Source organism: Trichosurus vulpecula, chromosome 5 (genome assembly GCF_011100635.1).
Source record: "Trichosurus vulpecula isolate mTriVul1 chromosome 5, mTriVul1.pri, whole genome shotgun sequence".
Lineage (NCBI taxonomy): Eukaryota > Metazoa > Chordata > Mammalia > Diprotodontia > Phalangeridae > Trichosurus > Trichosurus vulpecula.
In genome coordinates this window covers 21,599,976-21,725,310 of record NC_050577.1, presented here as the reverse complement: position 1 = coordinate 21,725,310, position 125,335 = coordinate 21,599,976, and the positions used below count along the sequence as shown (strand labels likewise).

Here is a 125,335-nt window from a genome sequence, read left to right as displayed (position 1 = left end):
TTTTCTCCATCTTGCCCTGTCCCTTTACTATTGGCTCACTGATAGCTGGGAAACACCTCAGAGATAATCTATTCCAAACCCCTTGTTTCACATATAAGGAAATTAAGAAAAAAAATGAAATGATTTGTTGGAGGTCACACAGTGAGTAATATATTAAACAAAAATTTATTGAGAGATTATTATGAGCCGGACAATAAAATCATAAGCATCGAGGGTACAAAGAAAAAAAAGTACTTGACCTCAAGGGGCTTACATCCTAATAGGGGAGCCAACAAGTCCTTATGTAGGCATACACAACCTATGTATTGTGAAAGGGCTTCTGATTTTTATATGAATCGATATAATACGTGTAATGAATATTCTTTTTTTTTTTTAAATGCAATTTATTTATTTAACATATTTGGTTTTCAGCATTGATTTTCACAACATTTTGAATTACAAATTTTCTTCCCATTTCTACCCTCCCCCCAACTCCAAGATGGCTTATATTCTGGTTGCCCTGTTCCCCAGTCAGCCCTCCCCACTATCACCCCCCTCCCCTCTCATTCCCTTTTCCCTTCCTTTCTTGTAGGGCAAGATAAATTTCTACGCCCCATTGCCTGTGTATCTTATTTTTTAGTTGCATACAAAAACTTTTTTTGTTTTTGAACATCTGATTTTAAAACTTTGAGTTCCAAATTCTCTTCCCTCTTCCCTTCCCACCCACCCTCCCTAAGAAGTTGAGCAATTCAACCTAGGCCACACATGTATTATTATGTATAACCCTTCCACAATACTCATGTTGTGAAAGGCTAACTACATTTTGCTCCTTCCCAACCCATCCCGCTTATTGAATTTTCTCCCTTGACCCTGTCCCCTTTCAAAGTGTTTGTTTTGATTACCTCCACCCCCATCTGCCCTCCCCTCCATCATCCCCCCCCCCTTTTTTTTTTATCTTCCTCCCTCTTCTTTCCTGTGGGGTAAGATACCCAACTGAGTATGTATGGTATTCCCCCTCAGGCCAATGAATATTCTAATAGATTAGATTTTTCAGAATTGCCTCTCTTGTGAGAGAGCTCACCGAGCAGCTCGAAATGATCAATGAAACCTTGAAAAGGCTCACAATCACTGGCATCCTTCTGCCTGCCTACCTGAAGTAAACAAATCAAAGACTGTAGAACCTGCTCCTGTCACAGGACTCTGGTCCTGTGACCCACTAAGTAACGACCCCCAAGGATGCAGGCAATATTGCTCCCACAGGACTCCAGAATTGTTGTATTGTCTTCCATTTGTGGGTTTGTCATGAGAAACCACTCTGGCCCTGGCTCCCTTCTCCCTCCTTTTCCACTTGTGATTTATATGTATAATCTCTTTCTTCACTTCAGTGAAGTGGAATTCTGATCAGGAGAATTCTCGATTTGCAAATCTGTTCCTCATAGTGAAACTAATTAATTGAATGGCTACCTGATTACTGGCACTTTGTCTCTGGCCTGCTCTTTCATCATTCTCAGGTTAGAGACTGGCTCAGTAAAATTCTGTTAACTGTACAAAGTAAACTTGGAGGGAAGGCATTAGCCCCGGGACCGGGAAGGCTTCTTGTAGAAGGTTGTGTTTGACCTGAGTCTTGAAGGAAGCCAGAGAAAGGTGGGATTCAGATTCAGGTCATGAGATCAAAGGATTATAGATTTTTAGAGCTAGAAAGGATCTCCAAGGCCAACTAGTCCAACCCCTTCATTTTACAGATGAAGAAACAGCCCCAGGGAAGTTGTGACTTCATTATAGGATACTAGGGAAATCAGGAGCCATCTAGTTGGATCCTTGGCCTCAGAGAAAGACTATGGAGTCTATAAAGACATTCTGTAACTGGTTTCAGTCTGTTGACTACTTAACCTTTCTTGATTGGCAGCCCAAAGCAGGGACATCTTCAAAAAGGCCTGAGTCAGCTTCACCCATCTCTTTTGCCCTCATTGGATGACTCCTTTGCTAGTAAGAGACAAAGTTGTAAGGGAGAGGATCCCCTCTGAGCCCATATGGCTTGGTGAAAGGGCATTGGTCCTGGGCCTCTGGGTTTGTTCTTTTCTCTTCTAGGTGGTGGTAGTGGGACCTCTGAGAACTTGTAAGTTCCAAAAGTCTAGGTTCTAGAATGAAGACAGCACTGATGTCTCAAGGAACCAGGAATCACCTTTGGGAGTGATCTTTGGTGGCCTAGTCCCAGTGGTAGCTATGGTGAGAACACATCTGTCAATCATGTTGTATGTGGACATGAACTTGGTAGGGTCAAAGCTATGTAAGGAACTGAGCTAATTTGAGCTTATTTTCCCCAGAGACCAAGGGGGTGTAGTGAAGAGTAGGTATGCTTCTGTGTAATGAAGCAAAGTGGGACTTTTTGCCTTTTTTTCTTTTGGAGTGCTTCTCAGCACTTAGGCAATCAAGTGCCTTTGAAACTTGCCTTTGATTGAATCAAGAGTCTTTGATGACCTGCTTCAGTCACAAGAAAACCTAAGTCACATGAGTTTGAGTCACATGGTTGTGAGGCCCTCTGACCCTGAAGAAGTGTATATATATTCTGAGATTAGCATTTTGCTTTGGGGGTTCACTCATTGGAAGAGCATTTGTGTGATTCGCCTAGACAAGACTCTGGGTAGCCGTTAAGGAGCTCCCTGGCTTTGAAAACCCAGATGTTAGTGCTTCTCTCTCTGATAACTATGTATGTATTGCTATGGACAGACAGTTATAAGCCCTGTCTGCTGATTTGTGTTATTTGCTCTGTTTATATAATTTCTGCTTGTGTTTTCTCTGAAGTTCAGAGTGCTGACTTTTTCACCTGAACTAAGTGAATGATACATGTATGCTTAATTAAAGTGAGATTGTAAACCTCTTAAAGTTGCTTTCATTAGAAAATCAGATCAAAGAACCTGTGCTAGCAGCCCTCCTGTGTGCTGGTGTTATTGGCCTTATACCTCCACAGCAGCTGCAAGCAGCATTGTTGTTACATCCCGTGGTATTGGGGAAAAGGCTTGTTTGTTCTTGCTCTATTTTTAAAGTAAATATCCAGAGGAAGAAACTAAAGATATCTACAGGCATATGAAAAAATGCTCGAAATCACTACTGATTAGAGAAATGCAAATCAAAACAACTCTTAGGTACCACATCTCTCCTGTCAGATTGGCTAAAATGACAAAACAGGAAAATCATTAATGCTGGAGAGGATGTGGGAAAATTGGAACATTATTACATAGCTGGTGGAATTGTGAACTGATCCAGCCATTCTGGAGAGCAATTTGGAACTATGCCCAAAAGGCTATAAAAATGTTCATACCCTTTGACCCAGCAATACAACTTCTAGGGTTGTATCCCAAAGACATCACACAAGTGAGAAAAGGACCCATAAGTACAAAAATATTTATAGTGGCTCTTTTTGTAGTAGCAAAGAATTGGAAATCAAGGGGATGCCCATCAATTGAGGAATGGCTGAACAAGTTGTGGTATGTGAAGGTAATGGAATACTATTGTGCTATAAGAAATGGGGATGATACGGAATTCATAAGAACCTGGAAAAACCTACATAATATAATGCAAGTGGAGCAGAACCAGGAGAACGTTACACACAACCACAGATATATGGATTCTGTGATGACTAACCCTGATAGACTTTGTTCTTCTCAGCAATACAAGGTGCAAAGACAACCCCAAAGGACTCATGATGGAGGGAGCTATCTACATCCAGAGAAAGAACTACAGAGTCTGAATGCAGATTGAGGCACAGTTTATGATCCCCCCTTTTCCCTTTATTTTTTTCTTTTTTGTTTTTGTTTTTGGGAGTTTTTTTGGTTCTGTTTCTTCTTTCCCATGATTCATTCCATTGGTCATAATTCTTCTTTACAACTTGACCAATGTGTAAATAAGTTCAATGCGAAGTTATATGTAGAAGATATATCAGATTCCATGCCGTCTTGGGGCGGGGGGAGGAAATCTGGCACTCAAAATTATGTAGAACCGAGTGTTGTAAACTAAAAATAAAAAACCTCAAAAAAAGGAAAAAAAGAAAGTAAATATCCCTTTGTAAGAGGAGTTAATGGGTTAAATGAAACTGGGGTGGTAATCGTTGGCCCTGAGGATGGGAAAGAAACAAACTGGTGGAGGCTCAAGCCAACGGCAATACACAAAAAGGGAATGTCACAGATGCCTCAGGATATCCTAGGACCCTGAGGGACCATAGAGCATCCCTGGCTCTGAGAGACTGAGTCCAGGTCTAAGAAACTATAAACAGCTAGGTGCTGATTAATAGGAATAATGAACCCCATGAAGCAGTTGCATGTATTGTAACTCAGGCTATTTGAAGTTATAATTGTGTAAAATATGGTCATTACTTCTGGCCCAGTAGAAACACACAGTGTGAATTCAAACAATGCAGCCCCCACTTCAGGGGATTCATTATGTGCACTACTGGAGACTTGGCTGTATATAGAAAGCATAGTGAGAGGAGGTGATATCCAAACAGAGTGTGTATGTGTGTGCGTGCGTGCGCATGTGTGTGTGTGTGTGTGTGCGTGTGTGTGTGTGTGTGTGTGTGTGTGTGTGTGCGCGTGTGTGGTGGGAATATATGAAATTCTAATAAAATTCTAAGGAAGCTTCTGGAAAACATTTGCAGATGTCAGGGGAAATAAAGAGCCTACCTTCTGGAAAAAGCCAAGCACCTAGAAGTGACTCTTACAGGACATTGTGTTGGCCTGGTCTTGGAAGAACAATGGAATCACTGAGTTGGAAGGACTTTGGAGAGCATCTGGTCTGATTTTCCAATCAGAAATCCTCTCCACTACATTAGGACTCATGGTCATCTCCCCTCTATTTGAACCCTCCCAAGGCTGAGGCCTGGATTAGTCTCTCATATGGAGTGGGGTAGGTTGTTGTGTCTTGACTTTAAAGCAGGATTCCTTACATTTCCTACATTCCTTTTTATTCCCCAACCCCGATAGAATATGAGTTCTTTGAAGGGTCTTTGTATCTCCTGCGCTCAGCCTAGTCCCAGATACTTAGTAGATCCTTAAATGTTTGTTCAATTGAATTTCAAATCCTTTATTTTATTTAGCTTAAGCTCTTTTCACCCAAATCAAGAAGAAGCTGTCAGGATGAAAGGGGGTGTCCGCCAAGCACATTTGTAGGGCATCATCTTTGCCCTAGGACAGGGTTCAAGGTGCTCCTTTTCTGTTGTCTTTCCCACTAAAGAGTTTGAACTTTCATTTTTTTTTCACATGCATCCCTCTTACAGGAGGAATGATCTCTGCCTGTGTATTCATCATAACACAATTCTTCAGCAATGAATGAGTGTCCTGTGGAGTTTATTGTAATGGGATTTAACGTGGACTGGAATAATCCATTCCTTGCTACCACACACTGGTTCCTGAGGTAGGAATGTGGCTGTTGAAAAGCTGTGCAAACCTTAACAACCTGCTTGGAAAATATCTACTGCCTTTGTGTCAAGGCTAAAAACCTAAAATAAGCCCCAAAGAGAGGAAACATTGTTTCAGTAACCTTGTGGACAAGCTGGCCAATCTGCTCCAGAGAGACCGAGAGCTCACAGATTCAGGTTCAGAAGGAACTTTAGAGGCAAGTCCAACCCTCCTCCCTCTAATTTTTCAGATGGGAAAAGTGAGGCCCAGAAGACAAAATGACTAGAAGGGGTCTTCCAGATCATCTAGCCTGACCCCTTCATTTTACAGACAAGGAAACTAAGGCATTGAGAGGCTAGGTGACTTGTTCAAGGTCACACAAGTAATAAGTGAGAGAAGCAAGAACTTAGGTCTTAGGACTCCATGCTGCCTTCCACTTGCCCAAGGTCATCCACCTAGCCACGGAGCCGGGATTTAAATCGAGGTCTCCTGACTCTAAATCCAATGCTCCTTCCACTCTCTTCTTTGTAATGATAGAGCTCAACAGTGGCTCACACTGTTTTGTTTTGTTTTTTAATTAAATTTGTTTTCCAGCTGTAAAAAAATCCTCCTGCACTGAATTTTCAAGCTGGGGTGGCCCATCTCTGATCGTTTCCTCCAACCTTTCTCTTTCCAACCCAGAGTACAGAATCATGAGCTTTTCCACAAATGGATCATCTTCCCATCATTCTCCCCTCTACCTGTTGGCTCCTTTCCAGCGTCCAGCCCAGTACCGAGTACACTGCAAGAGCTCAGTGAGTCCTGATGGGTCGAATGATTAACAGCGGTTGCTCCATAACCACCTTGGAATCCAGAGTTGACACTGTTGGACTCAAAGGCCTCTCAAGTCCCTCTAGCTCCAAATCCGTGATCCTATGACTTGGCTAGTGAAAAACTGGCCAGACAGCATAGAAAAATAGGGAAATTTCAGGGGGCTGGGAAGGAAACGATGTTGTATCCATATTTAATTTAGTAAGAAATTAAGTCCTAGAACTTTTCACTGCCTCATCAGACAGTGCTGAGAACACACTAAGAAGAGCAGCGTGAATACGTAGAGGTATGTAGTCTTTGTGCATACAGAGAATGAAAACGATCAGAGACTCATTGTGGGCGCACTGCTATTCACTCCCGTACGTCAATGGTCGCTCATTTTTACTGCTGTTCTACTCTTTGCAACAACATCAGTTATACTCCTTGTAGAACTTAATGGATCATCTTCAAGTATTGCCAAGGCCAACAACTGACACGAGGAGAGCCTCAATCCAAAGCAGTTTCTCCATCTTCTAGGTCCCAATAATGCAACTGGGACCCTCTGCCCTTCCCAAAGGGCTCTGAGCATGATGGATATTTTCCTGGATTCAAGGGGATTAAGATAGATCCAAAATGGCTTTGGAAATGTAGGGGAAATGGTTATTTAATTTGCTACTCCAGGCTCCCTAGGTCAGGTGAATCTGGACTTATTTATTTATTATGAATACAATACTCTGGTATACATAATTACAACAAAGCAATGATAATATAGTAGATTATATATAATAATATGGTGGATTATAGTGGAATCTCTCTTCTAAGGATCTCAACATATTTCTATATGCTATTTCACTTATTACTAGGCCATACATACTATTACCAGGTAGAGAAGGAGCAGTCATTATCCTCAACTTAGTGATAGAGTGCAAGCCCCTTGAAGGCAGGGTCCATTTTGTTTTTGTTTTTATATCTCTATTGCCTATCATAGTACATGGTGCACAGTAGGCATTTAACAAATGCTTTTTAGTTGATTGATCTTACAGATGGAGAAACTGAGCTCAGAGACATTAATTGGTAACCTGGTGGTTGTTATGGCACCTCATCTGGACCCTTAAATGAGAGGATTTGACTAGAAATTTTCTTTGGTTCCTTTGAGATCTGGAGTTCAAAATAAGTTTGGACCGTACCCTTTCCCACCTCTTATCCCTCTCTCCAAACGTCCAAGTCCTGTTGCTGGCAGAGCAAGATGTTGAAATCCAGATTTTCACATACTGCACCCAGTGCTTCTTGCACAAGATTGCTTCTCAAGAGAAATCCTGAGGCAGGTACCTTTTGAGAGTCCCGGTATATGTAGAATACATTAAAAAGCACAAAAGGAGTTTGATCTTAAAACATGCCTCCTCTTTCTTGGGGATGCTGATTAATTACACAAAGAGACTAACTTTGAGTCAAACATCCCACTTTGTTGTCTCTTCTGTGACTCAGTATTATGCTGATTAACCAAGCCAGAGAAGAACACACTCTAGACTCTGATTAGAGCTGGGGAAGGTGGCAGACGACAACTCTGCTGGGCAGCTCCCTCCATTTACGCAGAGCCCATAGCTCCATGACATTTAACAAGCCTTCATCGATTCTATTCCACTCCATTCAATCCTACTCCATTCCCCTCCTCCATTTCATTCCATCCCCCCCCATTCCATTTCTTTCCACAAGCATTTATGGAGCAGTTACTGCATGTCCAGCTCTTCTCCTGGGCTGAGCTAAATCTGACCTGTAGTTAGTTTGGAGAGGAATATAGTATAGTGGAATGAGAGGCATCTGGGTATTATCATTATCATTATTTTTGTTGTTAACTAATAGAATAGAAAGAGGACTCAACAACAACAACAACAAACCCCATAAACACTTGTCTTGATATCACCACTCACTAGATGCATGGCCTTGGGCATATATCTTAGCTTCTATATGTCTATATCTGTAAGATTAGGGGGCTGGATTAGATGGCTCCTTGGTCTGTTTCTCTATTTGTGATCTTGTGAGCCTTCCTTGGGATCTAGTTTCCTTCTCTATAAAGTAGGGTCGAACAACCTTGTCAGCACCACGGCCATGAATGAGAACTACTCAGTCAACGCTGATATGGAAAAGCAGCAGAGCTGATGGTGGGGAGGCTATGCTGTACTCATTGTAGCCTTGTAGGGACAGCCCATAGCAGGGAAATTTAATGAAGAAAAACTCTAACACCTTTTGCGGGTAGTTCTTAGACTGGACACTGTTGCGGAGCCTTATGCAACATTTGGTCATTTGCAGAAGGTGGTTCAAACTTAACTAAGCCCCTAGGGCGTGGAGCAGAAATGGCTGCATTATTTAGGATCCTCAGTCAGATGTGGCAAAGCAGAAAGCAGCTGTCCAGTTCAGCACTGAGATGATGGAAAGCACCGAGCCACTTTCAACTGCCTGGCATTCCACTGCCATTGTGGCAGTGGGCAGCTATGCTGTTACCAAGATTATCTAAGATAGAGAAAAGATTGTGCCTAGGGTCAGCAGATTCAATAAGCCTCCCCTACTTCTATGCCTGCAAGTGTGGAAGGGTAAGGTTGAATTGTCTAGACTTCCCGAGGAGAAATTTCCCTGACCGATTGTTTTTCTGTGTCCCTTTCCTGATACACTAAGCTGAGCTCTCAGGGTACATGGGGAAGCAGCTGGGGGAAAGCAGCTGTGTTCCTGTGTTCCTTCCTGGGCATCTCATGTCTTGTAGCAGCGCTTGGCATTTTCCCTGTGTGGTGAGGGGTCAGCATTTTTCTAAGAGTCTAATCTGTGATGAGAAGGCCTTTCAAAGAGATCTGTGGCTATATTTTTGGCTCAGTTCCATTTCTGAGATTTCATCCCATCATACTACAGGTAGGTTGCTGATGTAACATCCCTTTTGTGATTTGATAATGTTCCTATGCTTGCTCCCTGATTCAGAGGCGGTGGTAACCATGGCAGTTAGGTGCAGTGTCTGAATTATTCCTTCCCATAGCCATCCATATTGGCTGGTGGAGAGGGGCAGTGATGCAGTCTTCCAGTCCAAGCAAGTCTGTGATGAGAAAGGTTTGGAGAAAGCCTGGGCTGCATCTCTGAGATTCACAATGACTTCATCTCTGCATCTCTGAGATTCCTGTTGATGCACATAGAAATCATCTATTCTTGCCTATATAATTCCCATCTGATTGCCTTAGTGAGCTCTCGGAGTGGATAGAACACTGGCCTGGAGTAAGGAAAACCTGAGACCAAACCCCTGCTTCTGACACTGACCACAAGCAGGTCACTTTCATGGGGGCTCAATTTTCTCACTTGTCCAACGGGAATCAGTGAATGATCAAGCATTTAAGAGCTTCGATAAGGAGTACAGAGCTAAATCCTGGCAAAGTAAAGACAAAATTAAATGGTCCATGACTTCAAAAAGCTTGCATTCTATCAATATATAACAATGTCCAGAGCATCTATTTTACTGGGTTCTTATGATGTTATATTAAAAAAATGACATGCAAATCACTTTGCAGATGTTAAAGAACCATACAAATGTAGGTTATAGGTGTTTTTCCTCTTTTAGCCAGCCCTGTAATAGGGAGTTTCTGGTGAGGAACTGCCTCCGCCCATGCAGACTGGTACCTTCTCTGTCACTGCTTAAGAATTGTCTCTGCTAATGCAGGTAGATACTCTCTCTGCAGTTGAGGGCAGTTGGGATGCTAAAAGGTGGAGTGATTTGCTCAGGGTCAGAGATCCAGGCCATATCAGAGACAGGATTAGCACCCAGGTCTTCCTGGCCCAAAGGCCAGCTTTCCATCCACTACACCATAGTGCCTCTCATGTTGTAGTTTTTCTGTATGATCATATGGTTGGTGGATCAGTCTAGGCCTTTCTTTCTTCCTCCCTATCTGTCTTTGGGCCATTCTCCCATTTGTTAGTCCTCCTCCAGAGGGGAGACAAGGGAAATGAAAAGAAATAAATCTTGCATCTGTCCACTTCATTCCTTGTTAGTGGCTCTGGGGAAAATGTAAAAATAAGAATTACATTAGGCTTTGAAAAAGTCATCTAGGGATTTCCACTCTGCCCGGTTTTTGTCCTCTATCCCCATGGATATCTGAGCATTCTTTAGCCTGTTAAGGGCCTTGCATGGAGTTGGAACCAGGTGTTGCCTCCTTTCCCACATCCATTTTCCAGAGAGTCCTCAGTGAGATTCTCCCAGTGCTGAGGCAGGCAGGATTCTGTAGTCTCTGAACAGTGCATGATGCTGTTAAAACAATAAACAGGCCTTGTTTCCGAGTAAGCAGCTGTGGATGTCAAAAGGACCCAGCCAGAGTTGTGCTTGGGAGCATAAGTACCTCTCTGAACGCCACTGCTTCTCTGAGCAGCTACCTGGACAGCTTCATACGACTTCCAAACCTCCCCCCTGCCACCCAGGCAAAAGGCAGCCAATCAGAAGATCCAGTGGATGCAGCAAGGCCCGAAAATGCCCCAGTGCCTTCTGGCTGCTCATCCAGCACCTAGGGATTGGAAGGGTGGAGAGGTGGGTACAAGGTCACCTTGCCAGCTAGTTCCAGGAAAAAATATGGTGAAGCCATATTGGGTGAATTGGTAAGAAACGAGGTGGCCCAATCCTTGTTGAAATCAATTGTGCCTGAGTGCTTGCTGAGAGGGGACTGATCTTGAGGCCAGGAGCATCCTGGTAGTACCCTCAATGATCTCCTGCCCAAGCTACCCTTTCCCCCCTAACCCCCAAGATCTTTAGTATACCTGCCAGGGACTGAGTCCATTCAAGCAGGAGCTGATTGGCCTCCACTACATATCCAGCTCTGTGCCAATCTGTGTCTGTTCTACAGGTAGGACAGGTATCAGGATACCCCATCAAAACTACTACCCTGGGAAACTTGCAAGCCCCTATGCACCAAGAATCTCATGGCCAGGCAGCTAGCTAGCATAGTAGATAGGGCACTGGATTTGGAGTCAGGAAGATTCAAGTTCAAATCTTGCCTGAGCCATTTACTGGCCATATTATTCTGGACAAGCCATCTCATCTCTCTATCGCTTATTTTGTTTTATCTGTGAGACAGCACCAATCTCCCAAGGTTATTGTGAAGATCAAAGCGAGCACCTTTGCTCTGCACACGTAGAAGTGCTAAACACATGTTAGCTATCATTATTAGCATTTTGGTCTTCTATTCTCCGCCATAGCTACTAGCAACATTCAACCACCCCACCCAAGAGCAAACAGGCATCCCATCCCTGCTTGATCTGGGCCTTCTTGTGTTCTCATTTGCTGGACTTCTATGCAGGCTGCGGCAACGTGGCAAGTGAAGAAGGCTCCATCCATGTTTGACTGAGGTCACTGGCGGAAGCCTTCCTAGCGAGGATGTTATTGTGAGCTAATCATGGTGGCACAGAGAGTAGAAAGAGCTTGGGATGGGGGTCAAGCTTGGGATCCTGACTCTGCTGCCTCCTAACTACATGACCTTGGATAAGTCACTTAGGTCCTCAGTTTCCCCATTTATAAAAGGGAGGTATACTAGATAATTTCTTCCAATGGTAAATCATGTAATTCCCATTCCTGTTTGCCTAGACCTCTTGTTAGACACCATGGAAAGATACTAAGCTTTGACTTTGCCCAATTTCCCTCTTTTTTTCCATAGTTCTAGAATTGAGTGCCTAGGGTGTCACAGCCTCTTGAGCCAATGGCTTCAGGTCTTGCCAATGGCCACACCAGAGAGGGGCTGGTGTCACTGCTGAGAAGGAGACTAAGCAGAACTTTCTGGGTCAGTCTCACAAAAGCCATTCAGTTCTGTCTGAGATACTCTTCCATTGTCCTGGTCATGTGATTATATCATCACAGGGATGCCCACTCATGGCAGTCCACACTAAACTGGAAGCCCAGTATTTCTATGACTTTATGGCAAAGCACCTAAAATCCAGATGGTTTTTAGCCATTCCACTTCTCTTGTGCCTTTTTAAGACCCCTTGGGAATGGGGAGAAGGAAAAAGAGCTCTGTCTCTCTAAGGATTCTCACTACTTCAGTGTGATCATGATCTAAAATGGTCTTCTTCCAAATCCCAGAGCTCTTGAACTGACTTCATGTGCCAAGCATTTGTACCAAGTTAAATTGGGAGGTGGGCAGGGGAAGGGAAGGATACGACCTTATCTGAAAACAAGGAAGAGATGACTGGAATACAGCCCCTTCCTTGGCACTTTGCATACATGGTGAAGTCATGTGGTCCATGTGTCAATCTTTATATTTTCTGAATGACACATCCTGGGATTTCCTGGACCAATATTTCATAGTTAATCTGGATAGTGGTTTCATTTACCCTTGCAATCCTAATGATCTGTGACTCACAATCACGACATGGACTCTATACTAAGTGGGAACAAATTCACCTTCAATCCCCAGGCCAGTGGATTTCTAGGTCAGAGCCTCTATTCCTCCATTCCTAGATGGCATTCCAGAAGATGAGCACCCTTGTGAGATAGCATACTCCCACGACTGTCAAAGACCACCAAAGACCCTTAGACGTGCTACTCAGTTTCTGAGAGATTGAACTGGTGATCGGTGATTGAACCAGTCTGCTAGAACATGCTGTTAGGGTCTCACAATCTCTTCCCAGGAGACTACCTACTACTATGGGTGGTGGACCCATGACTTGAACACAGGTCAAGTGCAAAAAATAACTATATACATGAATGAATAAAAAAGCATTTACTGAGTGCTTACCAATAGCGCAAGAAGATAGTTCCTGCTTTCAAAAAGCACATCCTCTTATGGGAAGAAGGCAATACACATAGGAGGACTCATGGAAAGGCCCAGAAGACTGTTGACTGTCTGTGTCAACTCTGGTTAAGGTATCTCTGATGGGGTCTGGGCAGCCTGGGGTGCACATGTATCATATGGACCAAATTCTAAGAGAAGAGCCATTTGGAAATTGATTACAGACCTGTTTACTTCTACTGTTGATTCTATTTTTAAAACTAAAAGTATTCTTCCATAGTTATAGCCATTAAGCCTAGTCAATAAATCAGTTAGAATTTTAAAAAGAAGATTTAAAAAAAAATTACACGGCCTTGAATTTTGCAGCAGGGACTGCGGCTCAGTCAATATTTCCACCTGTTGAAGCCTTTGATTGCAGAGGACTTTACCAAAGAGAGAGAAGCATTACACACAGAGATTCAATTCAAAATCTAATCAAATCCTTGGCACAACAAGGAATTCTATAGCAGAGTTTCCCAGTGTGTAGAGTATGTTCCCATTTATTCAAAACCGAAATAATTAGAAAGCTCGAATACCTCGATGAGATCAGGAAGCCCTGGTCCTATGAAGTTGAATCTTAGAAGCGCAGGACTTCTTAGAATTGAAATCGAATTGAATTTGAATTTAGTTGAACAGAATTGAAATTAAAATTGAAAGGGATCTTAGCAGTCACCTAGTGTCATGCATAACCAAAGTTAGGAAGGCTTTGCCTATATAACATTGCACAGGAGAAAGAACATTGAATTTGGGGTCAGAGGACCTGGGTTCAAATCCTGGCTCCTGCCACTTACTAGGTGGGTGACCTTGGGCAAGTGATTCTACTTGTCTGGGCCTTGGTTTCCTCAGCTGACGGATGAGGGGAGTTAGACCTGCAAGTTTCTTCCAGTTCTAGTGCTACGATCTGATGGGTCTGGTACCAGACTGCATGACTCATGCCCAAGGACCAGCTTAGTTCAGCATGGAGAGGGTCATCACCAGGTGGGCCAGAGGATAATACATTATCATTCCATTCAACAAATGAGTATTTTGAGATCCACAGAAGGGCTTGTGGTCTGGGGCGATGGAAGGAGCACCTACGTCAGTGAAATTACAGATTCTCAAGTATTTACCATTGTCATCTCCTAAGACAGAAATAACACGCAAATAAAATGATTTCCAAACTGACTAAGGTCCTTCCCAACTCTGGATCCTACGAAAAGGGGGTAGTATGATTGTACTGGTTCAAGGAACTCCCAAGTGAGGAAAGTCCTGCTACCAGCGTAGGTCAGCACCTTCCCTGCCGTTCAGACTCAGTCATGGAGAGTTACTTCTTGCACTGAAGGGTTAAGTGACTTCCTCAGGGTCACTAACTGGGTGATTTTGGACAAGTTACTAAACCTTATGAGAAGCAGTATGGCATGGTGGGTAGAGATAGGCATCAAAGCCAGGAAGACCTGAGTTCGAGTCCCACTTCTGACACATAGTGATTGTGTGTCCCTACTCAGGTTACTGAATTTCCCAGTACTCTAAGCAACCCTATACACCAGGTGCCAGCCTGCCCTGGTAGTAGGAGTTCCTTATATCAGTGAAACCACAAGTCCATCCGGTCTCTGCCCTTGTCACTTAACCTCAGCTGTAAATCGGGGGCAATGATGTTTATGCTACCACCCTGGCAGAGCTGTTAAAACAATAAAATAAGATATTACACATGAAAGTGCAAATAATAGATATTATTATTGTGTTACAGTTAATATTTAACTCATTGAATATGAATAATTTAAGAATATTTAAACCTTATCTGGTTAGTGCCCACAGTAATCAATGGACTGTATAATGTGTTAAATATGCAACATAAATCCAGATCCCAAGCGTCGCCTTCCCCTTCAAGTGTGACTGCTTTCATTTGTTAAGCCAACCAAGATACAACCACAACTATTAAAGCACCTCAGGCGGGAGGGCTTTTCTTTTTTTGCTTATGTGGAATATTAGAAACTCCCTTGGACTATGTTCGAGAGAGAGACAGGAAGACAGACAGACACAGAGAGACAGAGACAGAGACAGAGACACATAAAGAAACAGAGACAGAGAGCGACAGAGACACAGAGAGAGACACACAGAAACACATAAAGAAACAGAGAGACAGAGACACATAAAGAAACAGACAGAAACAGAGAGACAGAGACTCATAGAGAAAGAGACAGACAGAGATACAGAAAAAGACAGAGACAGAGACACATAAAGGAACAGAAAGAAACACAGAGAAAGACAGAGACACACAGAGACACATAAAGAAACAGAGGGAGGGACATAGAGACAGACACAGAGACACATAAAGAAACAGAGACAGAGAGAGACACAGAGACAGAGACACAAAAAACAGAGACAGAGATAGAAAGACAGAGAGACAGACACAGAGACATAAAGAAAGAGAGAGAGAGAGAGAGAGAGAGAGAGAATGAGAGAGAGGAAGAGAGAGGTAGAGAGAGAGAGAGAAAGAGATGAGGAGAGAACCCAGAGAAATGTTTTTCAAATAGCAAGTGCTATCTATTTCTGATAATTACACTTTGAACAGTGACTAGAAATGCGATTCGGTTGCTCCCCCTCCCAGCCCACCCTTTCACCCTCTCTCCCCTCTCTGGCACATGAGTGGTGCTTGAAGCTATGGGTTTTGAAATGATGTCTAATTACATTTCTGCTACATGGTACGTAAACTTTTTTTCCTTTCAGAGGCAGAGGCATTTACTTTTCTACCTCAAAGCACAGAGATAAGACTGCTAGGTGTCATGTATAAAGTGCCTAGTCCAGATGATGACAAGGGCCCTATAGGACTTGGATTCGCTGGGGTTTTCAAACCTGGTCTGCATGGTCTGTCAGGCCAGTGTTAATGGCCAAGTCCCTAATCGTCCCTGCCTCTTGGCCCTTCAGTTTGGGTTGAGTGAGTCTCTTAGCCTTTACCCAGCAGGAGCTTTGGGTGAATTCTTGTCCTTTCTCCATAGATGCACACAACTGCAGAGCAGGGAGATTGCTAAATGATTAGGAAATGAAAATCCACTGTTTTCTGAAAAGCCAGTCTGGCTTCCCCTTGAAACAAACAGTGAGGCCCAAGTTCATATTGTCTTTGTGCATGAAGCCCTGCTCAGGACCACCCAAGCTGCTGCCCATGGCCGTGGGGAGCTGGGTTTTCATTATGGAGTTATTTCTTTGCTATGAGATAGGGATGAGGGTGGGGGGAAGATGGGAGAAAAGAAAGATCAAAGTCAGAATGGAAAAAATGCCTCCATTATGTACCATCTTCTGCTTTCATCTTGGAAGCTAGAATTGTTGGCGTATTAGTGGGGCTGCCCCACCGCTGGTTGGTAATGGGTGGCTGCTTCCACACTGGCGACCGTTTCTAGACTGTGTTCTGTACCTCCCCTCCTTCTTCCTCCTGTCCCCATTTCCCCCTCTCCTGCTTCCTTCTCCCTCCAGTAATTGAGAGAGACAGAGAGAGAGAGACAGAGACAAACACAGGAAAACAGAAGGACAGAGGGAGATGAAAGACAGAACCAGACAGAGAATGTGAGAGAGACAAAGACGTGAACACAGAGACCAAGAGATGGAGGGAGAGACAGAGATGAACAGAGAGTGAGAGACAGAAGCAGACAGAGAATGAGAGAGACAGTGAGAAACAGAGACACAGAGAGGGGGAGAGGAGAGGGGAGAGCAGAGGGATGTGATGAGAGTGAGGGAGCAGGTGGTTTTCTCTCCTATTTGATACTCTCCCTTGGAGCTAAATGAACACAGGAGCAGAGTTATCATGCCCCTTAGCAACAACACCGTGCATTTGCTAGATCTTCTTGTTCCCTTCTGAGCCCACAGAAAGATCCAAGGAAGGAAGCAGAGGGCTCAGATAACATTTGAAGAAAAACAGGATGAAGCCACAATGATATTCGAGGCAACCCTTGATGGGGGGTGGGGAGCGGGGGAGGGATGCAGGATATTCTGATTAACAGGACTATTAACTATGGCTCTCTGCTTTGGTTAGCCTGGCTGCTGACAAGCATTTAGTGCCTACTGTATGCCAGGCATGGTGCTAACCCCTGAGGATACAAAGAAAGGCAAAAAACACGGTCCCTGCCCTCAAGGAGCCAACATTCTAACAACTGCATATATCCCAGACATACAGAGTAGATAGGAGGGTCTGTAAGGTGATTAGAAGCAAAGTTTTATTGAGTGAGACCATCTGGCTAGCAGAACAAGTGCACCTGGAGGGCCGGCAGTGCTTGGTTTCTATCTTTGCACTCCCCACCCTGGCACTTTCCCCAGCTCAGGGCCTGGCAGACGGTTCTTAATAGATGCTCATCTAATTGGATGGGCCACCGTAGACCCCCTGTGTAGCTCCTTGGAGGGTCCCCCACTACAATAGAATAGGCTGATGTATCTTGAGTGGGAGGAACCTCTGAGACCGTCTGTCTAGTTCAGATCTCCCATTTCACAGTTGAGAAAACAGAGGGGATGTGGTTGGGACTTGCCCCCCTATTTCCCAGGTAGTAACTATGAGAGGAGGGATTTGAACCCATGACTTTTGACTCTAATACAAATGCTCTTTCCATTCTACCACACTGTTCCCACAAAGGGAAGGGCAAACGGATGGATGGATAAATGGTATGGATAATGAATGAATGAAAGAAGTCAGTCCTTCTGTGTGTCTTTTACAAATTCCTGTCCTACGAACTGGGTGAAAAAGTGAACGACTTAAAACCTGAATCCAAATTCTGTCTCAGACACTTAATTATCAAAATATTTAGCTTTAGCAAGTTATTTATCTCTCTGAGCCCTGCTTTCCTCATCTGTAAAATGGGCATAATAATAGCTCGTACCTCCCAGGCTTGTTGTGAGGATTAACAGAAGTAACCTGGAGCTTAGAACACGATAGAACAAGGTATGGTGACCGTGTCTATTATTTCTGACCTCTGTGTCCTCCTGTCCAATGAAGAGGACAGACTCTCTGACCTCTAAGGTCCTTTTCAGCTCGAAATCCCCCATCCCAGGGTACCCTTGACACCCCGGCAACCAGCTCGGTGGCATTTTAGCAGCTCTGGTCCCGGACCACAAGAGGCTCAGTCTAAATGGCTGTTCTCGATTTCATTCTAGTAAATCACTGGCTGAGAAACACCTCCCCAGGGAAATCAGCAAAGAAAGTAATTAAGCGAATGTAGTAATTAAGAACACATCACCTGAGATCCCTCCATGCTATTCCCTCTAGACGAAGGCAGGTCTTTTCTCCCCCTTTTCTTTGTTTTTTTGGTTAAATTGAGTTCCATGGAAACTGCATCAATAAAGTTGTCATGGTTACAGGTGAACTGAATGGAGAGCGGTGACAGGCTGGGCTCCGAGAGCCTTATAAACACATCCATTTGTCTTCTTGTCCTGTCTATGAAAATAATGAGAATTAATAGCCTCGCCCAGCAAAGTGCAAGATGGTGAACAGGAGCCGTGTGTGCAGGAATGGAGGGCTGGCAGGGCTTGGCTCTGAGATCCTCTTTCTCTGACCCTTTTTTGGGGGGCTCTGTGAGAGGTGACTGGGAGATCAGCGATGTCAGAATGAGGGAAAAGAATGAGTTTCTTCCCCATGATTCTACATGATCAGAATGTTAGAGCAGGGAGGGACCACAGAGGCCATCTCATCCAACCTCTTATTTTACAGATGGGGAAACTGAAGCTGGAGGAGGTTAAATGATTTTGCACAGGGTAACAAATACTTAATGGAAGAACAGGATTTGAATTCAGGTTCTTGACTCCAAATCCAGCATTCCTTATACTATGCCACTACTTCATTGTAAAGACAGGGGAACTGAGAAACTAACAGGCTAAGTGACTCAACTAAAATGGCACTGGTCTATAGAATGGCTGAGTGGAAGCTACCCGATATCTGAGACTATCTAAGATGGCACCTGCCGCTCAGATGATGGAGAGGATACGGGCTGCGAAAGGTGAAAGGCAGCTTCTCTGCATGTGGAATCTCTTAGTACTGTACCCCTCCCTTTTCAATGAGCCTGCTTCTAGATCAACAGCTCAGGAGGCTTCTCGGCCTCTTCCAGAAGTAGGGTTGGTGTCTTTGCAACATCCCTTCTGCCCATAGAAATTCTTTCCACTTCTCTGAGGCCAAGTCTCTGCTTTGTTCCAGCGGTATTCTTCGATGTGCCCGACACCTGTCAGAGTTGCATTTTAGTCACGGAAGGAGTGAGAAGGGTGATTACCCAGCTGCACTCTGCCATCGTGGCCAGTTCCATGTGTCTTATTTTAGGAAGGCTGTTGACTAGCTGGGGCATAGCTGGTGGAGGGCAAGTGAAGGATGTCAAAATCATGTTCCTTGTGGATGGTTTGGAAGAACCTGAGATATTTAACCTGGTGAAGGGAAGACTTGGACAGCAACATAATAGATGTCTTCAGATATTTGAGGGTCAGTTACATGGAGGTAGGAACAGGCTTGTTTAAGTTGGCCCTAGAAGGTAGAACATGATACAATGGATAGAATTTGCAGAGACCAATGTGTGCCCAATGTTAGGAAAACATCCTAATGTTGACCAGAGCAACTCAAGTGCCCCCTCCTATATATGGCTTTCCCTGAGTCTATCAGCTCATACTGCCCTTCTAGAAGGCTATGTATTTACCCTGTGCATATGTTGTATTTCCTTTCACATGTACAGGCTGCTGATAGAATGTAAGCACCTTGAGGGCAAGAACCATGGTTTTTTGTCTTGGTATCCCCAGCACCTAGCCTGATGCCTGATACATTGAATTGTTTGTTCAGTCATTTTCTAGTTGTGTCTGACTCTTCGTGACCCCACCTGGGCTTTTCTTGCAAAGACACTGGAGTGGCTTGCCTTTTCCTTTTCTAGCTCATTTTACGGATTTTTGAAAAAACTGAGGCAAACAGGATTAAGTGACTTGCCCAGGGTCACATGGCTAGTTACGGTCTGAAGCCAGTTTTGGACTCAGGGAGATGAGTCTTCCTTACTCCAGGCCTGGCACTCTATCCATTGAGTCACCTAGCTGCCCACCTGACACATAATAGGCAGTTAATACATACTTACTAAGTGAATGGTTGATTATTAATTAGAGTTACCTCAAAGTAGAACGGGATGCCTGGATAGGTAGTGAGTTTATAATCATTAGGAGTCCTCAAGAAGATGATGGATGGGCACTTTTCAAGGATATACTTTTCAAGAAAGGATTCCTGTTCAGATATGAGTTGAACTACACAGTTACTGATGTCCTTTCCAGCTCTGAACCTCTGATTCTATGAAAATATCATCCTTCCCAGGATTGTGCTCTCTCCATAAAATGTTCTGATTCTTGGGTTTTATGGCTTGGAAGACAGTATTCTCTCACCTGAGCTCACACCTTGCAAAAATGTAGTCTCTAAGGTACTACTTACTGGGGGCTAGATTTGGATCCCCGAGATGGCCAAGAAGAGAAGTCTGTTTCACCCTTCTCCTAGCCAGGTTCTGCTCAGTGGTCCTCATAGCCACACACCAAAACAGCCTGCCCGGGAGCACTGGCACCTCTGCCAAAGAGCTCTTGGTCATGACCCAGTGGGCAGGGGGTTGATGTACTATTATCGTTGAACTGCATGCATGGCATTTTTGCTTCAGAGTGTTAGGTGGCATATTCATATTTCGTTCAAGTGAATGAAAATCAGATCAATTTATTTGGAGAATTTTGAAAACCCCTTGAAAAAATGGGAGACATCCTAACGTCATAACACCAAAGATGGGGATCCCAATTCCAAATGGTGGGGCCATGGATCCATTATTCTACTTGAGTGTTTCCAAAATGTTTTTTATTTGACACACCTGGAAACTCTTGGGATACTCAGGGAGAGAGCACATAGCATTTGCTGATCCAACTGTCTGTCCCCACACACTCTTTATCCATCAACAAGTATTTATTTAGTACTTACTATGTGCCAAGCACTGTGCTAGGGATGGAGATACCCGTACAGAGAATTTACTCATGAGGAGTTTACATTCTGATGGTGGAGACAAGTACATACACACATGCATACATTTACACGCTCCTACATAATATACATACATACATACATACACGTGTATATACATATGTATATATGTATATAAAATATCAAGTTGATAAATACAGATACATACAAAATGGTTCAATTTAAGCTGGTTTGGGAGGGAAGGCAATAGCAATTGGGGGTGTCAGAAAAAACATCACGCAGAAGATGGTGCCTCAGTTGCCCTTGAAAGGAAGAGAAAGCTTCTTATAAATTTACAATTTACATCTTATAAATTAAAATTACAAATTTACAACAAGGTCAGGTGCAGGCATGGTGCATTCTGGGCACGGTGGTTGGCAAATGCCAAGGCATGAAGATGGAACATGGGGTGTTGTGTGTGAGGAATAGAGAGGTCAGTTTGTCTGGATTGCAGAATGCAGGAGGGGGAATGGTGCCCCAAGAAGCTGGAAAGATATGTTGGGGCTAGCTTGTGTGGGGCTCTAAAAGCGAAATAGGGGAATGCATATTTTATCCCCAAGGCCATAGGAAGCCATGTTTAAATCTGTTCTATCCAATAGCAACCAGCATGGCGGCTGGGGCCGTACACCATAGACATTTAGTCCTAAAAGTCCCTTAAGGCAGCATTGCCTTGACCACCCTTCACTGCTGATGTACCTTTGTCTGAGGGGGCCAAGCCTTGTATGGGGGATGGGGAGGAGGACCCCAGGTGAGGCTCCCAGGAGACTGTGGTGGCTTTAATGGGAGGGGGAGAGGGAAGGGGAGGGGCTCTGGCTCCTGTCTTCCCTGGTACTGTTGTTCATCACCCTGCCTGCTGTGCCTCTGAGGAAGGGAGTCACGTGTGAGGAAGCCTGAGTGCCATTCTCTGTTTCCATGGAAATTTCATATGGCTGAAGGTCAGGTCCTGCTCTGCTTGAGAGCTGGAAAAAAGAACTCTTCCGAGAACAGATCTGTATCCCGCTGATGACATGGTTCGTGTATTTGGATTCAGAGACACATCTCTGATTTTTCATGACTGATTTCAATCTTGCAGCATGAGAGATTACTCAGGGGGCCCTGCTTCGTGACAAACCATGGCAGTACCTTTATTTTTTGTGTCAAACATGAATATCAGCCATCCTCCCATCTCTCCCCAGCGCGATCACAATCATTTTAACTCTTCCCTGGCCAAAAACCAGTCAAAAGAATTGGGGAACCTGGGGTCATATTATAGCAAAGCAGCGAAGCATCCCTATGCAGAGGCGGACGAGAGGTGTATATGCAATCAGCGATGGAGCTAGCTGGCATTTACTTTCCAAATATTATCTCATTTCTTCCTCATAACACCCCTGGGGAGGGAGAGGGAAGAGGGGCTACATGCCATTATGATTTCTGCTTTATAGATGAGCAAACTAGGACAGAAAGAGTTTAAGTGACCTGCCTACAGTCTTACAGATAGTGTCTGAGGCTGGATTTGAACTCGGGACTTCCTGACTCCAGGCCCTGTGCCCCCTAGCTGCCTCTGTCGCAGGAATGGGATAAGGACAGAATGGGAAATTGTGGAGGAGGAAATGAGGGATTGTTTGAGGGAGGACTTGGGAAAGTCTCGGAAAAAACTTAGATGTTGTTAATTAGCTTCTCACTGAAGTCGAGGAGTGGTTTTTTTAAAAATATTTTTATTCATTTTGAACTTAAAATACATAAGGACCAAAAAAAGAACATTTCCATCTACACAGCACAACCTAAAAAGAGGATTCACTAAAAAACCATGAATTTAAATTTCACACTATTTACTTTCCTTTGAAAATCTATTTAATAAATACTATTCATCATTTTCAAAGCTTAGGGGTGTTTGTTAAAGAGTATTTGGTAATCTCGGTCTCCTGGAGCACGGGGCTTTATCATGTCATTGAACCAGCTATAAGACAGAAGGTACTCTCTTCTCCTGGAGTCTTCTCCCCCCCTCCCCGGCTAATACCTGCTCAGCAGGAACTAACCACTCACCGAAAAGGTGGCAACATCACTGAGCCCGTAGTGGAATGTCCCGCAATCCACTGTGTTCAGTCAGGACTCAAGGTCCAGTTTTTAGCAAAGGGCCTGATTTTTTCCTTCCCTGGTGAGTTTGCTCAGCACCGTTCCCCACAGCCTAGATTCAGAGACCTTCAACAGTTCCATTGGTATCCCCAGCCACCATAAAAGCCAAGTTTAAGAATCTATCCTGGCTTTAAGATCATCAGGAAGGAGATCCTACAACCTTGCCCAATGAGACAGCCCAACAGACAACCTTCCCTCTTTTGGACAATTCTTCCTTAAAACCTTCCCTTGTTCTAAAGGCTTTCTAATCTTTCTAGGCTTATTACACATTAATCTGTTTCAGGTGCTCACTATTCCAGATAAACCAGCTTATTTGCTTTTCTCCATATGTGGCACATCTCCCACCAATTTCCTTTTGCACAGGCAGTCCCCATGCTTGGAATGCAGCCCTTCTCACTGCCAACTCACAGAACACCTGGCTCTCTTCAGCGCTCAGTTCAAGCGCTGCCTGAAAGCCAATACGAAGCCATCTTGAGCTCCACTTAGTGTGGCTTCTCCTCCTGTTTTACTTTGTGTTTTCTGAATTTTGTATACATGTTGTCCCTCCCTTCCCCTCGTAGATTATGAATTCCTTAGGGGAAAAGACTTTCATTTTTATTATGATTATATATTATAATGATTCTATTATACATTCTATTAATATAATACATAATATATTACTATATATGCATATAGTAGGTATAGATTTTGAGCTAGAAAGGACTTCAGAGACCCTCTAGCCCAATCTCTTCAAGAGTCCTAGGGAGGCTAGAGGACTGGCCCGGGGCAGATGTATCCCTGGTATTTAGCATAGTTGCTGGCATAGAGTAGGAGCTTAATTCGTGCTTGCTACAATGAACACGTAAAAGTGGGGGTCAGGAGAATTGTGGTCTAGGTTGATAGCTCGCCTTAATAAATCCCTTCCCCCACCGGACCTCAGTTACATCATCTATAACATGAAAAGGTTAGACTTGATGGTTCCTTCTGACTCCAGCGTTCTGTGATGTTAAATGCCTCATGCTGCCATGTGAGGGTTTTTCATAGACTTGAATACCTTAATTAAATCACCCTGCGACCTCCTCCCTAGTCGTTTAATAACATCGGTTGCTTAACAACGGTTTTCCCTCAGTAGCTCCCTAATCATCTCTTTGGCTTTCCCTTTGGGCCATGTCCAAATTCTCCAAATTCCTCCTTAGCCCAATTCAATTGACGGCCATTTATTGAGCGCCCACCACGCATAAGGCAGAGGCATCGTGACCCGGCATGTAGAGACCTGACTCATACAACAACAACAACATTGTAAACAAAACAACTTTGAAAGATTGAAGACCCCTGTTCAATGCAGTGGCCACCCATGACTCCAGAGAAGCCATGATGAAGTCTGCCATCCACCTCCTGGTCAAGTGGAAATGGCCTCTGGGCAGAAGGAGACATTTTTAGATATGTCCAATAAGAAAACAGGTTTCGCTCGACTTTAGATATTTATTACAAGGCTTTTTCTTTTTCTTTTCTAAGGGGATGGGAGAGGTGGGAAAGTGACAAAATAGATTTTGTTCATTGGAAAAATTAAATCCAATGAAAATTTTAAAACTCAACTACTTCGTGAGATGGGCAGTACAAGCATCATTTCCCACATTTTACTCTCAAAGTGGCAAAGTGACTGTCCCAAGGTCTCTCTAATATTCCAGGAGAACTGTGATCCCATCGCTGAGGATTCCCATCCATACCCTCCCATAAGTTTTCTGCAGAGGGTCCACCCCATGTGCTGGGGGTCTTCCCTGAGTTCACACCATGCCAGTACCAATGGGGCTGGCCTGCCTGTTGGTTGTTTCTCACTCTTGCTACATGGCTAGCCCGTGGCTTGTTCAGTGTAATTTTTTTCTGGGTAACATATTTCTTTGATGCTGTCCTTTATCTCTCGCATAATTCTTTGTTTATAATGGGTTACAGCCTGCTCACTGCCCATCATGTACCTCTATTAAATAACAAATGATTACCAACTACTTTTACAGTAGAATCTGGAGTCGGTGATCAGGAACAGAATAATGGTGTACACCACGAGTGAGTGGGAGCCAGCGCCCAAGCCGAGAGTAGCCTGGGAATGATTGTTGTTTTTTTTTTTTTTTAAACTGAGCTAACTAGGTGGCGTGGCTTACACAGTGCTGGACTTGGAGTCACAAAGACTTGCCTTCAAATGCTCCCACAGTCACTAGCTGTATGACCCTGAGCAAGTCACTTAACTTCTGTCTGTCTCAGTTTCCTTCTCTGTTAAATGGGGATAAAAATAGCACCCTGCTCCCAGACTTGTTGTGAGGATCAAATACAAACTTTAAAGCACTAAAAAATTGCTGTTATTGTCGAGAAGATGGGGACCCGATCATGGTCACATAGGGATTAAACATCAGAGCCAAACTGAGGTCTTCAGACTCCAAATCCAGGGCTCCTTCCTCTGCACCAGCTGCTTTCACCAAGGGGAACTGTAGGAGCTTCGTGAGAATAAGCTCATGAATGTTTCCCGGTCACCCTTTGGCCGAGACCCTCTCGCTCTTGGGGCCCATTTTCTCCACAATGATCAGGGCCGAGTGACTCTAAGACGCTGCCAGGACTCAAGACTTAATCAGCCAGCTTCCTGGATAACAACACTCGGGGGGCTTTCCACGGCTGGCTCCTTTCTAAGATTGTGTCTCCTGTGAATCTCTGGGCGTTTCAACTACTCCTCTTCTCGCCATGTCAGAGCTATCATCTGTAATATCCAGCTTGGTAGTTACTGACGCACGGGCACTTTTCTCCTCCCCTCCTTTCTCTTTAGTTCAGAGACACTTTGATTAAATTTTCAAGATTCTAGGCAAATGCATTTTTACCGGGCTTTGTTAGCTACAATCCATCCTGACCACGAGCCTGAAAACCTCTGCCCCGAGCCAGGAGCCCAAATCTCGTTCTCAGACACCCATTCTGTAGCTGGCATAACCTTAGCAACAAAGGAAAGCCTGTTTTATTTCTTTGTTTTAAAAGTGCGACATTAGCCTTTGTTTTTCCACCGCAGTGATTTACAAACATGCTCGCCCTCTGCACCTTATCCCCACCCAGCGAGCTTTCGGTAGCAAATATGTTTAATGATATACACATACATACGTGTGCGTGTGTGTGCGTGTGTGTGTGATCAAATGTATTGTTCCCTTGACATTACAAAAATGCTGTTATGAATTTTTTTTTCTATATGTGGGAAATTTCTCCCTGTCTTTGACCTTTTCTCCAGTGCCAGCTTCTTAATCACCTTAAATCTGAACATGTATATGTATGTATGTGTTATCTATCATCAAATAAGTTTGTGGCCAATTATTTTTGATTAACTGTTTTTCTTTATTATCAGCGAAGGCTCACTGGATGGTGGTAAGGTATAGACGGGGAGTGTATGTATGTGTATGTGTGTATGTGTGTGTATGTATGTGTATGTGTGTATGTGTGTATATGCATGTGCGAATGCATGTTTATGCACATGTATGCACATGTATGTGTGTGCATGTGTGCGCACATGTGTGCTTATGTATGTGTGTGCGTGCATATATATATATGTGTGTATGTGTATGTGCGTATGCATGTGTATGCATGTGTGTATGCATGTGTGTGCGCGTGTGTATGCATACACACACATGGTGTTCCAAAGGTCTTAGTGTACTTTAAAGTTAATAAATCTTAAAATTACACTAAGACTTTTGAGACACTTTATATGTATCCGTGTGCATATGTGTATGTACACCTACATACACATGAATGTATACAGGCACATACAAATGCCTGTGGATACATGAATGCATACCTGTACATGCGCTTGTGTATTTTTACATACATATATATGTTCACACGTACATATGTGTGTGAGTACATGTACTTTGTCCACCAGCCTCATCTGCAGCTAAACATCGAGGACATTCAGAAAATATGTGTTATCTAACCTGTCTTTCCCCAAACATTCCAAGCTCCCCAGCAAATATGTTGTACAAAGTATTTGCTGAAGAAAGGAACAGAACAGAATGTGTGTGTGTGTGTATAAAACATTCTACGTCCATAGTCCTCCACCTCTCCAGTGAAAAGAGGGAGATGCACATTTCTACACTCCTCTTCTGGGTCCAAAAATGCTCACCCCAACTGCACAACACTCAGCTTCTTTCTAGTATTTTGTTTTTAAATTTACTTTGTACATATAGTTTTCCTAGCTCTACTTCAGCATGAATCAGTTCAGACAAGTCCTCCCATGTTTCTTTGAATTCCCTAGATTTGTGTTTTCTTATGGCACAGTCATATTCTACTATATTTATATACCACAAGTTGTCTAACTATTCCCTAATCAATGGACATCCACCCTGTTCCTTCGTCACTACAAAAATGTTGTTATGAACTTTTTTTTCTATACATGGGAAATTTATTTCTACCTTTCTGATACCAGTTTCTTAATCACCTGAAGGTGAACGTAAAGGAAAACATGGGTCCTTAAGAATCAGAGAGCTGAAGGACAAAGAACACCTGTGTGTATCTGCATTAGGTCCGGTGACTTGCAAATGAGTTTGGGTCATCGCCCTTCAGTTTCTGGCTCAGATTCGGTCAGGACCCTTCTTAAGAGCAAAGTGGCCTCAAAACCTCTTTTTCCCCAAGCCTATGCAGTCATTTTTTTAAAGCTCTCATTTGCAAACTCCAAAGCCCTAGGGAGCCTGTGCCTTTCAGAAAGAAGGTCTAGGAACAGATGTATTTGTTCAGCATCAAAGTGATAGCGATACTCAGTCTGAGCAGCGGCAGTTTCCTGAGAAGCTGAGATGTCAAGCTGTTGCATCTCCAACTCCCTTCCCCCACCCCTTGTCAATACAGCTGTCCAATAGGCATCTCTTTCGGGAAAAGAAGAAAAATAAAGATATAGCCCAATACTTGCAGGCTGCGTCTGTCTCCACGTAGCATTTAATCAGAATATTCAAAACCCTTTCATTGATTTTTACATTACAGAATGTGCTAAATTTGAAAAGAACAGAGAGATATAAAATCTCCAGAGCTACCATGTCTCTTTATCTTTTGGAGATCGGTTCTTTGATACACTCAACCCATGTGGTGGCAGAGATAATATACGGCCCATTTTGCCACCAAGACAAGGTTCCCGGGTCCAGGGAGATGATGGAGTCCGCTGTTGGCCACCTTGCTGGAATATAGCTATCTGGTCAGTACATTTCAGGAAGAATAGGTCCATATTTCAAGGAGGATAGAAAGCCAGGATAGTGGGGGGGACTAGACGTGGTGTCAGAGATGAAAACTGGCTAGAGGATTTGAGACGCCCAGCCTGGGAAAGACAAGACTGGAGTAGGATTTGTTAAGTGCTTACTCTGTTCTAGGTACTGAGTTGGGTGGTGGGGACCCAAGGACAGGATTCAGAGTCTTTGCCCTCAATGAGTTTAAATTAACTGGGGGATATGGCCTATACACATGGACAGGAAGGATCAGGAAACTCAAGAGCTTCCTAAAAGCATTTGAAAAATGGGCACAGGGAAGAGGGATCTGATTTGTTGGGAAGGGTCCTAGATGGAGTAACTAGGAACAAAGGGTGGGATAGCTGGAAAGCAGGCTTTGAAAAAACTGCAGGACATACCTTAAGGTAAGCAGAAGGCCAGATCTAGCCAGCAGGCACAGCCATGGTGAGGGTAAGCATTTACCCAGAGACTTGCCCTGGGAAGGCCCAGGACCAGGAGCAAGTAGGAGAAAAAGTGGATTTCATTTTACTCTCATTAACTGGTGGTTGTTAGGGTGTAGAAACATAGGGATCTAGAGATTTAGGGCCAGAAAGGACCTTAAAGACCATCAAGTCCGATCCCTCATTTTACAGATGAGGAAACAGAGGCTTGGAGAAGAGGATTGGTTTATTTCAAGTCACCCAGCTAAGTGTCTGAGAAGGAAATTGAACCCAAGTCTTCCTGGCACCAAACCCAGTCCTCTGACCACAGCCCCACACTAACTCTTTGACACGCACTTTGAAAAAATGAGAATTGTCATCTCTCCATTACATTTCACATCAGTGCTGTACAGGTCTCACTGAACCCAAGCCGTCCTCTGAAAAGCAGAGGGACAATGCTAGGGAGGGTAAGCGTGATCACAGGCTGCTCTGGCCAGCCCTTACCAAGCAGAGAGACAGCCTTGCTAGCCAGCCTCATCTGCAGCAACATATGCAGGGAATATATGTTGTCCAACCTACGCCTCCCTCCCAAACAAGTCTAAGTTGCTTTACTGGTATGTTGTCCAGTGTTTGCCCAAGGTAGAAACAGAGAAGAACCACTGCTCCTGAGGGCCTGGGCACCTCCCTGGCTTCAATGCAAGGATTCCTGGAGCCAGAGCTAGGCAGAGCCTTTCCACACAGATCCCAGATGAAAGCCATCTCACTAGCAGCTGTTCATCTAGACACTAATTGCTACACTAATCTGCAGATGTTCTCTAGATAAGAGTCTTTTTTTGGTTTCCTGGATGCACAGCAGGCACAGACCAGACCCAGTAGGGGACAAAAGAACCGTATGGTTGTTCTGATCCACCATGGTCAGAGTGTCACCTGACGTGATGCCATGATCTGTCATGATGGTTAGTCACATATTTTTCTTTTTAGAATGTGTATCATGCTTCCCAGAAGTGGTGAGTGCAGCCTTGATGCTTCACAACAGTGGACCCAAGAGTACCAGAAGGAGCAGCAATCTCGATGACATACAAGGCATCCATTTGTTGAGCCTACCGTGCTCCAGGCACTGTTCTGGGTGAAGGGGCTACAGAGACAGAAATGAAAGTTCTTGCCCTCGGCGATTCTTAATGTCCCGGGGGATATGCCACATACACATATAAGTAATACTTCAGTGGGTTTTTGATCTCATCAAAGTGGAGGCTAATTGGTCTCCCTGCCTACCATCTCTCCACATGCCAATCTATCCTCTACACAGCTGCCAAAATGATTTTCCTAAATTGCAGTTCTGACTATGTTGTTGTCAATAAACTCCAGGGGTTTCTGTTGCCTCTGAGATTAAATAAAAGCTCCTTTTATTAGCTTTTAAAATTACTCACAACCTGACTCAACCTATCTTTCCAAACTGCATTGCTCTCCTTCCCAGATTTTATGGTCCAGGAAAACTCAGCTTCTTGTCAAACACATCATCTCCCATCTCTTTGCTTTTGCACTGGCTGTCCCTGAAGCCAGGAATGCCCTCTCCCCTCACCTCTGACTCTGAAGCCCTTTCCTAATCCTTCCACTTGCCAGTGTACTTATCCTCCCACAATTATTATGATACTGGTTCTGTCTCCCTTACAAAGATGTTGCAAAGACCAACTGAAATGCTATTTACAAAAGTGCTTTGAAAAACCTCAGCATTCTCTGTGAATGTAGTAGGAAAATGCTGCTTCCAAGAGGAACGAAGGGAGGCAGGAGGCCAAGATGTGGTGTGTGCCCCTCTTCTACTTCAGTTACTGTAGTTAGTTTTTTTAATATTTTGGTTGTTTCTCAATTACATGTAAAAATAATTTTTAACATTTGATTTAAAAAATTTTGAATTTAAAATTCTCTTCTCCTCCTTCCTCTCTCCCCTTCTTGAGTTGGTAAGCAGTATGATATAGCTTATACATGTGCAATCATGCAAAACATTCTTCCATATTAGTCATGTTGTGAAAGAAAACACAGACCAAAAAAGAAAAAAGCCCACAAAAAAGAAAGTGAAAAGTAATATGCTTCGATTTACATTCAGACTGCCTCAGTTCTTTCTCTGAAGGTGGGTAGCATTTTTTGTCATGAATCCTTTGGAATTGTCTTAGATCATCGTGTTGCCAAGAAGAGCTGAGTCATCCACAGTTGACCATAGAATATTTCTCTTACTGTGTACAATGTTCTCCTGGTTCTGTTCACTTCACTTTGCCTCAGTTCATATACATCTTTCCAGGTTTTTCTGAAATCAGCCTAGCTGTCATTGCTTATAGCACAATAGAATTCCATCACAATCATATGCCAAAACTTGCTTGGCCATTCCCCAACTGATGGGCATGCCCTCAATTCCAATTCTTTGCCACCACCAAAAAGAGCTGCCACAAATGTTTTTATACAAGTAGGTCCTTTCCTCTTTTCTTTGATCTCTTTGGGATACAGATATATCCAGTATTGCTGGATCAAAGGGTATGCACAGTTTTCTAGCCCTATGGGCCTAGTTCCAAATTGCCCTCCAGAACGGTTAGACCGATTCACGACTTGGTGTACTGTTACTTTTTAGGGAAGAAACAACAACTGAAAACATAGGAAACATGGGGTGGATAGAGGTGCAGGAATCACGGAGCTCATAGAATTGATGCTGCCAATAAGAGCCTGGTCTACAAGATCCCCGATAAATGGTTATTCCACCAGTACCTCAAAACCTCCAGGGATGGAGAACTCACCTACTCCCTTTTCTCCCCAGGTGGCTCATTCCATTTTTGGACAACTTATATTTAAGGAAGTTTTCCTCTCAGATTGAGTTCAAATCACAGACATCACAGGAGTGAGAGTGGGAAGGGATCTTAGTTAGCAGTTACAGGGGCAGAGCGGATAGAGAGCCTTACTTGGAGTCCTTGAATTCAAATCCTGCTGTAGGCTTACTGGGTGTGTGACCCTAGGTGATCAATTACTCAATAAGCATTTAATAAGGGCTTCTTGTATGCCAGGTTGCTAGGGACACAAAAATGAAGTTATTCCTGCTCTCAAGGAGCTAATGGTCTGTCAGGGGAAGGGGCAAAGAGGAAGGGAAGGGAACCAGCATTTATAAAGCACCTACTATGTGCCAGGCTCTATGCTAAGCACTTTACAAATATTATCTTAGAGGTGAACTCACCTTTAGCTCCATACTTCCTGGGTCAGCCAGACTCCTCAGCCAATGAGAGGCTTTCTCATCATCGCAGAGTCATCCATAGGTAGACGTAGGCTCACCTAACCTCCTGGCGTTGGGTTGGAACCAGGCATGCTCTATATAACCTACCAAGAAGAGCAAATGTGAGCATGCTCATTGGCTGGTCTCCATTTTCACATTTATAATGAAGCTGGAAAGATAGCATGGGTCTAGACTGTGATCCTCACCGAGCCTCAGACTCTTCATCTGTAAAATGAAGACTTTATCACAGTATTGTCGTGGAACTCAAGTGAGACAATATAAATGAATGGCTTTGTGAAATGCAAAGCCAACTCTATGCACATGTTAGCTATTATTATCTAGCCCAATTCCCTCATTTTATAGATGAGAAATCTGAAGCCCAGAGAAAGTAAGAGGCTTCCCCTATGTCACACTGTCTAGATGGAGCAGTGGAAGCTTTCAAACCCAGATCTTCACCTCCAGACCCGTGCTTTCTCTGCAAACACTAAGAACTCTTTCCTCTAGACCGTGAGTGGGACGGCATGGCTGTGGTGAATCCATAAAGCTATAACCCACGTGCCACCAATACTAAGGGGTCACTTGGTTTTTGTCCAGTTGTTTCAGTTGTGTCCAACTCTTCATCATCCCATTTGGGGATTTTTTGGCAAAGATACTGGAGTGGTTGGTCATTTCCTTCTCCAGCTTTTTTTTTCAGAGGAGGAAACTGAGGCAAACAAGGTTAAATGACTTGTCCAGGGTCACTTGGTACTATGAATAAATGAAAAACAATTTACTATTAATAGCTAATGTTACGTATTGCTCCAAGGTTCGGAAGTGCTTCACACAGTTCATTTCTTCTTTACAACATACCTATAGGGTGGTCGATGGAAGTATTAGCTCTATTTTGTACCAGAGAGTTAGTGACTTAGTCAGAGTCACGCAGCTCCTAAGCGTTGCTGGTGTTATCGGGCAGCAGCTACAATAACGGTGACAGCGACTCCCCTCACCCTTCCCCTTTCAAATTCTCAGCTTCCAGTCCTTCCGTTAACAGATGCTTCTTTGATTTGGAAGAAGTACAAGGATACAGTTGGATGAGATCTCAAACCTTCCTCCTCTCCCAGACACCGTTATCCCAACACAAATCTCCAATAATTTCATTCCCGGTGGCCCTTTCAGGATTTCAATTAGTTGGGGCCTTTGGTGATAGGGATGGCCCAAGGAGCAGTTGGAATTCTGCCAAGGAGTGTTGTGTCTTTATGAGGCTCTGGGCTGGCATCCCACACTGCACAGAGACTCCAGTTAGCAGAGAGCAGACAAGAGAATGAGATGCCATTTCCCCAGAGCTCACCACCAGAAACTGGCGCATAAAAAACAAAGGTTCCACCCAAGGGTATGGTGGCATTGGGCATCTCCTCCAGTGATTGACTTCTGTAGGTATGCCATGTAGGTTCCCATAATCACTATGCCCAGAGGCAGACGTTTGCTAATGTTCCATCCCTCCCCGACCTAGAAAAATACAAAGTCCACATTTTCCCACTGGCTGCTGAACAAACTCCTAAGTGCCTGCTGTTATATTTGGTCCCTCTCTGGACTCATTCAATAATTAATTAATAAGCATTTGTTAAATACCTACTATGTGCCAGACACTATATTAACTGATTAAGACACAAAGAAGAGAGTGAAATGAAAGTCTCTGCCTTTGAAAAGTTTACATTCTGACGGGAGAGACAACACTCATGTCCACAGGCACATATGAGACACACACAAGGTAACCGTAGAGAATAAGGCACTGGTGGCTAGGGGAACCAGGGAAGGCCCCCAACTGAAATAGCAATTACTAGCGTTTATTAAGAACCTACTATGTGCCAGGCCCTATGCTAAGTGCTTTACAAACATTATCTCATTTGATCCTCAGAACGACCCCAGGAGGCAGGTGCTATGCTATCCTCATTTTACAGATGAGTAAACTAAGGCAAACAAAAGTTAAGTGTCTTGCCCAAGATTACACAGCTAGAGGCCGAATCTGAACTCAGGGCCTCCCAACTTCAGGCACAGTGCTCCATGCATGGCGCCACCTACATTTGAACTGCATCCTGAGAGAAACCAGAGAGACCAGGGTGAAGAGGAAGAGCATTCCAGGCACGGAAGAAAGCAGCATAAAGACCCAGCTGAGGCGGGGTGGGGGGAGAGTAAACATCATATGTGAGGAAGGGCAAGCAGGCGAGTATGGCAGAACCACAGAGGGTTTGGAGGGGAGCGATGTGTAGGAGGATTATGTACCCAAACTCGATCCATCCATCAGTCATTAGAGGAACTTTCCTACCTCTTTACAAAGTGTGGACAAACCCAGAGGACTCTGGGCCATTGGATGGAAAGCAGAAGATGTCACAGGGACTCTATATCTTGTGATTTTTTTAGATCAAGTCATAAGCCTTGGGTTTTATATAAGAACAGGAAGTCATTCAAATGGTGAACTCCCCCCCTCCCCAAGGGTATAGAGAGAGTTTCTGTCTCCTTCCCCTCTCCTCCTCCATTGAACATGTTGTTGGAGAAACAGGACCAGTAGGAGACCATGCATAGAGCTGGAAGCAGAGGGAAGCATATAGAGGACAAACATAAGGCTTCCCAAGAAAAGGAGGTGCTACCCCTTGTTCTTCTACCTCCTGTCTGGAAGGTGATAAGATTCTAATGTGGAAGGGTGGTTTTCTGTCTTCCCCCCCCCCCCCCCGCCCCCTCCCCCGCCTCCACGTGTCTGTGAGCACATGGTGCTTTTGTTTCTTTGCTGATCTTAAGCAAATGCACATTCCAAGATTGGAGGCACCAGACAACCTGGTGAGTCTGGGAGATCCAGAGGTCTCATTGGATGTCTGACTAGAGACTGGAGGTGGTAATACGGATGGCTGAAGCTGCAGGGGTCAATGTCAGAAGAAGTGCTCATAATGGATATGTAAAGACTGTCACCTGCGGATGGTGAGAGCTTCAGGGACTGAGAATCTCATGGAAAAGAAAAGTACCAGCTGTGGACTCAACAGAGGCACTGAGCCTTGTCTAAACTCAGCAGGGAGCTACACCAAAGAGGAACTTCATGAGAACTCTATGAAGGGAGAAAGAGGCTTCCAGTAGCCAGGACATACAGGGTACCCCTTGGCAAAGTATTATCTATCTACGTGTCTCACCACCATTGAAGCTTGAGTCCATTTTCCCCAAGGAGCTTGTGCCTGTGGTTTAGGTTTGGGAGGAATATTTGTGTAGCTACTGCTCTCACTGTACTTCCTCAGTAATTCTCTTTCTTATAAGTTAATGAAGTTTAACTGCTTCATTGACAGTGAGAAAAACAGCTTGAGTGAGGGTCTCAGGAGCAACAGTAGCAGAAACTCCATCCCCTCAGTTACTCCTAAAATGAGGAGAAGAGTAGCATCCTCATTCTCTGGAGACTCTAACCTTTGAGTTCAGGTGTGAGCTGGTGAGTAGCCACATTCCATTACATTCATATGCCACAATTTGGTCAGCTTCCCCTGATGGATGGACACTCACTTGATTGCCAAGTTTTGTTACCACAAAATTTCTGCTGTAGCGTGGTAGCTATGAGACTTTTCTTCCAATCCCTTGTATTGTTATTAGGGTGAACAAGAATATTCATGAATATTGACTGGTCTGGGGTAAAGTAGCCAGATGGGGTGCTATACGGTCATCACTTCATCCAGGATAATTTGGATGGATTTTTGCATTTCCAAAGATCCACTGGAAACATTTTTCATATAGGATTCTCATTCTAGTTCACAAGGTAAGAAAGAAAACCAGTTAATAACATTCTAATACATTGATGATGCCCAATGCTCTATGACACATTCTGCTGCATGCTTCTCCAACAAAAGGAGGAAGATGTATTTTCTTATTTCTTCTCCAATGCTGATTCACCATTACAATCACATGATGTGCCTTCATTTTAGTGATCTCTTAATTTGCATTATGGTGGTCATTGTCTATATTGTTTCCTTGTTTCTTCATACTTCACTGCATCAGTTCATACAAGTCTTCTCATGTTTCTTTGAATTGTTATATTCACCATTTCGTACAGCGCAATAACATTCTATTACATTCATATGCCACAATTTGGTCAGCTTCCCCTAATGGATGGACACCCACTTTGTTGCCAGGTTTTGCTACCACAAAATTTATGCTCTATACAGTGTGGTAGCTATGAGACTTTTCTTCCAATCCCTTGTGTTGTTATTAGGATGAGCAAGAACGTTCATGAATATTGCCTGGTCGGGAGTAAAAGCTTTTTTGCTTTCCAGGGCTCACACACAACATACACTTGAATTAAAGATATAAATGATGAACCTGAGGCTCATATCTAACCTAAGCTGCCTCTCTGAATTGCATGGCCTGGGGTTCTTATTCCCTAGAGGACCGCATGGTCATAGACATGGTACATGGGAGAGCTAAGTGGTGCAGTGGAAAAAGGGCTGAACCTAGAGTTGGGAAGACTGCAATTCATCTCCAGTCTCAGATAGCCACTTGTCTGTGACCCTGGGAGAGTCATTTGACCTATCTGCCTCAGTTTCCTCAGTTGTAAAATAGGGATGATAATAGCACCTACTTCCCGGGCTTGTTGTGAGGATAAAATGAGATCGTATTTTTAAAGCACTTTGCAAACCTTAAAGAGTTAAATAAATGCTAATAAATAATTATCATTGTTATAATTATCTCTTCTAAAACCTAGAAAAGTATTCCGCATGTACAAGGCTTTTAGCAAACAGCCTGCACTAATTAAACACCTACCAAATGCAGAGTATTGTATGAGATACTGGGGAAAAGCCAAGGTTTATGTGAGACAAGATCCTTATCATCATGGAGCCTCTAATCTAGTAGATTAATCTAATGGACATAAACAAAAATAACTTTACACAATATTTCATGAAAAGTGTAGTAGAGAATTTCAAAAGAAAGTGCTCTGTGAAACCTGAGTAAGAAGAAACAAATGAATGAATCACATGCATTGCCCACCGCCAGGATTCTTTCTTCTTAGAGCCACATGGTGGCTATTGAAACTCTCAGGGGCAATTTTCACCTCTCCTCCCTCTTTTATCCATGGCTTCTTTATCTCTCCATGTAGATGGTTAGATATTTTAAACAGGATGTAAAATGTGAAAAGTAGAAAGAAGGGAAAGAGAAAGAGGATGTGGGTGGAAAAAGCCGGGCTTCATCCACAAATCTCGTTACTGACATAAAGTATTAGGAGCGATGAATAACCCCCTTGTCTTATCATTAATTCTCTCCAACCACAGTGGGAGGGAAGAATTGGGCTACTGGCAGTGAATATTCATGGCCTGCCAAAATACATATTGATATTGTCAACAGGATAACCAGTGATGTCCTACCCGACCTGGAGCCCTGGAGCTGGTTGGAATGGAGTCTCCCATTTCTTAGTATAGCGCCCTTCATTTTCAAAGCAGTAGGAGTTGCTTATGTTTCCATTTTCTCCATTCAGATATGTGCTGATACAGAATCTCTGGAGGCAGCTCTTTCATGAAGTATGTGTATATAGGGGATTTCTCTCAAACACTCGTCCTGCGACCAGGAAAGAGACCTTGGCAGAGATAAGGGGAAAGAAAGAATTTCTCACGTGATAGAAGATAAGACTTTTCTCTTTCTCATGCCTATAGTTTACCTTGGGGTGGCCAAAGGAAACGGGCTTCCCTTCCATCTTGGGAGATTCAGTTGGGCCAGAAAGGATTTTTTCTTGATGGGGGTGGGGTAGTAAGGCACTGGGATGGGTGAATGTCAGACAGTGGAATCTAAAATCCTAAAATAAGATTTAGAACTGGAAGGCACCTTGGGAGTGATCTAATCTAAGTCCCTGGTTTTTAGAAAAGAGGAAAACAAGGTGAAGAGAAGTTGTGGCTTGCCTAGTGTCACACAGCTAGTTAAGTATCTGAGGCAGGATCCAAACTTGGGTCTCCTGGCTCAGTGGAGGAAGAAATATTTATTTTTTTTATTTTTTATCCATTTTGTTGTTTTTTCTTTCACGTGGTTTTCCCCTTTGGTTCTGATTCTTCTTTCACAGCATGACTAATGGGGAAATATGTTTAACATGATTGTATATGTATAGCCTATATCAGATTGCTTGCTGTGTTGGGGAGGGAGAGAGGAGGGAGGGAGAAAAATTTGGAATTCAAAAAATGAAAGTTGAAAACTATTTTTACATGTAATTAGGAAAAAATACTATTGCTATGTGAAAAAATAAAAAATAAAACAATCTTTTGAACTTAAATAAATTTTAAATAAACTTTTGAACTTAAATACATTAAATGCAAAATATCATTTTGAACTTAAATCCAAAAAGGAACAAAAGGAACATTTCCATGTACACAATAAAACATAAAAATGATGAATTTCCATTTCACATTGTTTACTTTTTCTTTTGAAAAACTATGTAATAAATACTACCCATCACTTTCAAAGCTACCCTGCTTTTCTGTGCTTCCTTCTAAGTTTTCTTGCTGTGCAATTTTCCCCCCTTCCTCCCCATCCTACCCTAAAGAAGGCTACCATTAGACATAATGGTAGTGTGTGTGTGTGTGTGTGTGTGTGTGTGTGTGTGTATGAATGTATGTAACACCATACTGTACATACTTCTATTTATCAGTTTTTTCTCTGGATGCAGACAGCATCTTCCTTCATAGCTCCTTTGTATGTGATTTGACTATTTATGATACTCAAAATGATTTAGTCATTCAAAGTTGTTCTTAGAACAATATTGCTGTAATGTTCTCTTGATTCTGCACATTTCACTCTTCATTATTTCATGCAAGCCGTTCCATGTTTTTCTAAAACCAACCAGCTCATCATTTCTTATAGAACAGTAGTATTCCATCACAACTGTATGTCCCAACTTGTTCAGCCATTCCCCAATTGACGGACATCCCCTCAATTTCCAGTTCTTTGCAATCACAAAGAAAGCTGCTTTAACTATTTTAGAACATATAAGTTATTCTCCTTTTTCCTTAATCACCTTGGTAAATAAACCTAACAGTGGTATTGGTGGGTCAAATTTCAGAACTCTTTGGGCATAATTCTGGATTGCTCTCCAGAATGATTGGATCAACTCACAGTTCTACCATCAGCAGCGTCCCAATTTTTCCACATGCCTTCCAACATTTGTTGCTTTCCCCTTCTATCATTTTAGCCAATCTGATAGTTGTGAGATAGGACCTCAGAGTTGTTTTGATTTGTATTTCATCACTGAATAGTGATTTGGAGCATTTTTATATGATTATATATAGTTTTGATTTCTTCATTGAAAAACTGCCTGTTCATATCCTTTGACCATTTCTATTTTAGCCTCTCATTCTAGAACTTCAGGGCAATTTTCCTTAATGATTTCTTGTAATATTATATCTAGACTCTTTTTTTAAAAAATCACTACTTTCAGGTAGTCCAACAATTCTTATATTGTCTCTTCTTGATCTGTTTTCTAGATCAGTTGTTTTTCTAATGAGTTGTTTCACATTCTCTTCTATTTTTTCATTGTTTGATTTTGTTTTATTATTTCTTTATGTCTTATAATGTCACCAGCTTCCCTTTGCCCAATTCTAGTTTTTTAAGAAGTTATTTTCTTCTTTAAGCTTTTAGATCTCTTTTTCCAATTGCTTGACTTTCTTTTCATAATTTTCTTGATTTTCTTGGATTGTTCTTTTTTCATCTTATTTTTTCTCAACCTCTCTTATTTGGTTTGTAAAGTCCTTTTTTTTTTAGCTCTTCCAAGAACTCTTTTTGGCCCTGTGACCATTTGACATATTTCTTTGAAGCAGAAGTGGTTTTTTTAAACTCTACTATCTTCTTCTGGGTATGAACCCAGATCTTCTCTATGCCCATAGTTGCTGTCTATGGTCAGGTTCTTTCTCCTTTGCTTACTCATTTTTAAAAGCAGATTATTATTATAGTCAGGTTGTAGTCCTGAGGGGTGTGTATGTAAGGGAATGGGGGGTGATATCTCAGGCTTCAAGTTTTTCATACCCGTTTTTTTTCTAAGCCCTCTCTGGGGGCCCAACCTTGGGCACTCCTCTCCACCCCCAAGCCATGACTAGGACTCCCAGCCATGGTGTCACCACAAACATTCTTGTTCCCTGTGGTCCCTCCCATGGCTGCAAACTTCAGGTCACCCCTCTGCCCTGAAAATGAAACCCAAACCAGGGAGTCTGCTCTTTTGTGAGTGTCCCCAGCCAGCAAGGCCCTTCCCCTCTGCTTTTGCACTCACCCGGCATGTGCTCACTCCTCCTTGCCCACAGCTGCATCCCAGACTGTGACTGGTCAGCACAACTGGGCCTGGCATCCCACGAAGGCAGAAGGTCCTTCATTCTCTTTCTGCCCAGCTGTCCAAACCCAACACTGTCTGTGAGGTGAAAATTCCTGAAGCTAAGGCTGCCCCCAACCCAGCTGCCTTCGGGGCTTGTTTGTTGATTCAGTGAAGTCTGCAGAGGTATTTATTCTTCACTGGGGCCAAACCTCTGCACCGTAGTTTGGGGCTTTCCTGAGGTCCTCTCAATTTATCTTAGGAGGACAAATGCTTTACCCCAACTTTTAGTTATTTCTGTTCCTCAAAGTTCACTTTAAGGTGATATTTTATCTTGTTTGTGGGAGAAATCTGGGAAGCCCAGTATTTCCTGTCTTACTCTGCCATCTTCTCAGAATCCTCTCCCTGGAAGAAATGTTTAAACAAAGTCTTGAAGCTTTCAATAGAAGAAAGTGATTTTCAATAGGAGAATATGATTTTGGGGTGTACAGAAAATATCAGCAAAATCCTAGAGACAGGAAAGTAAAGAACATGGGTAGAACAGTTTGGCTAGAGGAAGGTGAAATAGGATTCTGAAGGTTTCTGTTAATTAGTGCCAGGCAAAGGAGCTTTGATTTTTTTTTTCTAATAAGAATCCATGGAGACATCTAATCCACTGATATGTATGATTGATATGTATATATGTAACCTTATATCAGAGGATTCTCTTCAGAGACAAGCAGCAACCCACAGCAAACACCTTCTTCCTAGCACAAAGGAGGACTGGGAGGGGCTTTGTTCAGAAGATGAGATTTTAGCTGGGATGAGAAGGAAGGTGGTTAAGTATCTGTGATAAAATTTGAACTCAGGTTCTCAGCTTCCAGAGCCATTGGTCTTTCCATTGTACCAGTATGTTTCCTTCAAGTCATTAAAAATTAAAAATCCGGCTCTATTCTTTATGACCTTGGAGACTTTGGGCAAAGCTTTTTCCCCTATCGGGGAAAAAACATCTTCTCTAGTTAACATGTGAGTTCCTTGAGATCAGGGACTGACTAGTTTTTCTACATGTTTTCCCAACCCGCAGTGCAGTGATTAATAATTTTTTTTATTTATTCATCCATCCATCCATCCATCCATCCATTCATCCATCCATCCATTCATTTATTCATCCCTCTGTCCTCAATTTCCTCATCTCTAAAATGAGGTGATTGGATTAGATGATCTCTAAAGTTCCTCCCACCTCCAAATCTATGATAAGTATGAATGAACCAACTCACAGGAAACATGTGAAGGGAAAAGGCCAGAGTACCCAGAATTCAGCCCAGTTGCGGCTGGGGGTGGGGGGGCAGGGGTCCTGCCATATACAACTCCCCAGCTGTGAATTGTTCGCCCTTCTTTGCCTGTAACTCTTAACTATTTGCCACTAGAAGATGTGTTTTTCTTCCCTCCTGACTTTCAGAATTCCTGGGATTTTAGACACTGGGACTTTGCCTTTCATTGTACTGAGCTTGTGGAACGACTCAACAATAATTATAAAGAGGTTCATGGGAGGACTGGGCAGAAGCAGGGAGGGGAGGAGGCAAGCATTCTGAGCCGTACAAAATGTTAATCCATCAGAAATGTTCGTTTCTTCCTCTAATAACTCTGCTTATAAGAAGCATTTCAATAGGTTAAGCTTCAGTTTCAATAAATTACTGTATCTTTTATAATTCAACTCCCTCCCCAGGTAATGTTTAATTATCTATACAAAAGCCAGCACAAAGAGTCATTAGCAAAGCATTAATTAGTTTCCCACTTCGCTGGGATCTGTGTGTTGTGCCCATGCTGAGAGGGGTTGTTCCCATGGCAAACAGATTTTGTAAGTTTCGTTGCTAAGCCCAAAGGTTTATTATGCTATCAATGCAAATATGAATTTGGATTTGGAGGGTTTACCGAATTTACCTTTTTTTAGGGAAGTCATCATGACGTCTTAAAAGCGTTTTGAAAACCCAAATCAGGAGAAATGAGCTAGATTTTATGTGTTCGAATGTATTATATTCCCATCTGTGACCTTTTCCCTTCTTTCCATCCTTTTCCCCCTCCTTTTCCTCTCCACATTCGGCTTGCACATTGTGATAGGTTGTTTTCCTTTCCATCTCTCTAACTTATCCCAGGCTAGAGTTCTAGGTCATCTCTGGGTTTCTCAAACAGGGATCACAGAACCATAGGATCTCTGATTTGCCGCTTAACAAGCAGGGTCAGCACATCATCCTTGACAAATGGTCGTACAGCCTGTGCCGGGGGTCCTCCGGTGAGGGGGCCCCTGAAACAGCTCGTTCTGCTTTGGCATAGCTTTGATTTTTCAGAAGTTTTTCCTCGTGTCAAATCCAAAATTGCCCCTCTGAAACATCGTCCCACTTCTCCTAGGGGAAGACAGAACAAACCTAGTCCTCTTGCAATGATAGTGGGAAGGGATTTAATATTTATATAGCACCTCCTATGACCAGGCACTGTCCTCAGTGCTTTTAACAAATAACCTTAACCGTAACCCCTGACTCTAAACTCTCAGCAGCCCTGCCAGGTAGGTGATATTATTATCCCCTTTTATAGTTGAGGAAACTGGGGAAAACAGTGATTAAATGACTTGCCCAGGGTCACACAGCTAGTTATTTTCTGAGGCTGGATTTGAACTCAGGTCTTCCAGACTCCAGGCCAATCTCTGTCTGCCGCATAGATAGTCATTCAAGTACTTGAAAAGAGCCATCATGTTCCCCCTGTGTCTTGTCTTCTCCATTCCATCAATGAGTCCACACATGGCAAGATTTCAATATTATCTCTTTTCTTAAATGAATATTGTTATAATTTTTCTAATTATGTTTAAAAACAATTTTAAACATTTGTTTTTTTTAAATTCTGAGTTCCAAATCCTCTCTCTCCATCCTTCCATCCCTTCCCTCCCCTTTCCTTGAGAAGGCAAGCAATTTGCTATACATTATACAAGTTCAGTCATGCAAAACATATTTCAATAGTAACCATGTTGTGAAAGAAAATACAGATCAAAAAATGCCAAGAAAAATAAAGTTTTTTTTTAAAGTATGCTTCCATCTGCATTTGGACTCCATCAGTCTTTTCTCCGGAGGTGGATAGTATTTTTCATCATATGCCCTTCAGAATTGTCTAGGATCATTGTATTGCTGAGAATAGCTAAGGCATTCACAGTTGATCTCCATACAATATTGCTTTTACTGTGTACAATATTCTGGTTCTGCTCATTTCAGTTTGTATTGGTTCATATAAGTCCTCCCAGGTTTTTCTGAAACCATCCTCCTCATCATTTATTTTGGTATAATAGTATTCCACCACAATGATAAACCACAACTCATTTGGCCATTCTTCAATTGATGGGCCTCCCCTCAATTTCGAATTCTTTGCCACCAAAAAAAGAGCTGCTATAAACATTTTTGTACAAATAGGTCCTTTCCTGCCCCTTTTAAAAAATGTCTTTGGGATAAAGGCCTAGTAGGGGTATAGCTGGGTCAGAGGGCATGCACAGCTTTGTAGCCCTTCAGGTATAGTTCCAAATTGCTCCCCAGAAAGGTTGAATCAGTGTGCAGCTCTACCAACAGTGCATTAATATCCCAGTTTTCCCACATCCCCTCCAACATCCATCCTTTTCCTTTTTCACAGTATGAACCAATTTGATAGGTGTGAAGTAGCACCACAGAGTTGTTTTGATTTACATTTATCTAATCAATAGTGATTTGGAGAATTTTTATATGACTGTAGACAGCTTTGATTTCTTCTTCTGAAAACTGCCTGTTCACATCCTGTGACCCTGTATCTTTTGAGGAATGACTTATATTCTTATAAATTTGACTCAGTTTTCCATCCCTTTAAGAAATGAGGCTTTTATTAGGGAAACTTGCTATAATTTTTTCTCTCTTTCCTTTTATTCTTGGCTGCATTGGTTTTATTTTTGTGCAAAACCTTTTTAATTTCATGTAATCAAAATTATCCATTTAACATTCTGTGATGTTCTCTATCTCTTATTTGGTCATAAATTCTTCTCTTATCCATAGATGTAACAGGTAAACTATTCCATGTCCACCAATTTGCTTGTAATATCACCCTTTATGTATAAATCGTGTACCCACTTTGACTTTATCTTGGTATACAGTGTGAAATGTTGGCATACATCTAGCTTCTGCTAGATAGCTTTTCAGTTTTCCCCGCAATTTTTGTCAAATGGTGAGTTCTTACCCCTAGGGCTTGGATCTTTAGATTTATCCAACACTAGATTACTATGGTCATTTACTAGTGTGTATTGGGTACCTATTCCACTGATCTACAACTCAATTTCTTAGACAGCACCATTTTGTTTTGATGATTACCACTCCATAATACAGTTTGAGATCTGGTACATCTTCCTTCACAATTAATTTGTCACTGATTCCACTGATACTCTTAATCTTTTGTTCTTCCAGATGAATTTTGTTATTGTTTTTCTCACTCTATAAAATAATTTTTGGTAGTTTAATTGGTATGGCACCAAATAAGTAAACTAACTCAGGTAGAATTATCATTTTTCTTATATTGGATCAGCCTACCCATGAACAATTTACATTTCTCCAGTTGTTTAGATCTGACTTTATTTGTGTGAAAAGTGTTTTGTAATTGTGTTCATATAGTTCCTGGATTTGTCTTGGCAGTATACTCCCAAGTATTTTATATTGTCTACAGTTATTTTAAATGGAATTTCTCTCTCTATCTCTTGCTGCTGGACTTTGTTGAAAATATATAAAAATGCGGATGATTTGTGTAGGTTTATTTTATATCTTGCAACTTTGCTAAAGTTCTCCATTATTTCCACTAGTTTTTTACTGGCTTCTCTAGGATTCTCTATGTATAGCATTCTATAGTCTGCAAAGAGTGATAATTTTGTTTCTTCATTCCCTATTCTAATTCCTTCAATTTCTTTTTCTTGTCTTATTGCTAAAGCTAGCATTTCCAGTACAGTATTCAATAGGGTGGTAATAATGGGCATACTTGCTTCATTTGTGATCTTATATGGAAGGCTCCTAGCTTATTCCTATTACAGATGTTTGCTCATGGCTTTAGATACTGCTTATAATTTTAAGGCAAGCTCCATTTATTGCTTTGCTTTCTGGTGCTTTTAATAGGAATGAGTATTGTCTTTTTTCAAAAACTTTTTCTGCATCTTATTAAGATAATCATATGATGTTTGTTGGTTTTGCTATTGATATATATATATGTAGTTATACTGATGGGTTTTTTCTCCTTTTTCATTTTTATTTTTCCCACTTAATAGTATTTTATTTTTCCAATTACATGTAAAGATAGTTTTCAACATTCGCTTTTATAAGATTTTGAGTTCCAATTTTTTTCTCCCTCCCCTCCCTGCCCTCCTCAAGATGGAGAGCAATCTATATAGGCTGTACATGTACAATCCTATTAAACATATTTCCACATTAGTCATGTTGTGAAAGAAGAATCAGAACAAAAGGGAAAAGCCATGAGAAAGAGAAAAAGAGAGAGAGAAAACAGTATGCTTTGATGTGCATTCAGACTCCATAGTTCTTTCTCTGGATGTGGAGAGCAGTCTCCATCATGAGGCTTTTGGAATTGCCCTAGATCATTGTATTGCTGTGATAGTTTTCCTAATACTGAAACAACTCTGTATTTCTGTTCTAAATCTGACCTGGCTATAGTGTAAGGTCTTTGCGATATATTGCTCTCATCTCCTTGCTAGTGTTTTATTTCAAACTTTTGCATCAACATCCATTAGGCAAATTGGTTTATAGTTCTCCTTCTCTGTTTTTGCTCTTCCTGGTTTAGGTATCAGCACCCTATTTGTGTCATGAAAGGAATTGGGAAGGATTCTTTCTTTACCTATTTTTCCAAGTGGTTTACATAGTATTAAAAATAATTATTCTTTATAGGTTTGGTGGAATTCACTTGTGGATACATCTGGTCCTGGGTATTTTTTATTAGGGAGCTCACTGATGGCTTGTTCAATTTCTTTTTTTTTAAAGGATTATTTTGGTATTCTATTTCTTCTTCTGCTAATCTGGACAATTTACATTTCAGTAATTATTTATACATTTTACTTAGATTGTCACATTTGTTGGTATAGAATTGGGCAAAATAGCTCCTAATAATAATCTTTAATTTCCTCTTCATTGGTAGTGAATTCACCTTTTTCATTTTTGATACTGGTAATTTGGTTTTCTTTTTTGAAAAAATAAATTAACCAATGGTTTATTTTACTGTTTTTTCCCATAAACAAGCTCTTGGTTTTACTTATTAGTTCAATTAGTATTATTTATTAGTTTTCTTACTTTCCATTTTATTAATCTCTCCTTCAATTTTTAGGATTTCCAATTTGGTATTTAATTGGAGATTTTTAATTTCTTTTTTTCCCTGTTTTTTTTTTAGTTACATATCCAATTCATTGACCTGCTCTTTCTCTATTTTATTGATGTACGTGTTTAGAGATATAAAATTTTCTCCTAAGTATTGCTCTGGCTACATCCCATAAATTTTGGTATTTTTTTTATTGTTATCATTCTCCTTAATGAAATTGATTGTTTCCATGATTTTTTGCTCACTCATTTTTTAAGATAAGGTTATTCCATTTCCAATTAATTTTTAATCTCTGTGTTTAATAGTTCTCCTTTTCTGCATTTATTTAGAGGTTTTTTTGGTGAAGTTGCCATGTACAGCTGAGGAAAAAGGCATATTCCTTTCTGTCCCCATTTATTTTTCTCCAGAGATCTATCATTCTAATTTTTCAAAGATTCTGTTCATCTTCTTAACTTATTTATTTTATGGTTAGATTTACCTAGCTCTGAGAGGGGAAAGTTGCGGTCCCCCACTAGTATAGTATTACTGCATAATTCCTCCTGCAACTCATTTAATTTTTCCTTTCAGAATTCGGATGCTATGCCATTTGGTGCATACATGCTTAGGGTCTCAGGCTTGTGTTCCCCATCACCTCCTGTGCTCCACCAGCTGCTGTTTTTTGTATATATTTATGTATGTGCCTATGTCTCTCCCAATGGAATATAAGCCTTTTGAAGGCAGGAATCGTTTCACTTTTGTCTTTGTATGCCCATTGCCTAGAACGTAGTATTCAGAACATAATAGGTTCTTAAAATTTGATTTTTAAAAGTAAATTTTATTGATATCTTTTGATTTTGCATTGACCAAATTTCCCTCTACCCCTTACCCTCCCCTCTCCCAGACAGACATCCATATAACAAAGAATTTAAAGAAATAATTGTTGATTGCTTGACCTTGGCCAAGTCCTTCCCATCCTTGGGTTTCATTGTCTCATTGGCAAAATGAAAGCATTAGTCTAAATGTTTTCTAGGTCAGCCCCAGCTTTAAATCTAATGATTTGTCTTTTAGTTTCTGTTTCTGCTGCAGAAAAATATATTTAATTTTTAAAAATGTATTTGTTGATAAATTGTTTTAAAAATGTCTTTAAGCGGTTGCTGTTGGCAACTGTGGCTGACTACATTATAAATTCATTAAGGCCGGCAATCTCTTACCCTAGCACTAGATGCAGTATCAACAAAGGTCAGTCAAGAGGCATTTATTAAGCACCTACTTACTACATACCAGGCACTGTGCTAAGCACCGGGGATACAAAAATAAAAAGTAAAAACAAAACCAATCTCTGCTCTCAAGGAATTTATAGCCTAGCTAGGGAAGCAACGTGCAAACAAGTGTGTACAACACCTAGAATAAATGGAAGATCATCAAGGAAGGAAGGCATTAGCAGCAAGGGAGGATCAGGAAAGCTTCTTGTAGGAGGTGGGATTTTTGCTGGGACTTAAAGGAGCCTGGAGATGAGGAGGGAGGGCATTCCAGGCATGGAGGTGGGGGGGGGGACAGCCAGGAAAATTCGGGAGGCCAGGAGATGGAGCAAGGAGGCCAGAGTCGCTGGAGTAAGTGGAGGAAAATTATGAGAAGATTGTAAAGGTCCAGATACTTTCCCATAGACTGATTCAAGCATGATCTCACAGAATAACAAGTGATGTGAATACAGTATTGATATACACTTCTTCATTTGAACCACAGGACAACTGTGTGAGGTAAGAGCGCCTGCTTTTTTTTTTTAATCACCATTTTACAGATTTAACCTCAGAGAGGTTAAGTGACTTAAGAAGGGTCACACAGCAGTGTTAGAGCTTGAAACTTCTTCCTGTTAAATGTCCAAGTGCATAGAGCTGAGGACCCTGAGTCAGGAAGACCTGAGTTAAAATCCAGCTGTACAACCCTGGGCAAGTCACTTAACTTCCGCTGGCCTCAGTTTCTTCACTTGTCAAATGTGGATTATAACAGCGCCTCCCTCCCAGAGTTGTTGCGAAGATCCAACGGGACAATAATTGCGAGGCACCTGGCACAGGGCCCCCCATGTTAGCCTTTGTCGTATTAGCTATTACTCCGAGTTTAATTCTATCTGCACCTTGCAGTTCGCCATGGTTACTCAGATCACTCCATTCCCCCAGGGGGCGCTGAATAAACACTGGCACCTGAAAGGAATCAGACTGATGCAAGAAAAATAGGCTTCTCCGTTCAAATGCGATTAAAATGAGGGCCATTCTAAATCGCTCTGGAGAGCGCTCTAAAGTTGAATTTTAAATAGATCATTGAAAATGCATCAGGGAATGCCGTCATACTTGGTGGTAAAACGGGGGACAATTTCTAAGAGAAAAGGTCTGAGCCTCTCGGTCCCTTCTCCTCCTTGCCACTCAAAGGGGTGCACACGAGGTTTGGAATTAGAGGACCCCTCACTGCTCTGCCCTCCCCCCGGGCCTCAGTTTCCTCGTCTGCAAAGTGAGGAGGCTGAACAAGCTTCCTGCCGGCTCCCCATCTACGGGCCCCTATTGGAGGCTGGAAGATGGCCAGTGGCCGTTTGCTTGTGGGGGTAGCTCGACCTGATCGGGAGCACCCCGCTTTCCCTCTCCCACACAGTGAAGGGGCTGGCTTGTTCGGACAGGGTGAGTCAGGCCAAGGGCCCTGGGGATCGTCTGGGTTTGCTCTGGGATGCTGCTTCAGCCCCGCCCCGGCCAAGCCCCCGCTCGCTCTGAGAGGAGGAGGGAAGAACTACAATTCCCAGGGTGGAGAACTACGCGCCCCACAATGCCGTTCGCGGGGCTGTGAGGGAGCGGACCGGCGGCCACTGAGCATGAGCAGAGGCAGCTGGCGCTAGCTGTGGGCTGCCGCGGGGCGGTTGGGGCCGGCTGGCCGGACGGCGTGGGCGAGCCTGAGCCGCGGGGGGGGGGTGCACAGCAGGGGGTCTGCCCAGCGGGGGGAGGGCGGGGCGTCGCTCGTCGAGCGGAACGAGGCTTCGGCGAGGCATCGCCAGGTTCCATCCGGGGCGGAGACTCGGTTGGAGCTCGGCCGCTGCAGCTGAAGCTGGAGCTAGAGCCAGAGCCGGTGCAGGAGGAGGGGCCGCGCCGGCGGCCGCAGCAGTGGAAGCTGGAGCAGGCACGGGAGCAGCCGCAGCTGCGGGAGCAGCTGGAGCGGGAGCAGCAGCAGCAGCAGCAGCAGCTGCTGGAGCAGCGGGAGCCGCGGGAGCAGCTGGAGCGGGAGCAGCCAAAGCAGCGGGAGGAGTCCCGGCACCAGCGTCTGCGGCGGCGGCGGCCCTGGTCGTGGCCGTGGCCGTGGCCGTGGGCAGCCTACGTGCACGACGGGGATCCAGCTACCTGCCCTGGCCCCACCCCACGCATCAGCAGGTGAGCCTCTGGGTTGTGGGGGGGGCTGGGGGCTCCCCTCCCGCCGTCCCCGCGGTCCCCACCCCTCCGGCCTGCCCAGCGGGGCTCCCGCATTGGGGGGGTGCCCGCCAGGCACGCGCGTCGGGAGGGCGGCAGGGATGAGAGCGCCCCCCGCGCCTGGTAGTGTGGCTGGCGGGGGCGTGGGGGGTGGGGGCGCCAGTTGGTGTCACGCCATCCCGGCCTTAGGTGACAGTTGGTTTTGAGGTGGGAGCTGGAAGGCTTCCTGAAGTGCGCATGCACTTGCCAGAAAGGTCCCTCCGTGGGGGAAGAGGCTGGTGGGCTGTCTGGGCGAGGACAAAAGGGGAGCCTGGCACGGGGGGGGGGGGCATTGTGGGTAGTGCCTGGGGCCGGGGTCCTTCGATAGATGACCCCCGAGGGCCCCGAGAATCCATTCGGTGGCAGCGGAGCTTAGAGAACCGGGGACCAGAACCCATTGGCAGATAGATGGGCTGGGCTCCTCAGGGGGAGGGGGGGGATGATGACATCTTCTGGGTGGGGAGGTGGGGAGGTGGGGACGACGCTTCTCCCCTATTTTCCCCGTTTCGGCTAGGCCAGGGCCCGCGTTCTGAAGCTCGTGGTGAGCGGCACGTGGCAGATTGCGTTCTCGAAAAGCGATCCCCGTGCGCCTTTGCTACTTTGTAGCGAGCTGTTTTTCCAGACTGACATTAACCAACGGTCGCTTTCATTGAATGGGAGGTGTTGTTGCAAGGATTGGCCAGGAGGGGCGCCCCTGTGAGGACGCGCTAGCCCGCGTTGCTCCCAGAAAGACAATTCAAAGAACATGGATTCAGAATCCTAAGACCAGGGCTCGCGTCCTAGCCCTGCCTCTTTCTTACGCAGTCCTGAAAGTGCTGGGCCTGGAGTCAGGAAGAGCTGAGTTCAAATCCAAGCCGCAGGCACTCGCTAGCCGCGTGACCGCATCTGTAAAATGTGGACAAAAACTGCACCTGCCCCGAAGGGTGGTTGTGAGGGTCAAATGAGAGAATGGTTGTAAGACACTTGGCGCGGTGCCCGGCACGTGATAAATGCTGTCTCCATCGTGGCTATCCTTGTTTTTGCCTTGTGACCTTGGGAGAACCTCCTAACCTGCAAAATAGCAGCTGCTGTTGTTACGGTGGTTGTTACTGTTAGGTTGTTACTGTATGATCTCGGGGAACTCCCTGAACCGTCTGGGCCCTCAGCTTTCTCTTCTGTAAGCACGAGGGGTTGGACCAGCGCACGTGTACAGGCCGTATCTGCGGCTTAGATCCGGGGCTCCTAGCGTGGCCCGGCGCAGGCAGGCTGGATTTGAACTCAGAGGACCCAGGGTCACCTGTAAAATGGGGTTTGGCCTGGCCACGTGCCCTCTGAGGCGACGGCCCCTAGTCATACAGGTGGTAAATGGGAGAGCTGGGCTGGCCCAGCTCCTCCGAGCCCAGGTCTCCCGCCCAGCTTCCTGGTGGATGGAGCGCCTTAGCGTGGAGCTCATCGAATCCTACCCCGTCCTTTTACAGATGAGAGCGCCGATGCTCCAGAGGGGAAGCAGGGCGCTCGAGTTCACACTGGGAGAAAGCAATATGTTTGCACTCCAGCCTTCTTATTCTTGACCTGGTGGGGGAGGGGGGCTCCTTCTGTCATAGTGGGCGGCATCTCAACAAGTCTTCTTTTGTTTCCATGTTACGATTTGAAAAGCAGGCCCTGGGCTCACAGGATCATCCTGGTCCAATTTCCCCTTTTTACAGAGGAGGAGACTAGGGCCTTGCCCAGAGGGCACCCGGGCAGTCGTGGCAGCCCCGTTAGATGCAGCTTCAAAGCCATCGTCGTTCCACGTGACCTTGGTTCTGACTTGCCGTCTCCTTTCCAGTTTAGGCTCGGTTCATTATGCTGGTGGATTTCGAGGAGAGAATTGAAATAGAATGAGGGAAGAGGTCGGTGGGGAGGGGGAGAAGGGCGTGATGAAAAGAGGCCTCCTGACCAGATTTTTAGGAAAAAGAGGCCCGTTGGCCCTGGATTCATGGGCCTTGAGCCGGAAAGGATCTCTCGTCCAATTCTGTTCCCTCGTTTTACCGAGAGGAGGTGAAGAGATGTTCCCCAGAGTCACACATATGCTAAGTGGCAAAGGCAGGATTTGAACCCTCAGCCGTAAGAAAGCAAGCTGATGTCAGGGATTGCCTTTTTTTATTTTTTAAAGACAGTTAATTCCCTGAATAACTGCAGAGGCTTGTGTGGATGCCTCTCATTCTCTTAGCTCCACCGACCGTACATTGAGAGCTGATGTTCAAAATGATGGTCCTGAGACCCCAAGATCTGAGTCATGGAGGAAGGATTACATTTTCCTCGGCTGTTAGCACCGGGAGGGGCAGTCCGGATCTTTCCACAGCAAGGGGGCTGTGAGACCTCCAGAGGCTGGGTGTGTTTCCCCCAAAGTCTTGAGCTGGGAGCGCCCTGAATTTGGGAGAGGAGGATCTTGGCTCTAGAGTCGGACCCCTCATTTTTCAGATGAGGAAACCAAGGCTCAAACAGGTGAAGGGACGTTCCCAGGGTCATACAGCTGAGGTTAGAGGCAGAATTTAAACCCAGAATTTTCTGATTCTGGCGCTCTGGCTGCTAAGACACTCCTCTAGGGAGTGGTAGCAAAGACCCTTAATGGGTGGCGGTGGGCTGCTGTGGCCTGTCTGGGAATCGCAGGAAATGATTGGCTACGGGCTCAGGGCTAGAGAGGCGGGCACTCAGCCCTACAACTCCCAAAGCAGAATTAATCTCCTTACTGAGGTTGACCACAGTGCAAGGAAGTGGGTACAGCACCGGCCTTGGAATCAGAAAGATCTGGGTTCAAGTCTCACCTTTGACATAACTGGATGTGTGACTGTGGGCAAGTCTCAACCTCTCAGTGTCCTGAGCAACTCAGTAAGACTACAAGTGTACGTTACGTGTGTGTACGTAAATAAAATAGGCAAAACATATGTTTATAATGACAATAATAATTGACCATATATATAGTGCTTCAAGGTTTGCCAAGGACTTTATACAAATTAGCATGTTGGCCCACAACCACCCCGTGAGGTAGGTACTATAGGCATTGCCGTCCTCTCCATTTTACAGATAGGGAAACTGAGGCAAAGTAGAATAAGACCTCAGGGATCTGGGATTTCATTCATTTGGACACTCCATCCACCGGTGTAGATCTCAGCCCAGTCTCTACCATTTTAGTGGAAAGTCTTTGAAAGAGTCTGTGGATGAAAAATCCAGGCCCTTGAATTAGGTGACGGGTGTCAGAAAATAGGGTTTGTTGCCATATTTTTATGCTTAGCCCTTCTAGCTTGGTGGGACCTGCTGGTGTCCCCATTGGCCCAGCCTTCCAGAGCCCAGGGTCACCCAGTCTCATGTTAAGACATCAGAGGACTTTAAAGGAAAAAACTGTTGAGAAATTTTCAACAACACAAAGGAGGTTCTGGTTAATTGGAAGTCAGCATAGGTTAATCAGAAAATTCACTTAACCAGAATATTGTTCCCTGGGCATTGTGGGTTATTGAGATTTTATGGCTTGTTGACCCAAGGACATATTAGAGGGTATAATTTCCCCACTGCCATCCTCCTAAACCAGCATTACAAATGGGACAGGGATGTTACCCCTTCTGAATCTTTTCTTTCCCCAGACCCCCAATCCCTCCACCCCCTTGGTACTTTCTCAGTCATTCTGTCTGCTGACTTCACTCTCTGGCTTTCCCATTTTCAACCCAAGAGGCAGCCTGTCCAGCTCCACGGTGCTCTCCGAGCTGCCTTTCCTCCTCTTCCCCCTACTCCTACTCCTCCCCCTCCCCCTCCTTCTCCTCTCCCTCCCCCTCCCTCTCCCCCTCCCCATCCTCCTCCTCCAGAAGCTGGGGTAACTGGAGGACGCTCTACGATGATTTTCTTTCATCTCAACCAGGCACTGCATCAAGGTATTGCTTCTGTCCTCTAATTGAGTCCATCTCGTCCTCCCAGAAGCTATTCAGTTCCTTCTCTCCTCAAGGCTTCCCTTGCCTGCTTTTCTCAGCCGATGACCTCATCACAGACTTCTTTGAAAGAACTGAGACTATTCACCATAAGCTCCATCTTTTCCCCTTTTCATCTTAAAACGCTTTGACATATCTTTTGCTCTGCTTGCCTTTCTTCCAGTCTCTGATAAGGTCCTTCCCTTTGCCAAGGCTAGGCTCTCTATGTGTGCCCCAGATTCTGTCCCCTCCAGTCCTCTCTGCCAGATTACCCCCTCAATTATTACCTTCAGTCTCTCCCCATCCACTGGTTCCACCCCAACTGTCTTCAAGCATACCCATGTCCTCCCCATCCTTAACAACCGTCACGAGGCCCTACCATCCCCTCAAGGTGTCTTCCTGTATCTCTTCTCCCTTTCTCAGCTAAAATCCTAGAAAATGTCAACTCATCTCCACTTGGTTTCCCCTCATTTACTCCCAAACCCTTTGCAGTATGGCTTATGACTCTGTAATTCAACTGAAACGCCCCTCTCCAAAGTGATCAGTGACCCTTCATTGCCAGGTCAAATGATCTTTTCTCAGTGTTTATCCTTCGTGACCCCTCTTGTTTATTGCACCTTAGGGCCCGCCCCCCCCCCCACTCCCCTCTCCCGCCCTGCCGCAAATTCTGTCTTCCCTGGCTTTTCATGACCCCATTATCAGGTGGTTCTTCTCATACCTGTTTGACCATGCCTCCTCTTTGCTAGCTCATCATCTATATCATACCCGCCCCAACTTGGAGTTTTCTCTGAAGTTCTGTCCTGGGCACACTTCTTTTGTCTTTCTATATTCTATCTCTTGGTGATGCCATCACCTGATAAGTTTTATTCTCATTTCTATGCAAATCTGTATTTCCCAGAAAACCTCACTTTCTCCCACTTTCTCAGAAAACTCTCACTTTCTCACTCTCTCGCCTGCATCACCGATTACGTTCTGGGCATTTCAAACTTGATGTGTCCTGGAGACACATAGAAGACTCAATACACGGCTCATCACCTTTTCCATCAACCCACCCCTCTTCCAAAGTTCCCTGTTTCTGTGTTTTTTTAAAACACTTTTACTAAATATGACCACACATTAAGGATATATAGATACAGCTTCCCTAGGACCTTTGTGAATGGGATGCCCCTGAGTCATTAACAATTATAGCTGATTGCTGAAAAAAGATAAACCAGTTCATCCAATCCAAAGAACTCCCCTCCTTTAAGGGAAGGAGTGTGTCTGTGTGTGCGCACACGCGCGCATACATACATACACGTATATATAATCTACACACACGTATATAAAATGTATTTAAACATTTTTATTTCCAATTTCTTTCCCTTACCCCTTTCTCCCACCCATTGTGAAGTCAAGAAATGGGATATCAATTATACATGTGAAATAATGCAAAACATATTTCCATATTAGCCATGTTGCAAAAAAAAAAAAGCAAGAAAGATAAAGAAAGTAGGAAAAAAAATGCTTCAATCTGCTTTCAGAATCCATTGATACTTTCTTTGGAGGTGGATAACATTTTTCATCTTACGCCCTTCAAAATTGTCTAGGATCATTGTATTGCTGAGAATAGCGAAGGCATTCCCAATCGATCTTCATGTAATAGTGTTTTTACGGTGTACAATATTCTCCTGGTTTGCTCACTTGACTTGGTGTGAGTTCATGTAAGTCCTCCCAGGTTTTTCTGAAACCATCCTGCATTTATTACAGCACAATAGTATTTCATCACAATGATAAGCCACAACTTGTTTGGCCATTTTTCAATTGATAGGCCTCCCTTCAGCTTCCAATTCCATCAAAAAAGGTCCTTTGCCTTTTTCTTATATCTCTCTGGGATACAGACCTAGCAGTGATGCTGCTGGATCAGAGGGTAGGTATGCAGTTCTCTAGCCCTTTGGGCGTAGTTCCAAATTTTTTTCCTGGGTGGTTGGGTTAGTTCACAGCTCCATCAACAAACAGTGCATTAACATCCCAGTTTTTCCATATCCCCTCCAAACATTTGTTATTTTTTTCTGTTATATTAGCCAGTCTGATAGATGTGAGGTAGTACCTTAGAGTTGTTTTAATTTGAATTTCTCTAATTAGTAGTGATTTAGAGCATTTTTTCGTATAATTATAGATAATTTCGATTTCTTTTTCCAAAGGCTACCTTTTTATATCCTCTCACTATCAATTGCGGAATGACTCATTGTCTTGTAAATTTGACTCAGTTTTCCATGTATTTCAGAAATGTGACCTTTATCAGGTAAACGGGTTCTAAATTTTTATCTCCTTTTCCTTTTAATCTTGGCTCCATTGGTTTCGTTTGTGCAAAACTGTTGTAATTTCATGTAATCAGAATTAATCCCTTGTACTTCCTGTGATTTTCTATCTCTTATTGGGTCGTAAATTCTTACTTTATCCGTGGATCTGACAGCTGAAATATTCCATGTTTTCCCAATTTGCTTATAGCATATACCCATTTTGACCTTATCTTGGTGTACAGTGTGAGATGTTGGTATATGCCTAGTTTCTGCCAGATTGCGTTCCAGTTTTCCCAGCAATTCTTGTCAGCTGGTAAATTCTTCCCTCTAAACCTTGGCTCTTTAGGTTTATTAGACACTGGCTTACTGTGATCATTTACTACTGTGTGTTGTGTATCTGATTATCCCATCGATCTGCCACTTGGTTTCTGAGCCGCTACCAGATTGTCTTGGTAATCACTGCTTCGTGATCCAGTGTGAGGTCTGGCACAGCTGGGCCACCTTCCTTCACATTTTTTTTCAGTTTCCCTTGGTATTCTTCATCTTTTGTTCTTTCAGACGAATGCTGTTGTTATATTTTCTAGCTCTACAAAATAATCTCTTGGTGGTTTGGCACCGACTAAGGTAGAACGGTCATTTCTGTTACCCGTGAGTAATTTATATTTCTCCGCTTGTTTAGATCTGACTTTACTTGTGTGAAAAGTGTTTTTGTAATGGTTTTCATGTAGCTCTCGGATTTGTCTTGGCAGGTAGACCCCCAAGGATTTTATGTTGTCTGCAGTTATTTTAAATGGAATTTCTCTTGCTGCTTGACTTTGCTGATAATGTATAGAAATGCGGATGATTTATGTGGGTTTACTTTACACCCTGCAATTTTGCTGAAGTTGTTAATTATTTCAGCTACTTTTTTAGTTAATTCTCTGGGATTCTTTAAGTATATCATCATATGGTCTGAAAAGAGTAACAGTTTTGTTTCCTCGTTGCCTATTCTAATTCCTTCAGTTTCTTTTTCTGGTCTTACGGCTGTAACTAGTAGTAGTGGTGATAATGGGCATCCTTCCTTCGCTCCTGATCTTATGGGGAAAGCTTCTGGCTTATCCACATTACAGGTAATACTTACTGATAGTTTTAGATAAATACTACTTATCATTTTAAAGCATACTCCTTTTATTTCTATGCTTTCTGGCATTTTTAATAGGAATGAGTCATATTTTATTAAAAGCATTTTGTGCATCTATTGAAATAGTCACATGATTTTTGTTGGGTTTGTTGTTGATACGGCCAGTTATGCTAGTAGTTCTATTGTTGAACCAGCCCTGCATTCCTGGTATGAATCCCACCTGGTAATAGTGTACGATTCTTGTGAGTTATTGCTATAATCTCCTTGGTAATATTTTATTGTTTGCATCAATATTCATTAGGGGAATTGAGCTATAGTTTTCTTTGAACTCTTTGAACAGCTTTGCTCTTCCTGGTTTAGGTATCAGCACCATATTTGTGTCATAAGGAATCTGGTGGGACTTCTTTGCCTATTTTTCCAAATAGTTTATGTAGTTTGGGAATTAATTATTCTTTAAATGTTTGGTAGAATTTGCTGGTGAATCCATCTGGTCCTGGGGATTTTTCCTTAGGGATTTTATTGATGGGTTGTTCAATTTCTATTTCTAAGATATTTAAGTTTAGATAAATGCTACTTTTTTATGTAAGTAGTTATTTAAGTATTTAAGTTATTTAAGAGTTATGTTTTTTATTTAACTATTAAGAGGAAATATCTTCTGTTAATCTGGGCAATTTATATTGTATTTTTTAAAATATTTATCCATTTCACTTAGATTGTTAGACTTCTTGGCATATAATTGGGCAAAATAACTCCTAATAATTGCTTTAATTTCTTCTTGGTAGTGAATTCATCCTCTTCATTTTTGGTATTGGTAATTTGGTTTTCACCTTCCCTTTTTTTTTTTTAAATCAAATTAACCAATGGTTTATTTATTTCATTGGATTTTTCTCTCATAAAGTCATCTCCTAGTTTCATGTATTAGTTCAATGGTTTTCTTCCCTTCAATTTTATTAATCTCTCCTTTGATTTTTAGGATTTCAGAATTCGGTCTTTAATTGGAGATTTAAAATTTGTTCTTTTTCTAGTTTTTTTTTAGTTGCATGCCCAATTCATTGATCCACTCTTTATCTATTTTATTGATGCAAGTATTTAATCATATAAATTTTCCCTTAAGTACTGCTTTGGCTGCGTCCTGTAAATTTTGGTACGTTGTCTGATTGTTGTCATTCTCTTTAATGAAATTATCGATTGTTTCTGTAACTTGTTCTTTGACTCACTCATTCTTTAGGTTAAGATTATTTCATTTCCAATAATTTCTAATTTATATTACATGGCCCTTTGTTGAATGTAATTTGTATTGCATTATGGTATGAAAAGGATGCATTTAATATTTCTGCTTTTCCTCATTTGTCTGAGGTTTTTATGCCCAAATCACAGTCAGTTTTTGTGTAGGTGTCATGTAATGCTGAGAAAAGGGTATTCTTTCTATTCCCATTCATTTTTCTATCAGAGGTCTATCACATCTAACTTTTCTAAAAATTATATTCATTTCCTTAACTTCTTATTTATTTTCTAGTTAGATTTATCTGGTTCTGAGAGGGGAAAGTTGAGGTCCCCTACTAGTAGGTTTTACTGTCTATTTCCTCCTGAAATTCATTTAACTTTTCCTTCAAGAATTTGGGTGCTATGCCATTTGGTGAAGGTATGTTTAGTATTGATGTTACTTCATTTTGTATGGTACCTTTTTAGTAAAATGTAGTTTCCCTGCTTATCTCTTTTAATCAGGTCTCTTTTTGCTTCTGTTTTTTTCTGAGATCATGATTGCTACCCCTGCTTTTTTTTTTCCTTTACCTCCAGCCCTTGACCTTTATTCTGTGTCTCTTTGTTTCAAGTGTGTAAGTCCCTATTTTTGTTTCTTCAAGAAGCCTTTCCCGGGTCTCCTTCATCTCCGTGCCTTTCCCTCCTGACAGTGCCTCCTTTATCCTGGATGCAGCTTGTCTACCCTCGGACCACGAGCCCGTGGAGAGCAGGGTCTGGTTTTTATTGTCTCTTTCCTTTTTTTTGTGTCCTCCGTACTTGGCAGAGCTCAGCCCATAAGAGACACTTCATCAGTGCCTTCTGTGTGACGTGGCATTTATCCTGTATGTACTCACTCGGTATCTACTTGCATCTGTACCTGTTGTTCCCTCTCCCAGGAGGAAACAGTCTCCTTGGGCCAGGAACTGGCTGTCCCACGGCTGATCCTGAGATCTGCCTGGCCTGTGGGAGGCCATCAGCACATTTCAGGTGATTGATTGACCGATGGTCTCATTCCCCTTGGTTTCTGTCATTCGTCTCCTTGGCCTGAGATGGGGCTGAGGCTGCGGGCAGTGAGGCTGCTGGAAGAGAATGGGACACCATTAGGTTAATGAATGAGATGCTGGGGATGCTTCATAGCGTCTGACCAGGTTTTTGTGGTCTGATGTCTGGGAGCATCTCGAGTCTCTTCCCATTTCACAGAATCTCAGGGCCATAGAAAGGTTACGAATAGGAGGACAGGTTGTGTGGAAGGCAGTTTAGGGATGGTCTCATCCAACCTCACTTTATTTTATTTATTTTTATTTAATTTAGTTTGTTTTCAATTAACAAGTATTTGTTTTCTCTCTCTCCTGTTCTGCCCCTCATCCATCGTCTGTCCCCTCATTTTCTAGCTGAAGTAGGAAGCGGCAGTCAGGATTCAAACACACCCCCCCCCCCCCCCCCCCCCCCGTCTCCCCCAGGTCACTTCCCCTTGCCTCACATTCACCCTGCCTCTTTGATTAGAAGGAACTTGGCTGTCTTGGGTGTTACGAGTACCGATGTTCTGTGAGTTGGTCAACAATCATTTATTAAGCACTTGGTATGTGCCCACGCTTCGCAGAGTACGCAGGGTTTAAGGAAAGAACAGAACACTGGGGGGTTTCAGAAGCCCCTAAGGCTAGCCCTGCCTTCTGAAGGGGTGAGGCTCGAGGACGGGTCCAGCCACTTTGGCTAGAGCAGTGTGGGCGCCATGCCCTCCGGGGGTCTGCCACTGGCTGGCTCCACGGTCTGGGACTCAGTTTCCTCGTCTGTAGAATATCTAAGAGTGGGCTGGATGACCTCTGCTCTCCCTTCAGATCCTTAGAAGTTAGGTTGTTGTGGGGTCCTTCAGGGCTTCCAGACTATCCAGGGTTAGAACTCCAGGACCTCGTGCCTGTGGTTGGCCTCGGCAGTGTAGCCATCTGACCCGCCGTCTAGGGGAAGAGTCATCCTGGTGAGTGAAGCCACTTGTTGCTGCGGTACAGTTAAGGGGTTTTTGTTTCTCCCTCTGTGAACCAGGGGTGGTCCAGGATGGGCACCCATGCAGCTTCCCGCCACCACTGTATGTCAGGAGGAAGCTTCTTTCTCCAAGAGGCTGCTGAGGAAGAGGGCGTGGTCACCCCAGAGCGGCTTTAGTCAAACTTGGTAATGCTTTATTTAGCTGTGGGTCATCAAGCACTTATTAAGCACCTGCTGTGTGCCCAGCACCCAAGTTCTAGGGGCACAAAGAAGGGCAAACACGGCACCTGCCCTTGAGGAGCCCACTGTGCATGCAGTTACTTAGAAACATATGAGACGCTGGCATCAGGGAATGTCCAGACAAACTAAGCCTACATCTTTACGCAGAGACGGTGTGGGGCAGTGGTTAGCGCAGGAGTCAGGAGAGCATGGCTTCAAACCCTCCCCTGATCTTTATTAGATAACTTCTTCACGCTGAACAGTGAAGGTAATCATGCCCATAATAGTTCTCATTGCAGCCTTCTTTCCACCTCTTTCTGATGACGTTCAGTGGGAATCTTAGGAAGGAAGGGAAGCGAAGCAGAAAAGCATTTATTAAGCACCTACTATTTGCCTGGGACTGTGCTAAGTGCTTGACAAACACCATCTCCTTTTATTCTCACCACAACCCTGGAAGGTGGGTGCTGTTCTTCTCCCCATTACGTAGCGGAGAACACTGAGGCAGAGAGGTTGAGCGTCTTGCCCAGCATCACTCAGCTCCTGATTTCTGAGGCCAGATGTGAGTTCCGATTTTCCGGACTCCAGACGCCATGCCATGTACGCCGTGGGCTGGGAAACCAGAAGGCAAAGCTTGTTGGAAGTGTTTGTAGAGTGAGTGTAATGAGGCCTTCTGGGGCGACCTTGGTTTGTGCTCTCCGAGGCCCGCTTCAGGATCTCAGCTGTGTTCTCTGCAGGAGTCGAGCGTTCATAGAATTAGGGAGACGTCCAGACATGAAACAGCTTGGGGATCCTCAGGAGGTGTTGGGTGGAAAAGGGCCAGATGGCGGTCCAAGCTGAGCCATGACTTTGGGAGCGAAAAATGACGGATGGGCAGAGGGCTGCTGGTGGCTCGTCTTACAGTCTCCTCGGTCAACAAGCGTTTATCACGCCTCTGCCACGTGCCAGGCCCAGAGGTGACCGAGAACAGCAATGATGGGCCTTTATACACCAGCCCTAGAGGCCTTACGGCCCTCTGTTTAAGGAAGAAGAGGGCCAGGGTCCCCCAGCTCCTGAGGGGCAGGATGGGATGTGACAAGTGGGGCTTCCTGATTGAGCCTGTCATCCTATCCGCTGAAGCCTAGGAGAGCGCCAGAAACAAAGCAAGGTGCCTTCTGGCCTGGCCGGCCGGGATGGCCTGGCTTCCCCTAGGGACCTCCCTCCGCCCTGCCTGCTCTGACCATTTCCGGGAGGTTGAGCCCCACGGCTGTGTCAGCATAATCAGCCCCCCTGGGGTCTGCCCTGTCAGTCTTTGTAGCAGTCTGACCCTCGATGCCTGGGATGTGTGGCTGTCAGGCCTCAAATCACCTTCTTCCCCTCCTAGAGGGGAACACCGAGCCTTGGTGAATCCTAGCCAGGAGTCTGGCGCCATCATGGCCAGTAACGGGGCCCATTGTGGAGGCCAAGAAGAGAAGAATTATAGAGTCCTCCATCTGGGAAAGCCCACTACTATCGCTGACATAAACAAACAAGTTATTAGACAGATAAATGGATGGATGAATAAATGTGTGTATATGTGTATTTATGCATATATAACAACGTCCCAAAAGTCTTAGTGCAGTTTTAAGCTTAAATATGTATATATGCTTATAGTTTTATATTAAAAATGTAGTGTTAAATATTTGAACCCTGGCCTTCCTGACCTGAATCCAGCTGGGTGGCCGCTACGTTGTACTCTCTCTAATAACAATACTCTGTACACAGTGTTTTATGGTTCAGTTGGTCCTCTCCACTGCCTTAGGAGGTTAGAAAGTACAGATATTGGATCCAACTTACACACAGGGAAACCGAGGCATAGAGGGCTTAGGCCTTTCCTAATCCTCCCAGGTGCACGTACTTCACCAACCAGGCCCTCCCCATACCATGAAATCACAAGTCTGGCTCAAAAGTTCAGGCCTTGTGCCAGAAGCTGGGCTGATGAGGATAAAGCTGGCCCGAATGGTCCCAGACCGGCCTTCCCTGCGAGCTCAGGGCAGTGATTGTACATCATCTGTGTACTCAGAGATGCTGCAGAGGCAGGGTCGCTCTAAATGGAGGTGAAGCCAGGGAGGCCTGGGTGGGAGTCCCACCGATGACCCTCACTGGCTGAGTCACCCTGGCCAAGTCTGGATTAAGCTTTCTGAGCTGCAGAGAGAGTGCTGGCCTGCATAGTCCCCATAGAAAGTAAGGTCCTTGAGGGCAGGACCCTCTCTATTGCTGGCTCTTCTGCCCTAGTACCTGGCACATACTGGATCCTTAAGAAATCCTTGGTGAATCGTTGGGAGGCCTCCCTGCAGGGCCCAGGCCTCCTCTACAGCTGCTGGCCTGCAAGAGGCCGCCTTTGTTCTCTGTACCCGTAGTCCCTGGTTTCTTTCATCCCACCCCCCACCCCCGGGGCCTGAGCAGGGCTGGGAGGGCAGGATCGGCGGCACCTGGGAGTAGCCTGTGGGTGAAGCTGGGGCCCTCCCCCCCAGGGTCCGCCCTCCTGGCAGCATCCCCAGGAGGCACACGGACTCTGCCATCCCAGATCTCAGATTTTGATCTCAGCAGGTACAGCAGCTTCATTTACTGATTTTCCGCGGCTGCTGGTAGGAACAGATGGGATCCTAGAAAAGATCCATTAAATCTGCAGGAATTTGATAATATTTAATTGCCCAGGGAGCTGAATGAAGCCATACAGGGGAAGGTATTGACTGCAGGCCTTCTGCCGCCACCAGTCTCCAAGGGGATTTTTTTCCCTGTATTTTTCTATTGTGCGTTTTTTTCAGGCTCATTCTTAATCTTCTGCCCTTAAAAAAAAAGTCCTTTGCTCACTTGGGCCTCATCCCACCTGAGCCTACCATTAGGACTCTGTGTTTTGTACATGGGTTCAGTTTACAACTCTATGCCTTGGGTGGATAAAGAGAAGAATGATGTTTGTCTAATCAGTACTGAGGTGAAAGGCAGTTCCAGAGCTGGCCCCCAAGTCGGTATGTCCTGAGTCAGACTGTCAGACCCTGGCTGGGTGATCCTGGGGAAATCGCTGAACCTCTCCCAGACTTAGGCACCTCTAAGGCAGAAGGTGCAGACCTGCTTTGGTAGAGGGCATTTCCATGCCAGGAGGAGATTTGCTTCCACCAGTGAAATGCACACATTTTTTTAAGTTCATGAAAATAAAATACATGGAATCATAAAGGAGGAAACCAATTAGTGAAATCTCAGCATTTTTTTTTTTTTTCAAAAATGCATGGACCCCAGGTTAACTCTCAATTTAAGTGAACCAGGCCAAATTTGGCCTGGAGTTTGGACAATGAAGGAGGGACTCTTTTTTTGTTCTTTTAGTCCATGGACTCAGCCAGGCTCTTTAGTGAGTCATTTTTAAAAGGTGCCCTTTTCTTTAAAAGCCCAATTGTGGCCCTTTTCTCTTGTTCCTTCCAGAAGATGGGAGTTCTGACTCCAGGAACGGCATCGATGGTCTGTTGTGGCTGCCTTGTTCTGGGGGGCTTCTGGCTAAGAGCTTTGAGAGAGCATGGTGCCCCCCACCCCCTTCCCCAAATCCCCTTCTTTTGGAAGGAGGAACTTGGGGCCTGCTGACCTGAGGCAAGATTTTTAACTATCTGGGGACAAGTAATTTGAGGTAAGGGAGTGCCAGCCTCTAATTATCTGTCACCTCCTTCCCTGGTTGGGTAGGAAGATGTAAAAATAGCGTGATTAAAGTTAACGATGCAGGGCCTATAAAGGCCTAATGAAAAGCATCTTTCTCCTGTGTCGTGTAACAAGTTTCCTTTCGGAGGACACACCCCAAGAGGCCCCGGGGGTGAGCAGGGAAGGTAACTGGTAGATGGAGCTCCCCCAGGGCTTCTTTCAAGCATCATCATGGCCAGTGAGTGAGGAGACACCACTTTGAGATAGCACCTACTATGCGCCAGGCACTACTAAGTGCTGTACAGTTACTGTCTTATTTGATCCTCTCAACAGTTGTGAGGATCGAAGCGATCGTATTACCCCCATTTTACAGATAAGGAAACTGAGGCTGTCAGAAGCTAGATGACTCACCCAGGGTCATGTGTCTGAGGCAAGATTTTAACTCAGGTCCTGACTTCAAGCCCAGCAGCTAATACTGTTCACAGAGCCAGAGCTGAGAGGGACCTCAGAGGTCTCCTAGCCCGGCCCCTTCATTGTTCCGGTGAGCAGACAGGCCCAGAGAGATGAAGTCACACACCCGCCTCTCAGACTCAGCTGATGCACTTTTCCTGCATCTGTGAGAAGTCCTGGGGCTCGATGAACACTAGTGGGTTGAGAGGGTGGGGCCAGGAGGCGCATTCCATCCAAGGCCCAACCCTTAGGCCAGTAAGGCACTGGATGTGGTCCTTGGGTCAGATGGAGATGTCTGCCCAGGACTCGGCCCATCCAAGCCACCTGTTGGGTTAAGTGCCCAAGAAGGTGTGGCCTTCCTGCCGTGGATGTCACAGAGCTGCAGCTGGCAAAACCTTGGCCTTAATACCTCTAGGCCTGATTCTTGGATCAGCCCAGATCAGGCATCTTCATTTTTTGGTATTGCGGCCCCCTTTGGCTGGCTGGTGAAGCCTCTGGGTCCTTCTCAGAGTGGCGTTTTGTGGCCTGTGTTCTTAATTGAAAGGAGGATTGAATTTCAGTCAAAACTGGGAGCTGTTACTGGGTGTCATGGGCCCATGTTGGCAGCAAGCTGGTGAAACCTCTGGGCCCGTGTTCTTCAGTACATAAATGCAGAGGATTCCAGAGGAAACCAAGGTGATTGAAATACAGTTAGCAAAAACAATTTTTCTGTTCTAAGATATTTTTTCTTTTATTTTTTTAAATTTAATATCAAAATATTTTTTAAAAACTAAGCTAATGCCCCAGACTAAGAACCCTGGGACAAGATGCTATCAGAGGTTCCCCAGGGCTCTAAGCCAATGGTCCTAAGTCCATCCCCTTCTCTGGGCCTCAGTTTCCCCCTTGGTAAGTTAAAGGGGCTGTGATTGGATGAGCTCAAAGGTTCGTCCCAGCTCCATCATCCCCTGATTCTTTAATTTATCCCTCGACCTTTGAGGGGCTTCTTTTCAAATCCGCTGAAGGAGATTTTTATTCCTGGCTAATTTCAGATGCTAATAGGACATATCCTTGATCCTCTGAAAAGGAAAATGATTAGGGCTGTGAGTAATGCATTTTTTCTTTTAATTAGTATTAGCGTAAGTGATAATGGTTTTGATTTCATTTGCATTAGTGGGGGAGAGAACGACTGTCAAGGCAGCTTTGGGGAGGGCTGTGGGGTCCCCGGGCCGAGCCCTGCCCTTCTTCTTCCTCATTCTCCTCCCGGCTCGCTGATCCAGCTGTGTGTCTGCTCACTGCCTGGTGACCGTATCAGTAGGAGGGCCCGCAGTACTCAGCTTTGCAGAGACGGAGACTCGGCTTTTCTTTCCTGCCCTGGGAAGCCGCCACCTCTTGGGGTGGTTGAGGTGACCAGGGTGTGCTCCTCAGCTCTCCCAGACTCCACGGGCTCTTTCAGCATAGGACGTGCAAAGAACACTGAAGCAGAGGTACAGGGTTCAAATCCTGACTCTGAGTGACCTTCAGCAAGCCCCCTGAGCTCAGTTTCACCTGTGAACTGATGGGCTTGGACCAGATGGTCTCCGAGGTTCCTGCCACCTCTAAATCTGTGGCCCTTTTTCCAGGGCAGAGCAGGATTGAAGGACCCATTTTCTTCCCTTTCTTGCCACCCCCTCCCCAGAGCCGTGGGGGCAGCCCTGATGGAGCCTGTGGTTGGGGGGTCCGGGCTGAGAGCCTCCCTCGTTGTGTGACTAAGACTCAGAGCGTTTTCATAGACTCAGAGCTAGGGGTAGAAGGAACCTCAGAGGCCATGGGGGCAGCCCCTTCATTTTACAGACGAGGGAAAGGATGCCTAGAAAGCTGAAGACTTCCACTGGCGGGGACAAAGAGAGCGGTAACCCCCCCCCCCCCCCAGGCAGCATTTGGGCCCTTCTCTTGGGCCAGGTGTGGGGGATGGGAGGTCACTGCCAGACAGGGCCGAGAGAGGATGGAAAGGAAGTGCACGGCTCTGTCCCTTTCCTTCCAGACGTTGGCACACCTTTGGATCTATCGGCCGTCCGGCTCTGTTATTAGATCAAATAATTTCTACTGGTGACATGCTAATGGCTCCTGGTGATTTAAATTGACCTCATTGGAGATGAGAAGGCAGTTAACCTTAAAAACATTATCTCGTTGGATTTATGGAACTTCATTTCAAAGGCAGCAACTGATTGGCTAGTTACATTTACTGCTTTTTTCTTCCTTGTCCTCCCTCCCTTCCTTCCTTCCTCTCTTCATTTCCTTCTTTCTTCCCTCCCTTTCCCCCCTCTCTTCCTTCCTTTTCTCTCCTATCCTCCTTCCTTGCTTTCCTCCTTCCCTTTCTCCCTCGCTGCCTCTCTCCTTCCTTCCCTCCCTCTCCCTTCCCTTCCTTTCCTGTCCCAGTACTCTTTCTCTCTCTCTCTCTCTCTCTCTAAAAAGGACAAGGAGACGTAGATGGCCTGTAAGATTTGTCAGAAGGTAAAATGGCTGCTTGGGAATGGCTTCCTTGGGGAAAGTACCTTACTCAAAGAGGCTTCCTGGAGGCAGAACGCTGCCCCGCCCCCCCCCCCATCAGCAGCAGCGGCTCGTGCCCTCCTGCGCCCCAGCCTGGAACGCTGCTGAAGACAGTCGCCGGCATGACTCTTGGGTGCCTGGGCAGTGGAGGGCGGTGGTCGCTGGCGTCCGGCCTCGTTTACTGTGTCTCTACTTTTTATGGATGCAGCCAACTGGGCTGAAGGCCAATGCCTCGCTCAGCGGGGGCTGGGCAAAGCACGCCCTTGACCCATGGGGCCATGGGAGGAGGCCGGGGGTGATGGTGATGGCGCAGGAGGCCGGTCTTGGAAGCTTTGGATCCTGGGGAGGTCTGGCTGCTGGGATCGAGGTGTAGATGGGATGGGGAGAGCTGGGTCTGTGTTGGCCCCCAAGGAGAAACTCAGAGGCGGTCCTGTCAGTGACTGACTATATGACCTTGGCCAAATTGTTTAACCTCAGGGTCTTTATTGGTAAAATGGGGGGTGTTGGACTAGATGACCACTCGAACCCACAGCCTGTGCCCTCTAGGAGCTCACTCTTCCTCCTTCTGCTCTAATATACAAGGGTTGGCTGTTATTCCTGAGGGGGGCGTGGAGGGGTTGCTCCTACCTATTTCTGAAGACAACAGGGTGGCACGGTGAATAGATCACTGGGCCTGGAGTCAGGAAGTCCTGAGTTCCCATTCAGCCCCAGACACTTACTAGCTGTGTGACCCGGGGCAAGTCACTTAACCTCTGTTCGTCTCCGCTTCCCACTGTGAAATGGAGACCATAGCAGCACCTGCCTTGCAGGGTTGTTGTGAGAATCAACTGAGATGATCTTTGTAAAAAGCACCTGTCACTATGCCCAGCACACAGTAGGCGCTGTGGAAATGCTCGTTCCTTTCTCTCCACTCCAAGCAAAGCCTCCAGACCCTCTCAGAGATAGATGCCTGATGCCCAGTGGCTCATGGTCCCGTCCCGTCGTCCCCCCCCCCCAGCTCAGGATTCCCCAGAACTCCTTCCCCTGACATCCAGACAACGGCAGGCCTTGGGGTTCTAGGTCCTGTGGCAACAGCCGTAGGTATAGAATGATTTAGAGGAAATCTTTAGGGAATTTTCCCTGTTCCCTTTATTTTATGAAAGAAGGAAAGGAGACCCTCAGAGGGGCCTCAGTGAGTTGCCCAACATCACCCAGGCAGGAGAGCTGGGATTCCAACCCTGGCCCTCCACCTGCAAGCCCGGTGCCCAACTCCTGCATTTGTTAAGCACCCCCTGTATACAAGACTGTGCTAGGCACCAGGGATATACAGAGATAGGAAAGGAAACAGCCCCTGCCCTCAAGGAGCTTCCCTCCTACTGGAGAATACAGAAGATAGGAGGAGATGCCAGGCACTGGAAGAAGGAGAAAGCACCAGTTACTTGGTGCTGACATATCAGGGGAGGCTTCATTGAAGAAGCGGGACCTGGACTGAGCCTCAGAGAAAGGACTTTGACGCTGGCATTGAGAGCATCTCTTGGGCCTGGGTATGTTGGCGGGATCCTAGAGGTCAGTGAGTGCAGCTGAGGAATGCCACACGGGTAGAAAGGGGCAGAGCCGCGTCTTCTAATTCCAGATCTAGCAGGCCCCTTCATTTAACTCAGCAAACATCTATTAAATGCCTAGTATATGCCAGGTACTGGGCTAGGGGCTAGTGGTGAAAAGATAAAAATAAAACTATTATGTAAATATTAAAACAAATTATACATAAATATGTAAGTATATGAAATAAATATAAATAAATACAATATTATATAAATAGATAAATAAAACAATCCCCTTGGGGGCTTCCATGTGGGAGGGGATGACATGAAGGCAGTTCAATAAATACAACTTTCTGTGAGGGGGAATCAGGAAAGACTTCAGAGAAGAGCTGGCCCCTGAGCTCAGCCTTGAAGGAGCGTCCTTGTTCGTTCCGTGGGGGCCGTTGAGACCCTGACCTGTTAGTCCTCTGCCTATAGAAGCCAATGGGCCCTGAATACACTTGGCGTTACAGCAGAGATCCTAGGCAGCTCATAGGGTGTGATTGGGTGATCAGATGAATAATTCAAATTGAATATAGCCTAGGGATCATGCCCCACCACCAGTGAGCCCCTCCAGATTTTCCATCCCTGTTCTCTTATAGCAATGCCTGGAAGATATTGAATGCCAGGCTCAGGAACTTGTATTTGGTCTTAAAAACCAGAGGGAGCCATTGAGGACTTTGGAACAGGGGAGAAACCTGACCAGGCCTGTGTCTTTTGAGACACGGTCCGTGTGGGCATTTGCTTTGCTTGACTTGGCATATTTATTAAAAAGGTCTGTTTCTCTTTTTTCCTCAGAAGTTTTTTGGAGGAGGGGAGCTGAGCATTGAGTTCCGTCCCCCGCCCCTCCCCAAAGAAAAGAACAGGACAAATAGTGCTGGGTGGTGTTTGGATGAGAAAGGTCAGGAGGTTGGCCAGGGTGGTTCCGATCATATCAGGCAAGAAGTTTTCATATCCCTTGTTTGACTGAGGGTGAAGCTAAGGCGCAGATACGATCTAGTGCCTCGCCCAGGTCACGGCTGGCAGGCCATTAATCCCAGAACTCTCTGTCCAGTGTTCTCTTTGCTCAAGCAGAGGTCAGTCTGTTCCTTTTTTGAAGTGAGTCCCATAAAGATCTTGCCCCAGGCCTGTTCTCTTTGTTCTAATTCCTGACTTCTCGAGAGTTAAAAATAATTGTTACCTCCAGTCCCTGCCAGCTCAGGCGCCATGCATGGCCCTTAAGTCTTGGATTAGAGCTTAGAGTGTGTAATGGAGCATGTCACCACCAGGGGCCAGCGTGGAGCTGTCACCCCCAGCCTCTCCTAGGCTGCCCAGAACCAGATCCCAGGACCCCAGAGCAGACCTGGAAGGGCCCTCAGGGGCCGGCTAGGCCGCCTCCTCATTTTAGGAACCCAGGAAATGTGAGCGGTCTGCCGGAGGTCATCCAGAGCAAACGGCCTAGTGGGACTCGAACTGGCCTCCTATGAGTCAGTGAGGTCTCCACGGTGCCCCCTCAGCTCCTGGCTGGGCTTCCTTCCTGGTGTGCATATCTCCCGACATACTTTCTGTTATATTTACTGGTTTTTATGTTGTGTTCCAGCAGAATGGAGGTGCCTTGAAGGCAAGCGCCGTAAGAGCTTTGTATTCTTGGTGCCCAACCGAAATCCTTGCACCCAGTAGTCCGATGCTTCCTGAATCGAATGGGGGTGGGGGACGGTGTCTGCACCTGCAGCTGCCCTGATGGGGCGTTGCTGGGAGGCTGAGAAGCTTCTGGGGCGGGGCTTTGGGCTCTGCCCCCCCCCCCAGCCACTCCTTTCCGTGGGCTCTTCCCTCGCCCCCCGCTTCTCCATGATGGCACACCGAGGCACAGAACTTCCTTCATTTCCCCTTATTCCCTTTCTGCTCCCTCCCATTTGATGATTTATTTTGGTGACTTGTTAATGCTTTTCTATCTTCTAGCAGTCATGAAACCATGCTTTATGTCGCTGTTTGATGATGTCGACCTGGGGCTGCTTGTAAAGAAAACCCACGGGGGCTGGGGTGCCGGGGCTTTCACTTCTCGTTTTGGGGACTGCTACTTCCCAAAGTGGTTTCTGACCCCCTGCTCTCCCCGGGAGCCTGGGATGGTGCGGCCGTGAGGGCATGGAGGTGAGACCTTGTGGGCTGAGAGGAGGATGCATTGAAATGGGAGACAGAAACCAGTTAGGAGACCGCATGAAGCGCTTTTGTCTTAGTCATCTGGTGGCATTGAGTCATGGCAATCATGAGGGGAATGGCTCTCAGGCCCCTAAGAGCTGGAAGGGATCTCAGAGGTCGTTTGGCCTAACACCTTCATCTTTTTTTTTTTTTTTTTGGTGGGGGAAAGGCGGGGCAATTGGGGTTAAGTGACTTGCCCAAGGTCACACAGCTAGTGTGTCAAGTGTCTGAGGCCAGGCTTGAACTCAGGTCCTTCTGACTCCAGGGCTGGTTCTCCACTCGCTGTGCCACCTAGCTGCCCCCCCTTCGTCTTATTAAGGAAACTAAGGTCTGCAAAGTTTAAGTGACTCACCCAAGATCACACGGGTAAAGAACTGAGTCAGGATTCAGCACCCCTTCATCTGTCTGTAAGTCTCGTGCTCAGAGCCCCAAAGTGTGGCCCCACAGCCTCCTGCTGAGTCTTACCAAGAAGGGCCACGAACAGCGTGTTCACCCATGCTTCCCTCTGGGGAGGTTTCTTGTTGTCCCCCTGTTGCCTTCGATTCCTTGACCTTTACTTCTAACTGAACATTGCCTTCCATCCTGCTGCCCTCCATGTTCCAGAGATGCGCCTTGATGCTTGTGTAACTGAGGCAGCTTATGAAGCGACAGTCTCAGGAGAGGTTGCAGGTCGTTGTACTAATGATAAAATAAGCAGAATTAAACTAGACTGGCCTTAGGGCCCTGAACATCAGCCACAGGCAAATAGGCAAAAGTAGGCCTTAGAAAAATCCTCCCCAAAGGACAGGTTGGGGGGCCAGAGAGGGAGAAATGAAGGAAGGATGGGAGGGAGGAAAGGAGGGAAGAAAGGGGGAAGGGAGAAGGAAGGAAAGAAAAAAGGAATGGAAGGGAAGGAAAGGCAGGGGGGAAAGGGAGGAAGAAGGGAGGAAGGAAGGGAAGAAAAAAGGAAGAATGGAAGGGAAGGAGGAAGGAAGGAAAGAAGGCAGAGAGGGGGGAAAGGGAGGGAGAAGGAAGGAAGGATGGAAGGGAAGAAAAAAGGAAGAATGGAAGGGAGGCATGGAAGGAAGGAAAGAAGGCAAGGAGGGAGAAGGAAGGATGGAAGGGAGGAAGGAAGGGAAGAAAAAAGGAAGAATGGAAGAATGGAAGGAAGGAAAGAAGGCAAGGAGGGAGAAGGAAGGATGGAAGGGAGGGAAGAAGGAAAGAAAGTGAAACATTTAATAGTCTCTTGCTTGAGCCAGCCACTGTGTTAAATCCTGGAGATACAAATAATAGCAAAAAGATAGATGGTTCTTGCCCTCAAGGAGCTTGCGCTCTAATGGGGGGAAAACACAGAAAGAGGATCCAGAAATCAGGGGGTGGGAGGTGATTAAGGTGCTGCGATTCGAGGAGAAGCCTGATGTTAAGTATTGTATGTCTAAAGGTGATCACTAGGAATAAGGAGCATCTGTGAAAAGACAGATCCCCAGCTTTCCCGGAGTGAGTTATCTGAAAATTAGCAGAGTCATTCTGGTAACTCCCATGAAGCCTTTCCTGATCCAACTCCCCCCCTCCTCCGGCTCCGGCCAGCTGCTAGTGCTCCCCCTAAATGACCTTGTATTGATTTTGTAAATATTATGTGACCCTGAACAAATCACATATAAAATAAAAGGAGTTTCCCTCAGTGATCTTGGAGATATGCCACGATCCATGATGGTCTAATGGTAATCATTGCTCAGGACCCCTCATGGGCCCAAACCAGCTCTGGGCAAATGCCCTTGGACAAAGTATGCCCCTTTCCCTCCTATCAGGAGGCCTGCTGCTCAGGCAGTGCTGCTAGCCCTCCCTCGGAGTTGTGGTTCAGAACAGGCCTGGCCCAGCCACCTGCTCCTCCCACCGTGGCTGTAGCAGGTGGGAAGGAAAATTGGTATTCTCTCTTGAGAGTGGTCAGACGTTTCCTAGGCTGTTTTCCTCCTCGGTAGTTTTCTGTCCATAGCAGGGGAGCATAAGCTAGATCAGGGAACTTGGGTGTGAGGAAAAAAAAAAAACTTTATACTAACCTCTAACTGAAATTTAGCCTTCCCTTCAGTTATTTAAAAGCATAATTCTGAGAAAGGGACCCATACGCTTTAGCAAATGGCCAAAGGCACCCAGGACATCAGAACGGTCCAGAACCTCTGGTCCGCTAGGATTTAGAGCTGGAAGGAACCTTTGAGATTGTCTGGTCCAACCCCTTATTGTTCAGAGCAGAGAAAAGGTGACTTACCCCAGGTCACAGAGGGGAAAGTGGGAGACCAGACAGGACTTGACATTTGTGTCTTAATTGATACCTTTTGGTTTTGCATCATCTAAATTTCTTCCTACATCTCTCCACTTCCACTCTCCGAAAGAGCCATCCATTATAAAAATTTTTTGAAAGAAACATGCCCAAAAAACCTTCAGGAAAACCTAGCAGTGCATAAAACCCCAAATCTGACATGTACAGTGTTCCCCACCTGTGGCCCCCTCCCCGCCTACCTCTGCAAAGAAGAGAGGGGAGCTGTCTCCCCATCTCTCTTATTTTAACAATAATTTATTAAGGCTTCCTATGTGCGCTGTAGGGACAGGAGACACGAAAACAGCGTTGAAGCAGTCCCTGCTGTGTAGGAGTTTATGTGCTAACTGGGGAGTCTGTGTGCATATAGAAGTGTGTACAGAATGTATTATTCAGTTCAGGGCTGTTGAGATTATTTTTTAGCCCAGCTGTCTAGCTCCTTATTTCTCACTCCAAACTCTACATCATCTGAAAAATTGATAGGCATGCTAATAAATAAATAGATAAAATAAAAAAAAATTGACAGGTGCTACCTACACCTTCATTTGAGTCATTAATAAAATGCTGACCTACTGAGGATCATGGAGGGATTCTCTCCACTGGGCTTTAGGAGTGCCCTTATCCCCTCAGTGGCTACCCTTGGGGCCCAGACATTCAGAGAGTCTTAAATCCACAGGGGAGGCTGAGTGTTAGGGTGGGAAGAGGCTGGATTTGGCTTATGAAGACCTGGGTCTGAATCACAGCTCTCCTGTTTCCTTCCTTTGGAATCTTGAACAAGTCTCCTGTTTTGTGGGACAGCCTGCATAATTCCCCTTCCTCTGGCTGTCGATTAAACTGTGAGCTGCTGAGGGCAGGGACCGTGCCACATCTAAGCTGATAAATGTTTGTTCCTTGCTTGATTGAAGAAATAGGGTGCATCTGTCAACTTTGGTTTCCTTTTGATTCCTGCAACCTTTCTCAGAAGCTTCCCTTGGCCTGAAGGACCCTTAGCACTGCTTCTTTGGGAAGTTGGGGCCGGAATCACGTCTCAGTATCCTGCTCTGCCTGAGGGCCTGGCCTGGCATCTTGGGTCCTAACTCCTATAGGACCAGTTTTTGTAAAGCCTGTTGGGCCCGTTGTCAATATAGCTTTTATAAAAGGTCATCTGATGCTTTTCTTTATTATCATCTGCAGTGTCCTCAAGTGTGGGCTGTGCTTCAGGCCCTGAGCTTGGTGGTAGCAGAGAAACTAATTAGAGATATTTGGGTTTTGTGGATTTTTTTTTGAAGAAGACAAAACAAAACCTTTAGCACATTGTCTTAAGTTCCTCACTGCTAACCTTCCTAGTTTCCCATGTCCCAAGGCCACGAGGTGGAGACAAAGGCACTGAGATGGGGAGCTGATCTCCCTGGAAGCCCCCATGTTCCCTTCGGCCTGGATCTTGGCTTGTGGGGCCCAGAGAGATTTGTTCACAGGGTTACTGATGTTTAACCCTTTACTGTTTGCTGAGCTAGGGCACCATGATCATGGGGTCATAGACTCTACAGCTGGAAGGGATCTTAGAGGCCATCTAGACCAACAGACCAACGCCTCGTTTTATAAACAAGGAAACTTGAAGCCCAGGCTGGGGGTGGAGGAAGGGAAGGCAATGACTTGTCCAGTGCTGCTTCTCCCGTGCCAGACTTAAGCTCCTCATTCTGAATCTTGGTTAAGCAGGAATGGATTCCTTAGAATCTGCTCCATCACTCAGGCATGCTCTGCCCTGATCAGAAGAACCAGTGGTGTCCTAGGACAGGGGCGGGGGGGGGAGGTGGGGGGGCAGGCTGATCAGCAAAGGGGGCCCCATAACTTTCTATTGCTCCAGCCTAGCAAGTCAGCTTTGAGACCAGGTTTTATGTTGCCAGTGTCTTTGGGCTGCTTGTTTCTTCTCTTTGAAGTTATGTAGATGGAGTTTCAGCTGGGGACCTCACAGTTTTCTTTAGAGGGCTCCAAGTAGAACCATAGCAGGGGGACCGAGCAGAACACGCCCCTACCTCCTCAAATTCAAGGGTAACTGCTCCCTGCAGACAAACTGCAGGTAGAAATGCCTGTGCCCTGGGAGTCACAGTGTCCCCACACACCTGTCAGCAGGAGGACCCTGGCTAGCACCACTGTGCCCCCCCCCCCCAGCTGTGACAGAGAATGTGGCAACTCTCCAAGCTTCCCCCACGTTCTACCCAGGCGGCCTCGTCCTATCCAAGGGGATGAAGGAAAAGTAAGACAGAAGAAAGGAGAGAAAATTCTCTCTGGGTTATTCTTGGCGTGTTTAAAGGGGAGGAGGAGCAGGAGAAGAGTCCACATTTCATTATTGGCTTCTCAGGACACCTGAAGAGATGTCAGCACGGAGTCATGACTTCAACTTGCCTGAAATATAAAAATGTTCAATTGAACAAGCTTTGTCTCAGTTCTCCTGCCTAACAGGCTTGGTGTTTGATGCAGTTGGGGGAGGGGAGGAGCAGAGTATGAAGACAGTAAACAGTCTCTGCTGCCTTCAGGGAGCTGACATTCTGTTGAGGTGGGGGTATGGAGTTTTATACAAAAGAAGTGAATACAAGAAATGTAGAAAGGTGGGGGGGGGGGATTGGTGCATGGGGGGCAGGTGAAGAAACTCTCTCTACAGATGCAGAGCAGCCCCTGCTCCAACCTTCTAGGCCTAGTGACTTGCCTGATGTAATGAGAGCTCAAGTCATTTGCCCGGAGTCCCCGAGCTTGTCTCTGTCAGAAGAAGTCTTTGAACTTAAGTCTCCCTGACTCCAAACCCACTCTTGATCCACTTTGCCTCATTGGATATATACAGTGATATTGAGAGGGGAGGAATGCAGCATAGGTAGGAGGTGGTGGTGGAATGCCCTAGACAGGGGAGGAGACCATTGCGACAAGAATGGAGACCATGAGAAGGGTAGTGATGTGAAAAAAGATACAAGGCAAGTGAGAGCTGTAGTGTGAAAACACCAGGCTGAGGGTTTGGGTTTATCCTGGAGGCAGTGGAAAGGTAACTGGAAGTGTTTGAGGAGGGGAGTGGTGAGGTCAGATCTGTGAGATGAGATCATCACTGGTTAGTAGCTGTTTTTAGGAGTAAATAACGTTCCATCCACTAAAGCTCTTCTCTTTGTGGTGTGGAGGTGACCCTGCCTTGCCCTGCTAGAGTGTGGGCCAGGTGACAAACTGCTTTCCAAAGACCAGCCTAGCAGAGTCTGCAGGGTAATTCATCCATGAACAGGTGGGTTACAGGGAGATGAATTTGCACCACCTGGCTGCCTCCTGCAGTATAATCACTTAATGCCCACAGATGGGTAGGCATTCTTCTGTGGCTCACCTTGATACAATTCTAGGAAGACTCCCCTTTGCTGGCCATTTGCAATGGGCTCTTTAGCAAGAGCTGGGGAATGTATCTTTCCATCAAGGCTGTCACTCAAAGAGGAAAAACGGTGGCTGCCATTGTCGGCACGACTTAGAATCTCAGAAATTTAACTTCATGGCACTTTGACGTAGTTGCAGAACTAGGAATCCAGTCCTGGGCTCCTAGGCCCCGCTTCTCATGACGCTGCATTGCCTTGATTTCTACTAGGCCTAATTTTCTTTGCCCTGGAGGCTCATGTGAGAAGCCAAGAGTCACTTCGAGCAAAGCTTGGAACCTCAGTCATACCGTTCCTTTCTGACTGTCTGGGACCATGGCCCAGTGGGAAATGTCTTGGATCATGAAGAGAACTGGCTTTGAATCCTGCCCCCTACACTTAAGGAACTGTGTGCCAGTAGGCTAGTCTCCTGCTCCCTCTGAGAAGTGGCTACTCAGTCTTTGCCATCCCCTCCCCCCCAATTCCAAGCCAAGTTGAGACCCAGCACGTCATGGTGGACAGAGAGCTAGGCAGGTCTCTAACCCAGCAGTGCCCCCTGGACACTCCAAGTTGCAGGGTAGGTGGATTGCTGGAGGGAGTTGCCTCAGTAGAACCTCTCTGTCCATACCAATGAAACCACACATCCTTGTCCAAAACAAGGGGTAATCTTCGGGTCACAAATAGAGACCTGAAAAGGGCCTTGGAAGCCCTCTTATCCAGCCACTTCATTTCTCAGATAACGCCTGAGGTTCCTGAGGGCTCCTGTATGTAAAGCTCTTTAAGGTGGTGTGAAAATAGCAACTATGATTATCCTTCCGGAATCCTCCCTCCCCCCAAAGAAGTGGGACCCTGGACCCTGAGGGGAATGCTTAAATAATTGGCATTCCGAATCCATCCTACTTAGGCCAACATTATTTCACAGCACAAATGCCAGACAGGAACAAGATTCCACCACTCTGACCAAGATTAAAACCAGGCCAGTAAACACAACAGCCCCGGGGAAGGAGAAGTCTCTACTTCTGAAACTTCTCTTGAAAGCCAAGCCTGGGATTTAAGATGCCCCCTCAGGGTAGGAAAGCTAGCGAAGCTCCTTTCCAGGGATTCCCACGGCTCTCCTCCGGCCACTGAGCCCAGGGGCTTGCCAAAAGCCGTTTACAATCATGTTTCTCTTGCTGGAGATCGAGCTCGCTCTCTGCTCCTCCCTCACCCTCTCGCTCCCTGTCCCTCCGTCCCCCCTTCTCTCTCCCCCTCCCTTTTATTCTCTCTCCCTCCCCCCCACCCTGCCTTTTGTGTGGCTGTTTTCAGCACCAAGAGCCAGTGTTGGGAGAAGCGGCTCCTTTGCATCGGTCTTTCGTTCCCCAGATTCTGCCTTCTCTCCCTCTTTCAAAAAGGGAAGCCCCCACCCTTTGAGCCTCTCTGCCTCTGTCCGTCCCTACGTCTGTCCATGCATCCCAGTTGTCTCCGGGTTGTGTGTGGCTGCCTCGCTGGGCGTTCGCAGGAATACTGCAGCAAATCATCCCGAATGCTTCGCTGACCTCTGGGAGGCTCACAAATTGAGGTGAGCCGGCTGGAGCAGTAGGACAGTGTCCAGACGGAGCATGCTCAGAGCTGGAGGGGAGAGGGTGGAAAAGGTAGCCGGGGCTGCAGATGGTGCACCGGGTGATGTCTCAGGCAGCCGAGGCAAAGGAGAGGAGCCTGGAGGGACGGCTGCCGTTGGAGAGATGAGCCGGGAGAGGTTTCCTTGGCTGCCTGGGAGAGTAAGGAGCCCTGGGTCCCTCGGAGGGCGGGTTGCGGGGCATGTGCTGCAAGCCCTCCTTGCGTAGGAGAGGACTCGGAAGCATCTTTTTCCTCTAGCTTCTCGGGCTGACTGGCGCTGTCCAGCCCGGCTCTGCTGAAGGGTGTGTGTCGCCTCGCCTCCCAGTTCAGATTACGGGGCTGGGCTAGTACCATTTCCAGAACAGCTGGACCAAGGACTGCCCCTTCCCGCTGCACTTGTACATATGGAAGAATGGGGGGAGGGGAGGAACTGTCTGAAAGATATTTTTTCTTTCCAGCTCAATGAGGTGGGGTGGGTCAGCTTGCCACGTGATTTATTTGGCTCCTAGTTTTGTTTTTTTCTTTAGCATTCTTGGTCTTTCACCACAAGGCTTTTAAGAAGCTTAAGCCACCTGCCTCATGGAGATGGCTTGCAGTGTGAATAAAGTGGAAACCAGGAAACTCTGGGTTTCTTATAAAGGAAAGATGGTACTCCTGGTGCTAGGGATACTGATGGAATAGCCTATTGGGGTGTGTGTGTGTGAGTGAGAGAGAGAGAGAGAGAGATGAACTGGGCAGCTTTTCAGCTCCTACATCATGCAATTTTACTCTATGCACAGCCCAGCTTGCTGCTACCCAAAAAAGAGGACCCACCCCTTCTCATGGGCTCCATGGATTAGCCAATGTGTTTCTGCTCTTGCCTAGGATTTCCAACACAGCATCAGCCCCAAGCAGGGTCTGGGAACAGAGCCTCCTTCCCAGACATGGCCACCAACAGAATTTCCCCAGCCTTCTTGAAAACCTTTCTTGGATAACAGGGATACTGGGAGGCAGAGGGAGGGATGGGGTAAGGTTCAGTACAAGAGATAAAGAAGAGACAAGATTTGAGGAAATCTCCATTTGCCTGAGTTCAGGGAGGTGTTTGAATGCCATTGTCGTGTCTCCTTTGATTGCCAGTTCCTGCTCAAAGGAGGAGAGAGAGAGAGTGTGTGTGAGTGTGTGTGTGTGTGTGTGTGTGTGTGTGTGTGTGTGTGTAACCTGAGCTTTTAGTAAAACAATGTCAAACCTATTGTGCTTCCCTGTGATCACAGCTGTGCACCAGGCAGACCCCACCCACCTGCTCTCAGGTGTACCCACTGTGATCTTCCTCAACCAGACTTTTAAACTCCTAAAATAGATGCACTTTGTCTAATCTGGGGCCCTCTTCTTGTCCCTCCCCTACCCCCAGCTGTAACTGCAATCCTGTGGTTTTAGAGTTGGAAGGATGGATCATGAAGCCCAGCCCTGAGCTAACTGAGGCTCAGAGAGGTCGCAGAGGTCTTAGCTCTGATTTGAACCCATACTACCCCACACTGAATCCATCTCCCTTCTTTTTGGCTTTTGAGATTCTGCAGTAGGCAGCTTCCCCTTGGGGGTAGGTCCGGGGTCTGTGGCCTGAGTGTCAGATCCAAGCTGGAATGGATCTGCCACAGACACGGCAGCTTAGAAGCTGGAAAGCCTGGAAACTAAAGGGGGAGGGGAACTGAGAGAAAATGGAGAGACATCAGGTGTTGGGCTTGGAGCCAAGAGACTTGGGTTCGAATCCTGACTGACACTATTCATTAGGTCACCTTGGGAAAGTTGGGGACCCTCTGGGCCTCATTTCTTCATCTGTAAAATTAGGAGGTTGAGCCGGGTGAGTCCTGAGGTCCCTACTCCTATGACCTCCTCTTTGTCCCTCTTGCAGAGTGGCATCTTCCCATCATCTGTGGTGAGTTTTCCCTCTCCTGGAAGAGGAAGGGGATCTGTCACCAGAAAATCAGAATCTGAATCCTGGATCTTCTCTCGGGTGCTGTGTGGCACGGGCAAGGGGGTTTCCCTCTCTAAGCCCAGGTTTCTTCATCTGTAACATAAAGATAATTATACTCACACGGAACTGGGGTGAAGATCAAATGAATTTAATGCAAAGCGCTTTGTGTCAGGAATTTGTGTTAATTCGTTACTGATTTGAATTCCAAAATTGGCCGCCTCTAATTAACAGTGATTAACAATGCTGCTGTGGATTGATGAATCATGCAAATTACACTTTCCTCAAGGATAAAGCAAACCCCCTTTTCATACTTCCTCCACGAATTAATAATGACAATGTACTTAGGAAATGTTTATGGACTGACAATTCCCCAGAACTTTGAGACTTACAAAGGCCATTTCTAACCGTGTGCCTGTGAGGGGAGGACTACAGGTATTTACTGTCTCCGTTTTATAGATGAATAGGTGCTGAGATGTGAAGAGCTAGTCAGTGTCGTGGGTGGGACTCAAACCTTGCTCTCCAAACTTCAGATCCAAAGCTCCCTTGGTACTGGCTCATCAGTAGAATGGAAGCTCCTTGAGGGCAAGGGCTGTTTATGCTTTTCTTAGTCTCCCCAGAGCTTAGCACAGTGCCCAGCACATAATAGGTGCTTAATAAATGCTTACTACCTTGGCTAATGTATAGTAGGTGCTTTGGAGGGGTACATGGTATTGAGAGATGTGACCCTAGCTTTTAAAAATGTCCAGCACTGCCCACTGTATAGACACAGTGCTCCCCGTAGCAGGCCTTTGATGTATGTCTGTTGTTTGGCCAACATGGGCCTTTGTCCTTTATAGAAGTCCCTGTTTCCAGTGTTCAGGTGCCTACATCAAATGGTGATTCAGATCTTGGCTGTTCCTGTTTACATCACGTGGTTTCCTTGCATTGTAGATCATTGCAAAGTTATTTTCCTTTATCCGTGTCATCTCTGTTCCATGCAGAGTGCCTTTTCCTGGCCTCCCAAGAAAGGGAAATGCTGTCCAAGTTTGGATTGTGTCTTAGGGGAGCTGAAGGGAGGGGAGTGGAGAGAAATCCTCAGTCAGCAGTAATCAGACCTGTGTATGTCATGGGTGCAAGACTCCCCTTGCTTGTCCAGGAAGCACAGAGATGCAAAGAATGTGCCAGAGGTCACACAGCAAAGTATTACCAAGCTTGAGACTAGCCCCAAAGCTCCCTCTTCATCAGTGTGAGATTGGCTGCTGCTTTTTCCTGTATTGTAACTAAGTAAGCAGGAGATCTACTATGATTAAAAAAGAAAGTGGGAAGCATGGAAAAAGCAGGTCTGTCAGTCTCACACAGCTTTCTAAAAGTAGCTGCTTGCCTGTAACAGTCACATGGATAGGCAGTGCTGAAGCCCGATTCTAACTCATTCCCCTGTTTCTAGGTGTTGGGGGTACACAGACAAAGTAAAATCGCTCCCTGCTCTCTCAGACCTAACATCTTATTGGTAGATAGGCTATGGGATCGTGGCTTTGGAACCACAGCTCCCTCGCTTTGCACATGAGGAAACTGAGGCTCAAAGAAATTAAGCGAGTTGTTCAAGGAGTCGATTAGACAAGAAGCAGAGGCAGGATATCCTTTCCCCTGTACCATATAGACACCGATAAGGAAGTATGAGGTGATGTGAGGAAAGAGAGAACAAGACCCGGAGAATCAGGGATAGACCCAGAGGAGGAGATGCCCGAGCTGAGTGCCGAAGGCAGCTGTGGGTCTGAAGCTGCAGGCGTGAGGGAGCAGTGCATCTGAGGCACAACCTGCACAGAGGTGTGAAGGTGGGGCATCGAATGCCGAGTTCGGGGAACAGAAACTCATGTGACGCCTGATGTGTGACGGATGGCAATGAGGAGCGGGTGATTTGACTTTAGTGTCAGCAGGGAGCCCCCTGAAGAATTGTGAACAGGAGGGTGAAAGGGATGAGCCTGGGCTTCGAAGGGTGGGCGGGAGAAAGGAGTCAGAATGAGAGGAGGGGGGCTCTGGGGGCCCTGCCAGCACTAAAGTCTCATGTCAGAGTCCTCCCAAGTCCTGATCACTTTAGGCCACTTCTGTCCTTTGAAACCTCCTGGCCAGTTCATAAAACAGAACCAGCTTCTCCCTCCTTGATGTTTTTCCAAGTTAAATGCTAAATGTGCTGGGTGTTGAGAATCAAAAGTCAGCTTAGTGTGGCATCTCCACTGGCATCAAATGAAGACCATCCAGATGCTTCTTTGCCAGAAGGACTCGGCAGCTCCCCTCCAGTGGCCCTGGGGTGTTACTGCTCAGTAGGCCAGGCCTCTCCTCCCCCTCCTCCAAAGAATGAAAAACAGGAAATTCACCCTAACAACCCATCTAAACCAGAAGAGAAAAATGTATTTCAAATAGTCCCTTTTCCTGAACGGAATTTGTGTTTGATTGGATTTGGAGGACTGGGACATGGAAGAGCCTGAAGCAAGGTTTTGGCTTTGGGTGACTGGCAGAAATGGGGGGGTCAGGCAGAGAAAGGGGGGGGACACTCCCTCACCACCTTGGGCTGGTTTGTGTTTGTTCTCTGGATACTTTAGGCACCTGTTCTCTCCCCCAATAGAACGGAAGTCCCTTGAGGGCAGAATTGTTCTGGGCTCTAGCTCCAGCTCTTAATGGTGGTAGGTGCTTAATCCATGCTTGTGAGTGAGTAGGGCATGTTGGGGGGCATGGAAGGGAGACAATGTCTAATTTCCTTCGGGTTTTACATAAGCCGCTGGTGAGATTAGTTTATGTAGGGGAACATTCCCCGTTGGAGGGTGGTGGGAGGATCTCAGCATCACACTGAGTACTGACTGGAAGCGCTGGGCTGGCACTCAGGAGGGGCCTGGATTCAGATTCTGCCCCCAGCACATACTGGCCGTGTGACTGTCATGGCTGCGATGACGCTCCTCAGAGCAAGGTGGACGGTAGAATTGGTGGACTCGAAGACCTGGGTTTGAATGCCACCACTGTAGATACTCACTGGTCCTGATGGGGTACAGGCCCAGAGACCTTTTCTTCCTAACCCTTAAAAAAAGCCCATTTTTCTTTAGGAATTCTCCTTGACTCTTCCCTGCTTGATTCTTATTAGGCCTAGATCTCTCCCTCTATTGTTACTTTAGATATGCATGCCTTCAGTTACTTCCCAACCTTGATATCTCACTATCTTGGATCCTGGACTCTGGCTCCACCTTATCTTCCTTAGACTTCCCCTCAGGACCATCCCAAAAGCCCCCCAACAGTCACCCCAGACAACCCCTCAATCTTTCCCACAATCTTTTATGTATTTAAATCCCATCCTGCCTTCACAAGGCGTTCAGATTCTTTAGGAGTCTAGCCTATGGCGGGGCTGCTGGAGGATCTGGCTAGTGTAGCTGGTCCCTAATAAACTTTGTCATTTTCTTTGGCTAAGAAGGCTTGAGTCGAATTCTTTCAGCAGGACCCGGTGCGTCAATATTTTGGGGTGTCGAGCACCTCTCCACCTTTCACTTCTTCAGTCCTATGACCCTGGACACGTCCCTTAACCTCCTTAAATCATGATTTCCTTATCTGTGCAGTTCTGACTTTGGACTAAATGAGCTTTGAGCTCGAAATCAATGCTTTTTCATGCCTGGCCCTCCCTTCCTCCTCTATCATATATGCTGGCTACCTCAGGGTTTCGCATTCTTTGTGAACCTGAGGAGGCTGTTCCTTCCAGCTTCTGCTCAGAGACAAGAGAGGAAGCCTGCCACCCCACCCTGGCAGCCCCAGCTGCTCATGGGCAGCTCCAGGGGGCAGGAAACGGCTCCTGCTGTCAAGGCTTCCCCCATTGCCCCCTCTGGGGCCAAGCCCTGCCAGGCTTCCAGGTCCTCGAAGATAGCTCTCCAGTCTCCTCAGTATCTTGTCTCTTCTGGGCCAAACGTTCCCAGTCCCTTCAGCCTGTTCCACTTTGGCATTCTCCCCCTCCTGGCTGCCCTCCAAAGGGTACTCATCAATGCCTCTCCCAGAATGTGGTGCCCAGAGTTGAACCCAAGAGGCCGGATTTGGTCTCACAGGCAGAGCAGGATGAGCCCCCCTCCCCCCATACCTGGAGGCTAGGCCTCTTGTAATGGCAGTCATTCCTGTGTTGCCAGAAGCTAGCCTGGGAATTTTCTTAACTTCCTCAGTTTATCATCTACCCACAGACACCTGAAGATGGACTACTGGGGTGTTTTGGTTCTCCATACAAGTGCATGTACAAAACAGGCCCGTGTAAATGCAGTGTTTCAAAATCCCCCTTTTCCTTTTCCTTCCTTTCTTTCTTCATCTGAAGGCTGATGTCATAGGTAACAGAACCCCTTTATGCCTTGACTTCCTGAGAAAAAAGCCTCGGGCTGTCCCACCCCCTTCCCCGGCCTCCTCACATCACCTGAGCTTCCAGTGGCCACCTTCTGGCAAAGAGCAATTGGGAAATGTAAAAACCCTGTCAGCGCAGAGGGAGACACCGCCAGAGGCCAAGCACAAATGTCACCTGTTAATGGCAGCTTCTGTCCACAGCCTCTTTCTCTCTCCCCAGCCCTCCCAACTTTTAAAATGAAGGGACTGATGGGACGGTTTCTGAGTTTCCCACCTTCCCTAGCACCAGCAGAGCTAAGCTAACTCACTCCCTCTTCAGCTTTTCTTCTCCCTCGGTTCAGATTTCCCCAGACCTTGGCTTTCCTTCCCAAGAGATTGTTGGATGCTCACACGCCCGCAAGCTCTGGCCTCTTCTAGATTAGTGTGTCACGGGTTGTCTTTGGTTCATTCAGCGCCCTTTGTCAGGGGGAATGGGAATGGGGGTCTCTGTATTGCACCGGGTTGGAGGTACCAACACCTGCTCCTAGGTCTGATCCAGCTCCCAATGGTCACGGGAGCTTTGATGCGCACCCCCCCTTCGCCGTGTTGATGTTGGATGTCATGGGGGTCGCCTGATGAGCTTCCCTCTACTGCCGTTGAGAACCCCTGAGCTCAATGATCCATCTTCCCCCGCCTCCTCCAGTGGCAGAGACCACAGGCCAGCACCACCACACTCGGTTTACCCAGCATCTTTTAACCACCTCCTATGAGCCAGGCATTGGGATACGAAGACACAAATGGATGGGCCCTGCCCTCGTGGAGCTTATATTTTACTTGGAAAGAACAACATGTCCACAGATTAAATTAATGTGGGAGTTGGGGAGCGAGGAGTCAGAATAGGCCTCCCACAAGAGGGGCACTGGTGTGGGCCTTGAAAGAGACTAGGGATTCTGAGAGGTGGAGGTCAGGAGACAACGCGTTCCAGACCTCATGTCTTGTATGGGGAACAGCAGGTTGGCCAATTTGGCTGGCGGGGAGGACTGGACGATTAGCCAGTGGGGAGCAGAGCTAGAGTTCTCTCAGCTATAGAAAGGGGTTTCTCGGGGAGGCTGGACTACTGGAAGGGAGATGGGGATTTGTTGGGGGTGGATTTTTTTTACTCCTAAAATAATCTGCCCCTTCCCTTAAAAAAAAAAAAAAGACTCCACGTGAAGTCTTGGAGTTGGGTCATCTTCTGACTCCAAAGCCGACCCTTCCTTCCTCTAACTGGCCCTTGGATGGCTGGGAAGGGGTCAATGGAGCCCGTTGACTGTGGGCTGGAGGACCAGGCTGGGATTCTGGGTGTCTGGGCTCTCGACTCAGCTCTGCGGTGGGCTCACCCTGTGGCCTTGGGCAAGGGCCTTCTGCTCTCTGGGACTCGGCTTCCTCCCCCGTAAAATAATACATTCAGATGATGTGCACTCTGATATCTGGGTTCAGGTCTCCGCCTCGCTGTTTATTCCCTACATGCCCTGTGCAGGGCACTTCCCCAAGCTGCAGTTCATTTGTGAAGTTATGGATTCACTCAGTGACATTTCAGGTCAATCAGTAATAACTTATTAATAATCAGTAATGGTCAATGATAATTATAATAATTAATATTCAACAGACATTTATTAAACATTTATTTTGTGTGTACCAGACACTGTGCTACATGCTGGGGATACAGAAAGAGACCAGAGACAGTCTCTGCCCTCAGAGAGTTTACCTTCTCAAGGGGGAGACGGCATGCAGACAGATATATACAAAGCAAGTTGTGTACAGGATAAAAGGGAATATTAACAGGGGGAGGGGGGATGGGGCTGATGGGGCTCGTCAAGGCCATTTCTTGGGCTGGCTCTGGCGCCCTGGGTTTGATTCCTCATAACCAATGGGAAAGTGTTTTCTTTGTGGGGAAGTCCCCAGATCTGCGACACCCTCACTTTGCAGTTTAGCGCTCTGGCAGCTTCCGACCAAAAATGCCCCAAGACATTTATCCAGCACCTGCTGGATACAGACAACCCCACTAGTCACTGTTCAGGGAGAAGACGGAGGCAGAGTTGTGTTTGGAGTCCAAAGAAGCGGCCTCCATCCCAGCTCCGCCACTCACCAGGTGGGTGGCCTTGAGAAAGTCAAAGCATTTTACTTCCTGGGTCCCCAGTCTTCTCACCTGGGAGATAAGACCACAGGAGCACAGATCTAGAGCTGGAGGGATCAGAGGCCGTCTGGTCCAGCCCCACAATTGTAGAGATGAGGAAACTGAGGCTCAGAGAGGGGGAGCCCCCGAGTCGTAAGTGGCAGAGGCAGCATTTGAAGCCAGGTTCTCCCAACCCAGGACTCCTCCATCTTTTCCCCACCCCCTGCTAGGACTTGCATGGGATTCAGAAGCAGGCTGGACACAGGTGCCTTCCAAATGTCCGAGTGGAGGCCAGGCTACCCTATGCCATCTGGTGCTGGGGAGTGCCCGGGCAATGTAGGCTGATTTTAACACTGATGCACCTAGAATCCAGCGTGGGAGCTTAGCTGATATCCAGGGGTCTGTTTGGCCCTGACACTCTTGGATTCTCCTCTGAGGCACAGTGATGCTTCAGCTGCCCACACCGATGGCTCTATGGTGACCTCTTCTTTAAAAGAGTACAGCCAATCTGGCCCCGCATCCTCTCTAGAGCAGAAGTTCGGAGCCTTTTGTGTCGTGGCCCTTTGACAGTCTGTGAAGCCCAGGGACCCTTTCTTGTAATCACGTCTTCAAATGCACAAAGTAAAACACACAGAATTCCCTAGGAAATCAGTTACATTGAAGTATGGTCATCACTAATATATATATATATGTATTTATTTGTTTTTTAGAACAATGGGAACAAGGCCAGTGTCAGGGGATAGGAGAGGACAGTTGGCCAAGGGTGGGGCTCACACAACCCCAGCTGATTGCCCAGCTTGGTTGGGATCAAGGACGGGCAGCTAGAAGACAGACAGATGGGGATGGCTTCCGGGAATGGCGACGGCTGAGACTGTCCAATGTCGAGTTGCATTTTGCCTTCAGGCAAGCTGATCTAGTGAAAAGCTGGTCATCAGGACTGGCGGTGAGACACCGCTTCCACAGCCAAGGGCTGGGCCCAGCTTTCATCCTTTCCTTTCCTTCAGATGGTGAAAAAACACAGGTGCAGCCAATAGACTGAAGCTTCTGCGTTTGTCCGGATACCTCCTTCAGAGAACTCTCACAGTAGTGACTGACTCCTTGTTCTTTGGGGAAGCAGCTCCCAATGCCCGGGGCCCTACCTAATCTCCCCCAAAAGCTCCCACCAGAATAATGTGTTACCAATGGTGGCTGTGGGATTGGCTTGGACCTTCTCCACTCAAATCTGGCCCAGGGTTTGAAATGAAGAAAGCCCCTGTGATTTTGGCTCCCATCCCTCCAAGAGAGTTTAGGGATCCTGGAAGGAAAATTATCTGGGTAGGCCAAAAGTAGTAAATACATGTAGTTTCATATATATTATGTATTACTGTATATACCATATGTGGTATTGTGTGTTTGGTATATATACATATATACACACACACACTAGGGGATGATTATCAGGCCACCAGGGCACAGCTTCCCCCTAGCACTACTCCCACCATGTTCACACTGGCTTCTCTGTCTCTCTCTCTCTTTTTTCCTCTCTGTCTCTGTGTCTCTGTCTCCTTCTCCTCTCTCCCCCTCTCCCTCTCTTTATTCCAGAGTAAGCCCTGGGAGAGGCTTACAACCCAATTCCATCTTCTTTTCAGGAATCTGGCACTTGTGTGTCTTTCTTCGGGGGTTGTTAAAATTATCTTTTCAGTTTATTAAAGTCGGTTGAGATAGATTTACACGTCTACTTTGAGCTACAAACTTCCTTAAAAGTCTGATTCGTGGCAAGTCCTCATTGAACGTTTCCTCCCTTGTTGTGAACAGACTCGTGGGGAGTGACCGTCAGCTGAGCACGGTGCTTTCTTGGCCACTGGGTAAAAATTGCGGAGCGTTGCTGGTTGAGAGTTAAATCCCTCTGTGCCAGCAGTGTTCCTTGCAGCCTGGGTCCTTCACATCTACCTCTTTCATCTGTTTGGTGTTTGAGGCTGGTGGGTCAAGTATATTTATCCCTGATTTTCCAGGTAGCTGAGAATCGGCAGAACAGTGTCCACGCTGGCGCTGTTCTGTGTTGCTGCTGATTTCATGGCGTCATGGACTTATCTCTGGAAGGGGCAGTTAGGGCCCGTCTTATCCAACCCTCCTGTTTTACAGGTGAAGAAACTCAGACCTCGCAAAGTGAAGTGTCACCAGCTAAGGCAGGACTTGAGCCCAGGGCCCTCAGTGACCCTGCCTGTTGAGGACTGCATCCAGTTTCTAAACCTGTTGGTTTCCCTTCTCTCTCCATCCAGGTCTCTGCTTCTTCTTGCCATGCCTGAGGAGATGGACAGTTCCGCTTCACTGCCCAGCTCCACCCTCTGCCCACCGTCTTACTAGATCCCCGGCTGGCAGCGGCAGGATGAACATCGCGGCCGTGTTCAACGCCCTGCTGGTGTCCATCCTCGCAGCCGTGCTGTGGAAGCACGTCCGGCTCCGGGAGCATGCATCCACGTTGGAGGAAGAGCTGGCGCTCAGCCGCCAGGCCCAGGAGTTCCCCCGGCAGACCATCGACTACCAGGTGGCCCTGCAGAATCTCCTGGAAGAGGGCACGCGCATGGTGTGCACCGGCCGCACCCACACCGACCGCGTGTGTCGCTTCCAGGGCCTCTGCTACTCCACCGAGGCCGAAGAGTTCCTCTTCTTCCACAGCAACTCCTCGGTCATGCTGCCCAGCCTGGGCCCCCGCCGCTTCCAGCCCGCCCTCCTGGACCTGTCCTCGGTGGAGGACCACAACACCCAGTACTTCAACTTCGTGGAGCTGCCCGCCAGTGCCCTGCGCTCCCTGCCCCCACCGCTCTTCATGCCTGAGGTGGCTCTGATCGTCAACCGCTTCAACCCCGACAACCTCATGCACATCTTCCACGACGACCTGCTGCCCATCTTCTACACCATGCGCCAGTTCCCCGATCTTGACCGCGAGGCCAGGCTTGTTTTCATGGAGGGCTGGGGGCCCGGGCTGCACTTTGACCTCTACAGGCTGCTCAGCTACAAGGTACCCCTGGTGCGGGAGCAGCTGAAGAGCCTGGGCAGCCTGCTGTGCTTCTCGGAGGCCTACGTGGGGCTCTCCAAGGTCACCACCTGGTACCAGTATGGCTTCGTGCAGCCCCAGGGTCCCAAGGCCAACATCCTGGTATCGGGCAATGAAATCCGGCAGTTCACACAGTTCTTCACGGAGAGGCTGAACATCAGCGGGACAGAGGGACGGGGCCCTGGCAGCGAAGAGTACATCGTGGTCTTCAGCCGCACCCTCAACAGACTCATCTTGAATGAGGCGGAGTTGCTGTTGGCTCTCGCCCAGGAGTTCCAGATGAAAACCATCACGGTGTCGCTGGAGGACTACGCCTTCGCAGACATCGTGCGGCTGGTCAGCAACGCCTCCATGCTGGTCAGCATGCACGGGGCCCAGCTCATCACCGCCCTCTTCCTGCCCCGGGGTGCCGTCCTGGTGGAGCTCTTCCCCTACGCCGTCAATCCTGACCATTACACCCCCTACAAGACCCTGGCTGGCCTTCCCCACATGGATCTCCAGTACGTGGCCTGGCAGAACACCAAGCAGGAGAACACCGTCACCTACCCTGACCGGCCCTGGGACCAAGGCGGCATCGTCCACCTGGACCGGGCCGAGCAAGAGCGCATCCTGCAGAGCCGCGAGGTCCCCAGGCACCTGTGCTGCCGCAATCCTGAGTGGCTGTTCCGGATTTACCAGGACACCAAGGTGGATATCCCGTCCCTCCTCCAGACCATCCGGGGGGTGGTGAAAGCCAGTCTGGGGCTTGGGAAGCAGAAGTGGGCAAACGGCTTGTACCCGAGCAAAGTCAGAGAGGCCAGGTGCCAAGCCTCCGTTCAGGGTGCCACCGAGGCTCGGCTGAGCGTGTCCTGGCAGATTCCCTGGAACCTCCAGTTTGTGAAGGTGAAGGAAGTGAAATATGAAGTGTGGATACAGGAGCAGGGGGAAAACGCGTACATGCCTTACATCCTGACCCACCAGAACCACACCTTCGCTGAGAACATTAAGCCCTTCACCACCTACCTGGTCTGGATCCGGTGCATCTTTAGCAAAAACCTCCTTGGACCTTTTGCAGATGTGCTGGTGTGTAGCACGTAGCCCCATGGGCTCAGTCAGCAGGAGGCCTTTTGGCTCCGCTTCCTTCCGGGATGGTTCCAGGGAATCTTGTATTGATGGAGAAGGTGGAAGAGAAGAGCCCCCACCCGCCCACTCCCCACCCCCCCACTAGTGCCTCAGTGGTCCTTTATTGCATTTACTGTGTGTGTTTTCTTGACCGTGACAATACTCGGTGGAACCTAACTCTTCCTCTCCGCCCCGCCTCTTCGACAGCAACGACTGTCCACCTGCCCCTGCCCCTCCTCCCACCCCAGACTCTTCCCCTCCACCGTCACCGTTGAGTATCTGTAGTACTGGAAAAGTAACTGTGAATTGAGTAGGCGGGCTCAGGCCCTGCGTAGGTTTATGGGGACTGGGGGTGGTTCTGTGGAATATTTCATTTAACTTCTTCGTTGTAAAACTTAGCCAAATCCTAATTCAAGGATGTGTTGTTGAGACGTTCAATAAATGGTTGTGAGCATCAATCCTGGATGAGTCCCTTGTTTTGGGGGTCTTGGGAGGGAACCCGGCGCATTGACCCCCAGTGGTCATCCGTGTGTGTAGTCACGGACCTTCGGTCACACAGGGAGTAAGCCACAGAGTAGGATTTGAACCCAGGACCGATCAAACCACACTGCTCCCAGTCAGCAGCATTAAGTGCCAGGCACTGTGCTAGGCACACTGGGGATGCTAAGTAAAACTAAAGAATCTCTGCCCCAGGGACTTGACATTCCATGGGGGTGGAGGGCACTACTCATATGTAAGTCCATACAAGAGGAACACAAGGTATTTTCAGGGGGAGGCGGTAGTCATTTGTGGGGGGCATCATGGAGGAGGTGACATTCGAGCTGATCTGGAGGAAACTCCTCCAAAGAGGAGCTTGGGGTGGGCGGAGGAGCCAGGGAAGAGAACTGCGAAAAGGATCTTTGTTTCCTCTTTGGAGGTGTGATGTAGCAGGAAGACGGCGGGCCTCAGGGTCAGGAGCCCTGGGTCTGGATCATGATCATGGGTGGGTCACAACCTCCCAGCCTCATTTCCTCGTCCGTGAAGTGGAGAGGACGCCTGCCCTGCCGCCTCTGCCAGGGTGGTGAGGCAGAAAACCCTTTGCGGACCCGTAGAAGAGAGCAGTGACCGGAGGGAGCGGGCGGCTCGCTCTCGTCTTGGCCGAGTGTGGAGTCTGGGAAAGGGGCTTTGTTAGAACCCCTGCTCATGGGTAATCTGGGAACTGAAGCCCATCCCTCCAGGGCTCAAGAATGAGCCATCCCAGAGGTTCTCTCCTGATTAAATAGGACAAGACTCTCACAGGTAGAGGTGAGGGGACCGACCCTTCCCACATTAGCAACAGGAGCAGAGATCTGGAGTTAGAAGGGACCCTAATCCGACCCCTTCCTTTTATGGCCCAGAATCACCCAGGGAACAAGTGGCTGAGCTGAGATTTGAACCTGAAGCCAGAGCTCTCCCCTGTCAAATATTGCAAAGGCAAAATGAGCCCAATGCTTTAGGCGTTCTGAGGAGGGTCACGGACCCTCGAGTCCTCAGTCCTAGAGTGTGTGCTATCCTGAAGTGGCTGTGCCATGCCCTTCCCCTCCCCACCAAAGAGCTGAGTATTTCATGCGGCTGATCTTGGGACTCCAGTGGGCCGGTGAAGCGTGGGAGGTGCGGCTTGCCCAGACTTGTTTCCGCCCATGCCCTAATGAGAATGAAGGAATCTCAGAGTTGGAAGGCTGTCCAAGGCCATCTCGTTAAACCCATCTTTCATCTCGAGACTCCCCTTTTCCGTGACATCCCTGGTAAGCGGTCATCCAGCTTCTGCCTGACGAATGCCAGGGAGAGGGAAGCCGTCACCTCCCCAGACAGACTGCCTTACTCCAGAATTGGGAAGTTTTGTCGTGACCAGTCGTACCCTCTCAGGCTGAGCAGAACTAGTCTGATCTTTGTATGCTTGAAGACTGCTGACATTTCATCTCTGAGTCTTGTCTTCTCAGGGTAAACCTCTCCAATTCTTTGAGATGCTGGAGTACTTCCAGCTTACTGGTGTATTCCAGAACATGCCACTCAATTGAACATCTTCAGAACAGCATTTTAGTGGAGGATCCTTAAGATCTATGTGAGTCCCTATTAAAATAGCTAGCGCTTTAGGCTTGCTACAAGTTAGAAAGAACCTTTTGGAACATAGCCTGTTTGTGCATTGGGTGCTGCTGTCTAGGGCTCATGGCATGGGACCTGTCCCGGGGAGTGAGCAGTGGGCAAGCTTGCTAGCATGTTGTCAGTCAATCCAGATCTTCTGACTCCAGGTCCGGTGTGACTTCCCCTGGCCTATGCTGTCCATCTCATTTACCATCCTCGCTTACCTAGAAGGGGAGCTGGGGCAGGCATCGGGGATGGCCACAAGTGAGAATCGGGCAGTGTCACCATGCTGAGATTTCTGAAGTTGATAGGGCAGCAAATGGCCTCAGGATGGCCTCCCTCTCACCTGACAGCCCAGCCCCACAGAGGCAGAGAGGGCCATGGACTGGGCAGAGACAGCTCTCGGCAGAAGGTTTGTGCCTGAGGTGATTTCCAATAATCTGGGCAAATCCCTTGACTCAACGATTCCTGAGCCGGGTATATTCTCCAGTTGGTTAATTCTGGAGAATTGGATTCATGAGACCGCTCCAGCTGGGCCACAGCCATCATAATTGAGGCCCATGCCCATCCAGGCTTCAGCCTGGGGCCAAAATCTGCAGCCCACAGCCCTAAGCCTGCTCAGCGATGCAGCCTGAGGCGGCAGAAGGAAGAAGCTGTGGGTCAGACCCAAGCGGCCTTGCAGTGTGAGGCTTGGAGTCAGGAAGACCCGAGTTTGAATCCTGCTCCTGACACTCAACTGTGCGATGCTAGGCAAATCAGGTGTCAGGGACCTCAGCATCCTCATCCATAAAGGGAGGCTAATACTGTCTCTCAGGGCTGTAGCCAAGGTTGAAAGAGAGAATACATGTGAAGCACACGTCAAGGTTTATGTAAATGTTAGCTGTTCTTGTCAGGAGACTTCTGGGGTTGTGACTAGACCCAGCTGTTCTGGAAAACAGCTTGAAATGAAGTGAGGAAGTGAACTGAACCATTCCTGTCTTGTGACCTGGAAATTCCCCCAAAGGAAGAGAAAGAAAAAAAAATGTGGTAGGATTATTCCCATTTACACATGAGAAGGCTGGAATCTAATTGGACTGGACTCCATTTCCCCCCAGCCCCAGGAGTCCCTCATTCTTGGAGACTGCATCGGTGGTCTCAATGCAGTGGCTGCTGCTTGGTGTCCCTACCTCATCTCTGTTACGATCCGTCCCCCAAGAACCTGCCAAAGTTATTTCCCTAAAGTTCAGGGCTGGCCACGTGACTCCCCCACCCCATTCTGTGAATTCCAGTTCTGTGGTCTCCAGATCAGATGGACAATCCTCTTTTGGGCTCTTAAAGCCTTTGGTCACCAGATCCCTTCCTACCTTTCCAGTCTTCTTACACTCTACTCTCCTCCGCATGTCCTGTGATTCAGCCACACCGGCCTTACTGCTATCCCTTGAATAATTCTTCCTCCTCTTCCTCCTCATTCTCCCCTCTTCCTCCTCCTCTTCCTTTTCCTCTTCCTCTCCTCATTCTCCCCTCTTCCTCCTTCCTCTCCTCATTCTCTCTTCCTCTTCCTTTTCTTCCTCTTCCTCTCCTTTTCCTCTTCCTTATTCTCCTTTCTCCTCTTCTTCCTCATGTTCTCCTCTCTTCTCCTCTTCATACTCCTCCTACCTTGCATGTATTACCTCATTTGATTCTGACAACTCCTAGGATACGTATTAGCCCCATTTCACAGATGGGGAAACAGGCCAGAAGAGCCTAAGTGACTTGCCCAGGGTCACAGGAGGGAAGGGAGGAGGAACGTCAATATAGAATCATGGATTTGGAGGTGGAAGGGCCCTTTGCCAGAATCCTAACCCCTCACTTTACAGTTGAGAAAACAGGTCCAGAGGTTAGATGGTTTACCCAAAGTCCTAAGCTGGAAGAGCTGAGCTCTGTCCACAATCCCACCCTGGCTCTCCAGTTCTTCAGAAATGACGAGGATGTTAAAAAGGAATCAATAAAAATTAAAAATTTCTAAAAGTTAGTTGAATTGACTGGGGCGAGTTCAGGTGAGGATTATGAACCGATAGACAACTGCGTCACGGACCAGATGTGGAGCGAATTGGGCTGAGTCATTCAGGTAGGTCTTGAAGTTCAGAGCCGTGGCCTGGATGAGTGGTCAGTGGCTGTGCCCATCACATCGCCGAGGTCGTCTTCCTTCAGAAGAAGCCACACTGGAGGCAAGGGGGCTGCCAGAGGCTGAAGCTTAGCGGAGTCCGTGGGAGACAGCCCTGCCCGGAGAGGTTCGCCTCCCATCTAGGGCAGCAGCGGCGGGTCATCTGAGTGCCCGGAAGACCTCGGCCGTACACCGCCGCTGGCGAGGGCATGCCCTCTCCATCTCCGCCTTTAAAACATGTTTCATAGCTCAGCTCGGCTACTGAGGCCTCTGGGGAAGCCGCATTATTTAGAGCAAAAGAGTGATCACTGAGTCGGAGATCACCGAGTCAGGTTGAGATCCTGCCCCTGACCTTTACTCCCTGAGTGACCCAAGGTCACACTTCACCTTTCTGTGCTTCGGCCTCCTTGATACAATGAGGAGTTTGGAGCAGCCGGTTCCTAGTCCCGTCTTCTCCAGAGCTGGTGACTTGTGCCCCCCTCCTCGGCTGTTCCCAGGCCACTTTTCCCTTTCCCTTTTGCCCAGTATCCTCCATCCCTCCTCCCCCATAGGCAGTGAGGTTGCTGAGTGGAGGAGGGGCACCGGGTGGGTCTTCTATCCCAGTGTCCAGCACAGCGCTTCATTTGTGGGAGCTTGGTGAACGTTTGCCGAATGAGGGCTCAGAGCCGGGGGCGCCCTCAGGGAGCATTCAGTCCAATCTCCTCATTTTACAGATAAGAAAACTCAGGCCCACGGCGGTTAAGTGGCTTCTCCCGGAAAGGAAGTAGCGGAACAAGGATGTTTTTTAAAGGGTCCCGGGATCCCAGTCCAGAGCTGGAATGGACTTCAACGATCCTTTAAGGATTCTTTCTTTTTTGTGTATCACGAGCCCCTTTGGCAAGATTGTGAAGCCCATGGACCCTTCTCCGAAGAATAATTTTCAGTGCATAAGATAAAATACATAAAATTTTAAAAATCAATTTATTGAAACATCCAAGCGTTTTTTAGAGTTTATGGACCCCAGATTCAGAACCCTTGATCTAGTCCAATTTCCTCATTTCACAGATAGATAAACTGAGGGTAGCTGGGTGAGACCACGTACAGAGCGCCCAGGCCTGGTGGCAAGAAGGCCTGAGTTCAAAACTGGCCTCAGACATCTGGTAGTTGTGTGACCCTGGGCGAGTCACTTCACCGGGCCTGCCTCAGTTCTCTCATCTGTAAAATGAGCCGGAGAAGGAAATGGCAAACCTATCTTTGCTAGGAGAACCCCAAATGGGGGCATGGAGTTGGACGCAACTGAAACGACTTAGCCACAACAGCACCAGCAAACCGAACACCAGAGAGGTTGAATGGTCACTCAAGGTCACCCAGGTAGTGGGCAGCGCAGCAAGGATTCGAACCCCGATTCCCCCATCCAGCACTTTTTCTTCTATCCCTTGTGCCCCTGACCTCTTCTTTCCTTAGGTCTGAGTTTACCGAGGATGCTGAATATTTTTTCACTTTTTTTTTGTTTGTTTTTGCAACACGGCTAATATAGAAACATGTTTTGCATGGCCTCCCGTATCCCATTGGTATTATCCGATCTCCTGCCTTCTGAATGGGTGGGGGAGGGGCTTGAGAGAGGGAGAGAATTTGGAATTCAAAAAAATTTTTTTAATGAATGTTGAAAATAAATAATTTTTTGAAAGTATGTTTAGGACTAGGCTTCTGCTGGCTGGAGGCCAAGAGCTAAGGCATAGGGGAATCAGGATGAGTAGTATGAGGCACAAGGGTTAGAAAGGACCAAAAAAGTTAAATACTCCCTGCCCCCCTAGGAGCTTACAGTCTGGAGGAGGGAGGGATATGTACATACCTAAGTGCCTGTCTTCTTCCTTTGGCATTGGTGACCATCCTCCCCTCCTGAATATTCTCTCCTCTCTGGATTTCGGTGATGTGGTTCTCTCCTGCTTCTCATATATATGTGTATAGGGGTATATATGCATAAATAAATATATGTGTATGTATATACATGTATATATAGAGAGATATGTATATATATGCAGATGTTTATATAGATGTATAGATAGGGATTTAGCCCCCGTCTGTCTCCTGAGCTTCGGTCCCACATCACCAATAGCCTGTTGGATATTTCAAATTAGATTTCCCAGAAACATCTGCGAAACTCAACATGAGCAAAATTGCTCTCATTTTCCCCCATAAACCCTGCTCTCCTCCAAATTCCCCTATTTCTGACAAAGACACCACCCTCCTTCCACCCTCCGGGCTTCACAACCCTGGTACTAACTATCTCCAACGCCTCGCTCTCCCTCACCCCTGCCCCCGTGTTCAGTACGCTTGTGAAATCTCGCATGTTCTACCTTCCCAACATCTCTCACCTTCTCTCCACCCATAGAATCCCCCTCTTATTTCCACGCCCTGGATTATCGGGGCTCGATTATCAAGTCTCACCTGATGTGTTCTGTCTATCCCAATCCTTGGCAGTCTATTTAATGCTGATTTTGATAAAGAGGTTTACTAGCCCCTCAAGATGGTCCTTTGTGTAACCAGAGTTTGATGGGAAGGACTAAGTTGGTGATAATAAACGTAAGTATTATGATCCCCTTGACTAGGAAAGGTAGCATTGATCCTGGGCCCCAAAGTGCTGCATCCCTAGGTGGCCAGTATTTGAGGTGCGGTAGAAAGATCGAGTTCTTGACTGGTATTCCTCTTGGAGACAGGATGGATTATGGGAGTATCTCCAGCGATGGCTAAAGTGTTTGGAAATAAATGTATTACCCCTCCTAAAATCATCTTGCCTTTAAAAGGGCCCTCCTTCTGTGATCTCTTGGCCATCCCCTTTCATAAGGAAAAGACTAGGAGGAGCTTGGAAACCTCAGACAAATCCAGAGGAGACCAAATCTAATTGAACCCAGAGATAGAGAGAGGGAAGGAGGGAGGGAGAGAGAGGGGAGAGAGACAGAGACAAGAGACAGAGACAGAGAGGAGACAGAAACAGAGAGAGGGAGGGAGGAGGGGGAGAGAGAAGGAGAGAGAGACATCTATAAATTTATATCTGTATTATATATGTATATATACACATACAGATGCGCATATGTATGTATATATGTATGTATGTGTGTATCCACCTTGGGACAGGACCAGGTTCCCACATTGCCTTAGTACTCAGTCCCTGTAAGACGATGTTTTGATGTCTAGGACTCACCAGCTCTTTGAGAGGTTTTCTGAACAAAAGCAGCAATTCCTTTTTTAAAGAATTACACTTCTATTGGTTTTTCCTTTTTACATTGCAGTCATCTCTGGATAGACCCTCTCTGTTCTCTCCCACAAGCAGCTTCCCTTGTAACAAAGAAAAACCACTGAGCATAATGGACTGCCCCAGAGGCCCCGTTACAGCCCCCTGCCATGCCGCAGTCCTCAAGCCCCACCTCGCAAATGAACCGAGGGAACTGATTTAAAGTGACTAATTGTCCCACCTCTCCAAGCTTCAGTTCTCTCATCCGCAAAGAAGAGGTAATGATCCTCTCGGTTCCCTGTATCGCAGGGTTTGGATTTTTTTTTGAGGCAAGCACCCTGCACATCATAAAGCACTGTGCAACGTTTAAGAGACTGAGCCTCAGAGAAATCCTCCAAGGCAGGCAAAGGTGGACAAGACGGCTTGGGCCACTATCCTTGGAAGAGTAATCTCCTTTTCAGTCAGTCAGTAGCCTCTGAACTTCCCTCAGCCTCAAGCTGCATAGAAGTTTTAATAGATGAGGTTTAAAGGGGAAAAAATCGAGGATGTAAGGGGCAAAAAGAAACTTGTCACTTCTGGCCTCCAAGGGAAAGGAATTACTTTTATAAGCCACTGTCACTGTAGAAACAAAAAGGAGTTGTAATCTAGTTTAATCTCAGTTTGCAAATGAGGAAACTAAATAAGCGCAGAGACTGAAGCTGGAAGGACCTTAGAGGCCAGAGAGTCTAACTGCACCTCCCCCTCCTATTTTACAGATGAGAAACTGAGTCCCAGAGCAGTTAAGTGATTTGCTTAGAGTCCAACAGGAAATGAGTGACCCAGCCTGCATTCGAACCCAAGCCATCTGATTCTGAATCCTTGGTTGTCCCCACTGGCCACAGCTCTTGGGGCAGCTCAGTGATGCCACAGGTTATGAAATTTACTGGCGGGCTAATGTGGGATGAATCGATTCCTTCTCTCTCCTGAGGCTCAACTTCCTCACCTATAAAATGGGGATGATACGATTTGCCTGCTTTTCTCAGTGGGTTCTTGCAAAGCTCAAATGAGACATGAATGTTAGCAGTCTCCAAACTTTTGTGATTGAATATCCTAGCAGTGAAAAAAAAAAAAAAAAGAAAATCTGAGCATGAGCGCTAAATATGTGTGCAATTACTTATTTATAAATTATATACATGTACCTCTGTGTGAACAATTATTTATATAATAAAACTTAAACCGCAAATGGAAATGAAAATAATGAATAATATTCGTTCCACGATCATTAGGAAGCTATTGGAGTTTATTGAGTAAGGGAGTGATGTGGTCAGATCTACATTTTAGGAGAATCAATCTGGCAGCAGTGTGGGAAATGTCTTGAAGCACATAGCAGGTGCTTAATAAATGTTTATTAACTGACTGATTTTCTCACCCATTAATCTGTTGATGACACATCCCTTGGGACCACACCACTGACTCCCACTTTGGAAATCACTGATGTATGTGCCTGGGGCTTTGTATCTGAAAAACATTTTGAAAACTGTAAAACCCAAACACATGTAAGGTAGAAAAAAATTATAAGTCTCTGACCTATTTACTTCCATATTTGGATGGCCTGCAGTATTGAATCCTTGGAGATTACGGTCTCCCATGCTCACTGTTGTTATTATTATTAGAGCCAGGCTGCGCCAGCATCACCAGAAGCATATTGGTATTTGGAACACTGTTTTTGGTTTCTGGGATTTATCTTAGGACTGTTAAAAGTAACTTACAATTTCCTCTTGTGATCCAGCCTGGTCTTTCTTCCTATTTAGTTCTGGGCAGGGCTCTCTGTCCTTAGACTGTGCCTGTCCAAGTTCCATTCACTGATGGACCAGCTCCTTAGGTGGTTTATCCGCAATCACAGTGTGGACCAGATGTTCTTCATCCACTTGGCTTTTCCTGTGTGGATAGTTAGGCTAGAGTCTGGTGAGTGATTTTGAATCTCTTTGGGGAGGTCCTGCAGAGTCCAGATGAGTCTCATCCATGTTCTCCTATAAGGTTAAGTGCATAAAATAAACGATACCGGATGACAAAGTAAACTAATTATATTGAAATACAGTTATCAAAATATTTTTTTAAATTCCTGTACCCTTTCAGATCTGCCCCAGGTTAAAATCCCCTGGATTAAACCATTTTAGGTCCCTGCAAGATTTATTATCTTGTGCTCCTAGGGTACTAACTAGGAAACTTGGGGGATAAGTGAGTCAGAAAGACAAATTCAAATCCTGCCTCAGACACTTATTAGCGGGATGACCTCTCTCAGCCTCCTTTATCTTCTGTAAGATGGAGACATTATTAGCGCCTGCCTCCCAGAGTTGTGAGCGTCAGATGAGATATCATGTAAAGTGTTTTGCAAACTTTAAGGTGCTTTATTGTTATACCAGAAGCGAGTGAGACACGCCACAGAGTATAAGTTTTGAATGGAGAAGTTTATTAGCCGGTGGTCATTCGGGGAAAATTCCCAAAGCAAATGACCACGTTTAAACCGAGAGGGTAGTTTATATAGACAATACAGGATTCAGTGCTTAATTATCTCTTAAAGTTTACATATGTTACTTTGCAGACTCAGCAAGCCTGTGTTATTTCACTTTTTATAACCATGATACGTTAGAGGAACCTCCTGAATAGATTGTAAATACAACACATCAGATAGCTGACAAAGTGTCAATTGGAATTACAACCCAGGATCTCTGTCCAGTTTGCCATACATCCCACAACATGACTCATGAGATAAGAGCTAGGAACAGTCACATAATTCAAAAGAATATCTGGGGCTGAGGCTTTCATCCTTCAAGGCCATAGGCAGACTGAGGGATGCTCCAGCTGGCTTTGTTGAGAAGAGAGATAGAGTTGTCTCTCAGCCCACTCAGTTAGTTAAAGGAAGATCGTTAGGCTTTCCTGGTAATTAGCTTACATTCCTTGGAAATGTCTTAGGGGCCCAAGACACTCGCCAAACGGCAGGACTGGGGTTTGCAGTTAGTGGCTGGGGGCAGGGTTTTTCTAGCGATAGCTGGCTACTCAGGTATCACGTTATAAATGCTCAGTTATTACTATTCCATCCCCTTGATTCAAATCCCCTCTCTGATGCCTCGTACCTGCAGGACCTTAGGCAAGTCACTTAACCTCTGTTCCTCAGCTTCCCCGTGTGGGAGATAAGGGGTGGAAGGGGGACGAATGCCCTCCAACTCCAAGTCTATGCTCTTATAAAGCCATTCATCCACAGCCACTCTGATGGGAAATGGGAGAGTCCAGATTCAAACACGGATGGACTTCTGATTTCAGGTCTGGTGCGCTTCTCCTAGCAACAGCTCTTGGCGCCCAGGTCAATGCTTCCCATGGTGTCTGGCACAGAGGCAGCTCTTAATGAGTGCTGACTTGACGTGACAATGCTGTCTCCTAGACTAACATAGGACATGAGAGAAAAGAATTTCTAAAAAAAATTAAAATTCTAGGAAAAAAGAATGAGAGGAGAAAGGACTTCTCTCTTTGCACCTTATTTAACAATGAAATGCAGTGATCCACACACTCCCTCTCTCCCCTGAACCGTGGTGAGGCGTGAGGGTGAATACAACGAGATCTATAAGCTGCTAGCTCAAGCAGTCCCTCCCCCAACGACTGCTCCTTTTTCAATTATTCCCCTGGTTTCTCTGCTTCCCAAGCCCAACGGCAGGACCAGGCCTCCCCTTGGCCACCTTCTGCAGAGCTGAGGGGCCTCTGAGGGCTGGGGGGCTCAGACTTGGGGAAGGGCCAGAGCCGACCTCAAGATGCACCACATGTGACATCTGACCAAGCAGGAAAGCCACTCCCAATCAGAATATTAAATATTAGTAATGCGTGATTTCTTTTTAATTACAAAATTAAACAGCAGCTGAAGTCCTAATTTTTTTTCCACCACCATCTCCTCTGCAGTGGATAACCTTGAGCATCCCATGCAGTGCACTCGGGGGGCTGGGGAGGGGGCATCACCCTTGATGACTGTCATAGGTGCTCATCAGTGGGAGAAGGTGGCCTCGAGGTGGGGAATAGTCCCAAGCCATGAATGGAACACTTGTAGATTCCAGCATTTCTCTAACACTTTAAGGTTTGAGAGCATTGCAGATATGTTCTTATTTGATCCCCACAAGAACTCTGTGAGGTAGGTGTGATCGAGATTCTCATTTTACACATGAAGAAACTGAGGCTGAGAGCCTCAAGCCATTCACCCCGGGTTACAGAGCTATTAAGTGTGGGAAGCAGGATTTGAACCTAAGACCCTGCCTTCAAGCGCAGCCCCACCCACATTCCCCAGCATCTCCTTCTTATGTTCTCTCTGGCTCTACTGTGACATCCTCCCCCCTTTCCAGGTGTGAGCAGAAGTATCTCCTTGTTGCCTTTCTAAAAAGGTTTCTTGGCAGACCGGGGCTCTGACAGGGGGTGTCACTGGCCACATGTGTTGGCTAATTAAATTAAGGCCTCCACCTGCTTCTGGGAGCTGAGGGGGAGCTTGTCTCCAGCCCCCCAGGTAATTACGGAACAGATGAAAGGCGGCCCAGGCCCCCTCCGCGTCAGGATTCTGGGCTGAATGAGGGCAGTGGCAGCTGCCTCTCTCTGTGCCTTCTCACCGCTGGGGCCTTAATTAATGTCTGGCCTGGCAGCTCCTGCACTGCAGAGGTGTGAGATTCAAGGCTTCATGCAAAATTCATGCCAAGCCTTGTCTGCCTCACTTCAAAAGACATACATGCAGGCTGTGAAGGGGAGAGGAGCATGGGCTCCCTCCCCCTCCCCTGTGCTACCTGCTCACCCCCATCCCTAGCCCAGCAACTGAGGGCTGGTGAAGGGAGGGAGGGGAGGGCCTGGGCACAGGGGGCACGGAGGAGGGAGAGGGGAAGCGAGCTCGTGTCAAGGCCCGCTGTCCAAGGCCAATGGCGATTTCCCAAATTTTCCTTTTCTTTGAGGTGTGGGCTGTTTTTTTAATCCCCAGTCTACGGTCAGGAAGTTAGCTGGGCAGACTATGCCCTTTAGTCAGATCTGCTGTCAAAGGATAGTTAAGGCACCGTAGCGATAGGTTATTATTATGGGCATTGATCGGATCAATCATTTTCAGGGTGAGCCCAGATATGTGCGTATGCACATATATACGCATGTATAGACACCTACACATAAATGCACACACACAAATGTGCCCTATACATGTGTGAACATACATGTGTGTGCACATATGTGTATATGTTTGTATGATTTTGCAGAACCAATAAATAACCTTATTATTACTAGTAACGACAAAAATAACTGACGCCGACTCCACGAGGGAGCGATGTGGGTATACCAGTAAAGAGATCCTTGGGAGAGTGTTGACTGTGACCCTAGACAAGTCATTTCCCCCTCTCTGACAGTCTCAGGTTTCCCATCTCTTCCATGGGGGCAGTGATTCTTGTGCTAGCAACCCCACTTGTAAAGAAAGTACTTTGTAAACTTTACACGGCCAGAGGACTAGGAATTCACGGAATCATAGACTTGAAGCCACAAGGGACCTTAGAGGCCACCGAGCCAACCCCTCCATTTGACATATGAGGAAACTGAGGCACAGGGAAGTTAAATGACCTGCCCAAGGCTGCACTGGGAGTTTAAGGGGCATGGGGAGTGGGGAGATGGGGAATGAATCCAAGCCGTGAAAGGAATGCTCTTGTAGGTGGGATTGGAATCCAAGGACTTCTCTGTTTTTGTTTTGTGTGACGGGGCCAGAGAAGGGGAGAGGGATCATTATTCTCATTATTCTCGTCAACAGTCATAATAAGGTTATGAACGAGTTCTGCAGAAGCACTACACTAGGCAAAAAAATATTCCATTGGGACAATGTAAAAAATGGCAGCTCAGCTGAAAGATGCTGCAGCGGCGTTTGGCTATGTCTCGTTTCTCTGGGCACTCCTAGAGTTGATGTGGGCTCAGAGAGGATGATGTGTCCATGGTCACACAGCTATTAAAGTGTCAGAGGCAGGATTTGAACCTAGGTCTTCCAGATTCCAGATGAAGCCCTTTATCTAGTATGCGACGTTGTTGGTTATTAGTAATATTATCACACTGCCTCTACAGGAGAAAGAGGGTAGGTCTGTGGATTTGATGTATTCATGAGTATTGTGAAATGGTGTTGATGGACACTGGGAAAGGTGGTGCATGTCTCTAGAATTGCTACTGGTAGATTGCTTGGGCTCAGGAGTTCTGGGATGCAGATGGCTAAAGCTGATCAGACATTCACACTAAGTCCAGAGCCATTATAGGGAGTTCCTGGAAGCAGAGGGCCGCCAGGCTGCCCAAGGAAGGGACGGCTGGCCTAGGTAGGAAATCCAAGTCAAAGCTCCCAGGTTCATCAGTGGTGAGATTGGGTCCATGAGTGGCAAGATAGGAAGAGGAAAAAGAAGGAAGAGAAAGAAGTAAGGAAGGAAGAAAGAAAGAAAAGAAAGAGGGAGAGAAAGACAGGGAAGGAGGAAGAGAAGAAGGAAGAAAAGGAAGGAAGGAAGGAAAGAGAGAAAGAAGGAGAGAAGGAAGGAAAGGAGACAGAGGATCCTTTTGGAAACCATCCCCAGAGCACCCACCCAATGGTCTGACGCCTTCCTCTGGTTTTTCATATGAAGAGTCCTTGGTCAAACAGAGATCAGGTGAGATGATCTTTCAAGTTATTTCGAACACTTAGATTCTGTGAACATTTCTCGATGTTGGTCCATCTCCTTTTTCCAGCATGCATATCCTTAATGAAGAGATACAAAAGTAAAAAAAAAAAAGTATTAAGTGCCTACTATGTGCCAGGCACTGTGATAAGCATTTTACAAAAATGACCTCATTTTAGTGAAAGAAGACAGTCATAAAGGGGAGCTAGAAGGGGGAGAAGAATAGGAAAGGGGGGGGAGACACTGCGTAGGATCTTGATTTGGAAATGACCAGGAAGTCTTTTGGTGCTGCCTCCCATGAGTAAGTCATCCCTGGTAACATAGTGCAGCCCATTCACCCAGATGTAAGTAGCTGGTTAGTGTATGGAACAGAGAATCATGTGTGACTCAAGGTTGTCAAGTCAATAAGCATTTATGAAGCACCCACTATGTGCTGAGCTCTGTGTTAAGCAGTAGGGAATATGAAGACTGTCCTGGTCCTCGTGGAGCTTGCAGTTTTATGGGTAAACATCATACAACTATACACAAACAAGCTATATAGAGAATAAATTAGAGATCGTCAACAGAGGGCAGACACTAGAATTAAAGGTGGGGGGGCAGGGGGGGGGGTTCAGGGAAGCCAGGGAAGGAGGAGGGAGAGCCTTCTAGGCCTGGGGCAGAGCCAGAGAAGATGCACAGAACCAGGAGATGGAGGGTCTTGTTCGAGCATAACAAGTCACTAGGTGAAGGTCAGGGCCCTGAGATCGTAGAGCATGTGAAAGGGAGTAAAGTCATAAGAACATTGGCAAGGTAGGAAGCGGCCAGGGTTTGGTATTTAAAGGCCAAATAGAGGATTTTATATTTGATTCTGGAGGTAGCAGGGAGCCGCTGGACTTTATTGATTAGGGGAGTGTCATGGTCAGACCTATGCTCTTGGAAGATCATTTTGACAGCTGAGTGGAAGATGAATTTTTATTGCGTCATTGAACTCCTACTGTATACTAAACACAAGGAGGCAAAACATATTTTAAACTAAGTAACTGCTCATAGTCTGATGGTGATAGAGGGTACTGGTATTTCGATGTGTCTGATGTGAAGAGTCAAGGGGACAGAGATAGAAGAGGAGGGTGATCAGTTACAGTTTGGGGTGTTGGGTATTGTGTTGGTAAGCAAAATGGGCTCCTTAGCACTTAGTTCAACAAGTGCCCTTGAAGAGTTTGGCTTTTGTTTGCTTTGGGTAATTCAGTGTATTTCATTGAGTCTTACTAAGTGCTAAGCCCCAGGCCCAAGCCCCTATTAGGTGTAAAACCTATGTGGGTGTGGATTGGCAACTAAGGTGGGGCCCAAGGTGGGGCTAACTCCAGGGAGGACCTAGTTTACATGTCTGGGAGAGCAGAGGCTTTTAGACCACGTGGGTTTAAATCCGCCTCTCTGTGACAATTCTAGGTCACGTGGGTGAGTCGTATGTGTGACTCACCCCTGACACTGAAAAAGATATAAAAACCAGGGGTTGGCTGTCTGTTCTTTGGGAGCTCTTTGCCGCAGCAGTGGTGGCGTGTGACTCTGGGCCAGCCCTTGTTCTGAGCTCCCGGGCTGAACCTAGATGTTGGTAACTATGAATCTGTATTGGGTTTGTCTGTTAATGTTTGTAATTTGTTTGTATTTTGCTCTGAAGTTCAGGGTGCTGGTCTCTTCCCCTGAACTAAGTGAATGCTGTCTGTATGCTGAATTAAAGTAAGGTTGTCAACCCCTTCAACCTTGCTTTCCTTATTAAAGCAGATCAAAAGAACCTGTGCTTTCCCAGCATGCCGGCAGCTTTCTGGGTGCTGGCTGTTGGTGGATCTTACACCCCCACAGCAGCTGCTAGCTGGATTGTTGAAACAGGTATCCCCATCTTGTCTCTACTGAGTTGGGGAAGTATTTTAAATGAGGGGTGAATGGACCCAAGGATTTGGTCTGACAGATGCAGAGATACTAATAACAACAGGGAGGATGAGGAAGAGGGAATTCCATCCTTCTCCTAGACCCATAGTCTTTTCTTTGGGACATAGGATGCAATCAATCAATAAGCATTTATTAAGCACCTACTATGTGCCAGGTACTATGCTAAGCCTTAAAGATAAAAAGAAAGGCAAAAAAATTGGTCCCTGCCCTCAAGGATCCCACTTTCTAATGGGAAGATGATATTTAAGTAAGTCCATACCTATAGATAGTAGGTAAGAATAGAGAGGAAGGCCCTAGCAGCTAGGTGGGCCAACAAGGCCTCCTGCATAAGCTAGAAGTTGAGCTGAAACCATCCTCAATCAAAACACCCAACGTCCATTGCTGTGCCCCCTCTGCCCTGGGACCCTCCCCCCACCTCCCTCAGAGGTGAGAACCACGCTCTTTGGGGGATTTCTGTCCCCTATCAACACAACTACCCCCATGGCATGTGCATCTGTGCACCACAGTCCCCTTGTCCATCTTCACTGGTGTTGGGCCCAGCTACAGCTCTGGGCAGATGGGAAGTAGGAGGCTGTTTTTATTTACACCGCACCTCATCTCAAGAGCGCTCCCTAAATGCATCCTCTGTGTCTCCTGGGGCCTCTGAAAAAGCCGGTTCTGATTTCTCATTGTCTCTGTTTCTAGCCAGGAGCAGACGGCTTAGAGAATCAGACCTGATTCAGCCACTGCCGAGTGTGACCGGGTGAAGCCCCTTCCCAAGCAGTGATAGTAGGGTCATGATACCCTCAATCAGTGGTCTCCAAACTTTTCTGACCATGTACGCCTATCACTAAAATACTTTTGAACACTCCCAGTACATTTATTTATTTATAAAGCATATACATGTCCTGTTGTACTAACGTGTACATTATAAACTATCCATAAAAATGGAAAATCAGGAGTGAAACAAAGATGAAATAAATACTATTTATTAATGGCAGAAAAGACCTTTGCTAGAATAATGTCCAGTGAGAGTGATGGGACTGAATTTGTTTCATTACTTTTGAGTATCCCAGCTTTACTTTTTGTGACATAAGAATTCCAAGCTCTGGTTCTAAGTTCACTTTATTTCCATCCTTGGTTTTAATGGTTTTCACACCTGAAAAAGGTGCGTGGACCCAACTGCATCCAAAATGCATCATTGGCTGTGCTTGCTAAAACATGATGCTTATTTTAAAATCCTAGCCACAAATTATGCATAGGTTTTTGTTGAAATGAAACTATAGCAAATTTAAATTTAAATTAATTAATTTAAAAATTTTTCCTGGTATCAACCTGTTCTTTCAAACCAAATGAAAGATGATATATTTTTGTATTTTTTACAAATGGATTTAAAGCCTATTGGCTTTATTCATTTGGAAGACTTTAAACAGGTTGGGGAATTCTGTTTCCAAATTTAAGTGTAGAGATGAGAGTTTTTATAGATGACCCTACATCATTTTCTGCAACAAAAACTTAGTTTTAAAATATGGTGTTCATTGTGATGGCTTCAGACTATTATTAGCGACTGTCTCAAGGCATTGCACATTCTTAAGGTGAGGAACAGCATTAATGATAGTGGATGTAATTCCATATTTCAAATTATCATCTTGATATTTTCATATGTCTTATACATACTGAAGCATATACCTCTCCCTTACTAGAATGTCAGCTTGAGGGCAGATTATTTTCTTTTTATGTTAGTAGCCCCAGGGCTTAGCAGAATGACTAGTACACAGTAGGTGCTTAGTCAATGCTTGTGGAAGATTGATGATTTTGAACTTTTTTGGTCAAAATCTTATCGGATTGTATTAGCATCAGCCCTGCCATTTTCCTGTAGTTATCCTGTACTTAAATTATTAATATTCTCTGCAATCTTTTTCAAGAATCTTTTTAAGCCTCTTGTCCATTTTGTGATGGTTAATTTGGTTATATAAGCTGTAAACTGAACATTTAACCAGACACACATAAGCCTTTATAAATCACAATAGAGTGAAAGTAAAATGAATTAGTGAATAATTAGTATTAATAATAATTCCCCTTAAAGTGTGATATTTTTACCACACACCTAAGGATGTCTTTCGCATCACATTGGGGTGTGCATGCCCAACCCTGGGGGCCATTGCCTTGAGGAACATCAGTGACTCTCTTAGGTTGACTAGCCTGTGCTTTTTGTATTTTTTCAGGTTGGATAGAGAGCAGTAGTCATCTACATTCCCACTCTCCCTCATGGCCTGGCTTCTAAGAAATTTGTCCAAACCATTTGGGGAGGTCATTTCACCCTGGATGGAATTAGGCTACATTCGGTCAAGGTTGTCTCTTGGGAGGAAGGGAGTCGATCCTGGCATAGCCCTTTAATGAAAAATGGTTGTTCTCAAGGACAGCCCTGACCAATTGAGAAGGAGCTATTCCTATAGGAAGTCATGGGACTTGTGAGGCTGTTGGAGGGAAGGGACCTTGTCTTATACTTATATAACTCCCATAATATTCAGAAGAGTCAACAAGTAACTGCTTCTCAAATGGTATAATTTGCTGATTGTTGTATCTGGACTCAGAAAGACCTGAGTTCTAATCCTATGCTACTCCATAGTTGTTTGACCCTGAGAAAATCTCTGAAGCTCTGAGTGCCTTAGATTTCTTATCTGTAAAATAAACATGTGACATAGAGGCAAGAGATGGCCTTGGAGTCAAGAAGATACGGGTTCAGGTGTCTCCTTTGACACAACCCAGCTCTGTGACTCCAGGCAAGTCTTAATTTCTCAGTGTCCCAGGGAAGTCTCAAAACTGTGAGTTTCTGAAGAGCCAATCTATATTGGCAGAGGAAGTTCCTCACCAGCACCTCACTGCACCAAGGAAATCACAGTTTTGGTTTTTTAAAAAAAGGTAACATACAGGCTGTGTGAATTTGACCAAGTCATCTCCATTGGTGGGCCTCGGTTTCCTCATCTGTTAATGGAAGGATCAGACCAGACAACCCATAAAGTCCTTCATTCTTTGTATATGTATGTGTATGTGTGTGCATATATATACATATATGTGTGTGTATATACATATATATATGGGGGAATTATTATTAATACTAATTATATATGTATGTATGTATGTATATACATACACATACATATCTACATATACATACATACATATATACACATATATGTATACATATAGATATAGATATGTATATACACATGCCCAACCCTTAGCACAGAGCTTGGCACTGGTTAGCTCCTTAATAACTGAGTGATTAATCCATCGATCATTTCATTGCTTTACTCTTGCCTACTTCCGAGGATCCACCTGGATTTTAGATCTGTCTGACTCATGCTCAGAGTCCCTCCCTGAGATGTGCTGAGGAGAGGAGATGGGGGTGGGGGCGGGGTGGGGGAGTGGAGAAAAACCTGGAGGGGATGTCATAAAAGGAGCCATTACCATCACTGGGAAGAGTTTTATAGGGTCAAGACAGAGAGAGCTGGGACCAGGAGATTGCTAAGAGGATAATGGAATTCTATCAGCAGAACATAATAGGGAGGGAGGGAAGAGACAGGAATTTAGAAATCCAGAAGGAGAGAGTCAGGAGATCCAGGATATTTCAGAAAAAGCCAAGGGAGAGGTCTTGCAAAGAAAAGTGGGACTTGTCCTAGAGAGAAAAGAGCCGTCTCCCTGTTCTGGCTGATCCAGCCCCCTTTTCCCCAGTTTTAGATTGTGGTGTGAATGTTCCTGGTCCACATTCAGGGTGTCAGGGCATGGATCTCAATGAAGGAATAGCTGGGGTGGGAATTACCGTTACCTCCTTCCTCTGGTCTCCTTCGGGATAAGGTGAAGGCCTAAGCTCACAGCTTCCCTCCTTCCAGTTGAGTTCAGTCTCAGAGACAAGAGAGAGGGGAAATCATAGGGATGCCTTCTGGACCAGGGATGACTGACCACAGTCTGGCTGGCTTGCCTGCTTCCTCTCCTCTGGATGATTAGCAGCTCTCCAGCCAACTCATTCATTCATCTTGAGCTTTCAAGGGCCATCAGAAGCCAAATCCATCATCTGGAGAAGAAAGAAGGAGAAGAGGGAAAAGCAGGAGAAGGAAGCGGAAGGAAGGGGAGGGGAGAAGAGAGAAGGGGCTGCTCTTGTGAAAAATGTTTCCAAAACATGTGACAGAAAAATGGTGCCATATTTTTCATACAATCCATGGAACTGCTAGAGATTCTCCCGGTCTAACCCTGATCGTAGTTGACCAAAGCCATTTTTCTCCTAGTGGTGGTTGAAGTCATCGACCTGGTATGGTGGATTGAGCCAGTGGACTTGGAGTCAGAGAGAAATGGGTTCGAATCTCACCTTAGACACTTGCTAGCTATGTGACCTTGGTCATTTCACCTCTCTAAGCCTGTTTCCTCATCTGTAAAGTGAAGATTATAGTAGCAACCTCACAAGAGCTGTGGTAAAGATCAAATAAGAAAACAAATTTAAAGGACCTTTTGACCTAAAAGTATCATATAAAGGTAAGTGCTGCTGATAGCTAGCTTTGGGTATTTGAAGGGCTTCCATGGACGAGGGGTTAGCTATGTTCTGCTTGAACAAGGAGTAATGGTAGAAGTTGCAGAAAGGCAGATTTAAGTTTGATATCAGGAAGAACTTCCTTCTAACTCGAGCGATCTGAAAATGAAGTGGGCTAGCACTTGTCAGAAGCTTTCCCAGAAGCATTTGTTCTCCCATAGACTGGACTGAGTGGCTTCTGAGGGTCCTTCCAATTCTGGGATTCTGCAAACCATTCTCTATCTCATCTCCATCCCTTCCTACCTCTTCTCTCATTTTTTTTAGATTTATTTATTTTTAGTTTTCAATATTCACTTCTATAAGATTTTTAGTTCTAAATTTTCTCCCCCTTCCTCTCCTCCCCACTCCCCAAGATGGCACGCAGTCTGATATAGGCTCTACTAGTACATTCCTATTAAACGTATTTTCACATTAGTCATGATGTAAAGAAGAATTAGAACCAATGGGAGAAACCACAAAAAAGAAGAAACAAGAAACAACAAAAGAGAGCAAATAGTCTGCTTTGATCTGCAGACTCCATAGTTCTTTCTCCGCATGTGGATACATTTTCCATCGTGAATCTTTGGGAATTGTCTTAGATCCTTGAATTGCTGAGAAGAGCTAAGTCTGTCAAAGTTGGTCATTAAACAATGTTGTAGTTGCTGCGTACAATGTTCTCCTGGTTCTGCTCACTGCACTCAGCATCAGTTCATGTAAGTCTTTCCAGGTTTTTCTGAAGTCTGCCTGCTCATCCTTTCTCATGGACCAATGGTATTCCATCACATTTGTATACCACAACTTGTTCAGCCATTCCCCAGTTGGTGGGCATCCCCTCAATTTCCAATTCTTTGCCACCACAAAAAGAGCTGCTGTAAATATTTTTGTACATGTGGGTCCTTTTCCCATTTTTATGATCTCTTTGGAATACAGACCTAGTAGTGGTATTGCTGAATCAGAGAGTGTACACAGTTTTATAGCCCTTTGGGCATAGTTCCAAATTGCTCTCCAGAATGGTTGGATCAGTTCACAACTCCACCAACAATGCATTAATGTTGCAATTTTCCCACATCTTCTCCTCCTTTCTCATTCCTGCTTCTTAGGAGAATGTTGTGATGTCTTGTGCCTGTGATTGGTTGGTGTAATGGGAGTGATCAGGGAACACTGATCTCCCGAATACCTGCCCTCACCTTCCCACAGTGCCGAGAAAGACATACCCAGTTCCATGAGAGGAACCCTGGGCAAGCAGATCAAGGAGTGTGCCCGGATCACTCCTGTTATACTGGCATGCAGAAGGAAAGGGGGTCAGGAAATAACTGACCTCCACAGAAAACTGAACTTTTATTTCTCGGGTGGGGTGGGGGGGGGCAAGATTTAAAGCTTCCCCAAAGGAATGGGGAGAGACAGGCACTACTGTCTACCATGGAGTCCTCCTTCTTGTCATCATTTAGAGCAAGTGTTTGATGTCCTGTGCATAGATTTAGGGGACTCAGTGAATGAGGATGGGGAAAATAGCATCTTTAATTAACCCCTAACTGAAACTGAGCATTTCCTTCAGTTATTTGAAAGCACACTTCTGAGAAGGGGTCCATAAGCCTCATCAGGCACCCAGTCAAGGAGTCCAGGACACCACAGAGGTGAAGAGCCTCTAACTTAGAAGGCCCTGAAGCTGTCATAAAGCTGGACACAACCCTCTGGCAGCTCACCCCAGCCCACACCTGGGGTGCTCTCATGGATCTCCAAGCCCAGAGAATGAAGACAGAAAGTGCAGGAGACTCACAGGATCATGGATTGAGAGCAGAAAGGGACCCCAGCTCCCTTCCTAAGCTTTATTTAAGGCTAAAGCTCTCCCACTTTCTGAGTGACCCGCTCAAAGAGAAGGGGAGACTCTGCAGGCCTTAGAGCTCCCAGACACACTCATTGACATATATATTCATGTCAAAATGTACACTGCCCCCCTTCCCCACCGACACTCTCCCTGTTCCCATGATATATGAGAAAGAGTACAGAACATGAAGTCAGACAAGATCCAAGCCCGCCTGCCTCTGACACTTATTAGCTGTGTGACCATAATGGTGCAGTGAGTGCTGGGCCTGGATTCAGGAAGACCTGAGTTCAAATCCAGGCTCAAACATTTACTAGCTGTGAGACCCTGGCCGAGTCACTTAGCCCCTGTTTACCTCAGTTTTCTCATCTGTAAAATGGCATCACCCTTCCAGGGTTGTTGTGGAGGTCAGATGAAGTCATGGTTACAATGCACTTAGCACAGGGCCCGGCGTGTGAGACGTGTAACATAAATGTTAGCCATTATTTTTTTTTGCATTTCTTTATTTATTTTTAGTTTACCACACATGGTTCTACATGGTTTTGAGTTCCAGTTTTTCTCCCCTCCCTCCCCCCTCTCTCCCCAAGACGGCATGGAATCTTATATAACTGTCATGTATAACTTCGCATTGAATTAATTTATGCACTAGTCAAGTCGTGGAGAAGAATTTTGACCAATGGAATGAATCATGAGAAAGAAGAAACAGAACCGAAAAAAAAACCCAAAAACAAAAACAAAAAAAGAAGTAAAAAAGGCGAGCGTGTAGTGCGCCTCGATCTGTATTCAAACTTCGCAGTTCTTTCTCTGGATGAAGATAGCATTCTCCATTGTGAGTCCCCTGGAGTTGTCCTTGCCCCTTAGGTTGCTGAGAAGAGCGCAGTATGTCAGGGTTGGTCCTCACGGAATCCATATATCTGTGGCTGTGCACAACGTTCTCCTGGCTCTGCTCCGCTCACTCAGCATTATGTCATGTAGGTTTTTCCAGGTTGTTATGAAGTCTGCATCATCCCCATTTCTTATGGCACAATAAATGTTAGCCATTATTATTTATTATCTGCCTCTCTGATTCTCCCTTTCCTCAACTTTACATTAGGACCAACAATTGTAGTCTGCACCTCTCGGGGCTCTTGGGAGGCCCAGCGGAGCTGAGGTGCAGAAAAGGGCTTCATAAACCTTCAGAGCTCTGTGCCCATGCCAGGGTTTGCCCCCAGCTCCAAAGGAGGAGGACTCCCACGGCCGACGCTGTGACCCTCTCTCCTTCATGGGAGCTGGAGGCCCTCCTGCCATCTCTCTGTTGGCTGCCTCTTGGCAAGAAAGATTCTGCTTCCCCATCCCTACTCGCTCATCATGAGAGCCCTGAACCTTCCTGCCTCAGCCAGGCCTCCTTGATCTGCCATTCCTCAGAACTCCAGGGGCCCTTCAGCGCCACTCCATTTAGCCTTCACTTAGAGATTGTCTTGTGACATTCATACTGCCAGCGTACATTAATCTCACCTCGTTAATTCGACTCCAAACACACTTAGTTTATTCGTCACCTGCTACAGGCAGGGTGCAGGGGGATGCAAAGATGGAGTCAGACCCCTTTCTGTGCCTTCAAGGAGATTCCATTCCACTGTGTATATCACAGTAACTCACGTTTCTAAAATGTAAAGTGCGTTTAAGGGTTTCAGGTTTTAACGGTTGTTTTGGGTATGGATCTATGATTTCACAAATTTCATAGAAATCCTGTAGGGGAAACTCGCTCCCAAAATGAAGAAAATTGACATCTGTTGTGCCATTTGTGGTATTTGAGAGTCACCTGGGAGCACGGAAGGGTTTAGTGACTGCCCAGAAGCCCACAGCCTGTTTGTGTAGGAGACATGCCTTGAACCTGGTTCTTCTGACCCAAAATATAACTTAACTTGAGACTCCCCGCTCTCCCACACACACAAGGCATCCAGGGATAGATTTCAGGGGGTCCTTGAACTTGAATGGGAAAAAATGCATCTGTTTTCACTAACTTCTAACATCCTTTGTAATCCAATGTATTTTATTTTATGTACTTAACATATTATTTTTATTATGAATACTTTTTGATTATTTTGAGAAGGGCTTCGCAGGCTTCACTGGCCTGCCAAAGGGGTCCCTGGCACAAAGAAGTTTAAGGACCCCTACTCAAGTTCTCATGAAGGTCCCTTCTAGCTCTGGGAAGCAGTGATTGTGACAGGGTCTCTGTCTATACACTCTCAGAAGGAATCATGAACCTTCCAGATGCTTACCTTGGGCTCCTGGGAGAGTCTTACTTTTGGTTTGAGGGGAACTCCCTTGTCAGGACATCCTTTCTACCAATGCAGATTTGTACCAGCTCTTAAATGTGTGTGTAGTTACCTGGACCCCTGAAGGGTTAGGTGACATGCCCAAGGTCACACAGCTAGCATGTACCCAAAACAGGGCCTGAATCCACATCTTCCTAACTCCAAGGCAAGTTTTCTACCTATTTATGCCGTGTTGCCTCTCATTCTTAGAGGGGCTAGGGAGAAAGTCATAGGATTTCAAGTTCCTTCCTCCCTTCCTTCCTTTATCCCAACCCTTGTCCCTTCTCTCCCCCCCTCTTTCTCTCTCTTTTCTTCCCTCCCTCCCTCTCTTCTGTCCTCCCTCTCTCTTCCCTCCCTCTCTCCTTCCTTCCTTCCTTCCTTCCTTCCTTTCTTCCTTCCTTCCTTCCTTTCCAAGGCCATCTAACTCTAAACCAGGTGCTCTTGAAATGACTGTCCCAAGGACGTAGTTATTTGAATGGGAGAACCAGGACTTCAGTACAGCCTCATAACTCCTCTTACATAATGAAGTCTTAGATGAGAAATGCAAGGAAGGAAGAGCCATGGCTGCTCTTTCTGGTATCCCCAGTGGCTGGGTGTCTCAGGTGGAAGGAGGTATCAGGTGGCGGAGCTGAGCTAAGCATCCTCTGTAGAGAGCAAGCTCCCCTCAGAATCCCAACTTTAGAAGCATCTCATCTTCTCCGGAGCCAGCTGGAAAGTTCACTCCCGCCCCTTTCTCTAAGCAGGAGACAGATCGTACTGTGTCACTATTTATCCCTTCCATATTCCCAGGGAGTAGGGACGGGAGAAAGGGGCCAGGCAGCACTAGCCCCATATTTTAGATATAAATCATGAAACTCCCTCTGTTGAATCCAGCCCCAAGAAATGTGTACACTGCCGCCATTTTGTGGGAGCCGACAAACACTATGTCTTTGGCTTTGGTGCTTGGGGTTTGGCTGGATCTCAGGAACATAGAGTTAATGATGGGGCTGTCCTGGAGAGGAGAGGAAGAGAAACAAAACAAAACAAAGCAAAAACAGCTCAATTTTAGCTCCTGGAGAAGACTGGGAAAAGTAATATTCAGTTAAAAGTATTATTCAAGAAATTTTAGAAAATAAACATAGCTTTGATATTAGCTCTGGGGGTCCTTATCTCAACTCTCACTCATACTTGTAATTTGAGTCCCTAGAGCAAGGCTGACTACATCTTCCCCTTGGGATTCTAGGGGCACCCCGAGGGGCAAAGGGGTATCTTTCTACTGCCATCAACTCAAGCCTCCGTTCCACCATGTTCCCCCCAACCTCAGTCACATTATCTCTTTGATATCACCTGACTAGTGCTACTTATTATCTCCTCAATGCCATTCATTAGCCCCAAAGTATCATTTCACTAGTGGACATCAATTAACTTTTATGAGGGGATGTTTGCTGAGAAATCATAAGAAAAATAGAAATACAAAACATCCTCTAGAACCACGGGATTCTACCCTGTACCCCCTCAGACCCTGGGCACAATGGGCACAGACTTAAAACAATTGCTTCAAAGCATCTGCTTAGCACCAAGTGCATTTCCAGATGTGTCAGCATAGGTGATAGATAAGTTGTTCCCTCTTGGAGGATCCGGCACCTCGGCTGGAAGGTCAATCCATGGCTGGGCTGGGTCCCAGTCACTCCTTGGGACTGTCCTCTTAGATCATAACCTTACGGTGACTTACTCTGCCTGTTCTCAGAGGGAAGAACCAAGAATGATGAGTAGAAGGGCCAAATTTAGGCTGAATGTCAGTAGAGCAGTCCAAAATTGCTGTGCTTGCCCTCAGGGTTGATGGGTTCCTTCTCCTTGGAGGTCTCCAAGTGGAGGCTGGATAACCCCTAAGCAGGCATGTTCTGAAGGGAGTTTGTTTACTTTGTGACTTGGACTATGGCCACTGAGGGCCCTTCCCACTCTCAAATTCTGTGCCCTATACAATGCCTGTTGATTGCTTGATTAATTCAATGGGTCTCCAGCCTTCAGAATCCACACTCTCGGGTGCTATTCTCATTTTATTGACATTGAAACTTATTCTATTCTTTTTCTATCTACAAGAGAAGAAAGAATTTTCTACCTGAGGCTCTAGCCTGGAAGGCAGGGGTGCTGGGTTCCAGTTCCAGCCTTGCTGCTAATCTTTCCTGAGTTTTTGCTCTGTGTCCTCACCGAGTTTCACTTTCCAGCTTCCCCACGGATCTTGGGGAGTCCTTTGGTCCCAAAGGCAACCACAGTAGACGCCTCCCAAGGGGGTTTCTTTCTTTTGGTCCCCCTCCTCTTCTTCACCCTGTTGGTCTCAAGGCTGGCCTTTTGGACGGAGATAAATTCCTGCCTTGAGGAGAGGCTTGCTTGGCTTAATTCTGAAATGCACCGCAGAACAATTGCATTACCATCTCCAAACTGCCTTGCAGCCCACACAGGCCCAGGGTGGCCCCACCTTGCTCCTTTCTGCTGATGAGTGACAGTTGGGGCCCTGAAACATGAAACCCAGATGAGAAAAGCACCTGTGGCCAGTGATCCGCATGGAGGGGGAGGACCCCAGCCCAGAGAAGCAGCAGAAGGTCCAAGTATCCTGGCTTCGGAGCTCTAGGGATGGAAGAGACTCAGAAGCCCCTCATTTTACAGAAAAGAAAACTGGTACAGCGAAATTAAATGTCTATCAAAGCATCATAGGTTTGGAGCTGGAAGGAACCTCGGAGGCCATTTTACAGATAAGGAAACTGAGGCATGGAGGGGACACATGATTTGTTCAGTGTCCCTTAGGTAGTAACCATTGGAAGTGGAATTTGAACCCAGGTCCTCTGGGTCCCAGCAGATCGACCGATTGTCATTATTTTTATAATCTATCCTAGAATTTGTCCGGCCCACTCTTGATTTATTCTTTGCTGAGAGTTGGGAATTTGCTCCTGGTATTTTTATTTTCTTTTTAGAGCTCCAGAGCTCTCCCCATTGCCTCATCTTGGCCTGGCCTTCGTCTTAGATTTTGCTTCTATCCTTCTGGGACCCCCCACTCCACCCCCCACACTGGGCAGCAGCTGCTCCGGGGTGCTCCAGGGGAGTGGAAAGCCACAGCCATTCTCTTTATCATTCCCTGGAGCTCCCTGGGCTGAAGCCCTGAGCAGGTGAGCAGGGGAGGGGCCCTCTGGCACACAGCTATCACTCGGAGCTCCTGGGGAGGCTTGCTTCTTAATGCTCTCCAGCAGGGTGGCAGAGACCAAGCCGTACACATTCCTGGCAGGCCTAGGGCAAAGGGGGAAGACTTTAATCTCCCAGAAGTTGCCACCGGTGAAATCAGGCAGAGAAACATAAAAGGCCGACACAGCCCAGCTCCACAGGCCCACCTGAGTGTGCTTCTGGCTTCCAGGGCTCTGCTGTCTTTCTGAAGCAGTTTCTGGGTCATATTTCTCAGAATTTCTCTTGTGAATTTTAAATACTTAGTTGGGGAACAGGCTGAGCCCTAATTAGCAATATTGGCCCCGGGAAAATCTCCCAAAACTCACCCAGGGCAACCAGCAAAAATGTACTCATCTTTGTAAAGATACATTGAGGGGATTGGGGGGAACAGGAAGGATTATATGTGTGTATACATATATACATAAATATACATATATGTATTCGTGTGTGTGTGTGTATGTGTATATGTGTGGGTGATAGCAGACAGAGACATATAGCAGACATCTTGCTGCTCACTGTGTTGAAGTGGGGACCAGAAAGGACTGGCAGATGTGAACGGTTGGGTTGGTTCCAGGGCTATCTGCTCTTCTGGCCCCGGTGTGAGCCGGTGATCTCTAAGTGTCTTTCCAAGCTCTAATGTTCATTGACTCCGCAGCCAGCATGTTTTAGGAGCTGCCCTCCATCCCACCGCTCCTAGGACCCACTCCTCATCTAGGGTGGGCTGTTACCTCACAACCTGAAGAGCCTGTTGTGGGGACTTTCCTCCAACTAGATGGGGGAAGGAATCGCAAAGGTTGAACCCCAGGTGGCGGGGTGAATCTCTACTCCATGGTGACACGAAGCCTCTTCTTTCATTCTGGCCACATATAGCAGGAGGGAATCTCTCATCCGGTGCCATCAAAGCTTCGGCCAGGTGAGATGGAACCCTATCCAGACCAGACCAGTCTTTCAGGTTCATCCCCACAATACCTGCAGGGGGCAGCAGGAGGGTGAGGCCAGTGGACTGGCCAGGTAGGGGCAGCAGAGAGCCACCACCAAGGCCACCAGGCTGGGGAGGAAGCTTCCTCCAGTGAGCCTGGGAATACCCAGTGTGAGATTTGAGGAGAAGCCCCACGAGGAGGTGATGAGAGTTCACCTGGAGAGTGTGCAGCCCTCTCCATCTCCTGAGTCCTTGCCTCCCTTCCCTGGGATGCCCCCCCTCCTCACCTGTGCCTGGTGAAATCCCTCCCTTCCCCCCAGACTCAGGTCCAGTGCCACCCTTCCCAACTCTCCTCGCTCCTAGTGCCCTCCCTCCCTTGCATTTACTTGTATTCACTCAATAGACACCTGGAGGAGTCCGTGTTGTCTCTCCTGATAGACGAAAGCACCGACTTTGCCTTTGTTTCTCCACGCAATGCTTGGCCCACAGTAGATGCTGAATAAGAGCTTGTTGACTGTGTCCTCCGATTCTTGGAGCCTGCTAATAAACTGCCCCCTGGAACATCCAGCAGCACGTTTGCAAGTACGGAATTAGCCAGTCTATTGATAATTCAGGTCAATGCAACATTAATCAATTCATTCCACGTTAATTACTGGGTGCCAGTCACTGTCCTGGGTGCTGGGAATACAAAGAAGGAAAACAAAGACCAACGGTGCCTGCTCTCGAGGAGCTGACATCTCAATGCGTGTTAAAGGTGGTCTACAGACTCAAGTTGTTCAGTCGTGTCGATGCTCTACGTTCCCATTTGGGGTTTTCTTGGCAAAGGTACCAGAAGGATTGGCCATCTCCTTCTCCAGCTCATTTTACAGATGAGGAAACTGAGGCAAGCAGGGTGAAGCGACTTGCTCAGGGTCACACAGCTAGTGAGTGTATGAGGCCGGATTTGAACTTACAAAGGTAAGTCTTCTAGACTCCAGGCCTGGCTCTCTATCCACTGAACCTCCTAGCTGCCCTCAGGCCCAATTGTTGGGCAAAGTTAGGAAGATCAGAGTTCGAATCCTGCCTTTGACACGTACCAGCTATGCATCCCGAGGGAGTCACTTACCCCTCTGGGTCTGTTTGCTCATTTGTAAGATGAGGGGGTTGGGATAGTGGCCTATAAGGTGTCTCTCACTTCTAGTTCCTGAGTAAATACAGGCTAATGAAGAGGGAGATTGCATGAGGGGCTGGAGAGGACCATGGGTCCTGGAAGGCTTCATGGAGGAGGTGGCCAGGAAGCTGGAGAATGACAGAACCAGAGATAGAAGGGAGCGCATTCCAGGCATGGGGGAACAGTCTCTGTGTGGATGTTGAGTTTGGGGGAAAGCTCACTGTCCCCTGTGCCTGGAACACAGAGAACAGAAAGTGGAAGGATAGGACAAAAGCCTGGAAAGGTCGTTGGGGGGCTCTAAACACCTGTCGGAGTTTAAATGTTATCCTAGGGTATTAGTAGGAAGCCTCTGGTGATGCACCTCCGAGGTCGCTTCCAATGCTGAGATTTATTGCGGACCCTGGAATTCATCCCCCAGCCCCTACTAGGGCCTCCCCACGCAGACCTGGCTGGGGTCAGGTCCTGGGTGGGGACTGGGGTCACAAAAAGTGTGACCTCTCCCCAACTGGCCCAGGCCCTTTGTGTTCCTGATGTCTCAGCTGACTCCCGGTCCAGCACACGGGGGAACATCAGGGACATTCCACTCATCCAAGGGAGGCCCCTCATAGACTCCATCTCCCAGCTCAGAAACGTGCCAGGAATGCAGGGGCCAGGCCGAAGCCCAGCTGTCTTCACTAATTAACATTTCCTCTTCTGAAAGTGTGCTAATTAAACTGTACGCCTCTCCTGCCATGCAAATTGGTGTTTGCTTCCCTTTCTCTGGGGATGTGTCTGGCTAGCTCAGAAAACTTTAGGCCTTGACCTCCTCTACTCGGGAGGGAGTTCAAGGGCAGGGAGGGTGAGTCCGCATCCAATCCATTATGGCACCCCCTACCAGCACTTTCTGAAGGTTAAAACCCAGTCAAGGATGCTTATTGTTGACCCAGCCAGCGGGAATCAAAGGAGTAACTTTAACTTTCCAATCTCTTCCCTTCCCCGCATCACGCGCGCGCGCACACACACACACACACACACACACACACACACACACACACCTGCCTACTGCTATCTGGGAGACATCCTACTGGGAGAGGATCATCCCTTTGGGCTAAAGGATTGTATATTCCTGGGATCATACACGCAGAGCCGGGCCTCCCCTGGTAGTAATAAATCTACGCCAGGAGGTCACCTAGTCCAACATCCTCAATTTACAGGACAGGAAACAGCAGGGTCCAGAAGCTTGCCCAGGGACACCAACCAAGGTTCGAACACAGAGCCTCTGATTTCAGATTCTCCATTCTTCCTATCGCCCAAAGTTCAAGTCAATTGAACACAATTATTAAGCATTTATCAGGTACAAGACAACACCATCTCATGGTGGTTAGAGTCAGCAAGGCCAGGGTTCAAAGCTTGCCTCTGACGTACTCTAGCTGGGTGAACACAGCCAAATCTTTGAGATCCTGAGTGCCGCCTGTAACTGGGAAAAACAGAAGAAAAGCCTAGGTCCAGACCCGCTCCTCCCTAGACCCTTCATTTGTCTGGGCCCTGTCTTTTCATCTGTAAAATGAGGTGGTTAGACTAGATGGGCTGACCTAAGTGATCCTGAGGGTGGGCTTTGGCTCCGAAACTCTTCCGATCCCCCCTGCCCATTCCCTCCCCTCTGCCTGCCAACGCTGACTGGCAGGAAGCTGAGCAAACATCTGCTCCGAGGAGGCTGTGAGTGTCTCTGGTCTGCAGAGGCAGCTGCTGTGGGATGCTCAAGGAAAGACCCGATTCATTCTTTCCTGCCCTCGGTTTGTTTGATTCAACAGCTCATTATCATTCCAGAGGTAACGGCTGGCGGAGGCATCTGGGACACACAACCCACTGAAGCTGACAGGGATTGGTGAGGCGGGGGCGGGGGGTGCTTTTTGGAGAAGGATCAGAGACGGACAAAGTTTCAAATTTGTAAGAAAGAAGAAGTTAATAGACTAAGCTGACTTTAATGAGAAAGCAGAAGGAGGGAAATCCAGTGTATCGGAACACCCAGGGAGCCACGTGGCAGTGCCCTGCTGTTTTCTGCCTCTAATGCCAAGGCCCTTAGAGCTGCCAGCATCCTTGTTAAAGCCACAGGCTTAGCTTGGGAAGACTCAAGCCCTCGCAATCACAACAAGAACTAACATTTACATAACGCCTACTATGTGCCAGGCACTTCATCCTCACAATGACTCCAGAAAGTGGGTGCTGTGATAATCCCCATTTTACAGATGAGGAAACTGAGGCAAACAGGGCTAAGTGACTACTCCAGGGTCTCTCAGCTAGTAAGGGTCTGAAGCTGGATTTGAACTCAGGTTTTCCTGGCTCTAGATCCAGCACTCTGTGCATCCTGGCACCGCATAGCTGTCCAAATGCGGAACCTGGATAGGAGCAGCGTCTCTTTGCCCTTCTCGGGCACCTAACAATTCTAATGGGAGGCAGAAGGAGGTTCTTGGCCCAGACTGTATGTCCCCCCAATGTTGGGTCCCACTGTCTCGAACGCCTGGATGGCAGCCCCTCCCTCCCTCAATCTCTGGCTCCCTTGCTTCTTTCAAAGATCTGAGGGATCCCCCCAAACTGTGAGTGCGCTCCACCCCTCCCTGAACTTGTTCTCAGTCTATTTGTCTGTATTTATCTGTGTCCTTGTGATTTCCCTGTTGTAGAATGTAAGGTCCACGAGGGCAGAATTGATACCTGAAGTGTATGGAACACAGTGAGCACTCAATAAATGCTCCGCAGACTCTCCCTCCTCGAATTGTTATTGTGAAAATCCTTATCTGTTAAAATGATGTAGAACGGAAGCTCCTTGAGGACAAAGACCATTCCATGTTTTGTCTTGGGCTCCCCCGTGCCTAGCAACACACCGTCTGCCACATAGTAGGCACTTAATTAACGCTTATTGGATTGAATGGAATTCCTCTGGCAGAAGATCCTTTGTGATGCTGAGGGACATAACATGTTTATACAGTGAGAGACGGGACAGAATGAAGGAAGATCAGTGCATTTCTTTTCCAGTTGTTGGTGCCACAGTGCACAGAGCACAGTCACTTAAACTTTGTCAACCTTAGTTTCCTGAACTATAAAGTAAGGATGATAATAACACCTATGTTGCAGGGTTCTTGTAAGGATCAAATGAGATAATATGTATAAAACGCTTAGCGCAGTGCCCAGCACATAGTAGGTACTATACAAATTATTAAAAACTGAGTCTCTGCTCTGGAACACAAATCACGCTTTCTGATAATGGTCCAGAGAGGTTCAGAAAGGTCACAGATCAAGAGTGAGATGGAACCTCAGACACCATCAAGTCCAGCCCCTCAGAAGAGGAGACCAACTTCCTGCCCTCGCGGTCAGGAGTGTTAGGAGAATGACCGAACAAAGTGGATGCATGGGTTGGAGGGAGTCCTGCAGTCAATGACCAAGTAGGTCCAATAAAGTATGGTCAGAATAAATGGGGGCTAGGTACCCGAGAACACAAGAAGCCAAGCGAGCATCGACGATCATGGGAAAAGGCCAGATGGCCATCCTTTGGAAGAGGGCGGAGCCTGCCTCACTAGGGAAGGAAACACAGACTCTTTGTGGATTCATCTTGTTTCGACCCAGCAGACAAGCCTCCACAAACACCCAGGCCCCCAGCATGGTGTATCCCCTTCCCCCAAACAGGTGCTATTGGCAAGAGTGACCCGACAGGCAGCAGATGCAGCCGGAGCCCTCTCTGATTGACGTCCGGTCAGAGAAAGGAAGTCACCTGACTTTCACAGGCCAGCCCTGCATCGTCAGTTGCGACGGCCAGACTTTATTACCTTTTTATTTTATTTTTAATTTTATTTTTATTTTTAATGCTGCCTTCCTTCACATGGTTGCTGTCAGTGTGTGAATTGTTCTTTTGTGAGCGGGCAGAGGTTCTTAACCTTTTGCATGTCACAGACCCGTCTGGCATCCTGGTGCCGCCTCGCCTGTGGACCCCTTCTCAGAATCTTGTTCTTAAATAATAAAAAGCAATGCTAATTTTCAGTTAGAGGCTGGTGAAAATAAAGGTGGAATTCCTCCGCACCCCCACCCCAAGGGGCTCTGAATCCCAAGGTAAAAAACCCTGCTCTAAGGCCCATCCAGTTGTATCCATGAGTGATGGTATGGCTCAGCGACTGTAGGACTGCCTTGGAGTCTGGGGCTCTAAATGAAGCAGCTGGGACTAGAAATGAGAATGCTAATGGACAAAGCTTCGAGAGCTGCTTCCCTTATCAGCTTAAAATTACAACTGAAAACAGGGCAGCTCTCACGTCTGAGCAGACACTGAAAAATTCAACTCTAAAATTAAATTCTTCTCAATTCTTTGTTGCACAGGCTGGGCTCCAAGCCTCCCTAGAGCCCTCCTGAGTCTCCAAGCTGAGGAGGGCAGGAGGAGAATGGGTTCCCTTCCCCCACAAAAATAAATCTCCCTTTGGCCCAATGCACGTTCTCAGACGCACGTGCAGATTTGGACATCCAAACAGACAAGCACCTTTGTTTACACACTTGAGGTGGAGCCTGCACAGCATGGGGACAAATTTTCATGGAACACTTGACCTGAACTACC

At 46.3% G+C, this 125,335-nt stretch overlaps 1 protein-coding gene across 1 annotated transcript; it reads left to right on the top strand.

Annotated features, from left to right (window-relative positions):
* Nucleotides 1-49,342: 49,342 nt before the first annotated feature.
* POMGNT2 (protein O-linked mannose N-acetylglucosaminyltransferase 2 (beta 1,4-)) lies at nt 49,343-91,288 on the top strand. The gene is made up of 2 exons (XM_036762127.1): nt 49,343-49,888; nt 88,954-91,288. Exon 2 carries the CDS (start codon nt 89,061-89,063, stop codon nt 90,804-90,806), a length of 1,746 nt encoding a protein of 581 aa, XP_036618022.1. The 5' UTR covers nt 49,343-49,888; nt 88,954-89,060; the 3' UTR covers nt 90,807-91,288.
* The last annotated feature ends 34,047 nt before the right edge of the window (nt 91,289-125,335 follow it).

Excerpts from the sequence above, each read along its gene's own strand:
- POMGNT2 (XM_036762127.1), top strand. The coding sequence starts at position 89,061 with ATGAACATCGCGGCCGTGTTCAACGCCCTGCTGGTGTCCATCCTCGCA.